At 42.6% G+C, this 142,045-nt stretch overlaps 6 protein-coding genes and 4 pseudogenes across 10 annotated transcripts in view; 4 read left to right on the forward strand and 6 right to left on the reverse strand.

Annotated features, from left to right (window-relative positions):
- Positions 1–3,024: 3,024 nt before the first annotated feature.
- Positions 3,025–8,970, reverse strand: LOC129066324 (phosphatidylinositol 5-phosphate 4-kinase type-2 beta-like; annotated as a pseudogene).
- On the forward strand, positions 8,380–96,397 carry AFF4 (ALF transcription elongation factor 4). Of its 2 annotated transcripts, XM_054568480.1 has the most exons (21): positions 8,380–8,751; positions 31,945–32,071; positions 34,229–35,023; positions 36,595–36,639; positions 40,430–40,516; positions 64,940–64,976; positions 66,704–66,752; positions 71,060–71,114; positions 71,569–71,606; positions 71,721–71,883; positions 72,532–73,449; positions 76,684–76,772; positions 77,383–77,623; positions 81,802–81,896; positions 82,513–82,576; positions 82,695–82,831; positions 83,632–83,703; positions 84,871–84,964; positions 85,788–85,831; positions 87,016–87,236; positions 90,269–96,397. In XM_054568480.1, exons 2-21 carry the CDS (start codon positions 31,949–31,951, stop codon positions 90,394–90,396), a joined length of 3,495 nt encoding a protein of 1,164 aa, XP_054424455.1. In that variant the 5' UTR covers positions 8,380–8,751; positions 31,945–31,948; the 3' UTR covers positions 90,397–96,397. The 2 variants fall into 2 exon arrangements, with proteins under 2 accessions (XP_054424455.1, XP_054424456.1); XM_054568481.1 differs by lacking the exon at positions 40,430–40,516.
- On the reverse strand, positions 29,454–30,474 carry LOC129066325 (exosome complex component RRP43-like; annotated as a pseudogene).
- Positions 63,028–64,112, reverse strand: LOC129066750 (40S ribosomal protein S26-like; annotated as a pseudogene).
- A 410-nt stretch (positions 96,398–96,807) lies between the features above and the next one.
- Positions 96,808–97,713, reverse strand: LEAP2 (liver enriched antimicrobial peptide 2). The gene is made up of 3 exons (XM_054568482.1): positions 97,593–97,713; positions 97,265–97,404; positions 96,808–96,986 (listed from the first exon to the last, which is right to left on the reverse strand). Exons 1-3 carry the CDS (start codon positions 97,647–97,649, stop codon positions 96,950–96,952), a joined length of 234 nt encoding a protein of 77 aa, XP_054424457.1. The 5' UTR covers positions 97,650–97,713; the 3' UTR covers positions 96,808–96,949.
- Positions 97,714–102,048: 4,335 nt separating this feature from the next.
- Positions 102,049–102,491, forward strand: LOC129066438 (ubiquitin-conjugating enzyme E2 C-like; annotated as a pseudogene).
- Positions 102,492–103,338: 847 nt separating this feature from the next.
- On the reverse strand, positions 103,339–104,646 carry LOC129066439 (cytochrome b-c1 complex subunit 8). Of its 3 annotated transcripts, none has more exons than XM_054567988.1 (3): positions 104,537–104,646; positions 104,201–104,368; positions 103,339–103,539 (listed from the first exon to the last, which is right to left on the reverse strand). In XM_054567988.1, exons 2-3 carry the CDS (start codon positions 104,352–104,354, stop codon positions 103,445–103,447), a joined length of 249 nt encoding a protein of 82 aa, XP_054423963.1. In that variant the 5' UTR covers positions 104,355–104,368; positions 104,537–104,646; the 3' UTR covers positions 103,339–103,444. The 3 variants fall into 3 exon arrangements, with proteins under 3 accessions (XP_054423963.1, XP_054423962.1, XP_054423961.1); XM_054567987.1 differs by having other exon boundaries at positions 104,528–104,613; XM_054567986.1 differs by having other exon boundaries at positions 104,515–104,587.
- A 2,031-nt stretch (positions 104,647–106,677) lies between these two features.
- On the forward strand, positions 106,678–109,411 carry GDF9 (growth differentiation factor 9). The gene is made up of 2 exons (XM_054567989.1): positions 106,678–107,074; positions 108,436–109,411. The coding sequence occupies exons 1-2, from the start codon at positions 106,678–106,680 to the stop codon at positions 109,389–109,391; spliced, it is 1,353 nt and encodes a 450-aa protein (XP_054423964.1). The 3' UTR covers positions 109,392–109,411.
- A 17,184-nt stretch (positions 109,412–126,595) lies between these two features.
- On the forward strand, positions 126,596–134,307 carry SHROOM1 (shroom family member 1). Of its 2 annotated transcripts, XM_054567991.1 has the most exons (9): positions 126,596–126,698; positions 127,108–127,269; positions 130,541–131,544; positions 131,636–131,691; positions 131,858–132,067; positions 132,269–132,841; positions 132,943–133,069; positions 133,176–133,448; positions 133,529–134,307. In XM_054567991.1, the coding sequence occupies exons 3-9, from the start codon at positions 130,582–130,584 to the stop codon at positions 133,859–133,861; spliced, it is 2,535 nt and encodes an 844-aa protein (XP_054423966.1). In that variant the 5' UTR covers positions 126,596–126,698; positions 127,108–127,269; positions 130,541–130,581; the 3' UTR covers positions 133,862–134,307. The 2 variants fall into 2 exon arrangements, with proteins under 2 accessions (XP_054423966.1, XP_054423965.1); XM_054567990.1 differs by lacking the exon at positions 127,108–127,269 and having other exon boundaries at positions 126,698–126,782.
- A 6,532-nt stretch (positions 134,308–140,839) lies between these two features.
- SOWAHA (sosondowah ankyrin repeat domain family member A) overlaps positions 140,840–142,045 on the reverse strand; it is a 1,767-nt gene continuing 561 nt past the window's right edge. Inside the window, exon 1 of the mRNA XM_054567860.1 lies at positions 140,840–142,045. This exon is cut by the window's right edge and continues 561 nt beyond it. Coding sequence (XP_054423835.1) covers positions 140,840–142,045 — 1,206 coding nt within the window.

Consider the following 142,045-nt stretch of genomic DNA (forward strand, 5'->3'; position numbering starts at 1 on the left):
GTAGGAAGAGCTGCCTGCGGTGGGAATTTAGGGAGTGCCACTGAGGACAGCCACGGGGTGACGCGTGGCGCTTGCCACAGACGGGTAACCGGGAGCAAGATACGGAGAGAGGGCGCAGGGCTGCAGTCCGTGCTCCCGGAGCGGCGGGCTTCCCAGCCCCGCGCCCTGCCCCCACCCCGGGGCACGGTGGGCCTGGACAGGGGCCAGGGCCGGAGGCCTTCATCTAGTGGTCTCAGCGGAGTGCCCAGGCGACCCTTGCTTTGGCTGGGAAACCTGGGAAACTACAGTTTCTTAGTGGTGGATTTTCAGAAGAGGGGCCAGGCGGGAGAGGCTGTGAGTGGTTGGACGGGCAGCGGAGCGACTGGGAGACGAACCCTGCCAGGAGTCTCCTCCGGTCCCCGCGCAGGCAGCTACATCCTCTTCGTACACCTTTGTTCTTGGGAGACCCAAAGTTATGCTAGGGTGCAGGAATGCTGTTACGTTTCATGGCTGCAAAGAGGGAGGTCGAGGGTAGTTACCCACCTTCTACTGCTCAGAAGGGGAGTGGAGGTGTTCGGGGGGGAAAAAGTGGGGGCAGACAAAAGCTTGGGGATCAGTTCACTTTCTCTACATTCAGACCGCAAGCCAAATATGATGCCTTCATCATTGTAAAAGAAGAGGAAGAAAACGTGTAAAAACCAAGATAAATAAACAGCTTTTAAACATTCTAATGACAATAGCATTAGAGGCCCAAACCCAAGGTTTTGAAAATAGCACAGAGAAAGAACTTTAAAAAAAAAACCCTAAAATTTACCAAATCACAGCTCCAATGTTCTGACCCAATAAACAAGTATCAGAAACAAAAGAACATTTGAAACAGGATGCTACCTCTCAAAATGGAAATAATATGCAAAGCAACAAAAACGCACAAAAACACAAAAAACGCAATGTTAAAGAAGTTAGGTACTCAGTAGCTCATCTTTAGTTGGCAGGATAGTGTTACACGTTTCATGCACATTAGGGCAACATGATCAGCAGACCAAATAAATGCAGGAAGCGGCTGCGAGCGGAAGGCCGAGGAGGCTGCCGCCAGAGGACAGCTTGCCAGGCTTTGGAGATGCTCGGTCTGACTGTGAGCAGCTCTAAAATTTCATTCTTGATTACATGGGGGAATCAATCCCAAACATTACTTCTATATAACCCCTTCCTAAATCAATTTTGTTTTCTCCATGAGCCACTTGGTTCAAGTCCTTCCCCGAGTCACCCCGTGGTCTTACTGCCGATGTTCAGAGCTACCCACGGCCCCTTCCTGGGGCCAGGGAGGTTGTTTGACCCATCTGCCTCTTCCAGAAGGGTTCCAGCAGCCCCAGGAGGGTCCTAGACTGCCGTCTCCATTCCTTCCCGAGGTAACTGCTGCAGGTCAGGCAAAGAGGCCCTGCTGGTTCCTGCTCCAGAAGCTGAGCTTGGCCAGGTTTGGAGGGAGCCGGAGTTAACCAATCCATTCATTCAAAATGTTGCCCTAAACTGCCTTTGCATCTGTGGGTTACCTGCGTGTTTCACCATATCTCATCCAAAGTCCCGCGTCCCTGGTGAGGAGTTGAGAAGGTACAGGAATGTACCTCCCCCAGCGCAGGGCCGCTTTCTCTCCAGCCAGACCAGACTTGCTCTGATGTCATCAGAGATGACACACAGCCCAGCTCTGGGGCCTGGGCAGCCAGGCTCGGACGGCGGGTGGCGCTCCTGAAGGAAGCTGCAGGATCCTGCGCCTGAGGAAGCCTGTACTGGCAGAGGGGCTGAAAGTCTAGAAGGGGCGTCGAGGGAAATGAGCCCCAAGGCTGGGGACCAGATTCAATCCCACATCAAGCCTCCAAATTGGGTTTCCTGGGTCACATCCCCAAGAGAACCAGAACCACCCTCGGGCTTGGGCGTCGCTCCCAGGTGGGAGGCGTCACTCCCTGCTGGCCATAGCGCCCCAGCGACACACCTCAGGCACAGGGAGTCGGACTACTTCCATGGTAGCCCTGGGGTTCAAGGAGCCCCAGGATCGAAGCACCCCAGGTGCCCCAGCTGAAAGCTCCCCTGCAAGTGAGGGTGCCTGGGAGGTCAGAGGAGGTCAACAGATGGAGGGCACAAGCCCTCACTTGATATTCTTCAGCTTCTGGGGTTTTTCCAAGAGGAAAAAAATAACATTTAAGCACAAGTGGCCTTTCCAGTTCCTCATGGCCAAGTGGGAAGCCAGCTTTATGGGGAAGACACTTGAACTCCAAGGACCGAGACAGCCCAGGGGCTTGAGTGGTGGTTACGGGCTCTCCGAGAACCAGCTGTCCGAGAGCCCGGCAGAACCTCACCGCCGCCCCCCCCCCCCCCGCCATCCCCTTAAACACACCATCCCGTGAGGAGGAGCACATCCCCCGAGCGCCGCAGTTCTGCGCCAGGATGATTGATGGTGAGCTGGAGTGGCCCTCCAGGCCGGAGAAGCGCATTCAGATGGAAGAAAGGGGAAGGGAGTTGTGCACCATACTTCATAAAATTACAGTTAATCCAGCAGGAACGAGGTGTCTGACCGCCTCTCCTCTGGTGTCAGAGCGCGTGCTTGAGAAAGGACCCTCGGCTGGGGCCATGGGGTGTCCCTGTAGTTGAAGGGATCTCAGGGCAGAGACAGCGAAGGTGGATGGGAGACGACATACATCGTTATAACTAGCAAACCTGGAGCCATGGGATTTCAGGAAAACCCAAAGAAGCCCACAGTCACCTCTAGCCCTAAGATATTTTTAAAAGTTACAAGGTAACAAAAAGGAAGCCCCTTTTTAGCCTGGGTCAGATGATGGGCAGAATCAAGGGTAAGCAGAAGAGGCGACGCCCTGTGAGCACAGCACACCCCTCCTCCCTAGAATCTCTGGCAGTGCCACGGGCTGCAGTCTCTCTGCTGAAGCCCTCCCACCCCTCTGCTCCCACCCCCTTCCCTATCTAGCCCAGGTGCACCCTCTGCGCCTTCCAACCCTCGATGCCTTATCTCATTCTCTGACTCTGGCTGAAGGTAGAAGGTCACTGCATCACGATGTTGGACAGGAACTTGGAACATTCCTAGTGTTGCTCAGGGTTCACAGTCAAGATCTCGGCTCCCGCCCCATGTGTCACTGTTTTGGCAGGATGTGTGGCTTTCTTCTGAGCATCATGTTGTGTGAAGGATGACGGCCATGACATAGACCTCCTTCTGGGGGCACTTGCTCAGTTTTTCATGTCATGAACATGGACAGAGGGCTTGAAGCTCCCGGGATCGAAGAACCCAGGGGAGCCGAGGAGGCTGCCAGGGTGGGCGGAGCTGTGCCCTGGGGGCAGAGCAGCTGCAGCCGCCCCCCGCCCCCCCCTCCTGCTCTGCCCGGTCCTCCTCGACGTGGAGGCCCCCTGGCAGACTGTAGTCCATGATCTTCAGCTGGGCCAGAAACTCCACGTCCTGTTTCGGTTTTTCCAGGGAGTTCTTTCTATTCTCCTCTCCCATGTGCAGCTTCTGCCCTTCATTGAGGAAGTCACAAGTGTCTTTAAATTCTGACAGCTCCTTGGCCTTCTTCTCGCCACTTGTTTCTCTGGGGACAGCAGCACGCCTGAGGTCACGCTTGCAGCGGACAGGGAACCCATGGCCTAACACCTTCCTGGTGACCACCAAGTAGGTTTCCACACCATCCACGGTCAAGCAGTACATGCCTAGGGACTGTGGCAAATGGGTGTGGCCATGACACTCCACTATGAACTGGTGGCACTTCTTTAAGGTGCTGTGCATCTCAGCCAATCCTCGCCTGATACATTCTTGATGACAAAGTGCCACCTCAGCCCTGGCTGTCACTATTGATATGGGCACTGGGCGTGTCACTGAATTTTGACAATCCTGAGTCAATCCCAAACCTCTCTGGAAGATTTCAAAACACCACGGGGCAATACTCCTTGAAGTGGCCTGGAAGGTTCTCCTTCTCTGAAGGGGCGATTGTTCACCTTGGTCTTGCTGTATGCTTTGAAGTCATCTGGCCGTATCATGACGGGGAAGAGACATCGCTCAACTCATTGATTACGTGGTTCACCCCCACATCAGGACACCGAGGATCTGCTCACTGGCCCGGAATAGCTTCACTTTCTGGCACGTGAAATGCCCCTTCTCAGTCTGGGTCTTGCTGGCACTGGCCGCTGCTGCTGGTGCAGTTGGACTACATGTCCAGGGACAGCGGCCGCAGCCAGGTGGGGGTGGCCAAGTCCACGCTCAGGCCAGCGGCCCCAGGCCTGCTCCGCCCAATCCCTACCCCTGCTCCCTCACCACGGCCGCGCCCGTCCCATTTACAATGAATGCTATTAATTAATATCACATGCCAGTGGAGTGAGAGCAGTGTTTCTAATCTGTGTGAAAAGATGTTTTCAAAAATGAAATACATAACATTTCATGACAGATCAGCACTAACAGGAGAATATTCTAAGTCACTTTTGATGACAGGAAACACTAACTTTGAATCCCAGTTAGGTGAAATTTCACCCCCGTTCCCCACCAAAAAAGAAAGTGTATTATTCTCATTAGTGGACTTGAATTGCAAAACTTACTTAATAACTATATTTGGATTTCATTAAAAATTTTTGGAAAAAAGGTAAAATCTATTACTATTTACCTATATAAAAAAAATCTTTGTTTTTGCCACTTGTCCTACAAAACCTAAAATATTTATGATCTGGTCTTCGCAGAAAACCCCAGAGAGAAAAAGGGTAAAGAGCTGAAAATAAAGTCTTAGGACACCCCTGTTCAGAAGTCAGGAAAACGTCAAGGGTCTCTCGCAACTGAGACTGCAAAGCAGCAGCCAGGGAGGTAGGCGGGAAACTCTGAGAGTGCGCCATCTCAAAAACAAACAGAAGAAAGTGTTTCAAGCAAGAGACAATGGTCAACCGTGTTAAATGCTGTTAAGGTAACGTTAAAGGTTCAACTTTTGGATTTGGCAGGGTGGGAGTTTTGGTGATCTTGGTGAGTGGACAAGACAGGAAGGAAAAGGTCAAGAGGTTGAGAACATTCAATAACACAGCTGAAGTGTTTAGTATTGTGCTTAGCACACGGTACGTACAGGAGTTATCACTGAAGCAGACACTGTTGGTGCTCTGCTCATACACCCTCACTGTTACCATTTCAGGAATATCAGCCTGACTTTTAACTGTGCGATGTTTCTGATTTTATTTGCCTGAGAACTTTCTTGGGCGGCCAGAGTCTGCTCTGCTCACAGGCAACAAGCTGGAGCTGCTGGGGAACTAACAACCCCAGGAGCAGCCGGTGGTATAGATCCTTCAGTCCCTTGCTTCTTGCATGGGTAGCTAGGGTATGTGTTCTGAAGATTTCCCCAGAGTTCCCCAGCAGAATTAAGAATGGCAAAATCTGTACTATAGAATTGCATACCTGAAACCTATATAATTTTATTGATCAATATTACCACAATAAATTCAATTAAAAAAAAGAATGGCAAAACCTGGCACTTGAGCAAATTGAAACAATCATCCCCAGAAATTTGATTCATAATTATGACACCCCAGGTAACAGTGAAGATCTGAATGGATCATGACCCCAAATGTTAATGCTCTCCCGCTCAGGCTGAAGAATGGCTACAAGAGGGAACACCAAGAACTGAAACCTCTATATCCACACAGATTACAATTGTGGGAGCTAAAAACATTAATACTACTTTTATTATTAATGTTTTAATGTGTTAATGTAATAATACATTAATACAAAAGTATTAATAATACTTTTCCTCCTACCTTCTAAATTCTTCTGGCTGGGCTAACAACCAAATTAACAGAGACAGATTAACAGGAGAAACATCGAAGTTTAATACATGTGAATGGGGAATTCACACAGGCACAATAATTCCATGAACATTCCAAAGACAGTGAGGTAACATTGGTTATACAAGACGTATTTGGACAAAGGAGAAAGTGGGGAACGGGGTGTTAGATTTCAGAAGTGAGAATGGTTGACTTACAGGTAGCTGAGAAAGAGCAAGACACACATGGCAGAAAGTCCTTGCTAGGTGACTCCGTAACAATGGAACGCCCACAGTCACCTGCCTGGATGCCTCTTGTTGATGATACTTAATTCAAATTAGTCTAAGGCTGTCTCCTAAGATCTCCTTCCTGAAGCAGGTCTCTCTGCCTGAATCTCTTGGGAAGGAAAACGGGAGGGTCAGAGATTCTTTTTGAGTCTCTTGCTTCTTAAGAAACAGCTTAAAAACAGTATCTCCCCACCCCCAATCAATATCCCCAAAGCAGCTTCAGGTCTCAGGATTTTGGTCCCTTCACAGTCAACATTAGCATCATTTTATTGTTTGTTGTCATCTTCAACATAACTACTATTCTGGAAATATTTTGACCAGGAAGAGAAAAATTGGAAGTAGCTTTATTGTTCAGTTCAGGAATTTCTCAAAATTCCCTTTAAATAAACATCGAACTCCTCAATTTTTCAACAGATGGTTTTAAATGACTGCTCATGCTGGGTGGTAAGCAGAAAAACGCGCCCCCCTCCTCGCCCCACAAAATGCCCTTGAAGCCTCTGAATATGCTGTGTTACATGGCAAAGGGGAATTAAAGTGGCAAATGGAATTAAGGTTGCTAATTTATTTGACCTTAAAATAGGGAGATTATCCTGGATTATCTAAATTGGCACACAGTAGTCACAAGGGTCCTCAAAATTAGAAGAGGGAGGCAGGATAGAAGGTCAGAGTAACATGACTCAAGACTCAACCGGCTCTTGCTGACTTTGAGGATGGAGGACCAGGGCTCAGCCAGGGAATGTGGGGCAGCCTCTGGAATGGGGAAAAGGCAAGGAAAGGGACTCTTCCCTAGACTCCAGAAAGGAACAGCCTTGCCAACACTTGGCCTTTACCCAGGGAGACCTGATCAGACTTCTGATATATAGAATTATAAGATGACAAATTTGTGTTGTTTTAAGCCCCTAAATTTGTGGTACTTTGTTATAGTAGTAATGGGAAGCCAATATACTCTCCGGGGTTACAGGTACAAGATTTGTGTGCCCCATGCTTCAAAAGCAAGGCCAATATTCAATAGATCAGAGTGCAGGGCGAGGAAAGGTTTTTTGATCTTGGAAGGCCTAGTTCGAGAAGATGGGAGAACTACTTCTCAAATCCAACTTTGGAGAGCTCAAAATTCAGGCATCTTATCTGTCAGGAGAAGGGAGGGTAAGTGAGGGAGAGTTGGGTGGGGTCTGTAGACGGGAGCTGAATAGGGTTAGGGCTGAGAGCAGCAATTATTTTTCACTCTATTTCGAGTTTGCATTAATACATTTCCTTATATACAGATATATAGATAAAACCTATGTAGATGTAGATAAGAGTGAAGCTTAAAAGAAACAATAGGTCAGTTAAGAATTGTAAAACGGAAAAAGGTGTACTTTGAGACGCCGGTTGAATTACCAGCTTCTGGGGCTGATGGAAACTTTTTCATATGCACATTCTTTATAATTTTCACTTTTATTAAAAACAATCAAAACGATTGTTTCAAAACTACTAGAAAGTTAAAAAAAAGCTTCAACGGGCTCCTTCACGGAAAGAAAACAGGTGAGACACAGATTTATAAAGAGTTTTCCAAATGATGAACCAGAGGTAGTATCTCTCGACAACTACTGTATAGACTTGTATGAGAGCCTTTGAAAATTCCGTCTAGTCTTTAACTATTATTTGACTCTCGATTAAATTATAGTTTGCCCTGACTGCAGGATGTTAAGAGGTGATGGAAAGTGTTTAAAATGGTATCTTGAAGACTAGGATTACTGGCAGAAAATGTTTCGAAGACAAAAAAAAAAGGGGGGGGGTTGGTGGGTGGGGCTTGGCTTCCTGGGAGAAGTTCAGGCGAGGTTGTGAGCACCCTCCCGCAGTCAAAAGACTGCCTGCCTTTTCGGCCGGACCTGTTGAGGGCCCTGGACTTGGGGCTTCAAGTCAGCACCGGCAACAGGTCTCGGGGCTTCGGAGGCGCGGGCGGCCTGAGCCCTTCATCTGAGCCCCAGAACCGGTGGATCCGGCTGGGCCCGGCACCGCCCCCCGCACCCCGCTAGCGGCTACGCGCAGGAGGTGCGCGCCGGCTTGCACGCCCGGTCCTGCCCGCCCCGCCCTTCGAACGCGGCCGCTCGGCCTGGAGCTCGGGCCCAGGTCACCGGGACCGGCGCTGGGCCCACCCGGGATCCTGGGGCCGGAGAGCTGCGCGAGTCTCCACCCTCAACTGCACCTCCCGGCACTGCAACCCCAGCGGCCCAGCGGCCCCCCGGCCCTACAGCCCCCAGCCTTTCCGGCGGGGAGGGGCGCGTCGCCGTCACGTGACGCCTCGCCCGCCCGGCCCTGGTCACATGGGTGGCGCGGCCGCTGCGTCAGTCACAGCCCTGGCTGCGGGAGTCGAGCCGTCGTCGCCGCCGCCGCCAGCTGACGGGGCGGAGATCCGGGTGCCAGGTCCTGGTCAGCCCGCCCCCGCCGCCTCCGTCGGCCCTTCCCGGCCGGGCCCGACCGTCATGGAGCGGGGCGGGACCTCCGCCTGTTCCGTGTGAGGTGCGTCGCCGCCGCCGCCGCCTGCGCTTCCCGAGACCTCGGGAGCCCCCGCCGCCGCCGCCGCCGTTCGGAGTCCCTCGCCCTTGGCAGCCTGTCGCCGCCCCCCGGGAGGGATCGAGTGCGCGTCCGGTGAAGTGCAGGCCCGGCGCCGCCGCTGCCGCCGCCTCTGGGAGATGGTTCGGGCCTAGCGGAGCCGGGACTGGAGGTGAGAAGGCCGACGGGCTGACTGAGGGACGGGCCGCGCCGCGAGGTAGGGGCGCTGTAGGGGACGTGCGAGGGGGAGGACGGGCTCCACCTGGGGGCTCGGGGACACCCTCCGCGCCCGGGCTGCTCGATCCGCCTTCATCTCCCACCTTCGCGTTCCACCCCCTCCCCCCAAATAAATAAACTAACCCAATCCTGACAAAAATTCCCAGAAATCCATCTTTCGCCGTCTCTCCTTTCCCCTTTCGGCCCTTAATCTGTCCCTTCCCTCAAAAATTCCATCGACCGTTTTGTGACTTTTTAATACCCAATTTCGAGTTATTTCTAGTTAAAGAGAAAATAGGCCTAGGTTTTGGCTATCATAACCCAACTAGTTCTCGCTTTCCTTCTCGCGATCCTGCGCACCGTCACCCCCACCCTGCCAAAAAAAAAAAAAAAAAAAAAAGGGAAAAAGATTCCGCCTTCGAGCCGCGGAGGGGGTTAACTCAAAACGGGAATGGCGGGGGGGCGTCATGCGTGCGTCCCCCGCAGCTTCGGAGCCGGCCTGCTGGCTGGGCATCCCGGCAGCCGGGCTTTAGACATGGATGTTCACAGGCCTTTCCTCCAGCTGCCTGTCTGTGCCCGGGGTTAATCTCGTAATTGACGTCAGTGCTTTGTTCCTTCCACTTTGCTGTTCCTTCCACTCTTTGAGGATGGATCGTGGAGTATGGGAGTTTGAGGAGTATCCTTTTTGCCTTTTCTTTCACAAACGGCATCGTTTATACCAAGTTGAAAGGTCAGATCCGAAAAGCTGGTGTAGGGCATTCAAAGGAGGAGTTCGATCCCGGGTGCCTGGACTTAGTTGCAATTCAGAATGGGGCGATTGCTCTCCTGCTGGCCATAGGGTTTTAAAACTTAGGCCAAGTCCCATTTGCCGAGGCTGGTATTTTTCTTGACGGAATCTCAGCTCTGTGCCTGTGTGAATGGGAGGTTTGTAAATGTGACGTTTGAAATGTGTGTTATTTTTTAGGGCTCCGGTGTTAAAAGCTCAAAGCTTTGTTTCGTTCTACAAAGGTTTGTAAAGTGCTTGTTGTATTTAAGTGTCTTTTACCTTATCAAAATGGAAATATTTATGAGAACTTTCTTAATTTGGCATTTGATAAAGATCCTTTGTGGCCCCTGAATCTGCCTGGAATCATCTTTGGTCGTATGTGCATAAAGAGGTGTTGGCAAGTGGCCACTTGGTTTTTAACAAAGCTGGCTTCTTTAAATTTCTTAGGTTTATTTTTCTTATTCATCATTGGGTTTTTCAGTCTCCAAACCCTAAGAAAATTCTCAAGAAGTTGTTTTTATTATCTTTAGGAGTTAATTTATCTCGAAGCAATCAATGTATTTTTATTTTTATTTTTTTAATGCCAGCAGTTTCATTCAGACTGTGCTGGCTTGCAGGCTCATGACTGGTTTTCATTAGCTCTACAGGAACAGTAGGCAAATTTTACTTTAAATAAAATTTTGCATCAAGTGGGACAAGATAGGATGTCAGTGAATGACCCCACTTTTACTGTTTGGTTACAGAAAAAAATCTTAGTTGTGTTAATTGGAAGGTGGTCTGCAATTTTAGGGTATAAAGGTGATTATTACAGTACTTTGGTGAAGCTATGTAATTAGCAATTCTTAAAGATAAGAATATTTTCATTCAGATTGACTTTCTACTTGTCAGATGACATACATTCTCTTCTGTGCTCTTGAGTTACTGTATTTCCTTTGTAACAGTTTATACCTTCTGCTTTGTATTGCAGTTTTCTTATAGGTTTTTCATAGTGTCTTTAGAGCCAAAGCCTCTCTGTATTCTCCCCAGTATTTTATACAATTATTAGGTTGAATTTGAATGTGATATCCAACCTAAGATTCTACTAAAAGGTAATCTAAAGAAAACTAGATGAGCCAAGGGATCAGTATTTGAGGAGGAAGAAGTGACTGTCAGCTACAGAAGATGGCAGAAGGTGAAGCCTTCTAAAAGTTTTGTATCTTACCTTTTTTGAAGAGTTAAGGTAAATTTCGTGGTTTTATGTATACCTGAGAGGAACAACAACAACAACAAAAAACCCAGGTATTTCTTCTTTTGTGGCCATCTATTGGTTTAGAATGGAGTACAAAATATATAATATAGGAGGCCTCTTTGTAGTATTTTTCATAAAATCAGAGAGGCAGTTTTTAAGTATTAAAGGTACATCTGGACAATGGCCCAGAAGTACAATGTGAATTACAAAAATTGATGACTTAAATTTTATTTTGTATTGTAGCTCTATTCTACAGATATCTTACCATAAAAGCTTGCTATATAATGTAAAGGTTTCCCAGCTTTCAAACCTCCCCATACTTATGTTTTAACCACTTCCTTTTTTGTTTCTTCTGATAAGTTGGAATGATTATATTTGACTTCTGAGAGGGTGTATACTAGTCTCGGTTATTGTGAAATAAGGTGTAGTCAGTGACTTAAAGACTGCTTAGAGCTAATCTGACCTGTTACCTTGCTTTTTCCTTTGGTTTAAGAAAAGCACCCCTACTTGTAGTAACTCCCTACCCACTCATGCTGGTTCTTTGAAGTGATATTCTAGTACATGGAAGAGGGTAGTAGTAAACATTCCAGTTACTAAGTTTTGGCTGATCATGTGCATTCCTATTTTCTTGATGTTCATTTTCACTGGCATCATATCCTGAGACTTTTAATGGTACTGGCACATAGAAAATGTTACAACCACTGAACTGATTTCCAAAATATTCCAAAAACATTTTCATATTGGGACTCCTTACTCTATTTTTGAAGAAAAAAATCTTACGTAAAATCAACCTGCTTCATCAACTGTACTTTATTTAAAAAAATCTGTAACCAGATGAAAGGCATTTCATGTAACTTTCTCTCTCTTGGAGTGCCTAATGGAGCATGGTGGTGGTTTTGAGGCAGGTAGACAAACCTTATTAGAGGGTGCTATTTTAAACTAATTATTTTGATCATCATTTTCTAGGCTAGGTCAAAGAACTTCATGTTCTTATCCCAAAGTTGAGGTGGTGGGGGTAGGGGGAAGTGGAAGTGAAGGTGAGGAATCAGGGATTGATTGACATGAATACATTGTCCCAGAAAGCCTGTATGGTTTGGCTACCCAGATACCGTCATGATCTGTCCTGAGACTGGGCTTGCTGGGACTGCTTGGGGTCTAGATGAGCCTCTCTTGATACTGTCAATTTGGAGCTGCCTAGTGGGTTATGACTTTTCACTTTGCGTTTTTGTTTTCATGTCATCATTAGGGTAGGGACAGTTTCTTGGAGAGATGAGTACAGGTGAATACTTTGAATAGACAGGTTTTCATACCTCATTGCAGTTGCTTTGATTTCGTCCATCAGGAATATAATTTTTCCTCTCTTGTTCTTACGTGTTAAATTACCATCTTTTAAGGCCCAGTGCAAGTACCATTGCCTTCCCAGGGCTTTACTTGATTCCTCACCTTTCTCCAATTGTGACCTACCTCCTTGGAATAACTGTATCACTTTGTACCTCAATTATTTGTTAGGCAGCTAACTCTGGGTCTACAGCTTGCTTGTGACATGGAACACAATGTATCAGGGAAGACACACTAGTAAAATAAAGATCGTGTTACACTACTTCATTATGTTACCTCTCAAAAACTAACACTAACTCCTTAATATCATTACATATCTAGCCAGTGTTCATATTTCCTTGATTTTGCTTTAACAGTTTGTTGAATTAGGATCCAAATAAAGGGGCATAGCCCTGGCTGGTGTAGCTCAGTAGATTGAGGGCTGGCTTGCAAACCAAAAGGTCACCAGTTCAGTTCCCAGGGTAGGGCACATGCCTGAGTTGCGGGGCCAGGTCCCCAGCAAGGGGGTATGTGAGATGCAACCACACATTGATGTTTCTCTCCCTCTTTTTCTTCCTCCCTTCCCCTATCTAAAAATAAATAAATAAAATGAATAAAAAAACAACAAAGGGGCATATATTGCACTGCATATGTGTCTCATCTCTCTTTTTTTCCTTCACTTTATAAGATGCTGTCTGTTCTTGTACTTGTTCCCATACAATTAGTTTGTTAAAGAAACCAGGTCTTTGCCCTGTGAGATTTCTCAGAGTCTGGGTTGTGTTGATTGCATCCTTGTGGTTTCATGTAATATGTTCCTTTGCCCCCTGTTTTTCCTTTAAATTAGTAGTTACAGCTAGAAACTTGATCCTGTTCTGGCTTGAAAAGTTTTGATGGCAAGAATGCTTCATAGGTAGTGTTGTGTGTACCTCCTATTCACTCTTTTAAATAAAACCAAAACATGATTTTTTAAATTTATTTTTAGAGAGGTAGGGGGGGAGGAAGAAAATGAGGGAGAGAAAACATCCTTGTGTGAGAGAAACATATATCAGTTTGCAGGAGGGTGCTCAGGTCGCTGAACCACACCAGTCAGGGTTCTGTGGACTCTTAAAGTTGCAGCTTGGCTTCTCATCCTACCATGCCGGTGAAATTGCTCTTACCAAGGCTGCCCGTGACTTTCATATTGCCAGACTGTATAATCATTGTTTATTCCTACCTCTTTCTGTACTTGTATTGTTGACCGTTTTCTCCCTGATACCGTTTTCTTCCTTCGATATTGTTTATTTCCTGCCTTTCTATCTACTAGCTGCTTCTTTGCAGACTCTTTTTGAAAAAGTTCATTTATTCTTTATTGTATTTTTTCCATGACCAGTTAGTAAGTCCCCTTATGCAACCACCACTCTGTTGTCCATGTCCATGAGTCCTTTTTCCTTTTTGCTTAACTCCTCCACCCCCTAACGTTTCCTTCCCCCACACGAGCTGTGCCCTCTATCTATGAGCCTGTCTCTGTTTTGCTCATTAGATCAGTTTATTAGATTCCACATATGAGTGAAATCATATGGTATTTTTCTTTCTCTGACAGGCTTATTTCACGTAGCATAATGTTCTCTACGTCGATCCATTCTGTTGCACAGGGTAATGTTTTCTTCTTTTTTATAGCCAAGTGGAATTCCATTGCATAAATGTACCTTAGTTGTACCTACTCATCTGTTGATGAATACTTGGGCTGCTTCCATATCTTGGTGATTGTAAATAATGCTGCAATGAACATAGAGGTGCTTACGTGCTTTTGAATTAGTGTTTTGGATTCCTTTGAATACATGCCCAGAAGTGGGATTGCTGGGTCAAAAGGCAGATCCATTTTTAATTTTTTTGAGGTATCTCCATACTGCTTTCCATGGTGGCTGCACCAGTCTGTGTTCCCACCAACAGTGCGTGAGGGTTTCCTTTTCTTCACATCCTTTCCAGCACTTGTTTGTGGGTGTATTGATGCTAGCCATTCTGACAGCTGTGAGGTGGTACCTCGAACACTTAATTCTTGCTAATCCTTTGATATGGATAGCTGTGGATTTTAGTCTTGGCATCCCCTTTTTACTCTTCCGTGTGACCCTGTCCGTTTTTATTGCTTTGGGTGTCATATCTAAGAGTTTTGTGGGCACCAGAACTCTTTCATCCAACTGAATACCCGCCTTTAAGTTTGTCTAAGAGGCAATTTATTTTAGTTAGGAAAGTGACACATATCTAAGTTAAGCAAAAAGAAGAAGAATTTACTGGGAACATGCTGGGTATCCTAAAATTCTAAGAAAGACAATCACACCCTAGGAGGACAGCTAGAACTGGGGAACAGCTTAGATCCAGGGGCTCCAAATATGCTTAGGAGTATCTGTTTCTCGTAAGATGCTCTTTGTACATTCAGTTAGCTCTCTTGCTGCGGACCAACTTTAACATTTACTGCTATTCTGTGTTTGAAATCTTGTATCTTCTGGTATCAGGGAGAGGCTGACCTGAATCTGGATCCCAAATCCCAGAAAGGGGAGTCATAAGGTTAGGTGTCCACCTCTACACTACAACTTTGGGTAGGGAGCTTCATTGTAATAAGATGCTTTAGCTGCACCCTCCCAGAGACAAGTGGAGTAAAGGGCATTCCTGAAATGTAGTTGGTCTGTCTCGTTCTCCCATGACTATTTAGGACACGCATCCACAGTCCTACTTTTTCCCATATGTATATTAAATATTTTAAAAAAATAATTAAACATTTTGTAGAAGATTATTTATTTACTTTTAGAGAGAAGGTGAGAGAGAGAGAAAGAGAGGGAGAGAAACATGGATGTGCAAGAGAAACATTGATCAGTTGCCCCTCTCACATGCCCCCAGCTGGGGACCCCGCCCGTACCCCAGGCATGTGCCCTGACTGGGAACTGACCGGCGACCTTTGGTTCATAGGCCCACCACTCAAGCCACTGAGCCACACCAGCCAGGGCTAAACATAATTTACATATACTAGCAAAAACCCCTCATCTCTTCTATGGAGACAACCCAAATTCACATCTAGCTATAATACCCAGAGGTCACTGTTCTCTTGAGTCCAGATTCTAAAGGTGCTATCCTTTGTTAATTAGCCTGTATATCCTTTGTCACATGTCTGAAAATTGTGGGCTAAATACTCAATTTAATCATTCTCAACGTTACTGATACACAGTGGTTGGGAACCAAAATAACTACAATTATTATGAGGGGAGCGGAGAGGAAGGTCTTGTTGCAAACCTATGTGAATGGGGGAGAGAATTTCTAGAAAATCTCTGGGTGAAGTAAGGCTAGAAGCTGATCAGGTAGTCTCTGTAGGTGTTCATTATGTACAGGTTAACCATTCTACCACTTCTCAACGCACTCACCCCCAATCCTGCCCTTTTCCTTGCCTTGGAGAATGTACCACTATCATCACTTTTCTCAGAAATCTGCAAGCTGTTACTTGATTCCTCTGTTGTACTTCTCACAGCTGACTTGCCCCAAGATCCTACTTCCTTAACATCTTTGAATCCAAACCATTTCTCTACATTATCTGCATTCCTACTATTGCTCTCTTAATCCAAGCTCCCATTTCTCACCTGGATTATTGCAACAAGTCTTTCCACCTGTTTGCTGTTGCCAGCCTGATCTACACCCTGTATCAGGAGGATTTTTCCCTGGAAACTGCAAGTCTGATTTTGTTAGTTCTCTATAAACTTTTTAGTACTGTTCCATTTTCTGTAGCCTTCTTATAACTGGGGATTCTTAGACATTAATGAGTTTTATGTAACTTATGAAAGGACAGCTTTTAGCCACATACTCCCTTGGGAATTTGTTGCTGGGTTTAGGTTTTGTTTATCATTATGTTTGTGCCAAGCTATAATGCCCTGTACTAAGATATTAAAGTGGCTCAGAAGGGAAAGATGGTAAGCAAAATTGGACCATGGCACCGTATGTGTTAGTGTAGGCAGGCCAAATCCCAAAGAACCCTGGCATAGTAGGTGGTATCATATTTTCACTGTGAGATCTTTCTGGTGGATCCCATCTTTATAATTAATACGAAACAGTTTGCAGATTGGGTTTGTGTTACCAACTTCAGCAGTCAGTGGTTATACTTCATATACATTTAATGTAGATTTCAGGAAGGTAGGAAACCACAGATGAACAAGGTTGCCAGAGTTAACAAGTGAGGCCTCTTTAAAATTGACATTTATGGACTGCCAGCTGGTCTGATGTATGAAGTTGTATTTTCCAAACTAACAAACAAACAGTTATTGAGTCCCATTTTGTATAATGTATTTATAAGCATTTTCTGTATTAATATTATTGAAGTCAAAGTACAGAAGTAGTATAAAAATAGAGAACCAGAACTGAGACTATATATTTTCAGGATTGAATACATCATTGAGCTAGTTTCTATAAACCAACATAATCTGTTACATTCACATTATTTTAAATTTTGTTTTATATTTAATTTGTAAAGTTGTTTTAGTTTTACAGTTACATAAGAGCTATAAACATAATGAGTTCATACCTAATTTTATACTTTTTTATTAGCATTAAGAAGTCAGAGGAATCTTGGAGGGTTTCTTGGAAAAAGTGGGCTATGTTGGTAAGCTTTGAAATGGATGTAATTAGGAATGGGGGGAAGTACGGTGCTACTAAGTAAAGGGGCCAGGTTGAGTAAATACCTGGATCTGAATGTATATAGGTCATTTTCAGGCTCAGATAAATACTGAAGGCTTTATAAAAGTAGGTAAGAATTGGACTGTGGACAGCTTTAAATCCTGTTTTTAATGACTTTTAAATATAAAAATATCTTCATTAGATCTGTTTTATAAAGCTGTAAAAGTAATTATCAGTGCATACAATACAGAGTTTCCAATAAGATGTCTTTGTGGGTTTTAGATATTTGTATGCTTTTAAAATAAGAAACTGAATCAAAAGATTTTCTCCTTTATTAAAGGAACTGTTCATTTTGACTTTTAACCATTCTCTCTGCCCATTTATTTATTTTTGAAGATGAAAATGGATGTCCCAGTTCTATTTATTTGTCCATATGCTTTTAGAGTTTGGGAGCAACAAGTTTTGAGATGTTTAAACCAGTTAAATTTGTTTTACACAGTTCTCAGCTATTAATGAAAGAAGTATAATTTGATTTGGTTTTGGTTCTGAAACAGACACATGGTATGTAACTACACAGCAGCAAGGGGAAAGAGCATTTACTCTTACTGAGATATACATTTTTTAAAAAGATTTTCTTTATTTTTAGAGAGAGGGAAAGGGAGAGAGAGAGGGAGAGAAACATCAGTGTGTGGTTGCCTCTCACGCTCCCCACTGAGGACCTGGCACACAACCCAGGCACGCGCCCTGACTGGGAATCAAACAACCGATCCTTTGCTTCGCGGTCTGGGGTTCAAGCCACTGAGCCACCCAAGCCAGAGCTAGATATACGTCATCTTAACGGAGGCAGCTGGATACATGTAATATAAATTTATATTCTTAGATTTACCCTTAAGTATGAGGATACTTATGTATGTAATAAACATTTCCTGTCTTGAATTGAGGTTTTACATTGTCTTGTACATTGGTAATCAGTCTGTCAAGTACTATTTCAAATTATTTATTGAACAACTGAATGCTTCATTACATAATAAGCATTGCTTGTAATACTGTTTCATCCCTAAGATGAGGACGTAAAGTTTTGATTTATTTGAAAAGCGTCATGAAGAAAGTGAATCGAGTTACAGTTAAAGGATAAGAATTGCAGAGTTTGACAGATGAACAAATAAATGTTTCAGTTCTTGTCTATCTGAAATAGTTAAATGCAAATGTTAGAGTGCTAAATTAAAATTTGTTGCAGAATAGTTTCTAATTTTAGTGTAATATGAAGTACTAATTATTTCAATTGGGAAATAATTAGTATTTTTGTGATGTAGGTAAATAATGTCATGGTCTCTGTGTATTATTTCCTAGTATGTGGAATGATGTCTTCTTTCTAACCAGGCTGGTGATGTTCATTAGTTTACTCATTCAAGTAACTGTCTACTAGGTTATGCTATAGATATGCAATGCTGAACAAAACAAACACATTTCCTGATTGTTGCCTAGTGGGAGAGGAAGTATTAATGAACATCAAAATAAATATATACTTAATTATGATCAGGTACTCTGAAGGAAACGGGAATTGTCTGCATGAATTTTCTAAAGCTGGAAAGAGCACCGCAAGTTCAAGAAGCCACCCAAAAGGCCCTTGGTGGGAACTGGTAAGGGGAGGGTTTCAAGATATAAAGTGAATCTGATGAGATAGGCAGGAGTCAGATCAGGTGGAAAGTCAGATCAGGGCTCTGTAGGTCACATGAAGGACCTTAAAGTTTATCCTAAGGTAAGTGGAAAGCTTATTAAAATTTTATAAAGCAGGGGTAGGATAACATGATCTGGTTTGTGTTTTAAAAACACTTTGGCTGTCGTATGAAATGTGGAGTACAGAGAGACCAGAACTGCGAGTCTGATTAGAAGGCTGTAGCATCTGTCCAAGTTGGAGATAAAATGATGGCTTGTTTTGAACAGTGGCAGTGGCGAAAGGAGTGAACAGATTAATTCAAAATATCTTTTGGAGGGTGTGGTTATGGATTGGATATGGAGAGGTTGAAAGGAGGATTGGCAGTAGCAGTTGTTTGGTAGGAGAGGATCACTAAAGTAGGAGTTGGTGGAGGCAGGGGAAAACAGATCAAGAAATCAGTTTTGGATGTGTCAAGATTGAGATTCCTCAGATGAAGAGCATGATCAAAGAGGTCCTTAGATAAGTGGTTCTCTGTCTCAGAAGAGTAAGGTGTCATCTGGAGCATATTTGGGTATTTGGATTGTAGGCATTTACATGGTATTTTTAAGCCATGAAATTGTAGGGAGAGAATGTAGACTGAATCAGAATAAGACCCATGGCTGAGCACAGAGGAGCATCAAGTTTTAAATCTGATAGGTAGAATGGGAGGAGCCAGAGGTACTGGGAAAACTGGGAGGGCAAGGGTTACAGAAGCCAGAAATATATTAAGGAACTTAGTACCTGAATGTGTTGAATGGTAGGTCAACCAAAGCAGTGGAATGTCTGTTGGTTTTAGCAACATGCAAATCACTGGAGATTTTGTCAAAGGAATAGAGTATGAGAAATTGGAAACTAAGTAGAGTGTTGAATAATGATTGGATACATTTTGGAAAGCAGTTGTTTTTATCTGCTAAAATTGAAGATGCTCCTACCCTGAAATCTAGCAATTCCACTTGTACTTGGTAATTGCTATTCTAGAAAAACTCACTCATTGGTACAGAGAGAAACCTGGTATAAAAGTAATTATTACAGCATTGTTTGTAACAGCAGAAAAAAGGGAAAAAACTACCTAAATGTCTGTCAACTGGAGATTGGATAATTAAGTTGTGTGGATACACAACAGTGAGAATAAATGAGCATGGCTTAACCTCATAACATAATGCTGATAATTAAAAAGGCTCAGAGTCTTTTGAGTATACCATTTTTAGCAGTTGAAAAACATGCAAGACAATTCAGTGTCTTATTTAGGGATACATGCATGTATAGTAAAAGTACAAAGAAACTTATGGAAGAGTGTGCAGGAGTCTTCCACTCTAATGGCAGTGCTGTATTTTCTAAGGTGGTTTGTGGGTAACTCAAGTGCTCACTTTTAATCCTTACACCTTTTTGTAAAAATGAATGACTTTTTATAAAATGAATGGTTTCAGAGGAAATGGAGAATCACCAAGACTACTTTTGAGAAGCTTGGCCATGAACAAGAATAAAGAAGATAAAGAGTGAGTGGTAGCTGGAGAAAAATACAGGGGCAAGTCTTTCTATACATTTTTTTTAAGAGGAATATGGTTGAATGCTGATGGAAAGGATTCATTAGATAAGAGGCAGAAGTTGAAGTTGCTGGAGAGAAGTCAGTGACGGATGAAGGTCTAGGAAAAGATAGCAAAATGGGCGTAATTGTTCTTTGGTAGAAAGAGACACTTTTTCTTTTTTAACCAGAGGAAAAAGAATGGATGCGGATGTTAGTACTTTGAAAGTTGATGGTTGATGAATGAGAGGATTTCTCTCTGATTTTTACTCTTCTATTTTTAACCTTTGGTAAAAACAAAGTTGGTTGTGGAATGGCACTTAGGGGGGAAAGTCATAGACTCCATGAAATGTTTGTGAGGAATAGAAAAGAGCATTCATCAGAGAAAGATAGTACAATTTTGGGGAAGCCTTGAGGGCATACTTGAGAGTGATTATGAAACATTATGAGAAATTGAGATAATACATAAAGATACAAGGAAAAAAGCAAAAACAGTATGGGGTTATCTTTGCTTCCATGTTTTTCACTACATCATTTCAAGCCTGAAAGTTACAGAAGTCTCATGACTATCTTTGGGCAAAGGTCCTTCTGTGCAAAGTACTGAATTGGGACCTGATGTTTTGTTAGTGTTGGCTTTGATCTCCAGGTGTACACCTTTGTTTCCCTGCCTTGTAGAAAGTGACCTCTTCAGACTCTCTCATGGGTAGAGAAATCATGCCAAATGAGGCCAAGAGGGGTTTCTCTCCTTGTGAGGCTTTTGCTTTAACAAATTGTGCCTTATGTTAAAGTTACAGCTTAATAGCAGTTGTAATAAACTGGATTCTAAAATAATCAGTCTTAGCTCAAGTCTCATTTTGACTTCTGGAGTTTAAATAATTTAATAATCTGGTAGTTGAAGGGCTCCACCTGCAGTAGGATAGTTTTAAGACATTCTTTGGGAAAAAAAGCATTGTAACAGGTTCTGAGCACCACTTTAAACTTTTGAAAATTAAAAGATTTTAAGTTACAAAATTATATATTTTGTGCCTTTTTAGGAATTTTGATCACCTAGGTTATTTAACTTGTTGGCATACAGTGTTTTCATTGTATTCTCTAATAACCCATTATATTTCTGTTAGAGTCGGTAACATTTTCTCTGTCTTCATTCCTGATTTTAGTAATTTGAGTTTTCTTTTTTTCCCCTTTGTCATTGTAACTAAAAGTTTGCCATTTAAAAAATATATATGTATATATTTATTTATTTTTAGAAAAAGGGGAAGGGAGGGAGAAAGAGATGGGAACATCAGTGTGTGGTTGCCTCTCGTGTGCCCCCTTCTGGGGGTCTGGCCTGCAACCCAGGCATGTGCCCTGACTGGGAATCAAACCAGCAACCCTTTGGTTCTCAGGCCAGCACTCAATCCACTGAGCTACACCAGCCAGAGCTAAAGGTTTGTCAGTTTTCCTTGTCTTTTCAAAGAACCAATTTTTGGTTTTCTTCATTTCTCTACTGTTGAGTTGGCTAAAAAGTCTGTTTAGTTTTTCTGTAAAAGAAAAGATACATTTTTCATTTTTCCCAATAACTTTGTTGACTTGGATATTTTGTGTACGTCAACTATCTCCCACTATTGACTTCTACTGGGTAGAGACCAAGGGTGCTGCTAAACATTGTTCAATGCATAAGAAAGCCCCCGACAGAGAATTATTTGGCTAAAATGACAACAGTACCAAGAAACTTCACAAACCATTTTTGATATGTTTGATCAGTCAGAGCACCTTCTGTACACACTGCACCAATCTGTTTTTTGCATTTCAGTTGCGCTTATACTTTTCTTGAAATAATAAAGCATAATATGCTGAAAATCTTCCATCTTCAGTATTAAAATGGCTGCACAGAAATTCACCAATTTTGGTAAGTTTTTTTAGCTGCATGCTAATATGACCTTTGTCACAATACAATGTAACAAAATTGTTTCAAATGAAGTTAAAGACAACTAAGCACTACTAGAGCCATCTTATGGGGAAAAAAACAAACTTTTTGGCCAACAGAATATTTCCTTATTCTCTATTTATTTCTACTGTAATCTGTATTATTTCAGATCTTTCTCTTTGCATAATATCAGTGTTTAAAGTTATAAATTCCCCTTTAAGCACTGGTTTCACTGCATCTGATAAGATTTAGTATAGGGTTTTGTTTTCATTATCTCAAAGGATTTCCTAATTTCCTTTGAGATTTCTTCCTTGACCATTTGGATATTTAGGAATGTATTGTTTAATTTTCACATATTTGTGAATTTCCCAATTTTCTTTCTCTTCTTGATTTCTAATTTCATCCCATCATGATCCAAGAACATACTTTATATGATTTTAATCCTTCTCAATTTATTTAGACTTGTTTTATACCCTAATATAGTCTATCCTGGAGAATTTTCCATGTGCATTTGAGAAGAATGTGTACTCTGCTGATGATTAGTGGAGTGTTCTGTCCTTAATCTGGTACATCTATTTAGTTTATTGTAGTGTTATTCAAGTTAAGTGCATCAAATTCTGAGAGACTCTAATATTTGTTCCATTCATATTTATCTTTTTTTTAATCCTCACCTGCAGATATGTTTATTGATTTTAGAGAGGGGGGAAGACGGGAGGGAGGGAGAGAGGATGGGGTGGGGAGAGAAAGAAACATTGATGTGAGGGAGAAACATCAGTTGGTTGTCTCCTATATACACCCCAACCAGGGATCAAACCTGCAGTCTGTATGAGCCCTGACCAGGAATTGAACCCTCAACCTTTTAATGTGTGGGACAATGCTCAACCAGCTGAGCTACCCAGCCAGAGCCATATCCTTTATCTTTTGAATAACACCATATTTTTAAAATCATGTGAGACCTCAGTTGTTTCTGATAGGGAAACAGGTGGTTTAAGCAGATGGTTGGGAGCTTCAATTATTTAAGGGAATGCACTTGTCTGAAGCCTGTCGGGAAGGTAGAGGGAGAGTTGACAAATGATAGCAATCAAGGATCCTTTTCAGGCTGATAATGTTCCTTTTAAAAAAACAGCTCTATTAAGGTATAATTTGCATTCAATGGAATTCCCTTGTTTTTAAGTGTGCAATTCAGTGATTTTCAGTCAGTTTATAGAGTACATAACTGTCACCACAATTTAATTGTACATTTCCATCACCCCAAAAAGATTTGTGCTCATCTACAATCACATTTCATTCTGTGTTTTATACTCTATTCTTGTATGGCGTTAAATACTCAGGTACATTCAGATACTTCTCTCATCTAATCCTTATCACCACATAAATATGGACAATTTATACTAAACAAAGCTGAGGTTCAGGGAGGGTACTTACCAAAGTCATATATCTATTATGTTATGTAACTGGAACTAAAAATCAGGTATCCTTAATTGCCCCATTTACTAAATTATAGTGCCTCTACTGTTTATAGTTCAGTTGAAGTTCAGAACTTACATTACATTGTTAGGATATTTAAAAAGTTAATTAAGAGATAATTGCCTGTGTTGGTTTTTGGTTACTGGACACTTTATGTTTGAAATTTTTATTAGCAAGGTTACCCCTCTACATGTAGCTTATCAAATAGTCCTTGCTTATCCTCAGCCACCTCAATCACCTATGACTTGAGGGCTATGTTTTGAGAGATAAAAAATCATCTTGAGAATTAATACTTTAGCCTGTCTGCTACTTATTATGGACAAATGAGGAAGGACCTCTCTTCCCCCAGATACTCACCTGGAAGACAGTTATTGCACATGTATCGTATGCTCTGAATTATTCCTGATGTTCTTCTGAGATTGCTCTTGACCCCTCTTGCATCTCCTTCCTTTTTTCCCCGAGTTCTGAAGGCTCTTCAGAGAAATATAAATGACTGAAAAGCGACCTCTTGATAAATTGTCCAGCTCCTCTATAAGTGCAGTTTCACTTGGATGGAGCTACTGTAAGTAAGTGGATGGGGTTTACAATAGCAATGGGTGGCAGAGACTGCCCATCAAAGGCAGCCTGCTCCTTCCCTTAGTGATTTTTTTTCAGCTGGTGTGCTGTAAGTTTTTAAAACATGTGGTACCTATTTAGTCAGGGGCACTGATGTATTTTCCATTGGATTGTCAAATAAAAGAATGACAGCAGCCAACACAATAGCTGTCTAGTATGAAATAATCAAAATTATACCTATTTTTTGTCAGATCAGCAAAAAATATTTTTTTGGTGTTCCACAGAATTTTAATAATTAATTTATGTGTGTCATGTGATGAAAAAGGTTAAATTGCAGCTTTAGTACAATAATCCCGTGTTGTTCATAGTACCATTCACTTCTGGTCTTTTTGGATATTAGATAATGAGAAATAAAGATACAGATAGCACAGTGTCTGTAGTATAGAAGTTTATTATTATTTATTTATTTATAAATTTATTATAAATTTATTATTTATCTGGGTTAATTATAGTTATTTCACAGAAATAAAGAATGGAAAACTCCAGAGGGGCCAAACAGATGCAGATCAAAGTCTAAGAAAAAGACAGGAACAAATAGACTTGGAGAGAGCATTAATGAATTTCACTTATATCTTACTGTTTAGGCATAACCTGTGGGTAGAATTTGGGAGTAGGTTTGCAGGAGGAGACAGAAGGTTTGAAGAGGCTGTTAGTATAGTTAACATAACAGTTTACTACAAGATTTAGTCCTAACCTTATAGTTCTCAGTTAAGCTACATAACAAACAGGGAAAAGCATAGTTATTACATAATCAAAAACTATCAGTTTATTAGAAAAATGGACAAAAGACACGAATAGGCATTTCACAAAAGAAGAAATTTGAGTAAGTGACACATAAGATGATGTGTAATCTAACTATCAGGGAAATTCAGTAGAATGCAGTTGACTGTGAGTTCTGTAAGGTCAAGGACTGTCTGTGTCATTCTCCTCCATTTTACCCCTAGCTTCTAGCACAATGTTTAGCAGTAGTAGGTGAGCTCATGTATTTGTTGAATAAATGAAATAAACAAATGACATTGGGATTTTTTTTTTAACCTCTTAGTTTGGCGGTACAGTTTAAAAATACTCAGGATGACTAGGATTAAAACTGGCATGGTTAAAGGGCAGTCTCATACTCTCTTTGTGGGGCTGTCAATTGACACAGTCTTTTTGGAAAGCATTTTAGTGATATGTATTAAAATGGTATCGCATATACCCTGTGACTAACCAGTTCCCATCTAGAAATTTATCTGAAGCTAAAATAGAGCGCACACACACACTCTGTAACATTAGTAATACTAAATTCTGAATGTAACCCAATTATCTTTTGGGGAACTAGTTCATCATTTTAAATAAGAATTACATGTATAATAATTGTATATGACTCCTCAGAATGTTGTTTATTTCAGGGGAGTGAAATTATTAGTTCCAGAATAGAGTTTTTGAGCAAAGAGCCGGTATTATTTTTATAATTGGAAAACTGAAACCATTAAGGTTAAAAAAAAAAAAAAGTAAGTAGGTGGAAGAATACTCCTTATTCGTATTTACAGGAACAGTCAAAACATTTACTCAGGGCCAAGAAAGAAGATTTTGCTAAATAGGGAGACATCCTACAATCTTGTGTATGAAACTGGACATTTAGAGTTCAGTTTTCTTGTGTTTAGCATGTGAGAATATTAGTTGGCACATTCCGATGTTAGTTGTGTCTAATTCTTATCAATATATTCAACACCTGACTATTCTACTTCTGAGTTTATTGTGAAGAAATAGTTAGGTGATCAGTCATATCATATATATATTACATCTACTTTTCCTCACATAACAACAATTATGGAAGTTCCTCCAGGTTAATTGGCAAAGGCCTACTTCATTTATTTTAATAAATCATAGTTTAATCATTTACTTAACCATTTCTCTGTTCTTGATCATTCAGTTATTTTCCGTTGTTTTACCTCTAAAAACTGCTGCAGTAAATGTGTCATATAATCCTGTGAGTGAGGCTGCTAGGCTGAAGGATTTACTTTTTCTGATTGAGTTTGAATCATGGCTTCACCATTTTAATAACTTTGCTATCTTAGAAAAGTACTTGGTTCTTAATTATTGTTGTTATTAATTAAAACATTCCTTTTTCATTAAATTGGGTTTGTTAACTATTAAAATCTCATGTATCTCTGGGTTAATTTCTGGCCTCCATTTTACTGATTGGTTTGTTCATTTCTGTGCACTGCCCTGCTACTTTGATAATGGTGATGGCTTTGTAGTAAGTTTTAGTACCTGGGGTAGCAAGTTCTTGTTCTCTCCCCAGTGCTAAGTATATATGTTTGTTGCATATTAAGTTAATAAATATGCTTAGTAAGTGATAAATATTAAGTGAAATTGGGGTGCCCATTTACTTTAAGGCCTGTTGATTGTGTCTCCTCCAAGCTAAAAATGGCATAACACTTTCTCAGGTGTAACTAGTGACAAGGGAGGAGTATTGATTGAATACATCCAATTGAAGAGTATTGGATGATCAGTGTGAATTTGAAGGTAAGAGGGCACGCTTTAGGAATGAGAGGAACACTTTAAGCCCTAGAGAAAAGACAGTTTGATAGTGAATCCCAAGGCTGAAAAATGCTGGATAGCACCCATAGTGGAGTGCTTTTTTCCTTCCATCTTTCGTTTAGAAAAATTTCAAACATACAGGAAAGGTATAATATATTGGGTTGACTGAGAAGTTTGTTTTTTTCTGTAAGATGATTCTAGTAGCACTTAGTTGTCCTTAACTTCATTCTAAACAATTTTGTTAGATTGTATTGTAACAGCTCTCCTATCAATGTGCATTAAAAAAACTTATCAAAATTGGTGAATTTTTGTACAGCCATTTTAATATTGAAGATGGAAGAAAATACACAATATTTTTGTCATATTATGCTTTATTGTTTCAAGAAAGGTAAAAATGCAACTGAAACACACACACACACACACACACAAATAAAAATTGGAGCAGCATATGGATAAAGTGCCTTGACTGACTGAATGTGTCAAAAGTAGTTTGCGAAGTTTCATGCTGGAGATTTCTCACTCGACAGTGCTCCACGATCGGGTAGACCCGTTGAAGTTGAATGTGATCAAATGGAGACATTAATTGAGAACAATCAGTGCTATACCATGTAGGAGATAGCTGACATCCTCAGAATATCCAAATCAATAAAGTTATTGGTATAAATGAAAAATGACTTTTACTTTTGGCCAATCTAATAATATCTATATATCCTTCACTTAGATGTACCGGCTGTTAACATTTTTACTATAACTGCTGCTAGTACTCTTCCTCTTCCTCTTCGTGTCTGTCTCTCCTTCCCTCCCTCGCTATACATATTAGATGTATATTCAGATAGATGCTGAACCACTTGAGAGTTGGAGACAGGAAAACATTTCAACCGTGTATGCCCTAAGAATCAAAGACATTCCCTCACATAACCAAATGCGGTTATCACAGTTGAGAAACTTAACATTGCAATGATTATCTGAAATACTGTCAACATTCAAATTTCCCCAAGTTTCCCAGTAATGCCCTTCACAACCATTTTTTATTCCCAGATCTAGGATCTGGGAAATGAAGGATCATATACTGCATTTAGTTGTTGTGTCTCCTTTAGTGTAGAAGGATGTAGAAGTAATCTGCAGCCTGTTTTGTTTGTGCAGGGTGTCTCATAATACTGACATTTTTGAAAAGTACAGGCCACTTTTACAGTATCTTTCTCAACTTACATTTACCTGCTTACTCATGATTAAATTCAGATTAAATATTTTAAGCAGGAAGAATACCTAGGTGGTGACGTGTCTTAATGTACATCACTTTAGAAAGCACACGATGTCAGTTTGTTCTATTATTGATGATGTTAAATCTGAACACTTGATTTAAGGTAGTGTTTACTGTACTTCTCTATTTTACAGATGTTTTTCTTTGCAATTACTAGACTGTGGAGTGATACTAAATAACTTCCCCCACCCCTCGTATTTCTCACCCAATGGTTTTAGCATCCATTGATGATTCTTACCTCAGTTACTACTTTAGTGTCTGCAAAATGGAAATTTTGAAATTCTTTTATTTCTTCTACATTTATTAGCTAGCATTCTTCTATAAAGAAGGACTTTTGTTCCCTGCTTTATCTCTCTTTTTATTTTATTCTTTGCTAATATTGCTCTGGACTCAGGAATTCTTTTTTTATTTAGTTTGTTATATTCCATTCTTATCTTTATTCATTTTGATGCCCGTATTTCTAAATATGACCAGTGGGAGCCCTTTCAGACTGGCTCCTGTGCCCTTATGATGTCTTCATCTGTGTTTGAGCTTTTTCTTGCTGATACAGTAATATGGTTTAGGCACTCTTTGTGTTTTTCCTGCTTCAGCTGTGGAATTAGCTATTTTGCCAAGTAGTCCATTCCATTTTTATGGTGAATGATGTTGGAAATAAAAATCTCGGTGCTCATGGTGCTTTTCTATTGAGGTATCACTCTTTCAGTAGACAGACTATATGCATTTTTAAAATATAAGCATGAATTCATAATACTACTAATTTCTAATCCCCAAAAGTTTTTTTCTCCTTATTCCATTTGGTATTTGTATCTCTCTTTTCTCATGGTAAGGTCCCTGATCCCCAAAAGTTTTAATATTTGCACAGTCATGTAGTAATTGCTACACGATTATCACTACCAACAACAAACCGAAGTTGAAAATTTTTTTTGCCTTTCTTTCTGTCCATGGGCTGTTGTTTATAATTGTTTGTAATGTATAAACTTAACCTAAGTACTTGATGAGTACTTACAACAATTTACCTGAAGTGATTAAAAATTTTAGATGCAGAACCCTCCTTTCTACTTGACAGTTTTCTTTTTTTTCCCCTCAGAAGAAAGTAGTTTGATATTTATTTAGTAAAAAAGGTTTGTGCACAATATAGTAAATACGGTTTTTACAAATCTGTTTTGGAAATGTGGGTGTTTATTTGGGTTTCATACTCTTTAATTATTGGCTTGGCCAAAAAGCCTGTTTAGTTTTTTCCATAAAAGAAATGACACATTTTTAATTTTCACCAATAACTTTATTGATTTGGATATTTTGCGTATGTTGGCTATCTCCTGCTACTGGCTTCTAGTGGGTAGAGGCCAGGCATGCTGCTGAACGTCTTCCAGTGCATACGAAAGCCCCACAGCAAATAATCATTTGGCCAAAATGGCAATAGTACCAAGAAACTTCGCAAACCACTTTTGACACATTCAGTCAGTCACAGCACCTTCTCCATATACTGCACCAATCTTTTTTTTGAGTTTCAGTTGCATTTTTACCTTTCTTGAAATAATAAAGCATAATATGCCCAAAATCTTCCATCTTCAATATTAAAATGGCTACACAAAAATTCATCAATTTTGATTTTTTAATGCATGCTGATATGACAGCTGTCACAATCTAAGAAAATTGTTTGAAATGAAGTTAAAGACAACTAAGCACTACTAGAGCCATCTTACAGGAAAAACTAAATGAACTTTTTGATCAACCCAATACTTCATCCATCAGTTGTTTTACTTCTTTGTGTTTTGTGATTGCTTGACTTATACAGTTCTGAAGTTTAGCCCCAGTCAGCCCACTTTTACCTGTTTATGAAGACTACATAGCCGGCTTTCTTCATCCATTGCTACTGTTAGGGATCCAGTTGCCAGATGTCCCTCCCCTCTAGTTGGGTCAACTATAAGCAGGGTATTATCAAACACTGCAAAGGAAGTAGCAACTGGATGAGTTTTAATGTTCAAATAACTTTTCTTTTTAAAAAAAATATTTTATTTGTTTAATTTTAGACAGAAGGGAAGGGCGGAGAAAGAGAGGGAGAGAAACATCAATGTGTGGTTACCTCTTGCGCGCCCCCTACTGGAGACCTGGCCCACAACCAAGGCATGTGCCCTGCCTGGGAATTGAACCAGTGATTTTTTGGTTCACAGGCCAGCGCTCAATCCACTGAGCCACACCAGCCGGGGCTTTCTTTTTTAAGTTAACTTCTGCTGAAGCAGTTTCTTCATTTATAGTAATTTCAGGCAACTGCGCATTTTTTAAAAGCTGGTAACAAAGCGAAAGTACAGGCATCCAAAATATTTCCATCATAATCGAGGCAAATGAGATTACAGTGTAGAACCCAAGCATGCTTTCTTGGAGAAATGCACAAGTCCTGTTTGTGAATTATCTGTGAATTTTCGATGACATCTGCAATGAACTGGCCAGCCACTTGGGTCTCTTCTTCAGGTGGTCCAGAATGAAATCTCGAGGAACACAGAGGTGGTAGATCCATGTTAGGAACAAAATGTTCTTTATTGGGGGCATCTGTTGGTGGTGCTGCAACTTCTACATGTTACTGGTCTTTCCCAGCTTAACCAAAGCAGAAAGCCATCTGCAGCACTAATTGAACCTATGTTGATAGTGTGGTTCCAAATTCACCAAGTTCTCCTCCATTGAGATGGCAGTTCTTTTTCAAAATTCTCCTGTAATACTCCAGAGGTTCCACAGTTTTGAACCCAGCCGCCATCTACCCTCCTGCCTGCCTGTGCCTGACAGTTTTTTAAAAAAATTATTTTATCCAGTAGTCCCATAGGTTTTGTTGTGATATAGCAATTTGCTAATTTTAAAAACTGAATCCTATTTTAGCACAAGAGTTGCTCATACCCTGAGGGGTGTGTTATAAAATAGTTTTGCCTGTACTGCAAAGATACACTTCCATTGACTCATTTAAATTTTATGTTATTATTAGGGGAGCTCAGATTACTGGCATGATTGCTTTTTGGGAAACTTTATTTTACCTTAGGCAAAGATATTGATGTTCAAAGAAACGGAGAAAAATAAGATGCAAAAATCAGATCAGAAAATTTAGAAAATAAGAGCTGCCACTGGGGTATTTTTTTCCTCTAAATAATCAGTTAATTTAGTTCTTATTAACAGCAGTCTTGTTAAAAGCTACTTGCGTCTCTTCTTCAGGTGGTCCAGACCGAAATCTCGAGGATGACTTCCATTGTTTGGATGATTTCCATTGTTTAAGAAAAGAAAACAAAGTTTTTTGTAATTGTGTAGAAATGCTGCATAACTATAACCTAATTTTTCCTTTTGGCCTCCAACAGGACTTTTGTTGTTGTTGTTGTTTTTTAAATCAAAACTAGGACAGATTGTTTAATCTATCTCCAGGAAAGTGTTGCACAGTCCCTGGTAATTCCTTGTCCAGGGTTTGAAAACCTTTTTCATTTTTATCCATTTAATCAAAATCCCTGCTACTGTAAATAAACTATTTTCCTTAGTTTATTCTTAGTGAAAACACAACATACTGTCATGGTTATAGAAATGACACCCTCCTTTTTCCCCTTCACCCTAGAAGACTTTTTCAACACAATTATGACTACTGTTGCTAACTCAAGTTAATTTTAGGTTCTATTGCTAAAAACCTCAGTTTTGCCATTTATTGAGGTGTTAATTTAAATATTAATGTATTTAGAGCAGAAGTGTCAATTTTTAGGGAATCTAGAGCAACAGCAAAGCTGCGGTTAAACTGCCATAAGGATGGACACCAAGGAAGCTGTGTTTGGGACAAAAATCAAGTTAAGGTAGATGCAAAGGAGAGAAAGCACTGGATCCTGGTGGGCAGGGGTTGGTAGATGGGAGTGGGCTGTATGCCTCTCATGGCAAAGAATAGATTTTTGAAGAGGAAGCCACAGAAGACTTACGGGAAATATTAAGGATTTGGGTTTAAGTACTACCTTTCCTCTGAATGTATACGTTTTGGCACACTTAGCTAGTAGGATAGTTTAAAAGCTGATAAGGTTAAGTTTTTCACTGAAGTGATATTCGTTGATAAAACCATTGCCAAAACCCAGCTTTAGCCCTAATGCCTGTTATTGCTTGGAAGTCAAAGGAAATCTTGGTTTGAAATATTAAACTGACAAAATCAGTACAGAAGATTTAATTTTTCCTTTTTTGTTTTGTGGTGTAAAGATTGCATTTCTCTCCATAGCAACATGAACCGTGAAGACCGGAATGTGCTGCGTATGAAAGAACGGGAGAGGCGGAATCAGGAAATACAACAGGGTGAAGACGCCTTCCCACCTAGTTCTCCTCTCTTTGCTGAGCCATACAAAGTTGTAAGTGGTTCTTCTCTGAATGTTGTTTTTCCTCAATACTATGACATTTTTGCTTTAAAATGTTTAAACTTAAATTTTTATATTAGAGAAGCTGTTCCGTATACCTTTTAACATTTTGTTTCTTTCCTCTAAGTATACTTTGTTGGAGACTTTTATTGGAGTACATGTATACAACATGCATACAGAAAAATACAAAAATTGTGTTACAGTTAAAAGAATTTTCACAACATGAATAATCTGATACAATTAGTACCTAGATCAAGAAATAGAGTATTACAACGGCCCTAAAATCATCCTCATTGTCCCCCACTCCCACCCCCAGTTGCTATCCTGTAATTTTAAAAATGTGGTCTGGATTAGCTCAAACACTGATGTCTGTACTCCTGGCTCTACTACTAACTCTGGGCAGGTATTTCACCTTTCCAGGCCTTGAATTAAATTAAAATTCTGTGAACCAATCTGTATTATCTTCTGTTTCCTAGGTTCTTCAGGTATAACAACAATCAAAGATAAATATATTTCATAGATTCTTTTGTTTTCCCCTATTTCTTTGCTTACTTGGTTAACTAAGTTTCAGTGACTTACTGGTATGTTTGAATAAATATATCTTCGGTATCTGTTTTTTTTTCCTGTTATCGCATACTACATGCTCTGATTTTCTCTCTTAACATATTTAACGCTTAATTAACAATATCAGATTTAGATTAAAGCATGTTGTTAGAAGTGTTCAATGAATGGAACTAATTGCTCTTTTTATAACTGCCATTGTGCTTGATATGGGGTTACATAAAACACTGAATGGTACTACTTCTAATGACTATAATGTAGCTGTAAGGACCACAACTGTCTAATATTTGATTTGACTTTGGGTTTCATTTGAACTATTTTTACATTTTAAAGGCTTATAGTGTGTGTAATAGCTATAATACAATGTGTAGCAGCAGTAATGACCATTATTGGCGTATGGTATGAGATTGAGAGTGTGTTAGGCCTTTCCTGGATGAAATATAAATGTAGCAACATATTCTGGGTTTACCCTTATACCGTTTGTTGTTTTTGGAAACTATAATATATGAGGTCTATAAAAGCCATGTATTCAGAGCTTTTAAGGGTTTTCTAATTAAAGGAAGTTATACTGACATGATTTATATGAGAGTAACATAAAACCTGGGATTTGGGATTAGGGATTAAAGTTATACTACCATTTATTTTGTAATTATATTATAATCAATTGGGTTTTATATCTAATTCTGATATTGTCTATAAATTGCAGTATATTTATCTCTTTTGTTTAATAGGGATCAGATTGATTTTCAGATAATTTAAAGTCATTAATTGATTTATGCCAACCTCAAAATAAAATAGTTGTGGCTCAGTCTTGATTTCCTTTTTACTATAATTGGTAAACTTTCATCCATGTTTATGAGTATGAAAGAGTGCTAAAGCTTGTAGACATCTTAGTCTTATTATCCAAGAGTAATTCTTGAAGTTTAAAGTAGGTGCTGTTGACTTCAAATATTAGAGCATTTATTGGTTAGAATTAATAGGATTTAAAATTTATTTATTTTTAAAATTAAATTTATTGGGGAGGATTTAAAACTTTTGTTAGTGGATTTTCCATTCTTAATTTGTTGCTGGGACTTTTAACTTGATGAATCAAAGTAACAGAGGAATTAGAATTTGAAAAACAATCAGTTGGATTTAATTTGTTTTACTAAATTTTTGTTTTTGCTTTTAACTATAGATTGCATTATAAGGAATATATACTGTTTTCTTAGACTGCCAGTGTATGTGTATTGACTGATCTGCTGACCTATAACTTAATGGCATGAAGACAGATTACTTTTCCTGCTCTTCAAAAGATTTTCACTACTGTTTCAGTATATTTATTGGTGCAATATGGCTTTTCTTCCCTCTTGGAATCGATTATATATATTTCTCAGTAGCCTATAGAATATTTATGTTCCAGTGTGAATGTTTTTCACTTTCAGTACATTTTTTCACTATAAAAAGTATATATTTAGAGTTCGCTTTGAGATATTAACCTTAAGACATGAGGAAAGACCCTATCCATTTGAAATTTGGAAAGTCAGTTTAGAAACATCTTTTATTTTCAGCTATGCTAATTGTATGTTTATATTTTACTTTTTTTTGTAGACTAGCAAAGAAGATAAGCTGTCAAGTCGCATTCAGAGTATGCTTGGAAACTACGATGAAATGAAGGATTTCATAGGCGACAGATCTATACCAAAGCTTGTTGCAATTCCCAAGCCTACCGTACCACCGACAGCAGATGAAAAATCTAACCCAAACTTCTTTGAACAGAGACATGGGAGCTCTCATCAGAGTAGCAAATGGACTCCAGTAGGACCTGCACCCAGCACTTCTCAGTCTCAGAAAAGGTCCTCGGGCTTGCAGAGTGGACACAGTAGCCAGCGGACCACTGCAGGTGGCAGTGGTGGCACTAATAGTAGTGGCCAGAGGCATGACCGTGATTCATATAGCAGTGGTGGAAGCAGTAGCCGGAAAAAAGGCCAGCATGGATCAGAACACTCCAAATCACGCTCTTCCAGTCCTGGAAAACCCCAAGCTGTTTCCTCATTAAGCTCTAGTCATTCCAGGTCTCATGGGAATGATCACCATAGCAAGGAACATCAGCGTTCCAAATCACCTCGGGACGCTGATGCAAACTGGGATTCTCCTTCCCGTGTACCTTTTTCAAGTGGGCAGCACTCAAGTCAGTCTTTCCCACCTTCATTGATGTCAAAGTCCAGCTCCATGTTACAGAAACCCACTGCCTACGTGCGGCCCATGGACGGACAGGAGTCCGTGGAACCAAAGCTGTCTTCTGAGCACTACAGCAGCCAATCCCATGGCAACAGTGTGACTGAATTGAAGCCCAGCAGCAAAGCACATCTCACCAAGCTGAAAATACCTTCCCAACCACTGGATGTAAGTCACACAGATAGAGCTTTTAACATGGTGACTGTGTGAAGCAGTTTACTATGAAATTATGATTGAACTTAACTGTGTCTTTGTTTCAGTACTTAGGAGTGTAAAAGTTTAAAGGAAGACTTGTGATTGACTCCCAAGTGGACCCATAGAGCTGATAGCGTCCCCTCTTGGGCCGTGGAGAAAATGTCATTCACTGTTTCAAACATTAAAATGACAAGTCGGTTATAGAACAGAACTATGACCTATGAATATCTTAGATTTCCTCCTTTTGATTTTATGGAATAATACTTCTTTGTTCTTTTGTCAACAAAATTGTAATTTGTATTTTCATAGCGATACTCATGAATGAGCTGTGGGCCATGATTTATTGTGGTAGATGCTGGAAGTTTTTAGGTCCTTGGAGATGGTATTGTTATCTGATTTGGATGCTCTGATTCTTTTCCCTGGTTACATTTAAGATTTGAGGCAGCTTCTCCCCTGGTTACACTTAAGGTTTGAGACAGCTTCTCCAGGCTCATTGTAGTGGTTTGAAATTTATAGTGTTTATAACTACATACCAAAGCATGGTATTTAGAGTAAAGAAGTAAAATAGCTGAATTTTCTTTTAATGAAGTTTTTGCAATAACAATTTTTTTAAAGATTTTTTTAAAAATGTATTTTTAGAGAAGGGAAGGGAGGGAGAAAGAGAGGGAGAGAAACATCAGTGTGTGGTTGCATCTTGTGCATCCCCTACTGGGGACCTGGCCTGCAACCCAGGCATGTGCCCTACACTGGGAATGAACTGGCAACCCTTTGGTTTGCAGGCTGGTGCTCAATCCACTGAGCCACACCAGCCAGGGCCAATAAAAAAAATTTTAAAGATAATGTTAGTAGCTTAAAATCACAGCTCATAGCTTGAAACTGTGGGGGAGGGGTCAGGTATAGGTAAAATGCTATTTGAGAACATTTAAAAATTTTCCTGTGGACTTGGGAAGCTCATTGTTCATGGCATTTGTCACCTAATTACTCCGCTCAAGAGAATAAAATGGTAATTCTTTCTTTCTTCAAACAATATGATCCTTAGAATTAGACTTGAATTCAAATTCCAGCTCTTTAATTCTGTTTGTGCCTTTAAATAAACAACTTCCACATTTAAGAAGGGCTAAAATGTCCATCATGTTCTAAACAGGTAATCTTTGATAATACTGGTTTTATTCTGCTGGTGCATGTGAAATGGTATATCTCAATATTGTGATATATTTTGTGCATAAGTCTAAGTTTTTTGACAAGCTGCGCACCTGAAAAATTACATTAAAAATTATTTCTAAGTTATAAATTTAAAACTTTTGAAAAATATAAACTTTTAAAGTCATGCATAGTTTAGTGATTAAACTTTAGTTTTTGAGAAATTTGTATTTAAGAAAATTAGTCCAAACATTCTAATTAGTGTTCTGATGTGGAGTAGTGGGATCATAAGTACTTCTTTAAGTTGAATTTCATTTCTAAAAATGAATTTGTGCAACAAATGATAAAAATCTAATAATAAAAGACTTTGAATCTAATGTTTGTTTCTTTTCCTCTTTCTTAAGGCATCTGCTTCTGGTGATGTGAGCTGTGTGGATGAAATTCTTAAAGTAAGTTATGTGTTTTCTTTTTAGTAGGTTCAGCTCTACTATCCTCTTACCCTCTCCCCCCCCCCCTTTTCACAAAGGATCAGAAGCAACAGATCGCTCACATGTGTAACTTTTGCTCATCAAAAATTATTGGCTCTATTATGCTTATATTCATAGTTAGGTTCCACATCACTTGGTTTGTTTACTTTTTTTTCTCAAAGAGCGGTTTTTGTTTTTAAGTTAAAAAATTCATCCTAACTGTTTGCCTTAAAAAGAGGAAGAAACCAAATATAACTGTACTTTCTCAGGTTTGTCTGTTAATAATTTGAAGGGCTAAAAACTCACTAGTTTTATCAGTCAAACCATCACATTGAAAATAACTTGCTTTGTAATTTATCTGTACATACTGATCAAATCCTACACTGAAAGACCTCTGGAATACTGCATATTTTGAGTGTTTAATGGAATATGTTTAAAATTGACACATGACCAAAAACGTATATTGCTCTCTTGGGAAAAGAAAAGGAGAAAGTCCAGTGAATTAAAGAGTGACAATAACTACTTTTGAATCAATAGAGAAAAACCGTCAGAAACATATTACATGGACTTCGTGCAAAAGCTCCTAAATTTTTGTGTCTATACTTGCAGTTCATTATGGATACTTTTGAAAGACTACTTGCTTTGGCTGCTTTCGCTTTATTCTCTCCTTTCCCTTAGCCCAGTATAATTTTTCTTTTACCTCTACCATTCTGCTGAATCTGGGCTATAAGGTCATTGGGGATTTCATTCGAGTTCTCTACTCTTTCCACTGTTTTAAAAATTGTTATTTTTTCCTTTTGAAGCATCATTCTTCCTTCCTTGACTGTTATCCTTCGTTGTTTTTATTTCCCACCCACCATTCTTGACTCTCATTCTCTGCCTTTGGGGAACCCTTGTGTCTTCTCTCTTGAATATGGGTGCATTTTCTAGCCTCTTCTCTTCTTTTCGTTCTTTTACTGCCTTTTTTCTCCATTTTTTTGGCTTTATCTGTTAGACAACTATTCAGACTTCTCTTCTGCCTTGGTCTCTTTTGGGTTTGGCTTATGTTTCTTAATTGCTTGTTAGCTGGGTCTCCATTTGGGTTTCTTCCTGCTTTTTCATTTCCTTCCATTACTGGTACTACCATTCCCCCATGCTTGTAAGTGAAGAATCCTAATTATCTCTTATTTCCTTCTCTCACATTCTATTTAATCACAAAACTACATGTAGAATTTGAACATGTCTTGAAAATATTAATTCTTTCATTTCCGTTTCTGCCCCCTTGAGCTTCAGTAATAGCAGTGTACAGTCCTCCCTCTGCCTTTCTGCCTTCAGTCTCTCTGCTCATCTCTCGCCTGTATTGCTACCAGGTTCTTTGCCTCAGTCCTTTATCTTCGTAAATTAATGTGCTTCCTAGAAATGTTCAGTGGCTCTCCAAGGCCCATCCAAAGAATAGTATCCAAACTTAACATTCCACATCTTCCACAGGCCAGTCCTAGCCTCTCCCACTATTGATTGACCAAACTGGTTTCCCTAAGCCATACACTTTCTTGCTTTTTTACCTTTTGAAGAAACTTTTCATGGAATGTGTTTCTCCTTCCTCTTCAGTTACATATAGATTCTGTTTTTTCTTAGAGTCCTAACGAAATTCCTCTTCCCCCTGTGTCAAACTATCAGAAACCACAGTGATAAACTCCTTCTTCTGATTTTCATATAGTGCTCATCTTTCAGTTGCCATGTATATAAAAACACTAAGAGAACATGTATCTTTCCCCCAAATACTCATAAGTGCATGGCATACTAATACCTAGAAGAAATCTTAGATTTTCTTATATTTAATTATTTCTTTGATATTATTGACAGTTTATCCTATATTTTATATATACAGGGTGGCGTATGGCCTGAGGAAGAGTTAAATAGATTTTCTATTGAGGATATTTTGGTATTTGAGGTGTAAAATGCCAACACTGAAAACCTGGGGCATATGATTTTCTGTTTTCTTTTCCCTTCCCTATGTGTGCAAGGAACTTCAGGTCCAAATTCCCTTCATGATTTCTTGATATTTGTAGTCATACTGTTTCTAGGAACAGACTCGAAGAAAAAAAATTTAATGTAAAAGTAATACGTGTTTTCTGGGAAAAAAATTTTGTTAATTCAGATCTTACTAATTGAACACCTATTATGTGTCAAGCAGTGGGGATACAATGGTGGTAATAATGATACTGTTGCATCCTTTGAGTTGACATTCGAGAGCAGGATGTAGGAAATCAACTAGATAGTATTATTTCAGTAAGTGAACTGCCATTAAAAAATAAAGCACCATTGTAAGAGGATAAAGAGCAATTACAGTGCAGTTGGCTGTTCTGGATCAAGTAGTAGAGACTGAATCACGTACTTGTGTCTTTTGCCCCTTCTGTCATTCTTTTGTCCAAAGATAGTTACTGTTAACCATTTTCTAGAGAATTTTTCTTTTTTTTAAAGATTTTATTTATTTACAGAGAGGAAGGGACAGAGAAAGAGAGGGAAAGAAACATTGATGTGCAAGAGATACATTGATCTTTTGTCTGGCACGCTCCCAACTTGGGATCTGGCCTGCAACCCAGGCATGTGCCCTGACTGGGAATCGAACTAGTGACCTTTTGGTTCACGGGCCAGCACTCAATTCACTGAACCACACCAGCCAGGGCTAGAGATTTTTTTTATATATAAACATTTACTGTGATTTGTGTTTGTCACTTTAATAATATACATCATTTCATATCAGTATTTGAATTTCTCATTTTACTGTCTGCTTGGTGTTCTTTTTTATGGGTGTCTGGTAATTTAATTATTCCTGTATCGTTGGACATTTAGGTTGCTTCCATTTCTTAAGTGTGAGCTGCTTGAACATGTATCTTTACTGTGTGGGTATAAGCTGTAAGGTAAATTCCTAAAAGTTACACCACCTTTATTATATTTTCTCTGTATACCTAATGGTTTACTTTGAGCTAAATGCCAAAATAAACAGCTTTGTCCTTATTCCAAGTATGATACTTCTCTCTCCCCTGCTCCCCTAACATGCAATTGTGATCTTACCCAAACCTCTCCTTGGACTTACTTGGCATATGCTTAGACAGAAGGTATTGAATAAAATCAGACTTATGGCCTTGCTTGTTTGTCTTCCTGCTCATGTGCTTTTGATAATCTCTCTTCTGAATTTCCTGACCAAAATTTCCTGTCAGTGAATAGGCTCAGTGGCCAGATTTGTAGGATGAAATTCTGTGTTCATTACTTACTAAGTTTGTGACCTTGAATAAATAACCTCTGTGCTTTAATTTCATCCTGCATAGACTTAGGATAATAATGGTATTTACCTCATAATGTCATTGTGAGCACTATGTGAGTAATAGACATGTAAAACCCTTAGCATGGTATCTGACTCATTACAGGTACACAATAAGTGTTAGCTGCTTTTATTATTATCCCCCTCCTCCCACTTCCACAGCAAGCTCTTCCTCGGTAGCATTTTATTATGTGCCTTGTATTTGATTACAGGCTGATTTCTGTAACCATTCACAGGTTTCATTATCTTAATTCAAAGCTCCCTGAAGCCAGAGAGTGTATATTATTTTTCCTATAACCTGACCCATAGTGCCTTGCACACAGTTGTGCTTAATTAATATTTATTGATTAAATATGTATACTTTTGGAGGAGCAATCATGAAACCAGCATTTATAATACAAATCTGGTTTTTAGCTGTGTAATTTTTATCCTTGACCTGGTTGAAAACAAACTGTAATAATTACATTTCAGGAGATGACGCATTCATGGCCTCCCCCTCTAACGGCTATTCATACACCATGCAAAACAGAACCTTCCAAATTTCCTTTTCCAACTAAGGTAAGTAAATAAAATGTGTCTTTGATACTATAAGAAAACTCTAAATGGCTTGACTAAAATTATATGAACTCAAAATTGTCTTGCCATTCCCATTCTAGTGGGAGACAGACAACAAACAATAGAATAAATAGATAAGTTCAGCAAGTGATAATTGCTGTGAAGAAAATAAAACTAGATAGTAGAATCAAGAGTGATTTACATTTGAGAAGTACTTGAAAAGCTTCGAAAGCAATATGGGGAAGAGACTTTCAAGTTCGTCGCCAGCTATTACGGTATTCTAGTCTACAGGTGGTAAGATCTTGTCAAACTGTTGTCTGAGAAACTCCTTTTTATAGGACATAGAAACCATCTTTATGTCATATGAGAAAAATTCCTCAGACAAAAATTCCAAGTTCAACTAAAATCAGCGGATTTTTTTTACATTAAATTATACAGGAATACATTCTCCTTGTTTAGTTTGACCAGATCTTCTAATAATAACTTTCCTTAGTTCTGTCTTCTCCATCTCATTGGAGTTCCTTTCATACATTCCTTTGTAAGACTTTTTTTTCTTTAATCCTCACTCTAAGGGTATGTTTATTGGTTTTAGAGGGGTTGGGGGGAGAGAGAAACATCGATACGAGAGGGAATCATTGATCGGTTGCCTCTTGTATGAGCCCCAGCTGGGGATTGAACTCGCAGCCTAGGTATGTGCCCTGACTGGGGATCAAACCTGAAACCTTTTGGTGTAGGATGACACTCCAGCCAACAGAGCCACCCAGCCAGGGCCCTTTGTAAGACTTTTCATATGCATTTACATACATATGTATGTAGTCATTACATGTAACCATTTTCTGATCATTTCTTTACAGATTATTGTATATTTTTAATCAGTCAGCAATAGATCTTAGAGAGCTTTCCTTGTTACTACACATATATTACCTATAGATTGTAAATAGTTAATATATTACATATAAAGGTATTTCATTTTTTAAAATTGCATCAGTAGTATAAGTGTATCTTATTATTCAGCTGTGTCCCTTTGGTATTTAAGTTGTTGCCAAGCTTTCATTTCTGGAAACTTTGCTTTAGTGGATACCTTTGTTCATGCCTTTTTGCGTGCATGCAAGTTTCTTTTGGGAAAAAAGCAAGAAGCAGAATTACTGTGTATTGAAAGTATATGTTTAATACAGACTCTCATATTCCCTCTGTAGTGTTTGTATTAGTCAGTGCTATCACTTGTATTCCCTGTTTATCTTCACACGCACACCCCTTTTGTTATTTTAACCACCAATCTTTTGGGTGAAAAATGGCATTCCGTTTCCTGGATTGCTACTGAAGTTCATCAGCTTTATGTGCTTTATGCACTTGTCATCCACTTGATTTCTATAGGGATGAATTTGTCAGTTTCCTCTACCCTTTGGGGTTGCATCTTTCACCTAGGAGTTTTAGAAGGATTTCCTTTTTTGTTTTATGTTGTTTTGTTTGAATTCTGGATTCTAGTATTTTCTTTTACTGCATGTTGCAAATGTATTTCCCAGAGTCCTTTTAAGTTTTATGGTCTAGAACAGGGGTGTCCAACCCACTGCATGCAGGCAGCCCCGAATGGCTATGAATGTGGCCCAAGACAAAATTGTAAATTTACTTAAAAGCATTACTTAGTTTTATTACTCAGTTTTATACTAAGTTTTATTACTTAGATATGTACATTTTCTATATTAGTGATCACAAACTTAGGACCTGCTCAACGATTTTAAAAGATTATCAAAAGGGCCACTGCATAATTAGGGTTATATGAGGACTTTTTTGCTTATTTGTGATGGCAGATATGAAAATTACTCACAGACTTTTTTCTTGCTCATCAGTTTTTGTTAGTGTTTGTGTATTTAATGTATGACCCAAGACAACTCTTCTTTTTCCAGTGTGGCTCAGAGACACCAAAAAGTTGGACACCCCGGTCTAGAAGGGTATAATTTTTTTTTTTAAGATTTTACTTATTTATTTTTAGAGAAGGGAGGGAGAAAGAGAGGTAGAGAAACATTGATGTGCTATAGACACATCAAGACATTGCCTCTCGCATGCCCCCAACTGAGGACCTAGCCTGCAACCTAGGCATGTGCCCTGGGCATGTGCCCTGACTGGAAACTGAACCAGTGACCTTTCAGTTCACAGGTTGGCACTCAGTCCACTGAGCCACACTAGCCAAGGCTGGAAGGTTTTAATTTTGATGAATATCTTTTTCTTATACTTTAGCTGTTTAATTTCTTGTTAATGAAGGCTGTTCATCCCATAGGATTATAAACATATCCCTTTATTTTTCTTTTAATGTGATTGCAGCTTTCTTTGCTATGTTTGTAATTAACCCAATTTATTTTTATAAATGATGATAGAGATACAACTTTCTGCCTGTATATACACCGTACCACTCTTCTACTTTTCCCACCTGATCTTAGCCAAAAGGCCAAGAAGCAATCTTTTACTTTTTAAATCAGCTTTTCCACATGCAAAATACACATTTATTTAATATACAGTGTGAGTTTTGATGTATGCACCTTTGTAACCACTACCCTAATCAATAATTAGGACATTTCCAGCATTCCTAAAGTTTCCTTACATTCCTTTGCAGTCCACCTCACTCCCACCACTGGCCCTGCACAATTGCTGATTTATGTCATTTTAGATAAGTTTTGCTTTTTCTCTAATTTTATATAAATGGAATCCATTCAAGTGTTTACTTCCATTGTATATATAGTTAACCTTCTTTGGTCAGCATATACTTTTGGCATTCTTCCATGTTCTTGAATGTATCAGTAATTTGTTTCTTTTTGTATTCCTTTTTATTTCTGTTGTATGAAAATACCAAAATTTATCCATTCGCTTGTTGATTAACACTTGAGTTTTTCCCAGATTTGGACTATTAAGAATAAAGTATAAACATTCACTTACCAGTCTTTGTATGGGTAAATACTGGGTCATATTTTTTTTAATTAAAAAAAATTTTTAAATCATCACCCAAGGATATGTTTTTATTGATTTTAGAGAGAGAGAAAGAGAGGGAGGGAGGGGAAGGGAGAGAAAAACATCAAGTGGTTACCTCCTCTATGTGCCAACAGAATTGAAACGCAGGTACATGCCCTGACCAGGAATCAAACCTGCAACCCTTTGGGGTACAGGACAATGCTCCAACCAGCTGAGCCACCCAGCCAGGGCTACTGGGTCATGTGTCGAGCGCATGTTAAATTAATACTAAACTGAAAACTATTTTTCCAAAGTGATTGTATCATTCCTGCTTCTCCCCACTCCCATCCCCCAGCAGTGTCTGACAGATTTTGTTCTTCATCCTCACCTACATTTGGTATTGTCAGGCATTTATTTTTAGCCATTTTACTGGGCAGGTATACAGATATCTCATTTTGGTTTTAATTTGTATTTCCCTGGTGGCAAATGATGTTGAACTTTTTTAATGAGCTAATTAACCATTCTTTTCTTTTTTTAAGTATCAGTTCAAATCTTTTCCCTTTTTGTGTGGGTGGTGGTGGCAGCGGCGGCAGCGTTGACTGTTTTGTGGGTTTTTTCCTTATAATATCTGTGGTTTTGGTGTCAGGGTAGTACTGGCTTCCTAAAATGAGCAAGGAAGTGTTCCCTTATCTTTAGTTTCTGAAATAGTTTTTGGAATATTATTATTAATTCTTCCTTGAATGTTTAATATAATTCAACAGCGAAGCTGTCTGGACCTGTAGAGTTCTTTATTGGAAGGTTGTAAATTACAAAGTCAGTTTCTTTGTTACATATGGAGCTATTTAGATTTTTATTCCTTGTGTGCATTTTGGTGATTTGTTTATTTTATCTAAATAGTCAAATTTATTGTCATAGATTTATTTATAATATATACTTATTTTAATGTACAAAGGATCTGTAGTGAAGTCCTTTTCCCCTCTGACAGTAATAATTTGTGTTTTTTTCTTTGATCATTTTAGCTAGAGATTTATCAGTTTTAGTGATAATTTCCAACAACCATCTTAGTCTTTCTCAGTTTTCTATTTCTTTGATTTTTTGCTTTTATTGTAATTATTTTCTTTTTTCTACTTATTCTGGGTTTTATTTGCTTCTTTTCTAACTTACTAAGGTGGGAACTTAGATCATAGATTATAAGTACTTCTTGATTTAAGTATTTAAAACTACCAATTTCCCTCTAAGCCCTGCTTTAGTTGTACCTCATAAATTATGACATGTTGTGTTTTTATTATCATTCATTGCAAAATATTTTTTATGTGACTTCTTTGATCCATGGGTCATTTAGAAATACGTGGTTATATTTTCAACTATTTAAGGATTTTCCAGATATCATTTTGTTAATTCATTTCTAATTTATATATGTTCTTTTCAGACAGTATGTGCTGTATAATTTCAGTCCTTTTAAATTTAAATGTTTATGGCCTAGTATATTATCTTTCTTAGTTACTGTTTCATGTGCACTAGATACAGTATGTTCTGTATTATCAGTTAGATCACATTGGTTGGGAGTAGTTATGTAACCTATATTTCTACTGACTTTCAGCCTACTCTTTCAGTTTCTGAAAGGAGAGTGTTGACATCTGCATCTGTATCTGCAGATCTCTTTCTTTCAGTTTTGTCTGTTTTTTTAGTTTATGTAATTTTGCAGCATTGTCATTAGGTATATAACATTCAGGATTCGTTTGTCTTTCTGATGAATTGATCCCCTTTTACATTATGAGATGTCCCTCTTTATATCTGGTATTGATTGCTTGTTTTGAAATCTACTTTGTCTGATATTCAAGTCTACTTTGTCCGATGTTCCTGTATACTCTCCAGCTTTCTTTTATTATATTATTTAATAGCAATGCCTCTTTTTTAACTGTAAATTAAAGCTTGAGTTTGTTAGAAGACTGAATATAAGTTCATAATTTTGGCTAATAGCTACTTTTTCTTTTGGTGGGGGTAACACTTTTATTGAGATATAATATTATATATCATTCAGTTCATCCTGCTGAAGGGTTTTAGCAGTTACCCTTCTATATCTTCCAACCATTCTCCACCCCCTGGCCCTAGGCAACCACTAGTCTTAAGTTATAGCTGTATAGATTAACCTATTCTTGGTATTTTATGTAAATGCAGTCATGCAATATACAGTCTTTTGTATATTGTAAGTACAATAGACTAGATCTTTCACTTAGCGTGCTGCTTTCAAGGTTCATCTATGTGATAGTATGTATCAGTACTTCATTTTTTATGACTGAATGTAATTTATTAAAGGTTTTATTTAATTGTTTATAGAGAGAGGGGAAGGGAGCAAGAAAGTAAGGGAGCGAAACAGTGATTGGTTGCCTCTCACACACACCCTGAGCAGGGCAAACTGGTGACCTTTTGCTTGCAGGACAACGCCCAACCAAGCCACACCTGTAAGGGCTGGCTGAATATATTTTATTGTATGGATATATAGTATTTTGTTTATCTCTTCAGTTGATTGACATTTGGATTGTTTTCAGTTTTTGGCTATTAAGGCAAATGCTGCTGTAACATTAATAAAGTGTTTGTGTAGATGTATGTTTTCAATTCTCTTTGTTTATCTACCCAGGAGTGGAAATGCTAGGTCCTATGGAAACTGTGTGTTTAATATATGAGGAACTGCCTAATGATTTTCTGAAGTAGCTGGTCCATTTTACGTAACCCACCAGCAGTGTATGAGAGTTTGAATTGTCCACATCCTGGCCAGCTTGTTACTATGTTTCTTTTTGATTATAGGTAGTTTAGTGGGTGTGAACTGGAATGTCAGTGTGGTTTTGATACTCATTTTTCTGATGGTTAATCATGCTGAGAATCTTTTCATGGCCTTATTGGCCTTTGTATATCTTATTAGAAGATAATAAATATACATCTCAGATATTTTGCTGATTTTTAAGTTAGGTTGTCTTTTTAACATTAAGTTATAGGAGTTCTTTGTTTATTTGGCGTGCAGTCACTTATCAGACACACGATTTGCAAAAATTTTCTTTTATGCTGTGGGTTTCTTGATGGTATTCTCTAAAGGCTTTATTATTTATTTTTAGAGAGAGGGGAGGGAGGGAGAAAGTGAGGGAGAGAAGGAGGGAGACAGTGAGGGAGAAAAACATCCACTGGTTGCCTCTCTCGTGTGCCCTGACCAGAGATCAAACCTGCAACCCAGGTGCATGCCCTGACCGGGAATCAAAATGGCGACCTTTTGATTTGTGGGATGATACCCAACCAACTGAGCCACACTGATCAAAGCTTGATGGTATTCTTTAAAGCACAAAAATTTTTAATTTTGATGAAGTCCAATTTCTCTATTTCTTGTTTGTGTTTTTGGTGTCATAGCTAAGAAACCATTGCATGATCCAAGGTAACAGAGATTTACTCCTATGTTTTTTCCTAAGAATTTTATAGTTTTAAATATTATTATTGGGTTGACTAAAAAGTCCCTTTAGGTTTTTTCCATAAAATGAAAGACACTCTTTTCATTTTCACCAATAACTTTATTGATTTCGATATTTTGAGTATGTCAGCTGTCTCCCATGTGATACAACATTGACTGTTGTCAACTTCACCTGCTCTACCTGACCATGGAGCTTCATCCATCGAGAAATCTCCAGCACAAAACTTTGCAAACCACTTTTGACATGTTCAATCAGTCACAGCACCCTCTCCGTACACTGCACAAATCTGTTTTTACATTTAAGTTGTGTTTTTATGTGTTTTGTGTGATCACTCTAGAGTTTACAGTATGACATCTCAATTACTTTTAATCCAGCACCTAAGGCTGCTTGGCCACACTGCCCACAAGTACTTCTAAATAATATATCATTTCATATATAGCTTAATGACTTTACAACAGTGTAACTTCATTTCCCTCCTTATAGTCCCTGTGCTTTTATCACTCACTCACCTATATGTCATAAACCTCACAACTTACTATTTCCTATATTTTTAAAAAGTGTTTTTTCATTTTCTCTTTTTAATTTTTTTTTTCAGTTACAGTTTATATTCAGTATTATTTTATATTAGTTTTGGGTGTATAGCATAATGGTTAGGTAGTCATATACTTTACAAAGTGATCCCCTCAATATTTCAAGTACCCACCTGGTACTGTACAGCGTTACTATAATATTATTGACTGTATTCCCTGTGCTGTGCTCTATATCCCCATAAATAGTTTGTAACTACGGATCTGTATTTCTAAATCCCTTTCATCTTTATCACCCATTGTCCCAGCCCCCTACCCCCACAACTATTAGTCTGTTCTTTTTATCTAGGAGTCTGTTTCTACTTTTTAAAAAAAATTTTATTCTTTAGATTCTGCATAAAAGTGAGATTATAATGGTATTTGTTTTTCCCTGCCTGACTTGTTATGCTTAGCCTAATAATACTCTTTGGGTCCATCCATGCTGTTGCAAATTGTAAGATTCAATTATTTTTTATGACCATGTAATATTCCATTATATATTTACTCGTCTATTGATGGGCATTTGGGTTGCTACCATATCTTGGCTGTAAATAACACTACAATTAACATAGGGGTGCATATGTTCTTTCCAATTAATGTTTTGGGTTTCTTCATATATATATATACACACGCAGAAGTGAAATTGCTGTGTCATAAGGCAGTCCTGTTTTTAATTTTTTGAGGTATCTCCATGCTGCTTTCCACAGTGGCTGCACCGATCTTAATTTCCCACCAGCAGTGCGAAAGGGTTCCCCCTTTCTCCATAGCCTCGCCAGCACTTGTTTGTTGGTTTATTGATGGTGGCCATTCTGACAGGTGTGAGGTGATATCTTCTCACTGTGGTTTTAATTTACATTTCTCTGATGATTAGTGACATCGAACATCTTTTATATGTATTAGCCATCTGTATATCCTCTTTGGAGAAGTGTCTGTTCAGGCCCTCTACCCACTTTTTAATTGGGTTGTTTGTTTTTTTGGTGTTGAGTTGTGTGAGTTCTTTATAAATTTTTGGCTATTAACCCCCTATCAGATGTATCATTGACGAATATGTTCACCCATTCAGTGAGTTGTCTTTTCATTTTGTTGATAAGTTTCCTTTGCTCTGCAAAAACTTTTAGTTTGATGTAATCCCATCTGTTTATTTTTTCTTTTCTTTTCCTTGCCTGATGAGATATATAAAAAACAAAATATTACTAAGAGAAATGTCTGAGATTTTACTGTGTCCATGTTTACTTCTAGGATTTTTATGGTTTTGAGTCTTTAATCCATGTTGAGTTTTTTCTTATTTATGTTGTAATTAGGTGATCCAGTTTCATTTTTGGCATGTATCTGTCCAACTTTTTCAAAACCATTTATTGAATAAACTGTCTTTATACCCTTTGTATGTTATTCCCTCCTTTGTTATATTTTAATTGATCATGTAGGTGTGGGTTTATTTTTGGGCTCTCTGTTCTGCTCCATTGATCTATGTGTCTGTTTTTATGCTAGCACCGTGCTATTCTGATTACAATAGCCTTGGTGTCAGGTTGCATGATACTTCAAATTTTGTTCTTTTTTCTCAAGATTGCTCTGGCTATTCAGGGTCTTTTCCAAATAACTTTTTGAATTACTCGCTCTAGTTCTGTGAAAAATACCATTGGTATTTATAGGAATTGTGTTGGACCTATAGATTTATTTGAAGGTATGAATATTTCAATGATGTTAATTCTTCCTGTCTATGAGCGTGGTATATACCTCCATTCATTTGTATCTTCTTCAGTTTTTTTCTTCAGTGTCTTGTAATTTTCCAAGTACAGGTCTTTAACCTTCTTGGTTAGATATATTCCTAGGTTCTTTCTCTCCCCTCCCGTCCCCTTCCACCTTCTCCTCCTCCCCCCCCTTTTTTTGTGCAATGGTAAATGAGATTATTTTCTTAGTTTCTCTTTCTGATAGTTCATTATTGGTGTATAAAAATGCAGCCAATTCCTGAATATTTATATCATGCTGCTTTATTGAATTCATGTATCAGTTTTAGTAGCTTTTGGTGGAATCTCTACAGTTCTCTAGATGAGGTCTGTCCATAAGGAATCCAGCCATGTAATAGAAGAACTAGAGACATTTATGTAAGAAGATACAAGATACAAGAAACATTGTAAATAGGACAGTGATTCCCCAGTCCCCTTCAAAGTAGGCACCTTGGGACCTTACAGAATCGACATCAGTTCTCCCAGTCAGCATCAGCTGCCCCGTTGTATTTACCTGAATCTCATTGACAGCCTGAAATCTCTTCCTTTTCAAAGGTGCTTTAGATTAGGGAAAAGCCAGAAGTCACAGGGCACCAAATCTGGACTGTAGAGGGGCTAAGTCACCTGGATTATATGATGTTTTGCCAGAAAAACTCCACATGAGCTGGCGCATTGTCTTGATGAAGCTGACAATCACTAGTTGCCCACAGCTGCGGCCTTCTGAATCATCCAAATAGTTTTCCTTGGAAAATGTTCAAGCTTAATGCAAAATTGGATGCAGATTCGTTGCTCTACTCGCTCAGTCATTTTGAATGTGATGGCTACTCAGTACACATGCTCACTTAACGGTGTCTACAGCCCCCACTGACTAGTACAGTGAAGTCGTCATTGTTCATGCATGTATATTCCAGTCCACTGTCCTTGGATGCCAGGTTACATTGATGTCATACAAACCATTCTCGTTGTATTAACAATGGCCGGGCTTTTTCTGGAAAGATCTTGATATATAGTATCACATCATCTGAAAATAATGACAGTTTTATTTCTTTCTTTCCAATTTGGATTGCCTTTCATATAGTCTTCTTGTTCTTTGCAGCTTGGGCTTTGAGTATTATATTAAATAAGAGTAGTGAAAGTGTACATCCGTCTTGTTTCTTAATGGACATATTTTTAGTCTTTCCTTGTTGAGTATGATGTTAACTTCCGTTTTGTCATATATGGCCTTTATTATATTGAGTTTCCCTCTATTTCCACTTCACTCAGAGTTTTTGTCATAAACAGGTGCTAAATTTTGTCACATAGTTCTTATATTTTTAAGCACTTGAATGAATATCTTCTTTTCAATAGCTTTATTGAGGATTAATTGGTATTTAGTAAATGGTACCGAAAGTATAAAATTGGGTAGGTTTTGACATATGTGTACATCTGTGAAACTATCACGTCAATCAATATAATTAATATAGCAATCACCCCAATTTTTTAATGATTCTTTATAATGCTGTTTTCCTTCTAATCTTTGCCCCTTCTGTCCACTATTTTGATTTGCCACTATAGGTTAGTTTGCATTTCTGAGAATTTTATGTAAATTACATACCTTTTGTTCTAGTTTCTTTCATTCCACAAAATTATTTTGAGATTCGGTCATATTGTTGCATGTATAACTTATTGTTTTTAATTGCTAGGCAGCATTTAGTTTTATTATTATACCACAGTTTGTTTATCATTCACCTACAGATGGACATTTGTGTTTCCATTTTTGGCTATTAAAGTTGCTGTGAATATTTGTAATAAAAGTGTTTGTATGGACATAAGCTTTTATTTCTCTTTGGTAGATACCTTTGAGTGAAGAAGTTGGGTATATGGTAGGTGTAATGTTTAACTTTTTAAAAAACTTGAACTGTTTTACACAGTGGTTGAAAATGGTTTGAGTTGTCAACATTTTATATTTCTGCCAGCAGTGTATGAGCGTTCTAGTTGTTCCACATCGTACCAACACTTAGTATGGTCAGTCTTCTAAAGTTTTAGCTCTACTTGCAATTGTGTCAGGGTGTCTTACTGTGATTTTAATTTGCATTTCTCTAGTGACTAATGATATTCATTGTCTTCATGTACTTATTTGCCATTTTAATGTCTTCTTTTGTCTGTTTGACTCTTTTGCCCATCCTTTATTGGATTTTTGTTCTCATTGAATATTGAGAGTTGTTTATATTTTCTGGATGCAAATCCATTATAAGATATGTGTTTTGCAGATTTTTTCACAAATATGTGGCTAACTTTTTTATTATCTTAACAGTGTCTTTCAAAGGGCAGAAGTTGCTAATATTAATGAAGTAAAATTCATCAATTTTTTATTTTGTAGACCATGTTTCTGGTATCTACGAAATATTTGCTTAACTCAAATTGTCTTATGCTTTTTCCTAGACTTTTCTTAGTTTTAAGTTTTACATTTAGGTCTATGATCCATTTTAAGTTAATTTTTATATAGGGTGACAAGATATGGGTCACATTTCTTTCCTCTCCTCCCCTCCCCCCCCCTCCCTGACCCTCTTCTCTTCAGTATGTGGATATCTAATTCCACTATCATTTGTTTAAAAAGATTTTCTTTCTCCACTGAAATGCTTTAGTGATTGCAGTTGACCGTATCTGTATGGTAGATTTCTGACTACGCTCGGTTTCATTAGTTTCTTTGTCTCAGTGCCTCTACCACGTTGTCTTGGTTATCTGATATCAGATCCCCCAATTATATTATTATTTTTTAAAATTGTTATGATATTTCTAGATCCTTTTGCATTTTCATGTGAATTTTACAATTAGCTTGTCAATTTCAACATAAGAGCTTTATGGGATTTTGATAGAAATTGCATTGAACCTATGGTCAATTTGGGAATAATTAACATCTTAGCAATATTGAGTCTTTTGATCCATGAGCATTTATCTTCTATTTATTTAGATATAATTTAATTCCTGTCATTATTGTTTTGCATTTTTCAATGTCTAGGTCTTGCCCCACATCTTTTATTGGAGTTGTTTCTGAGTATGTCATTTTTGATGCTATTATTAATGGTATTTTGTAAATTTTAGTGTTTGACTTCCCATTTCTAGTTTATAGGAACACATTTTATTTGTGATTTTATCTTGCAGCCTTCATACATTTTCTTAATTTTAGTAGCATTTTTGTAGGTATCATAGAATTTTCTAATTAGGCAGTCATTGTCATCTGTGAATAAAGCATGTTCCAGTTTCTGTTTCATTGTCTCATTTCTTATTCTTGCTTCATTTCACTGGCCAGAACGTCTATTACAATGTTAAACAGAGTGGTGAGAGTAGATATTCTTGCCCTATTTGTGATCATAGACAGGAAAGAATTCAGTGATCATACCATTTGGTGTGATCTTAGCTGTGAGATTTTCGTAGATGTCATTTATTAATTGAGGAAGTAAGTTCCCTTCAATTCCTATTAACCTGAGAGTTATTATCAAGAACGGATTTGGAGTTTGTTGAATGTTTTGGCTGCATCTTTGATATAATAGGATTCCCCCCCCCCCCCTTTTTTTTTTGACGTGTGACTAACATGTGAATTACCTTAGTTAATTTTTAAATTTAAAATCAATATAACATTTCTGGTTAAAATTTCACTGTGCCTTACATAGTTTTGAATTTGATTTTCAAAAAAGTTTTTTAAAAATAATTTTTGTATCTGTGTTCCTGAGAGACATTGGTCTGTAATTTGTTGATTTTGCATCTGTGCCTGGCCTTGGTATCAGAGTAATTCTGGCTCCATAGAATGAGTTGTAACATAAGTCCCTCCTCTTTAATTTTCTGGAATTGTTTGTGTAGAATTGGTATTATTTATTCCTTAAATGTTTATTAAAATTCACTAGTGAAATCCTTTGGGTATTGAGCTTTCTTTGTAGGACAGGTTTGTTTTTTTTTAAATGATTTTACTTTTTTCAAAAAAGATTTTATTTATTTTTAGATAAAAGGTGAGAGAAAGAGGAAGAGAGAAATATCAGTGTGGTTGCCTCACATGCCCCCAGCTGGGGATCTGGTCCGCAACCCAGCCATGTGCCTTTACTGGGAATCCAACAGGTGACTCTTTGGTTCACAGGCCGGTGCCCAGTCTACTGAGTCACACCAGGAAGGGCATGTAGGACTGTTTTTAAGTAAAAATTACATTTATTTAATAGATGTAGGGCTATTCATGTTCTCTCCTCCTTGAATGTTTTTTGATAGTTGGTGTCTTTCAGGCAGTTTGTCCATTTTATCTACTGATTGTCAAAGACATCAGATTTATTGGTCTAAGTTTTGATAATATTCCCAAATAATTTATTCTGGTTATCGGTAATTTGTTTCTTCTCTCCTTTTTTCCTCTGGTTAGAGGTTTGTCAGTTTTATAGATCTTCTTTAAACACTTTTGTTTTTATCTCGATTGTTTTTCTTTTTTTACTGTATTGATTTCACTTCGATCTTTGTTACTTTTTGTTCTGCTTTCTTTTGGTTTAATGTGCTCCTTTAAAAATTTTTTAAAAATTTTATTTAATTTTATTGTTAGAGAGGGGGAAGGGAGGGAGAAAGAGAGGGAGAGCGATATTGATGTACAAAAGAAACATCAATCAATCACCTCTTGCACACCCCCACCTGGCCCTGGCCCAGAACCCAGGCGTGTGCCCTGACCGGGAATCAAACCAGCAACCTTTTGGTTTGCAGGACAGCGCCCAACGCAGAGCCACACGAGTGAGGGCTGAAAAATATTCTTAAAGTGGAAACTAAGGTCATTGAACTGAGATCTTTCTCACTTTCTAATGTACACTTTAAGTGTTACAAATTTCCTTCTAAGCAGTGTTTTATCTGCAACCCACAAATCTTAGTATGTGTTATCATTTTTATTCAGTTCAGGATACCTTCTGGGGTTTTGTGTTTGTTTTTTTTTTTAATTTCTTCTTTGTTCTGTGGGTTATTTTGAAGTGTCATTTAATTTCTAAATGTTCCACATATTTTTTGTTATTGATTTGTGGTTTAATTCCACTGTGATAAATATTTCATGGATACTTGAAGAGAATGTGTATTCAGCTACTGTTGAATGTAGTACCCTATAATGTCAATTAGGTGAAGTTGGCTTATATTATTCAAGTTTTCTATGTTCTTATTCATTTTAATTCTATTTGTTCTATCAATTGAGAGTTGTAATTAATCTCCAGCTACATTTTTGAATTTGTTTGTTTTTGCTTATCCATTTCTTTTTACTTTTTAAGCTCTGTTTTTAAATGCATAAGCATTTGGGATTGCTATTGCTCTCAATGAATTGACCTCTTTATCATTATTAAATAATCCCTTTTAATCCTGCTAATAAACTTTGTCTCATATTAATATAACTGTTCTAGCTTTCTTTTGATTAGTGTATACCCTTTTTCATCCTTTTAAGCTGTGTCTTTATATTTAAAATGCATTTCGTATAGGTAACATATCATTTTTATCTTGCTTTTTAAAAAATCCAATCTGACACTTTATGCTCTTTTATTAAGGTATTTAGATCATTTATATTTAATGTGATTATTGATATGTCTGTGTTTAAATCTCTATCATCTTACTTTTTAATATCTACTTGTCACATCTGGTCTTTGTTGTTGTTTTGGCCTTTTTTGGATTGAGCATTTTTCATTTTTACATTTATTTTTGGCTTATTAGCTATAACTCTTTGTGTTATTTAATGTTTGCTCCAGGATTTATAGAATATGTCTTTAACTTATCAAAGTCTAGCTTCAAGTAATAATATACCATTCTTTTCTATTATGTATGAACGTTTCTATATTATGCCTCCATTTCTCCCTTCCCAGCATCTGTACTATTATTGCATATATTTTACTTTGATGTAAGTTGTAAACCCCACAATATTGTTACTATTTTCCATTAAGCATTCTGATATTTTGTTTATAGTATTCAAATAATAGTAAAAAAGGCTTTTGTATTTCCTCACACACGTACCATTTCCTTTGAATTCATCCAGATTCCTCTCTCTCATTATTTTCCTTCTCCCTAGAGGACTTTCTTTAACATTTCTTTTAGTGCTTATTTGCTGGTAATGATGAATGCTTTTAGTTTTGCTGTGTCTGAAATAAGTATTTATTTCGCCTTTCTTTTTAAGGTATTTTTATTGGATGTAGAATTCTATGTTGAAGACAAAGCTCTGCTCTCTCCTGGCTTGCATTGTCTCTGCTATGTAATTTATTGTCATTCCTTCTTTCTTTCTTTGTAATGTGTCATTTTTTTCCTTCAGGCTTCTTTTACGATTTTTTTTTAATCACTGATGTTAAGCTGTTCAATTATAATGTATCTTAGTGTGATTCTTTTCATCTTGCTTGTGCTTGGTTATTATTTATTAGCCTCTTGGAACTTTGGGTTTATAGTTTTTATCACATTAGGAAAAATTTTGCTACTCTTTTCTCAAAATATTTTTCTGTATTTTCTTCTCTTTTCTCCAGGGACTAATTACATGTACATTAGGCCTCCTGAAGTTGTTCCACAGCTCAGTAATGTGCTATTTGGTTTTTTTAGTTTTTTATCTTTTGCTGTTTCATTTTGGGTAGTTTCTATTACTATATCTTCAGGTTAAGTAATCATTTGTTCTGAAATGTCTAATCTTTTGGTAATCTCATTTACTATATTTTTGATTTCAGAATTGTGGGTTTTGTCTCTATAAATTTGGTATGTTTATATGTTTGTTTATTAAACAGATACTTATAAGCTCTCACTATGTTCCAGGTATTAGATTTGACAAGGTAGTATTTATCAGTGACACAAACACTTTAGTTAGAAAGTAGAAGGCAAAAGAATGATTTCAGGTGGCCCACAAGATGTTGGAGAATGTGAACATATAGAAGATTTTCTTTTGATGCATTGTCTGTAAAGGGGAGAAGAGAAATGTGATTTCAAGGCGGGTATGGTGGTGTTGTAAGGTGAGTATTTTTATAAGATGAGGATATTCTATCATATTTATATACTAATCTTAGTGATTTAGTAAAAAGGGAAGAAGAGATGACACATGGGAAAGAAAGAAGATAATGTTGGGAAGTCTTCCCAGGAAGGACTGAGATTCAGTGCCCAAGTAGAGGATGTTAACTTTAGTGTGGAGCCCACTTAGGTCATTCTTTGTCTCTGGGAAAGCAGAGTGAATGGGCATAGTTGGTGATAGATTGGTAGGTTTTCCAGTGGTAGTTTGGAGCATACTAAAGCTTCTTGACTGCCCTTGCACATATTCCCTGTGTGCTTGGAACAATCCCTGGCAGTGTTCTAGGTGCTATGGGTATAGCACTAAACCATTTAGATGCTTCTACTCTACTCTTAACTAAGTGTGGTATTTAAAGAAGCAATTAGAAAAGTGTGTGTCAATGCCTAGAATAGTTCCTGGCACCATAATAGCTGTTCAGTAAATGTTTATTGACTGAACTTGTATTGAGAGAGAGAGAGAGAGAGAGAGAGCGCGCGCGCACACACATAAACTGAGGTAAGTATGTTCAGATTTTTGGTATTTCCTAATATCTCAGCTCCCTACTGATTATTGCTTCATTCGGGTTGCTTTTACGGGTCAGGTTTTGTTTTTATAGCTCGTCCCATTCTCTGAATTCTTCAGCGACTATAACTTCATAGTTTAAAGCCTTATGCCAAGCCTAAATAGGCACTTTTCCTCCTTGTGCACTAACCATATGGACTAGTGAAAGGACAGAAAAGGGACAGCGTTTTGCTACATAGAAAATTTTGAGATGGCATTCTAGAGAAGGTGCCCCCACTTGGGGTTAGAAAAAGAAGCGTGGGAGCGCCAGAAGCACATGGGAAAATAGGGAGCACAACAGAGAGGACTTTGCGCCCATTAACAGAAGGAACGGGTCACAGGCGGCCAGTGGTATGTGACGAGTTGAGTTGTGAACATATTTGGAGAGCTAGTTTAATGAATCCAAGTCCTCCACTTAAACACTCTTGATGTGTCCCATTTAGGAACAAAAAGTTCCGTGTATTCCATGTTATTCTCCAGCCACTCCTCTTTAGAGTTAGACTTAATAGTGATTCATATGCGCTGTTAATATTCTTTCCTCCACCACAGTCCTCAGTCCAATCTGATCTTGCTTCTGCCCTTCATACCTCACCAAGACCATTTTTATTAAGATTATCAATGGCCCATTGGGGCAACTCCCATTAACATTTTTCTTTCTTTCTTTTTTTAATCTTCAGTGGGCTTCTCATGAGCTCTGAATATTGTTTTTAACCTGTTTCTTTTTTCCCCATTATACATTGCTCATCCAGATTTAGTTTGTTTCTCTGGCCATTCCCCTTCCTCCTCTGTGTGTGCCCCTACCGTTAAGTTTTCTGGGTATTGTGCTGTGTATTATAAGAGAATACAAAAGAAGAAATGTGTTTTGCCTCAGTGTGTCAAACATTTAGTTAGGGGAGTGAAATAGTACAGTAGAAAAAAGAATTACATATTAATGTTTAATTGGATGCACAGTTGTCAGCAACATACTTAGACCTAAGTTGTCTAATCTTTGAACTCCATTTCTCTTTACCTAGGTATTTCACAAATTTTTATGTTAGTAAAAATTTTTATCTTAATTGCAGATACAATATATCCAGGTATTTACTTGACTTTTTCGTAGATGTTGAATTTCAAGTGACAATGAGACATCTTCCAGGGAGAACTCATGATTCTCTGTGCTAGTTCCCAACCAAGAAGCAAACAAAGAGAAAACAAGCATGGCCCTCTCCTCCATTCTCTATCCTGGTGACACTAGAAAAACCTTGTGGGAGTTGTATTTGACACTTTCCTCTCCATCACGCCCATAGACGGTCACCAAGTCCCAGTGATTTTACCTCCTTTAATGTGTTCAATTCCATTAATTTTTCTCCATCTTTGTTACCATTGTGGTACGTTAGTGAGCTCCAAAGTGGAAAGCATATACCTCAGTGTTGTATGCATTGGAGAATGGGTGAGGTGAATGAAAACTTTGTTCTTAGTTTTTGTTCTAAAAAATCTTTATAAACTTTTCAATCATAAAGGGGAAAAAATCAAATAAATATTATCTCTCTTGATCTGAATGGCAGAGGGCCACATCTTATTTCTAACATGTGGGATATTCCAAGAGTTTAGGTTTTCTTGATATGGAAAAGTCTGTAGAACTGCTCTCATTCATTTGCTGCTCTTAGCTGTGGTATACTGCGGTTTTAAGAGTGCTTGGTTAAGATGACTTACAGATTCTATTTACTGGTTTTAATTCAGCAGTCTTCACTAATGCACAAGTGGCTTAAAAAATATACCTGCAGTGAAACTACTGAATGAAAATAACACTAAAATGCATTGCTCAGCAAACAAGGAAATAGCAGAGTTGATATTTACCTTCTCCTGGTATCTGCCGCAGTACAAAGTAGAAACAAGGATGCCATAAACATAAGAAAAAGAAGACATGTATTGTCAATAATAGTTTGACTATGCATTTGTATCTTTAACCTTGGTTTTCATGTATAATATACCTTGAAATAGTAGCAAAATTATGATGGCATCACAATTTATGCTCAGTGATGTTTTGAGTTATGTGATAATTCAGTTCAGTTCTTAAACATACATCAAAATTTAGTTAAATTTTATTAAACATGACTTTTGATGTTGCTCCCCATGTTCTATGCCTTTGTTCAAAAATTTGGTCTTTCTCCTTTTGGGAAAATGACCGAAATCATGTACTGAAAGAAAACAGCGAACATACTAAAGTGCATTCCTTAGGAAACTGTTGAAACAGCTTAAAATACAGAGCTGGTGATTCAGGATGCGGCTATTGTAATAAATTATAACATTTTTAAATAATTACAACCAAATTATAAAATGAAATAAGCCAGTCAGAGAGAAAGACAGTTATAGGATTTCACTCATGTGTGGAATCTAATGAACTGACTGATCTAAGGAGCAAAATACAGACTCAAAAATAGAGAGCAGGCTGACAGCTCTGGGGGGGGGGCGCAATTGAGCAAAAAAGAAAAAGAGAAAGAACTCAGGGACACAGACAGCAGTGTGGTAGTGTGGTGATTGTGGGGGTGGGGGCGGCCCCGGAGTGGGTGGGTGGAGGTAGAAGAAGGTATAGGGGTGATAAATACAATTAAAAAAAAAAAAAAGAAATTTGCAAGGTACTTTCCACCTGCTCTCCCCAAAACAAAATAGATCATGCAGTGTACAAAGTTAGCTCTAAGGGATCACAGTACAGGTGCTTCTGGTAGTCTCCATTTGCGCTATTCGTTAGATTCTTTCTCAGTTACAAAATACTTGAAGAGCTACCATTTTGTGTACCACTGAAGGAAAGATAAAGCTGAGAAAGGTAAATCCTAAAGTGTAATAATTTCTCCTCCTTCCTCCAAACCCCTGTCTCCTCCTTTTTTTATGTAGAACCTCTGTGACACTCCTGAATGTCAAAGAGGTAGAAGTGCACTGCTTATTTTTTTCATAGTTACCCCATTTAAAAATGAGTCACACACACACACCTGTGTCCCTCCCTCCCTCGCCTTCTCTCTTCCCTCTCCCTTACACACAAGTCCCAAATACACTGTATCTTTTCATAACATTTTTTTAAATAATAAGTTATACCCTCTTGTCCTTTGAGGGTATAGATGATGTTTTAGCAATAACTCTCATTTAAAACAAAATAATGTCATTACTATGTATTATTGTAGTTGACAAAAACTATAATCACCTCATATGTGTATACTTTACAGATTTGAAAATTTTCTAAATTCAGTGGGTTTTGAATCTATTTTCTAAAAATATTGAAATACAGTCTTTTTTTAAAAAAAATCATTTATATCAGTGAAAATTGGAAATCTGCTATCTCGGTTTCAGTAGAAATCTTTGAAATTGTAATTAAGGTATAGGATTGAAATTTGGTATCATGACTTACGCAGTATAGCAGTTCTTCCATTTGTGTGGAAGTGTCTTTGTAGTATCCAGTGAAGCCAAACATCAGAATAAGCCATTTTAAAAAATATTTTATTGAATTTATTGGGGTTACATTGGTTAATAAAATTACATAGGTTTAAATTGTGTGCTTCTATAATATACCATTGTATTACTGTGTGGTCACCACCCAAAGTCACATCTCCTTCCATTAACATTTATCCCTCCTTTCTCCTCTTCTATCTGCTCCCTCATAAACCAATATTAGCAGTAAACCTCTGAAGCATTATTTTTTTGTGTGTAAGAAAACTTGTTGCCATTAATAAATAAAATTAAAAAAAAATTTTTAGAGATTTTATTTATTTATTTATTTATTTATTTATTGATTTTAGAGAGAGGGGAAGGGAGGGAGAAAAAGATGGAGAGAAACATCAACATGCAGCTGCCTCTTGCACACCTGTAACTGGAGACGTGGCCCTCAACCCAGGCCTGTGCCCTGACTGGGAATTGAACCGGTGGCCTTTTGATTCGCAGGTGGGCACTCAGTCCACTGAGCCACACCAGCCAGGACTAATTTTAAAATTAATCTAAAATATCATTTCACTTTTTCTGAGCCCTGTAAAATTTCAACATTTTGGAGCTAGAGATCTAGATAGATAGATAGATAGATCAGTTAATTAATAATGAATAAAATGTACAGTTGACCCTTAGGAGGGTTTTTTAAAATCTGTATATTAAGTGGACCCACACAAGTCCAACCCGTGTTGTTCAGGGGTCAACTGTACATATTTTGGAGCTAAAAATGCAAGCGTTTCTTAGAATGGGGAGGGGGTGCATGATCAAAAAAGCTTGAATACCTATTTGTTTAAGCTGTAGTCATCTCCAACTTGGACCACTGTGGTAATCTCCTAATTGATATCTTTACTTCCATTCTATTTTTTCCAAAGCTGTTCTCTGATTAATAGCAAGGATGACCTTCACAATATGCAGTTGTCAGTTTTTTTGCTTAGTAAACTGCACACACATGCAGATCTTTAATATGGTCTATAAAGTCTACAAGCTATATAATCAGCTTCTCAAGTCTTGAGTCTCGTTTTTCATCACTCTTCTTCCTTCTGTACTTTTTCCTCCCACAGACTGCCTTTAAGTCCTTTATACCAGGGTGCTCCTGTCCTTTTTGGTCTTTTCACATGCTGTTCTTTCTACCCTGAACACTTACCTTTTCCTTCCTTTCCCAGTTTACTTCCTACATATCCTTCAGCACTCAGCCTGCACAGGACTGACTCAGGGAAGCCTTTGGTAATCTTCCTGCCCAGATTCATATTCATATTCATATTCATACTCATTCTCTCACTCATACACACACACACACACACAGAGTTATAAGTTCTTATATAGTACTGTTTGTATTTGCCCTTCCTTATACTTATCACAGTTGCCATTTTATCTTTATTGCATGAGTAGTGGCAAAGATAGTCATTGACATTATTCATATGCGTGTTAAGCTCCATAAGAACAAGGCCCTTGTTTGTTTTTGCTTATCATTCTATTCACTCATTTCTATGAGTGAATGTCATGCCATAGAGTTCATGTTTTATCCTTAGGAAAGACAAAGAAGTATTGGAGGCTCTATGAAAACAGAAGAGTCATGATGTCACATACTAAGACATGGTCTTTAGAAAGGTTAGCTAGAGGCTGTAGTTGAGTGAAGGAGAGAGACTGGAGTCAGGTAAATCCACTAGATGGCCATTGTAGATGAAAAATGATAAGGACCTGAAGACTTTGCATGGAGAGGAGATAGTGCTGCATTTAGTAGATGTTTTGGAGACAGGATCCAGTAGCACTTGGTGACAGGCTATTGTCAGACATAAGGGAAGGGAGTTAAAGATTACTTAAAAGCTTGGACTATTAACTTTTAGACCACTTATCAGGTAAATTAGCAATTCAAGGAGATGGAGGATTCTTTTCATTTTTAACACAATTCATAGGTGTGATCTCTTGGGCACTGCTTTATGGGTTTTTAAGGTAGCCTTATTGAGATATAATTCACATACCATGCAATTCACGTATTTAAAGTGGACAATTAAATGGTTTTGAGTATATTTATAGATGTGCAACCATCACTACAATTTTAGAACATTTTCATCACCTCAAAAAGAAATTCCCTACTTTTAAGCTGTTATCCCCTTCTCTCCCCCTGCCAGCCCTATGTAACCACTGATCTACTCTGTCTCAACAGGTTTCCCCTTTCTGGCCATATCATGTAAATGGAACATACCATATGTGGTCTTTTACACCTGGATTCTTTCACTTAGCATAATGTTTTCAAGGTTCTTTCAAGTTGTAGCTTGTGTCAGTTCCTTTTGTTGGCCAAATAACATTTCATTGTATAGATATGTATCACGATTTGTATACATTCATCAGCTGAAGGACATCTGGGCTGTTTTGACCTTTTGGTTATTGTGAATAATACTGCTGTAAATATTTGTGTGCAAGTTTTCGTGTGGATGTTTTCATTTTGCTTGCTCATATGATAACTCTATGTATAATCATTTGAAGAATTGCCAGATTGTTTTCCAAAGCAACTAGCTACATCATTTTACATTTCCACTAAGCTTTCAGTTTCTCCATATCCTTGGCAACATGTCTTACCTGTCTTTGTGATTCTAGTCATCCTAGTGGGTATGAAGTAGCTATCTCATTGTGTGTTTGATTTGTATTTCCCCTGATGAAAAATGTCAAATGTGTTTTCATATGCTTATTGACCATTTGTATATCTTCCTTGGAGAAATATATATTCAGATCCTTTGCCCATTTTTTATTGGGTTGTCTTTTTTTTTTTTTAAGTATAACTTCCATTTCATTTTTTTCCAGAGAACTTTACTTCAGTCCTTAAGGTCTTAGCTCCCTACATAGGCTTTGGTGGAGGTTGTGGGGCAACACCTGAAGGTCTGAATCGGGGTAGGGATGTTTGGTCCTTCAGGGGTTCACAAGAATGATGCATGACGGCCTTGCTGTGAATGGCACAGCTCACACAGCAGTGCAGTTTCACAGGCAGCTTGGGAAGCACATAGGCGTCAAAAATACTCGCTTTGGAAATGTCCCTAACAGCAGTGGCCTCTACTCTGTTTCGAATGACAAACTTCTTAATGGCCTGGTCCTTGGACATGCATTGGGTACAGTTGGTGCAATAGGCTGCACATGGCCACAGCCTCTTTTGGCACGCCTGTGGTTTCTTCTTTTTCTTGGTCGTCTTGGAAGAGAGGACCTGAGAGAGTTGGGTTATTTGTATTTTTATTGTTAACTGATTAGCACTCTGTATGTATTGTAGGTACCAGTCTCATCAGATATATGATTTGCAAATATTTTCTCCCTGTTCTGAGGATTGTCTTTTCACTTTCTTGATGGTGTCCTGTGAGGCGCAAAAGTTCTTAATTTTGATGAATTCTAATGTTAACTATTTGGTTTTTTGTGTCTTGTGCTTTTAGTGTCATATGTAAGAATTCTTTGCCAAATCCAAGGTGATTAAGATTTGACACTACATTTTCTTCTAAGAGTTTTGTAGTTTTAGCTCTTTGATTCAATTTAAATTTTTTATATTGTCTAAAATAAGCATCCTACTTCGTTCTTTTGCATATGGCTGTTCAGTTGTCCCAGCACCATTTGCTGAAAAGACAGTTCTTTCCCCCTGATTGGTCATGACACCCTTGTTGAATACTAGTGGACCACAGATGTAGGTTTATAACTTTTTTTTTATTAGCAAAACTGTATTTTAGCTTTCATACTGTTTGGATTTCTATTTCACAGATAATTATGTAGTTAAAGGTAGATTGTGCTTATTTTTAAATAGGCATTTAGGGATGTTTGTGTAATTTTAGTACTATATAGTGTACCAGAGACTTAACCTAGAAAAATGGACAATTTACACATGTGAAACAGCTATTCTGATCGTGACACTTGAGTTTAGAAACTCATGTTTCACTGACACTGCATTTCGGCTTTCTTTTTACTAGTGCTTCCTCGTACCAGGCGCTGTGTTAGTACGGGGCTTATAAAGAGATATATGATAATTTCTTCAAGTTGCTAATTGTAAGATTCCGGGAGCAGAGAGAGAAATGAGGTAAAATGACATGGGAATACCATGTAGGGTTTTTTGGTCTATAAAAAAAGTGTATTTTGACTCTGTATAGGTTGTACAGCTATATTCACCCTAGCATACAATTTTTGGTATTGCATTTAAAAAAATTTTTTTTTAACATTTTCTTAAGACCAAGAATCTTTTTTTTTTATTTTTAATCCCTGTCCGAGGATATGTTTATTGATTTGAGAGTGAGAGAGAGAGGAAGATCAGTGTGAGAGAGAAATATCAATCGGTTGCCTCTTGTACGGGCCCCAACTGGGGATCAAATCCGCAACCTAGGTATGTGCCCTGACCGTGGAAGCAGCCTGCAACCTTTTGGTGCACGGGATGACGCTCCAGCCAGGTGAGCCACCCGGCCAGGGCAAAACCAAGAATCTTACTTGCTCTTCTAGTGCTCTAAATTAGGATAGGAGTACCATGGATACTACTGAAAAGAATGATAAAGACTATTAGGTTGCTTTTTGCTTTTTGTGTTAAGCGCTGAGAAAGTCCATTATTGACTACAAAATTGCTGAGGCTGATCAGATGGAATCATTAATTTTTTTCTTTTTTTTATGTATTCTTAGGAACTCAACATAATTCATTGAATTAACTGGAATTATGTAATTTGAAGCATGTATTCATTAATGAGACTTTTTCACTTAACGTTACTATATAATTTATATCCCCTTTATCTTAGGAGTCTCAGCAGTCCAACTTCGGCCCTGGAGAACAAAGTGAGTATTTCTTTTCCTCTTGGTTTTCTTGAGCATTCATTTCTCTTGGTAATATATATTGCTTTAATAATTGTTTGCATGTCTTATTCCAGTTTTTATGATTTGATGATTAGAAGTGGGTTGAACTGAATCTTGATATGCTTTAAAAATGAAGAATTACAGACCGTTGGAGAGCAAAGTTAACTTTTTTTTTTTTTAAGATTTTATTTATTTTTAGAGAAAGGTGAAGGGAGGGAGAGAAGCATCGATGTGGGAGAGAAACAGCCATCATTGCCTCTTTCACGGCCCCAACCAGGGACCAGGCTACAGTTCAGACATGTGCCCTGACAGGGAATCAAACTAGCAACCTTTTGCTTTGTGGTACGACACCCAACCAACTTAGCCAAAACAGTGCGGGCACAATTAACTATTTTTATTACTAAGTATTTGAGCTAAAAAGCTCATGGATTCTGTTTGATTGGCACTTTGTAAACCCAAGAGCCACCCTGTGTTTCCATCTCTTTCATGAAGACACTTGGTCCTATGATAGCAATACTCCAAGTAAGAAGGGATCATTGTACCTTACAATGGCTCTTCTCTTCCTGTATTTATGTATTTACTCCTTTGGTCTGGGAAGAAAACCTGCTGTTTGCTACATAACCCTCTCCTACCTCCACACCACTCTGTTGGCCTCTCAGAGGACCTTGTTTGAGGGGAAGAGAGCCTTCGGGAATTCACGCCTGGTCCTAAGATCTGATAGTGGGGAGGTTGGAGGTAAGGGGAGAATCTGTAGCAAATGTCTAGATTTCACTGTATAACTCTGTAAGAAAACAAATGTTCTCTTTGCCAAGAGTAATACCCTCTTAAGTAAGATTTATACTGGTAATAAACTATTTTGGGAGGTAAAAATATGGAACTTTTTGACACTTAGTGTGTTACCTTTAGTGATCTTAAAGATGAAACTAGAAGAATATCCCTTTTAATGTTAACAAATTTTAACTGTATATCCATTTCTTCTGTGTTAAAGCTGTTATAGGAAAAAGAGACCTGACGTTATGAATATACAGGAAGTAGCTAGCTATAGACCAGGGATTTTACATTTTTTCTCTTAAATATTTTAAGAATGCCTCATCCTTACTTTCACACCCAACCTCTATTTTCTCTCCCCAAAGCTAACTATTGGAAAATGGAATCATAAGCTGCACCTTCTCTTTGTTACCCGTGTTGCTCACTTAATTTATTTTAAAAGCTTTTTTTGTATCAGTATAAAGCTCTAGCTCATTCTTTTTAGCATTAAAATTGTGTTACATTGAATGTAAGTACCATAATTTGCTTCAGTCGTCCCCTCTTGGACATTTGTTTCCAGATTTTGCTGTTACAAACTATACTGTTATGTAATAAACATCCATGTGTATGTTTATGTATTCTTCCAGATATATGTGTACGGTTAAATTCCTTTTATTATAATTGCTAAGTCAATGGTTATGTGCATTTAACAGTATTGTTAAGATAATATTACCAGATGCCCTCCAAAAAGATTACATGAGTTTGTAGTTCTACCAACAGCCTGTGAGCATGCCTGTTTCCACCAGTGTGTCATTATCGGTCTTATTTAAAGTGTTACAAATTTGATAAAGAATTATAGCTCATTGTTTTGATTTATATTTTCTTAAGGGTATATTGATAGATATTTTACAATCTGAGCAGCCCTACTTCTGTTGCTGATTTCTGCATTCTTTTTATTCTAGAAAGATACAATCCTCCTTCTAAAACCTCAAATGGGCATCAGTCTAAATCGTAAGTTTATTGGTTAATAAGTTTAATGTTTGTCTTTTTTGCTAAACATCTAAATGTAGTGTCTGGATATTTAGAACAATACTTAGGAATATGTACTTAGTCTTTTAAGGCAGGGGTAGGCACACTTTTATGTAAAGGGCCAGATAGTGAAATATTTAGGCGTTAGGGTCCAGATCATCTCTCTCCCAACTAGTCATCTCTGCCATTATAGTGTGAAAGCTGCCATAGACCGTGGGTGTCTGTGGCCATAGCCTGTGGCTGCGTTCCAACAAAACTTTTGTCACAAATAGGTAATGGACTTAATTTGGTTTGTGGGCCATAGTTTGCTTACCTTTGTCTGAGATTACACGTTTTTCTCCATCTCTCTGAGATGTGTGTTTCTGTTGTGTGTGTGAAGTTTTTTTTTTAATAAAAAAGACATTAAAAAAGACAGGATTCTTCTTCATAGGCCCTCCATTTAACTACAAAATATAGACTATTAAAGCAGTGTAGTTTGTACTGTTACTAAGTTTCCCTGCTTTTATTTTGTAATGGAACCTGGAGTATACATCAGAATTCAATACGGTAGTAAATTCCAGGTTAAAGAATGAACTCCTGAATTCCTGAGACCACATATCATCTCAGTGAATAAAACAAAGTTGTAGAGAGACTGTGGCCAGAAATAGTGCCAGCTCCGTGCCGTAACCTCAGTCTATACTGGTAACCTCAGCCTCTTCAGATGACCATGGGGAGACCTGAGTGAGAGTGAAAATATGAGTTCAACAAATCCCACATTACTGCTGAAGAATTCAAACTATGTTTCTGTCATATTTATTCATATGTAAAGAGCTATTGGGAGCCTACTGTATACGTGTGCATCACTGTGGTTGCTGAGGGAAAAGGAAACAGGACCTTGAGTAGTTTGGTAAAAACTTAGACCTGTTCACGTGTCAAATCATAAGAGCTGAGGGAATTCAAAGTAAGCTGTTTGCTTATAGGAAATCAGTCATGGAGATGCTCTAAGCCCTTGTCCAAAAGAAAACTCTTGTTTTCTGTCCCACTTAATTGGGCTGGCCTGAAAACACTTTTCATAATTTTATAATTATTTGGGTACTTTATTTCTGTGTGAACTTTTATGTGATACTCTGAATTTGGGGTCAGATTTAGAAAATCATGTTAAACTTTGAGGAGAAAGTGTAAGTAGTTATTAGAATGAAAGAAGATTTTCCTTCCACTGATTGGACACTTGTGAAATTTTAAGAAGGAAAATAATGGAACTACTAGTAATGAGAAATTAAAACTTCTTCTACTTGTAGTTCTCCCTACACTTTGTATTAATTTTTCCTCTTCTGTAAAAATGCAGGGAGTGCATTATGGTCTGTTACTCATTTTTTACTTTTTTTTTTAAATAAGGTAAAGCTGGAATTCCTTGGCTTTATTTTGTGCATGTGTGTGTACAGAAAAGCCTATTTATTTGTTTTTAAGTATATTTTATTGATTATGTTATTACAGTTGTCCCAATTTTTCCCCCTTTGCCCCCTCTGCTTGGTACCCCCTTCCCTCCAGCAATCTCCCCCATTTAGTTCATGTCCATGGTTGTGCATATAAGTTCTTTGGCTTTCCCATTTCCTATACTGTTATTAACTTCTTCCTGTCTATTTTGTACCTACCAATTATGCGTCTTATTCCCTGTACCTTTTCCCACATTCTCCCTGCTTTCCCTCCCCTCTGATCTCCATTTCTCTGATTCTCTTCCTGTTCTAGTTGTTTGCTTAGTTTGTTTTTGTTTTTGTTTTCTTTAGGTTCAGTTGTTGATAGTTGTGAGTCTGTTGTCATTTTAATGTTCATAGATTTTGATCTTTTTCTTAGATAAGTCCCTCTAACATTTCATATAATAAGGGCTTGGTGATGATGAACTCCTTTAACTTTACCTTATCTGGGAAGCACTTTATCTGCCCTTCCATTCTAAATGATAGCTTTGCTGGATAGAGTAACCTCAGAGGTAGGTCCTTGTCTTTCATGACTTTTAATACTTCTTGCCAGCCCCTTTTTGCCTGCAAGGTTTCTTTTGAGAAATCAGCTGATAGGCTTATGGGAGCTCCTTGTAGGTAACTTTTCTCTTGCTGCTTTTAAGATTCTCTCCTTATCTTTAATCTTGGGTAAGGTAATTATGATGTGCCTTGGTGTGTGCTTCCTTGGGTCCAACTTGTTTGTGACCCTCTGAGCTTCCTGAATCTCCTGGAAGTCTTATTTCCTTTGCCAGATTGGGGAAGTTTTCCTTCATTATTTTTTCAAATACCTTTTCAATTTCTTGCTTCCTCTTCTTCTGGCATCCCTATGATTCAGATGTTGGGACGTTTAAAGTCGTCCCAGAGAGTCCTAAGCCTCTCCTCATTTTTTTGTATTCTTGTTTCTTCATTCTATTTTGGTTCAGTGTTTATCGCTTTCTTCTCCAAATCATCGATTTGAGTCCCAGTTTCCTTCCCTTTTACTGTTGGTTCCCTTTATATTTACTTTTCTTTATTTCACTTTGTGTAGCCTTCACTTTTTCCTCCATTTTGCGACCATACTCAGCCATTTCTGTGAGCATCCTGATTACCAGTGTTTTGAACTCTGCATCTGATAGATTGGCTCTCTCTTCATCCCCTAGTTCTGTTTTTGGAGCTTTGATCTATTCTTTCATTTGGGCCATATTTCTTTGTCTCAGCATACCTGTTAGGTTGGAAGGGGCGGAGCCTTAGGTATTCCTCAGGGCGGGGGCAACGCAGGTCGCTGAGTTGTGACGCTGTATTTGGGGGAGGGGTCCAAGAGGGAACGGTGCCGCTTCCTTGGCTCTCTGCTGACTTTCAGTCACTTCCCCTGCTACCCACAAGCAAATTGGCCCCTTCTGGTTCTGATTCCTGGGCGGGTGGATTTGTGTACGTTCTAGGACCCTGTGAGCCTCTCCAGTGGACGCTCCTGTGAGGCTGGGAGTTGCTCTTGCTGCCTCAACCCCCACAGGTTTTTACAGCCAGAGGTTTTGAGGCTTGCTTTTCCTGCTCTGGAACCCTGGGTGCTCAGTCTGTCTTGCTCCCCAGCTGTTCCTCCCGGTTTATCTGCACACAAATATGGGACCGCCCAGTCCGCCAGCTGCTGCCTCACCTGCCCGGTCCGCCAGCCGCTGCCTTGCCATGCGTCCTCGCCGCCCTGCTGCCTGTATCCACCCCTCCTACCGGTCTGGATGAATGTTTCTTCTTTAGCTGCTTGGTTGTCGGACTTCCATACAGTTTGATTTTCTGGCAGTTCTGGTTATTTTTTGTTTTTAAATTTGTTTTTTCCCTTACTTTGATTGTGCAAGGAGGCAAAGTATTATCTACCTATGCCTCTATCTTGGCTGGAAGTCCTCCGAATTATCATTTTTAAATTTTAATTTTGACGTTATGGCCTTAAGAAAAATGTATCTTGGTGTTTTTTTAATTGTTTTGAATTTGATTAATAAAGATTTGGAATCTGGAATTTAATATTTATTTTTTAAAAGATTTTATTTATTTTTAGAGAGGGGAAGGGATGGAGAAAGAGAGGGAGAGAAACATCGATGTGTGGTTACCTCTCATGCGCCCCCTGCCGAGGGCCTGGGCCGCAACCCAGGCACGCGCCCTTGACTGGGAGTTGAACTGGAGACTTTTGGTTTGCAGGCCAACATTCAAACCACTGAGCCACACTAGCCAGGGCTGGAGTTTATTTTTAATACATACATGTTCATTCTACAATATAGCCAAGTTTTTTGCCCATACTTGTTACTTCTGTACAGGGGACTCATCTTTCATAATGAGGCATTTATGAACTAGAACTTTGATTTTGTGTTCTGGTTTTCATATTTACCCAGTTGTACAAATCTCTTCACGGAACATTGGGGCGATATAGGAGAATTGCTGATGCTTTCATTTTATCTTCCCTCTTTTGAGGAGTTATCTCTCTCTAGTGGACTGAGTATGATAATTTGTTTTAATAATGAATGAGTGTGCGTATGCAATTAGAGAAAAATTAGAGATAACAAAAGTGAGTATAAAAGTTAATAGAAGGTGGCTTTTGTTTAATTAGAATAGATAGATTAATATTTTACTTTGGAAAAGTTAGAGTTTCTAAAACTTTAAATTACTTATTTCTGAGGTTTTACTCTGGATGTGAACCAAACCAGACAGAAGACGACTGACTGATTTTTTTTGTTTTTCAGTTGAATCTTTGGCTACAACAGTGATTATTTCTAGAATTCTTAGTAGCTATTTAATCCTTTGGTATGCCATAATAAACTGTTCTAACAATAATAACTTTCTGCCTTTTCCCTCTAGTATGTTAAAAGATGACTTAAAGCTGAGCAGCAGTGAAGACAGTGATGGGGAACAGGTGTGTCTACTCCTCCATGATTTTGCCAGCCTCATGCAGTAATTGTTTTCATTGGTTTTTAATAAGAATTATAATAGAAGAATACATCTATGATCCAGTTACTATGATCCTACTTTCCTACATTGGAATGTTGTAGTTTTCTGGTCTATCTGTAAACCTCCAGTGTTTTCTTTTTACTTTAAAAAAAATTAGCTTTTCCTTAATACTTACCATGTATCAAAACATACATATGAAGCACGAGATTGTTGACAAGACCTATTAACAAAGCTTTTTGTCTTATCCTGGCAATTAGTTATTCTTCAGGTTAAAATAGTATGTTGCAAGTGTTACTTAACATTGATGCATACATTAGAGAAGCCAGTTTTCCCATGAAACATTCAGATAATTGTTCACATTAAGCAAATAAGGTGTTATTTATTAATTCATTGGATTACCTTTCATGTTTTAATTTTAGGATTGTGATAAGACAATGCCAAGGAGCACACCAGGAAGGTAGGCATCATTTTATTTCTTGAAGTTGGTGGCCAGATTTGAATGTTTTCCTGTTCCTGGTTTAAAAAAAAAAAAAAAAGACTTTTGGTCATTTATATATTTTATCTCTTTTAGTAACTCTGAACCTTCACACCATAATAGTGAAGGAGCAGATAACTCCAGGGATGATTCCAGCAGCCACAGTGGATCTGAAAGCAGCTCTGGATCGGACTCAGAGAGTGAAAGTAGTTCCAGTGACAGCGAGGCAAACGAGCCCTCCCAGAGTGCGTCTCCTGAGGTGAGAGGGAGGCGGGACTCTGTCCCTGGGCCCTCTCACGCCCCTGGTGGTGGCCAGGTGAAACCTGATTCAAATATCAAAGGTGAAGGGAAGAAGGGTACATGTTTTGACAAAAAGAAATTGAACTGTATATCTTGGAAGTCACCTAGGTACTTCGGTTTCCCTGTTATTTGAACAATTAGTCTAGATTAGGAACTACTTGAAGTCATATTTCAAGTCATAAAAATACTGGATATTTTTTTGTTTGGGCTTTATTTTGTGTCTTAACATGGTAATTCATAGTATATAGTTATTGTGGCTAAAAAGAGTTTTATAGTATAATTTTACTGTAAGTTGATAAAATGTGATTAAAAATCTCTCTTGGTATCTATATCGTTTGTTTACTTTCTGGATACTATATGGTCTTTCAAAATTTGTCTTTGAAAATGGATTCCTGACAGGAATCTTTAATATTTAAAGGCCATCTATAACATTAAGCTTATCTTCTCATTCAGCTGGTTAGACCTAATAGTCTGTACTCAGTCCTTTGCCTTGGTTCAGTCAAAACTATGAAAAACAAATACCATTAGGCATTGTGTTTTTCCTCTTCCTGAGATTGTAAAGGAAGGAGAAAGCTACAATATTAATAAAATCATACTTCTCTTTCAGCCTGAACCACCACCAACAAACAAATGGCAACTTGATAATTGGTTAAATAAAGTGAACCCACATAAAGTGTCACCAGCTTCTTCTGTGGACAGTAACATCCCATCATCTCAAGGGTATAAAAAGGAAGGCCGAGAACAGGGCGCTGGGAATAGCTACACTGATCCAGGTGGACCTAAAGAAACGAGTTCTGCTACCCCCGGACGGGACTCCAAAACTGTCCAAAAGGGATCAGAAAGTGGGCGTGGGAGGCAGAAGTCTCCTGCACAGAGTGACAGTACAACGCAGAGAAGAACTGTAGGCAAAAAACAACCCAAAAAAGCCGAGAAGGCAGCTGCTGAAGAGCCCCGCGGAGGTTTAAAGATAGAAAGTGAAACCCCTGTAGACATGGCTGCCAGCATGCCCTCCAGCAGACACAAGGCAGCCACCAAAGGCTCAAGGAAACCCAACATAAAAAAGGAGTCCAAATCTTCCCCTCGCCCTTCGGCAGAGAAAAAGAAATACAAGTCAACAAGTAAATCTTCCCAGAAGTCAAGGGAAATCATAGAAACAGATACCTCATCCTCAGATTCGGATGAAAGCGAGAGCCTTCCTCCTTCCTCACAAACTCCTAAGTACCCTGAGAGTAATAGGACTCCCGTTAAACCCTCCTCAGTGGAGGAAGAAGATAGCTTTTTTCGGCAACGAATGTTCTCTCCTATGGAAGAGAAGGAACTTCTTTCACCCCTTAGTGAGCCTGATGACAGGTATCCACTTATTGTGAAGATTGACCTGAATCTCTTGACTAGAATACCAGGAAAGCCTTACAAAGAAACAGAGCCGCCCAAAGGGGAAAAGAAAAATGTGCCAGAGAAGCACACAAGAGAGGCTCAGAAACAAGCCTCAGAAAAAGTTTCCAACAAAGGCAAGAGGAAACATAAGGTTTGTAAAAGGTTCTGTTGTTTTTGTTTTTAAACATCGGAATCTAAAATGCAGTGGAAATCTCAGCCAAAAATAACTAGTTGAGTCATAGCTATGAGGGAGCTAGAGGGTAAGCCCAAGGCCCAGTTGAGATTACAGACAGAACAGCCTCCTGCGGACCACTGTGCCTCTCTCTCCCTGTCTCCTTTCGTCAAGCAGTATAGATGCTGATCAGGACACAGATGAGCCAGTGCTTCTGTTCAGAGTGTGAGCTGGCCCGTGTAGAGATGAGAGTTAAAGCAGAGGTTGCAAACTGGCCTTTACAGCATCCTTCAGATTTTGGTTCAAATTGTCTTTATTTGGGATACGTACTCTCCAGGTTGTCACACTTCTCTTTTATACTCAGACCAAGACGCATTTTGTAAATCACTAATCCCAGCTAAAAAATTGACTCACTGATTCTGACATGTCCTTAAGAACTTCAGCAATCCACTATCCATAACTATACCCCAGCTCTTTGCCCCTTCTAACACTCAAATCTGCAACATCAATCCATTGCCTCATACACAACGTGAACCAGGGATAAACCTGCAACCCAGGAATGTGCCCTGACCAGGAATTGAACCTTTCGCTTTGTGGGCTAACAACCAACCAGCTGAGCCACACCATTCAGGGCTAATGGAGAATTTTTAGAGCAAAGTTAATTTTAATAATCTGTTTTGAAGAGTAGTGTAATTTCTTGATACATAGATGTGAATATAATTGTAAAAGACTGAAAGCATGAGCAGGTGAAGAGATAGGTACCAGGTGGTCTTGGAACAAAACCCCAATCCCAGTTGACCTTAAGTATTTCACATAGAAGGATAGGAAGAATACAGCTTTTCTTAAAATGAGGTGAGCTAGAGGTTTTTCCTCTCTCAAAACAGTACTATGTGTAGATGATGAGGTATATTTGGACAAACTAGAATAATACTTTACTCTCCTTATTTTTTGTTGAAGGTATTTTAAATTTTGAATTTCTAGAAAACTGAAGCTTACTGTATCAGTGCTGCAGCTAATAAGTTTCCACTATTGTAGTAGAGGGATGCTTTATTCAACTAGTAAGCTATTTCAGGCTGCTGGCCTCTACAGCCCACAACCTTTGATTTTTGGATGTGATTATGGGACTTGATTCATAGAATTACATGAAATGAGAGCTTGTATATGATAGGCTCTGCTCTTTAGAAAACTAAGGTATGGAATAAAAAGATGGTCCTTTTGTGCTTAACACGTATTATATGTTCTTTATAAGATTTTCAAATGCTTACAATGTAATAGAGAAAATGAAGGTCCTGTTTACTCTTTTGTTTAAAAAGATATTATTAGAAAACATCCCCTTCCTCTAAAAGAAGTGTCCCATATCTCCTTCCCTCCCTTACATCTCACTGGTATGTATTCCTCCTAAGTTTTCTATATCAATACTTCTAAGTTAAAGTTTGATTCTATAAAATACATAACACCAGAAAACTTGGTGATAATTTTTGACAGTGGTGGCTTTGGTAAAATTGTGTTGGGTAATTCCTAAAGATTAAGCAGATGATAGTATCAGGAGACCCAGCCAAGGGTAGTGAGGGATGTAGATTTTCTTTTTCTCATATCTTCACATGTTCATCTTCAATCATTTGTGTAGGGCAGCAATTTTCAGCCATTTTCATCTCATGGCACACATAAACTAATTACAAAAGTTCTGTGGCACACCAAAAAATATGTTATTTGGGGTGTTTTTTTTTTGGTCTGACAGAACAAATAGGTATAATTTTGAATCATTCATACCAGATGGCTATTGTTTAGTTGGCTATTGTCATCTTTTTATTTGACAGTCTAAGGGAAAAGAGGTCAGTGCTCTGACTTAAATAGTCAGTTATTGCATGTTTTAAACATTCTTGCAGTCCTGTGCCTGGATATTATAAAGCAAATACCAAACAGGAAAACTTAGATTCACCCAGGAACATAGTATTGGCAATTATTGATGTGTCCATAGGTTTTGTTTTAGCAAAATAAAGTTTTTCAGAAATCATGCCCTGGCTGGTGTGGCTCAGTGGGTTGAGTGCCGCCCTGGGAACCAAAGGGTCGATGGTTTGATCCCCAGCAGGGCACAGGCCTGGATTTCAGAGCAGGTCCCAAGGTGGGGCCACATGAGAGGCAACCACACATTGATGTTTCTCTCCCTCTCTTTCTCCCTCCTTTCCCTCTCTCTAAAAATAAATAAATAAAATCTTTTTTAAAAAAATCATTAGGCTTGGCTTACAATCAAAAAGATGGATGGTAGCAAGTGTTGAAGATGTGGAGGAATTGGAATTTTCAAACAGTGCTGATGGGAATGTAAAATGATGTAGCAGCTTTCGCACAGTTTAGTAGTTCCTCAAAAAGTGAGTGTTATGTCCCAGATATTCTACTCTAGGTATATATACCCAAGGGAAATGAAAACACATCAGCACAAAAACTTGTACTTAAATGTTCTTAGCAGTACTGTTTGTATTAGCCTAAAGGCGGAGAACAATCTAAATGGCCATCGGCTGATGAGTGGATAAATAAAACGTGGTTTATCCATACAGTGGAGTATATTCAGCCACAAAAGGAAATAAAGTACTGATACATGCTGCAACGTGGGCGAACCTTAAAAATGTTGGGCTAAGTGAAGGGAGCCAGACACAAAAAACCATCCATATTATATGGTTCCATTTATATGAAATGTCTACAATAGGCAAATTCATAAAGACAGAATGCATAGATTAGCCATTGCTAGTGTCTGGGGGTGAAGACAATGGGGAGTGGCTGTAGATAGGCACAGGGTGTCTTTGAGATGATGAAAATACTCTAAAATTGTTTGTGGTGGTGGTTGTACAACCTCTTGTGAATAACTAAGAGCCATTGAGCTGTGTGCTTTTAAAGAGTGAATTTTATAGTGTGTGAATTACATCTTAATTATAATTTCATTTCCCTCCCCCTGAAATAATTAGTCTGAAAAGATGCCATCTAAAAGACTACAGGAAATTTGTCTTAATATTTGGGCTCTGTTTATCTAAAATAGGAGACTTCTGCTGAGCCTTAAACCTAATTCACTGAACACTGGTTAAATGAGTTCTTTTACTTCACGTTTGTCTTCTTGTTGAAGTTTTATCAGGGATAAACTATTTCAGGGGTGCCTAGTTCTGGAAACTAAAATTAGATATATAAAATTCAAACCTGGCAACTCTTTTCCTGTTTTTTATCCAGAATGAAGATGATAACCGAGCCAATGAGAGCAAGAAACCCAAAATAGAGGACAAGAATTCTGCAGGCCACAAGCCATCCAGCAGCAGAGAGTACGTGCACAAAACATGTTACATGCATGTTTATATATGCCCTTTGCTATTGAGTACTTTCTAACATACTCTTAGAATGTCTCTTAGCAAGTATATGTTTTATACATATATATACACACACATACATACATAAATACACATACCAAATAGTGGGACCTTTTGCTTTTAGCTAATAGGGATGGGAAGCATTTAAGGTTCAGTCTTCCTCTGCTCTTTTTTTAGTGGACTAGGGGTAAGTATAGGATAAAAATTAAAGTAAGGCTTTACCACTCTCTGGCTAGATGACAGGCTTACCTGTAACTTGCAGGAGACTAATTGCTAATTTGTGAGCATTTTTATCTTCATCTTTTTGTTCAGTTAGCCAATGTTTATTGAATACTCGTTGTTTGGCAGGCCGAGGGTTAGGCACTGGGTATACAACCATGGGGGGAAAAGCCAGGCAGGAGGCATGCCCTGATGAAATTTACAGCTTTGTTTTGCAAAAATCATGTGTCCTAGTAATCTTATAGGGAAAAACAAATTTGTCTTGAAAGCAGGCAAAGAGAAATGAATAAATTCCGTCACCCCTATGACTGTGTGGAGAAATGAGGGCGTTCGTTTGGTTTGGCAGGTCATCTAAGCAGAGCGTGTCAAAAGAAAAGGATTTGTTGCCTTCCCCTGCTGGGCCTGTCCCTTCAAAAGATTCAAAAACAGAGCACAGCTCTCGGAAGAGGACTATTAGTCAGTCTTCATCCCTAAAGTCAAGTAATAACAGCAACAAAGAGAATAGTGGCAGCAGCAAAAACAGTTCCTCTACGTCAAAGCAGAAGAAAACTGAAGGGAAGACTTCCAGCAGCTCTAAGGAGGTCAAGGTAAGACACTGGGGGCCTGAGTCTTTTGAAAATCGATTTCATTGTCATGTGACTTGTCCAGAGTGACACTGTGACTTGAAAATTTTGTAAACATCTCATTAAATTTATAGGGCTGTGCATTTTTATTCTCAAAACATCATGTTTTTGATAATAAGCTTACGCAGTGATTTAAGACCATAAAGCAGCAAGTCAGCTGGCCACATGCCTAGTTGGAAAAGTTGGTTATGGATAAACAGTTGATTATGATCTAATTATAAATAGTTCCAATTGCCTCTCTATGGTTTGAAAGTGGTTTTGGAATTTTTTAAATTGGATTTTACAAGCAAGTTTTATTACATAAAGTGACAGCAACCATTTGGCTTTGATTCATGAAGAAGAAAAAATTCTTTAACTGAGCTAAACACCGCAGTTATTCCTAGAGCATGATCATATGTAGGGGAATATTCCTATGTATGTGGAAGGAGCCTTGAAAAACCTTCTTTGATCTGTCATCCTCAGTTTATTTAACCAGGTTATTTTCATTGCTTCTAAACTGTCCTGAACCAGGAGCAAACTCTCTGACAAAGTTAGTAGCTAGATTTTATTGAATATAACTCACTGGATTGTTATTTGTAACTTAAGTAAACAAAGGTTTGAGAGTTGAAAAATTAAACTGTTGAAGGCATTTCGTTAATCATGCTTTTTAAATGTGGTAATTAAACCCTGGCTGGTGTGGCTCAGTGGATTGAGTGCCAGCCTGCAAACCAAAGCGTCGCTGGTTTGATTCCCAGTCAGGACACGTGCCTGGGTTGCAGGCCAGGTTGCCTGTTATGGGGTGTGTGAGAGGCAACCACACATTGATGTTTCTCTCTCTCTTTCTGCCTCTCCTCCCTTCTCTCTAAAAATAAATACAATCTAAAATTAAAAAAAAAAAAGTGGTAATTAAGCCTTTTAAATTGAGGTCATTTTAATTGTGAATGTCTCAGATGGAGATATAAAGAAGGCTTTTTCTCCAGCTGGGCACCCATCTGTAGTGGTTTAGTCAGTCAGTCCTGGAGTCCCCAGGGAACCTGAGCGTCTCGGCTTCCTTCGCTGCTCCAGATCTCCGTTCCCTGCCCATTGGCCCGTTCTCCATTTCTCACCTCCCCTTTAACTGTAGGAATTGAAGCCCGTATGCTTATTTCTTGAAATCTGTTATCTTTCTTTTCTGTTTAAGCACTCATTTAATAAGCTCACCATTCATTTGCTTCTGTTATTCATAGATAAAACTCATTGCCTGTTTTCTTCTTACTGGTTTGTTAGCTTCTCGAAAGCAGGGATTTGTATATTACTTGTTTTGTATTTTATCCAGTGTTGAACTTAATAGGTAATCAGAAAATATTTGTTGAATCAAATGTAGTTATTTATTGTTATACTTTGTTGTTAATTGACAAACTACAAAATAGAGACCCTGATCACTTTAATTTCAAGATCTTACAGTACTTACCAGTTAAAATTGTTACTGTTAATCTTGGCAATTTCCAATTTAAACCATTGTATATGGGTTTATTAAAGAAAAGTATGTTTTGTCTTATTTTTCTTACTGATTAGAGAGAGAGAGAGGAAGGAAGAGAGAGATAGAGAAACATCAGTTTGTTGTTCCAATTATTCATGTATTCACTGGTTGATTCCTGTATGTGCTTCAACCTGGGATCGAACCCACAATGCTAGGCATCAGGACAATGCTCTAATCAGGGCTAAAGAAAAATCTTTAAATTAGTTAGAAAATAGGCTATTTCTTATATCAACTAAAGAAAAATGAACTAATAAGGCAGACCAAAATTACACGTAATTTTTATCTTATTTTTATAGATATTTCCTCATATTTTCAAATTTATGAAAATGGCATACAGCTTTTCATTAATAGTGTTTCACTGTGCTTTTACTACCTATGACATCTGTACTTATAGTCCTCTTATATTCTTAATATTAGCAGTGTGCCATCTCTTGTTTTTTGCTTTATCATTCTGATCAGAAACCTAACAATTTTACTTGTCTTTCCAAAAAACAGCCTTTGTTTTTGATTATTCTCTGTAGTTTATTTTGTTTTCTATTTTATTAATTTATACTGTTTATAAATTTCCTTTTATATTCTTTTTGTTTGTTTTGCTGTTCTGTTTACTAACTTTTAAAGATGGATACTTCATTAATTTTTAATTAATTTCAAGCCTTTTTTCTTTCTCTACTGAAAGCAGTTAGACTATTTCCCTCTGAATTCTGTTTTAGCTGCATTGCACACAGTTTGGTACATAATGTTTTTATAATACAGTTTAAAATGTTTTCTAATTTTCATTTTGATTTCATCTTTAACCAACAAGTTACTTAAAAGTGTGTTACTCAGTTTCCAAACTATAATACAGATTTTCTAGTTTTCTTTTGTTAGTCCTTCTACCTTCATTGCATTGCAGCTGGAGAATGATCTGCATGGTAGTAAGCTTAAAATTTGTTAAGATGTGCCTTATTCTTATAAAGCACATGGGAGGTTTTTAAAATATTCTTTATTTGTTTGAAAAGAATGTGTATTCTGTAATACACCTATTGAGGATAGGATTCTATAAAATTCAATTAGATTGTCATATTTTCAAACATTCTCTAGGCTGACTGACATTTTGTCAGTTCTATTGTTTACTGGGAGAAGTATGTTTCACTCTCCTGTTATTTCCACAAGTATACAGGATTTTTTTTTTTTTGTAGTTCTATCATTTTTTTACATTGAGATATACTTTACATATAACACTATATCAGTTTCAGGGGTACAACATAACAATTTGATATATGTATATTTTGTGAAATAATCACCACAGTAAGTTTAGTTAACATCCATATCATCACACAGTGATTTTATATTTCACACGCATATAATTTTTATATAATAAAGTCTGTTGAAATATCTGGAAAACTTTTTTATTTTTAAGAAACTTCAATTTTCCTTCAATAAATCTAAAGTTAGGCACTGTTAGTCTACAAGCTGTCCTAGTAATGTTACATTTGCAACATAATATTCAGGAAGCTATTTCATAAACATGCACACTTTACCTTGAAGAGTTTAGGGTTTTATCAGACCTCAGGACTTTTATTTTCGTTCCGTGAAGTAAGCTGTAATGAGCGGAACTGAAAAGCTCATCATACAAGAAAGAAAATGGTTACATGATTCCTTTTAAATAGATTAGCATCAGTAGTAAAATTATTTATTACTGGGTTTTCTGATAACTGAAACATTCATGCATTTGTAGGATAAAGTCTACTTATTTATGATGTTTTATTATGGAAAGTGTATATTCATTTTATTAAAGATAGGGCTAGATGGGGAAGCAGTCACAGCCCTGGCTCCCAGGGCTATGTTGATAGGAAGCAGAATAAAGTTTAAGAAAGTGGCTAGCCTTCTGGAATCTGACAGACCTGGATTTAAAACACAAATTCGAGGAATGCCACTTCAAAGTTGTTTGAACTTGAGGCAAGTTACTTAACCTCCTTGAGACTACTTTTTATTCTGTCCTAATAGCAGTACATATTTCACAGGGTTGTTGAAGGAGTAACCACTGTGCTCAGTACTTAGCTAATTTAGTCCTTGGTAAGTAGTAAGCACATAGTTAATGTTAGGTATTATTATTACTGTTTTTATTGGCTAGTAATTACAATAAATTTTGTCTTAAGCAGTGCTGCTATTTTGATGTTAGGTTTGTGTCTTAATTTTTTTTTTTAAGATTGTATTTATTTTTAAAGAGAGGGGAAGGGAGGGAGAAAGAGGGAGAAGAAACATTGATGTGTGGAACATTGATTGGTTGCCTGTTGCACGAGCCCCACCCGGGGACCTGGCCTGTAACCCATGCTCGTACCTTGAGAGGGAATCGAACCAGTGACCTTTCCTTTTGCAGGAAGACACCCAACCAACTGAGCCACACCATGTATTATGTTTTAACAAGTGCCTCCATCAGTGCCTGGTGCATAGTAGACCCCTGATAGTAGAATGAAAATTTTTTATTATGTAAAATGAATTCAATCTATGAAAAAGATGTTTATAATCTGACATTTTAAAATTTTATAACAAAATTAATTACTGAAGTAAATGGAGTTTTGTTTTCTTTTTACTAGCGGCTCAGGAAATATTTTCAGTTTAATTTTAACCTCACAATTTTAAACATATATATTCTTTTGGTCAGGAAAAGGCTTCAAATAGCTCCTCTAACTGTCCTACATCTACACCAACTCCTGAAGCTTCTAAGCCTCGGAGAACAAAGCTTGCCTTTGACGACAGGTGAGATTAATAAGGTTTTTTTATGCACTCAAAAAATCATACCAGTCAGCACATAAGCAGCTCATTTTAACTTCTATCAGTTACTAGAAGAATTCATACTGTGCTGTAATTTACAGAATAATCAGATTTTAATTTGAAAGGCACCCACTAGCCCCAGGTATTGCTCCTTTGACTTAACTCCATGGCTCTGGGGGGCACATGAATGGCATGTCTTGTCCCTACTGCTGCTGCCGGCACTGTTTAAAATTGGGGCTTCCGTAACCGTGTGAGAGTAATGTCGGCTTTCCCTCCATTTTCATAAAAGATTACTTCTCCTAATTAATCTTGTATTTACTCTAAATTTCTCAAACAATTTGGGTAAATTAGTATTTAAAACCAGGGTGCTTGATTTCTGTTTCTTAAGTAGAAAAATTTTGCCATGAGTTGACCAAAACTATTTATGCGCTTAACCATTGGAAACATTTATCAGAAAAAAACTGAATCAAATGTTTTAATAATGGCTTGTTTTCTTTACTTGAGGATGTGAAAACTGAGGGATGTTAGAGACTAAAATGAACTAATGTCATCTTATGAAAAATATTATCCACATTATTTAAGTTAAAAATTTGCATTGCAGAAATTACTCAGCAGACCATTATCTACAAGAAGCAAAAAAGTTAAAGCACAATGCAGATGCATTGGTATGTAAATATTCTCCTCACATTCATATATTTAATCAGGTTAACTAAATCTTCATTTGGTGTGTGTTTCCGTGCTATATCAGTGCAGCTCTCCTTACCTTTTTTCTCCTTTCTCCAGTCTGACAGGTTTGAGAAAGCTGTATACTATCTTGATGCTGTAGTGTCTTTCATTGAATGTGGGAATGCGTTAGAGAAAAATGCTCAGGAATCCAAATCCCCATTCCCTATGTATTCAGAGACGGTGGAGCTCATTAAGTAAGTGGGAAAACTTGCCACGTCATTGGCAGTATTATTTCTCTCATCTATCTAGGAAGGAGCTGATATAACTAAATAGTTATGCACTGCATAATAACGTTTTGGTCAACGAGAGACAGTATATGCAACAGTCCCATAAGATTATAGTGGAACTGAACATTTTCTGTCTCCCAGTATAGTAGATCCTTGATAATGTCATAGTGCAAAGCTTTGCTTGTAGTGATGCTGGTGTAAATAAACCTACTGCACTGCCTGTCTCATACGATTATGTACAGTATATAGTACTTACTGGTTTATGTATTATTTTAAAGTGTACTCTTCCTACTTAGCATAAAAAATGTTTAGTGTAAAACAGTATGTCACAGTATGCAGGCAGCTGCTTCATTCATCTTGTGCTTACACCTTCTCTTAATTGCATCATTTTCTCTTGTACTTGATTTACTCTTGTGTTGTTTTGGACAGCAATGTGCAGGCTTGTAGCCTAGGAGCAACAGGCTATATACCACGCAGCTGAGATCTGCAGTAGGGTATACCACCTAGGTTTGTGTGAGCACACACTACAATGTGCAAAAATGATGAAGCTGCCTAATGACATGAAAATATTCCTGTCGTTAACATGACTGTACATAATAGAGCAAAAGAGAATGCTTAATCTTTTATTGTCCTTGCATAAGAGAACTAGATACTTCAGTGGGCAGTTTTGCCTTTATATAGGTTAGATTCTAATGTTTAGAGGTGTAAGAAAGTCAGAAGACCAAGTTGAAATACTTTGTGTCATTTGTTGTTATTTTAACTCACAGATACACTATGAAGCTAAAGAATTACTTAGCACCAGATGCTACAGCTGCAGATAAAAGACTCACAGTACTTTGGTAAGCGTTGTATATTCTAATCTCTCCTAAATGGCAGGCATTTCCATAGTAAATTGTGCTGTGTATGTGTTTCTGAGAGTTATCCTTGAATCAGTATTCCATAACCCAGTCATAAATCATTTCTTAATGGGTAAAGTAGAAAATAATTAAAAATTCCTACTGGATGGTTTTGATAGTTGTCCATCTCTGATCCATTGCCCTCTTGACAAAAGCCTTGGTAACATGGGATTAATAAGAACTCTTCATTGTCTTGAGTGGTCAGTTTTCTGGGCTCTTCTTTTGGTATCCTCTCTTGCCATTCACATACACGAATATGCCTTTCCTTGGGGAGCAAACGGTTGGCTTGCTCAGAATAAAGAATGTGGTTTGTTTGCTTGTATTCCAAGGAGACGTAGCAGTTCATTTGTTATAAGTATTTACTCTACCTGGCACTGTGCTTAACAGCTGGGAGTGCAGCTGTGGATAAAACTGATATGGTCCTGTTTGTCGTAGAGTCTAGTGTCTAGTGTGAGGAGGCAGAAATTAATCAAATAATCACAAGTATTAAGTAAGTAGTTTGAAAGAAAAGTGTGTGTAATGGTAAAGAGTAGAGTGTAGGGAGACCTACCTAGTCTTTAGGCAGAGGGCGCATGTGTGAAGCCTGGATCATGCAGAGAAACTGCAAACTATGGAGGAACCAAAAGAAGACAGTGAGCAGTGACAGTCACTGAAGAGGCAGGCAGCAATCGTGAGGCAGGGCCTTCGTAAGCCATGGTAAGACTTATGCGTATGTTACCTCAGGGTTGTAATATTTACAGTTGAATTTACTAGGTTTTGTTTAATTTTAGATTACTTACAATTTGATCTAGAGTCTGCCCCTCAGCAATTTTTTTTTTTAATGCGTATGTTACAATTCCATGTTGGGTCCTATGGGTGAAGTTTTAATTTTTTAATGTCAACAAATGGGAGTCTGGTCCTAGGTCACCTTCCCTTCCTTTCATCCCTAGGGTGCATACCATAGTTAAGAACACAGCTTTTGGTTTTGCCCACCAGTCAGTGTGGTTGGCCTTAGGCCACGGTCCGCTCACAGGAGCCAGCCCTGTGCTCTTGCATGATGCAAAGGTTGTTTCTGCAGATGAGGCCAGAATGTGTTGTCCTGTAAATAAGCTGTCCTTTTCTATTGACTAGCCTGAGATGCCAGTCTTTGCTGTACCTGAGGCTCTTCAAGCTAAAGAAGGAAAATGCTCTGAAGTACTCAAAGACACTGACAGAGCACCTGAAGGTAAGTGTGCCAAAGAGGAAGGTCTGTTTGCTAGGGGACGGACTTGTGAAGTCTTCTGTCCCCTCTCCAAAAGTGCCCTCATGTTTTACATGCCACGCACGGCAAGGCGGAGGGGGGAGCTGCTGTTTGGGAACTTCCAAATAAGTTTGAGGTTTCTTGGTAACTTTTCAAATGCACATATATATCTGATTATAGAGCCCATGCAGCCATATGCAGTAGCTCTTAACATTTCACTAGATGTAGGCTATTTTTATTGTGAAACCTAATTTATACTTTTAAAGTGGTGTTTTGTATTCACTACCATCTTTCCTTAGACTTACAGTTTTCTAAAATGTCTTTCCATGATTTTTTTTTAATAGCAATATGTAAATCTACCTCAAATCCTGCCCTAACTATTACTTGGAACCCTTCAGTAGTTTCTCATTGCCTGGAGGATCAAGTCCAAGCCTCTTACCCTGACCTGCAAGGTCCTCAGTATATCTCTGTCTTGTTCACCTAAACCTGTGCTCCAGGAGAACTTAATGGCTCACATACATTCTCTTTTCTGCCACCTTTGTACGGGGTATGACTCACCTCTCCCCTCTTCTTTATTGGTCTGAGTGTTACTTGTTCTTTGTGTCTCACTGAAGACTTGTAGAACACCCCAGCTCTTACATATAACTTAATTTACTGCATATTCACACACACACATATATTTTGTTTTTTTAATTTTACAAAGCTTTTTAAGATCGGTTCTGGCCCAGTGGTTTTGAATATATTTAGTACTTCTGAGGTAGTGTTTTCTTTAAAATTTTTTGTAAGGTACATTTCATTCTCTCCACAGAATTCTTACAATAATTCTCAAGCACCATCACCTGGTTTGGGAAGGTAGGTCAATGTTATTCTATAAAATATTATTTGGGACAAGTTTATTTTTATGTAAAAGTAGAGTGGGTAGGGTATAATTTGCAAAAATGGTAAGATGACAGCCTTTTAAAAAATTAAAACCATCTCTAATTATTTTAAAATATTTTCTCATTTTTATAAATTGAAATAGGATAATGAACATAATCTTACAAAGATTAGAGAGAAGGGGCCATTTCACCTGCAGAAGTCTGAGGTTTTTTACCACACCTTTACTCTTCTCACAGGTTGACTTCTGTAGCTACTTGGGTTTTTATCACAGTGGATTTACCTTTACTAAGATCTTGACAGGACCAGAATTTAATAACACAGGCATGATTGTGGTTTCTCCTCCATCTCCATATCGCTTTCATACCACCCTCCTCCCCTCAAAGGGAGGAAAAATACCACGAAACCTTTTTCTTAAGTTTATTCGTTTAGTTATATGTTTGTGTTAAATGGCATTTTGTCTTTGTCTTTATGTAGCTTCTTAACCAAATTTATGGTGCCAAAAGTGCAGATAAAAATATTTTTAACGAATAGTTCCGCACTCCCCACTTTTGTTTGACTTTTCTTTTTTATGCTCTTGGGCATTTCCACAAACTTCAGTACTACTGAAATGAACCTGCCAGCTTTCAACATGTGTTTTCTAAGAAATGTTTAATTGACAGAAGCTTGAGATGGTTGCAGTTGACTGAGAAAGCTATACCCCTTTGTCAGCTCTGAATAACTTGGTTAAACCAGGAAAGTACCAGAAATTATGGAATTCAAAATAAGATGTTCCCATCTACTACCCACACTGTGTGTGTGTGCTAAATTGTTAATTCCACCCAACTTTTCGCAAAACCATTTGAAAAGCACCTAAGTATATGCCCGTTGGAAGTGTGGGAGTGGGGCAGTCTCACTGAGACTTTGAACTGCTAGCATTTCTCTCACGCCTCTTGTTCTCTTGCCATTTATTAAAACAAAAAGTTCAGATAAAATGATAATTCACAGTGGTCTTTAATGAGTAAAGTACTTATTTAGAAGAAATTATACTTGTCTGGGAACTCTTCTAAGTTTAAATTTTAAACATCTTCATGTGGGCTCTTCCTAAAAGCGCATAGTACATTGATTTCCTCACGTTCACCGTATCCATATGAATAAACCTCCTGTTTCTTTGTGTATAGCAAAGCTGTTGGGATGCCTTCCCCTGTTTCTCCAAAGTTGTCACCAGGCAATTCAGGAAATTACTCTTCTGGGGCCAGTAGTGCTTCAGCAAGTGGTTCTTCAGTGACCATTCCACACAGAATCCACCAGATGGCAGCCAGCTATGTGCAGGTCACATCTAACTTCCTCTATGCCACAGAAATTTGGGACCAAGCTGAGCAGCTTTCCAAAGAACAAAAAGGTAGGATGGTCTCTGGAGAAACTTTGATGGGGTGGAATTGTTAAAAGAAACTTTTATGATCTAGTTTTAAGCAAGCATCTGGTCTGCATTTTAGTTTATTATCTAGTCTAGAGTTAATTATAATCAGTTTGCTGATTTCCATTGCTTAGCAGACGTATTGAATGGTCTGAATTTGGTCACATTTTCACTATACTCTTGACAAAAACTAAACTAAAAATCGTTTTGGTCTAAGACAAATATGCCTTTGTTCTGGTATATTAAATGCAGCTCACACTATAAAAGTAATATATGTTCTGTTCTAGGATGATTAACAGTAAAAGTGGCTATAGGCATAGGATCACACACATTCAGATATCTTGTACATAGGAGATATGAAAAATATGTTCATACGGAATTTTTAGGTATATTGGAGGAAAAGTGATAAGAGACTACAAAATGAGTTGATTTCTAGCATTTTAAAAGTATTTTTTTGTTGATTTTAGAGAAAGAGGAAGGGAGAGAGACACAGAGAGAAACAGATTTGTTGTTCCACTTACTCATGCATTCATTGGTTGATTCCTGACTGGGGAGCGAACCTACAACTTTGGCATATCAGGGTGACGCTCTAACCGATGAGCTACCAGCCGGGCTCTAACATTTTTTAATGTTAGATCATTTGAAACTTTGCACTTTGTTTGTTACCTCCCAAATTAAGAGCAATGAGAATTATAAAGTATTTAAAGACCTTACAGAGGAGAAATATGTAAACACCATGTTATTTTAGTAGATGCTATTGGCATGTGTGTGTTTTATGTAGCATCCATTCAGGTTGATCCTTTGTAGAGAAACAGCAAAGTAGTAGTGTTCTTTTGTCACAGAGTACATTTGATTACCAGATCAAAAGATGAAATATGAAAGATTCCTATTTCTAAAGAGGGGTAATGGTGAAGGAAGTTGGAACCTCAACATTTAACATAAAGCTGTGTTTTTAAAACCTACTTTGTTTTTAATATTTTAAATATTGTCAGTATTGCTCAGAAACCGTTACAAATCTGAAATTCTTTAGTCACCCCTACCTTGCTTTTCATTCTTCTCTCTAATGCGAGTTGTGTAGCCTCTCCTCCCCTCCCCTCTTCCTATTCTTCCTCCCCTCCTCTCCCTCATCCCCTCCCCTCTCCTTTCCTTTTTCCCCTTTTCATATAACAGTTTTTCAACATTGACTAAAGAAAACAGAATGATATAATGAACCCATGTAACTTTCACTCAGCTTTGGCTTCACTAACACAACATTTTGCTAATCATGTTACATCTCCCCCCCAACCCCCATTCTTTTCCCCTAGAATATTTTGAAGCAAATACCAAATCATGACATCCTACCTGAATACTTTGATACGCATCTTTTTAGGTGATAGACCTTTTTCAATCCTCACCTGAGGACATGCTTATTGACTTTAGAGAGAGAACGAGGGAGGGAGAGAAACATCAATGTGAGAGAGAAACATCAATCAGTTGCATTTCATACACACCCCAATGGGAGACTGAACCTGCAGCCTACGCATGTGCCCTCACCAGGAATTGAACCTGCAACCTTTTGGTTCATGGGACAATGCTCTGACCAAATGAGCAGCACGGACCAGGGCTGATGATAGACTTTGCAAAAACATGATCACTGTGCCTTTATCACGGCTACCCGAATTAACAATAATTCCTTTATGTCCTCTTATGCCTAGTCTACCATCAAATTTCTCTGTTATCTCAAACATGCTGCCCCCCTTTTAACAGTTGCATTTGGTTTAGACAGGATCTACACATTCATTGATCAGTCTCTTAAGTATCTTCCTCCTTCCACCTTTTTTTTGTGGCTGTGCCATTGATGATCAGGGGGAAACTGGGACATAGACTATGTCATATTCTGAATATGACTACTTACTTTCTCATGGTGTCATTTAGCTTGCTTTTCTCTTCTTTATTTCCTTTATACTGGTAGTTACGTCTTGAGGCTTGATTAGACTCGAGTTTATCATTTTAGATAAGAATGTTTCATAGGTGGCACTCTAGGTTTTCTGTTACATCATAGTATAAGGCATGCAATGGCTCTCTTCTTTAGTGATAATAAAAAAGATTATCGATTCACTTAGGTGGGGTCAGCCTGACTCAGTTCGATGTAAGATTCCCTATTAAACTTTAATGTACACTTGTAGCATCCATTGATGATCATTACCTACATTTATTATTCCATTAGGAAATAGAAAATGCATCAAGAATTTTCTATTTTGATATTCCTTTTACATTAATTAGCTGGCATTCTATAAAGAAGAACCCTTTCCTCTCAACTGTTTGATTACTTCTTGCCCTATTTGAGGAGGCTGAGGTCTTTATCATGATGACCCCTTTTTCTATACACGTGTTTCAACTCTGTCTTCTGAGATCTATACCCCTCTCTCTTCTCCCAGCATTGCATTGGGATCAGTGTTAGGATGCTGTTTTCCCCTCCTCTCCACACACACCTCATATGCACATCAGCCTGTATTTGTCACATAGGGGGAGAATCCTTTTATTTCCATCCCTTATATTTTTAAACTATTGTCTAAAACATGGGATTTATCGATGTTGCATGGCATATGATTAGAGCTGAAAGCTTGGGTACAGGCTGTTGTAAGTGTCTGACCTTACAGGGGCTCTTATGGGAAAACATCCTTCTTATACAAAATCAGGACACGGAGAAGGTTTTGAGTAATAATACCTGTAGTACTAGGCCTCCATTTTAAGAATATTTACTGCATATTGACAATTTTTAATTTCCATCCATGGAATTCTGCTTCTATGTGTAACATTTAATTCCTGATCATACAGTTCATTTAAAATGTTTTGTGACTTAAGAAAAAAATGCAACTTGAGAGACTGTGTTCTAAGATATGGACAGTTATATTAGTGTAGGAGGGTGTGCTTTTCGACTTCATAATTTGAATGCATTTTTATAATCTAGACTAAAAATTGTAAAGCAGTGATTGGAAAGAGTGTACATCATTTAATGAATATTTTTGGTTTTCTAGAATTCTTTGCTGAACTGGATAAAGTAATGGGCCCTCTCATCTTTAACGCAAGCATCATGACAGACCTAGTTCGTTACACCCGGCAGGGACTGCACTGGCTTCGCCAGGATGCCAAGTTGATATCTTGAACTGAACACATTCTCGTTGCCTCTGATTTTCTCCACAACACTGTGTTACATCACGAAGGAAAACTGCCATAACATGCCACCTGGTCGGCACTCAGAATGAGGAATGGTGTTCACTCCTGCTCATGTGTTATTGGTTTTTATAACCCAAAGCCATCGTGTCAGTTGACCCCCGTCAATATTCCCAATATGAAAAATTATTTAAATGCTTTTAAACCTGCAGCATATTGATAAGATGGTTTCAGTGATCTGTAATAAGATTGAAATTCCAGTTGCAATTCATAAGTAATCAATTGAAAAACTATTTATTTTTTTGTAAGTTCCCACATTGGGGCTAGTTTAAAACTTAGTTATTTCTGTCTATAAATTTATCCTGTTAAATATTTAGCATAAGTTTAATGTAGGCATTTTTTTATTTATATACTTTGGGAGTTTTGTTACCTAATAATATCTTCTTGTGGTAGCTCTTCAAAGAGAAATAGTTATTTCATCTAAAATACAGATGTGTTCTTTCTATACCTACTACCTGATAATATTTCAAATCTTAACTACAATTTTATTAATGCAGAATTTATACTTAGTATTAAGGATATTCTTCTACATGTGAAAATCACTTAACTAGGAGAAGATAGCATTCTACATGGATGTAAAATGAAATGTGTCTGAATTGGTATGCATTATTTCAAGAACTGTGAAGGTGTGTTAATAACACTAACAATCACAAGGTGACTACAACTTGCATGTAATGCATTATAAAAGAGGGCAAGCAAACTTTCTGGGAGAAGCATATATGAAGGGTTTCATAAAAGGACAATCTTGAACTTTATGGATTTTACTAAAACCATGTGTTCTTTTTTGTTGCTAGTTAATTGACACTTAATTGAAACAGAGTAAGTGTTGAGCAAAGGATGAGCAAACTCTTGAAAGCTGCTGCCTATATCTTTTTCATTAATGATGTTTAAAGGGTAAACTCTCTCTTCAGAATTCTTATTTAAAAACCCTTTTTCCACACTAGATTGTGATGCTCTGCTAAGAGCATGCAGCAACTGATACAGGAATGGACTGGAGCTTGGGTGTGTCGCGCTTTTGTTATACAACTTAGAGTTCTAATGCCTGATGTAGAGATGATGAATTTTTCCTTTTAAACCTGTTTTGTAATTAGTCCCTTTGTATTATGAAGGCCCTCACCAATGATACATGTTTCTGATGGGATCAGAAAATTCACACTAGAAAAGTACCTAACTTGGTTCAATGTGAGCTCTCTTGGGAAGGGGTGGGGAGTTAGGGGTATTGCTTCAAAAAGCCAGCTCTGTAAGAGTTGTATATTAAAGTACCTTTTCCGGTAAGGTGCATATAGGAGTCAAAGGTGAGAAGTATTTCCTCTATGTTGTTTTTAGTGCCCCTATCATGTCTGGTGTGCCTTATAAATCTTACCTTTAAATGAAGACTCTGGACTGTTTACAGACGAAGTTTCACACTAGGACCAGATTACCCATACGCATACGGCCGGTCTTCTGCAGTAACAATGTTCAATTCGCTCTCCTTTTAAAACTTTCCTTTAGGGTTGCATAAAGATTAATTCTTTCAGAAAAGCTAATGTTTTGGTACATGACTTAGTCTAACCTATGGAGTAATGCTGCTTCAAAAAATAGTTTGTCCTTCTCCCCATTCCAAAAGTGAATCCCTCCAATCAGAAAAAAGGATTATCCTGCTATTTACAGATGGTTGCTAAGGCTTGAAATGGAGAAGAAGGGATAGAAAATCTCCAAGCCCAGTGGTGCAGTGGATTCTCTGTGTGTTAGTCTCTTTTACACTTATTTCTGAAGCTAGAGACCTTTCATTGTCCTGTGGCCTCATATTTGTAGAGCTTCTTAACTGTTTTGTACCTCAAGTTGTTTTTGCATATGATTCAAGAATATTTACAAATTATGTTGACCTTTTTTCCCTTGGAGAAATAGCCTCTGATATCTTTCTAACTTAATCTTCGTGTGTTTTAGGAACCGTTTTCCTTAAGAGGACAACTTTTCAGTGACTGTGGTAGTCCTTCAGTAAGAAACTTGCCACTGCTAACCCAGTGGACGTATGTCCTGGCCTTCTCTGACTTCTCTGACCCTGATCCTTCCTTTGCAGTGATGTCCTAGAAGTGGAAAAAGTATCCTGAGCCTTAGATGGCCAGCAGCCGCCGCCTCTGGGCACCCCTGAGTTCCAGTGTGCTCTAGTCTCTTGTGTGTCCTGAGAGGCAGCAGGAGAGTCTCTGGGGTCACCCTGACATTTTGTTAAAGCAGAGTTTCCCACATGTTTTATGGTGCTGCTTTAAGATACTCTCTCTAAAACTGTGTCAATTCTCAGAGAGTGAATTCTTCAAGCTTTTCACTGTGGTGGCCTTTCCCACCAGGTGGTAATGGGCAATGGATCAAAGTCTTATCCTACATAATTGAATTTCTAAGGTAATGGTCTGTGGAAATATCACTCCCTCTCCTGAGCCCGCCTCGCAAATTCTGTCTGTGTCTCTATCTGCTCCAGCACATGCTTTGGGCTCCATCACACGTGACCATTCCTCCTTCCTCAGTAAGTGTCTTCAGTGTTCTCCAGCCGTTTAAAACTGAATTTGACAAGTGGCTAAAAACTTTCTTAGTCTGAGACTTGTACTTAATATATAGCTAATTCTAGAAATAGCAACAATTTACAACTACTCTGTTGACTGCTCTTTAAGGCCACACTTGTATGCCAGGAGACGGCAGCCTACACCACTGGACTCTTTACAGGCAACCAAGGACAGACTGTGGTGGGTGAAGCTGTTACCCTGTAGTCTGGCCAGGCCTGGGCTGGGCTGTGGGCGGGGGCTTCCCTCCAGGCCGTTCAAGCGCTGCAGCCCAGCCCAGGCCCAGTCTTGCTGGGAGCATTCAGCCCATTTCTTGCCTCAGTGCCACCTTTTTCGGGGGCAGGTAGCCAAGAACTGACTTGAAAAGCAATGAATACTTCCAATAAGTGTACAGTTGTAGTTGCTGAGCAGTGGAGAAGGTTGAGCATCACTACGCTGATTCTCCAGCGTCAAAGCAGTCTAGAGTAACGTGCGCGCGCCCGCACACGCCTGTGCGCTGAGGGCTCTCCCGCTGGCGCGTCCTTGGGCATCGTGGCCGCACTTTGAATGACACACTTGTGGCTTTATTAGACTCACTGTTGTTTTTAATTGTTGTTTGTTTCCTTTAAAGAAAGGTTTAATCAGCTAGCTCAGATAGCATCATTTTGTGTTTAATGACAGACACTTTGGGAAATTACCTTTATTGACTGAGCTTGCATTGTGAAGCAAGCGCCTACAAAAGGCACCTGTTGTAGAGGAGCGCTCCGGCCCTGGAGGCCGGCAGCTCTCCGTGGAGGTTCAGAGCAGCTGTGGGGCTCCCCAGTCCGTGACGCCGAGCTGTGCAGAGGAGAGGGACGCTGTGCGCTCTTCTAGGTGTGAGGGTATGCAAAAAGTTTGGACTTTAAAACGATGTACACATGCTTTATATATATGTATGTATGTATGTATGAAACATGAAATTAGTTTGTCAAAAATGTGTGTGTTTAGTATTTTAGCTTAGTACAACGATTTCCACATTATTTATTAAATTGATCTAAGACACTTTCTTGTTGACACCTTGAATATTAATGTTCAAGGGTGCAATGTGTATTCCTTTTAGATCTTTAAAGCTTAATTACTATGATTTGTAGTAAATTAACTTTTAAAATATATTTGAGCCCTTTTGTAGAATAATAGGGCTCTTACAGGGTGGGAAAGATTTTAATTTTCCAGTCGTTAATTGGACAAAATGGCCTCATGTATTTTGAATTAAAAGAGTTTGCTTCTGGGTCTCGGGAACATCTACTGGGAATGACTGATTTTAGGCAGATTGTGGTGATGTTTTTAAAAACAAAAACTAAGGAAATTTAGAAAGCATTTCAAATCTATATATATATGCCTGTAACTCATGTTCCCTAAGTATGTGGAACATAGATTTCATTTCAATGTCACATACCAGTGTGTTGGAGAGGCAGACTTTTTTCCCAATAATAAAGAATATTGCACATTTAAGGTTGCTATTCTGTAAGATAAATTGAAGAGCTAAGTATGGAATGGCTTGGAACATGTAGTGACAACAGGCCAAATTGGTCATGTTTGTGGCCTATCTTTCTCATACTCAGTGAAGGAGAAATGCGGTTTAGACCCCCTAGACCCTAGAACAAGTGACAGGAAGCAAGTTTTAATAGTTCATAAAGCAGTTGCTGATTCTATTCAATTGAATCTTACAGTTAATTAAAAAGAACTTACTGCCTTCAGAAAAGGAAATGGAAAGGATATCTAAGTCTCTTCTTTTTGATAGAATTTGGACACAGAATAAGGCATCAGAGTTAAGCCTAAGCCAAGTCTTGTAGCGCTTTAAGCATCATGCAGTAGCCCAACCAGTCATCATGTAACGAAGATGGCTTTTGGAATGTCAGTAATGACCTCTCTTGCCACCATTGCTCAGCTAAGCATAAATTGCCATTCTTAAAAAGAAGTAGAAAAGCTCCCTAAATAAGCATTGGAACAAACAAACAAAAACCAACTCCCACTCAGAAATTTTAGTAATACTCAGTTTTGACCTCTTCCTGCTTCCACGAGGAGTTTCTTTTCAGCTTTTCACCGTTGGAATTTTCTACCTGCTATGTTCTTCTCTGAAAAATACGTATCTCTTTGGATATGCTGCCTTTCGAGTCAACGCCATGATTATCCATACCGTTGAGTTTGTTGTTGCTGTTCAAGAAGTGTCCCTGTTTTACAACTTTATGCACACACCTGGCAGGTCATTGACATGAGCATTCAACAGTACTGGGGCTGGGTTAGGGTGGGTTGGGGCAGGGCTCACCGACAGAGCTGGCCCAAGCGGCAGTGCCTGCAAAGGCACCGCCTTTGCGGACCAGATGTGGGGTTGGTAAGCACAGTTATGAAAATTGCTATCTAGCCTCCGTTTTGAATGGTTTTAAGAAATTTTGTATATGGAGGATGGAAATGCTTATATATTTATTGAAAATCCTTTTATTTGAAATTAAAGTTATTTGGTGAATAATGGTTTGATATTTGGGGAGGGTTTTGGAGGGGAAGTAGCACCGCTGATAAATTAGAAGCCTTGTTGATTCTGCAGAAAGGTACTGTTAGTGTCTGATTGGATGCCTTTGTTTTGTACATGATCCAGATCTTTGTTTTACATTTCTCTTATCCAAAATATTTGGGCATCTGACATTTTCAACCAAAATTTCAATTATATACTGTGATTTTTATTTGTTGCAATATGTTAAAATTTCAGAGGTACTTTGGGGTTCAAAAGCTAGGATTTCTAAGTCAGTATGTGCATTTCACATAATAAAGCTGTTAATGGTGAGCAAAGTATTATATACTAACTAGATTTTTCCACATCTGTATAGTATATTATATGTATTTTGTGGTATTGAGATTATAGAAAGTTTAGAGTGTCAAACATGCGTTTAATGTGTATTTTTAAATAAATTTATGGCAATTAAAATATTTGGAGACAAGGGTATCACATTTCAATTTGTAAAGACCTTTTTAACTCTACTGTGTCATTAAGATGCTTTGTATAATGCCAAACCATAGCTGGAGAACTAAGTTTAATAAATATCAAATAGATTTTCTGTATTAAAGTTTATAAACACTGTCAATTCTCGCTTTGCCCTTTTCATGTAATTTCTGTTTTGGGTTTTAGGGTCCAGTGCTGCTCTTCCTAACAAAGCCTGGTCCCACCAGGCCAGGTCTCGTTTTCTGATTACAGAAAGTCTGCACGTCGGCTGGCCGTGGGTCCTTGTGCAGAGGTCAGAATTCGCCCTGCTCCAAGAGAGATTTCAGACAAATCCTGTTTGATATTCTTGGTGCCCTGGGCTTTTCTTGTTTTACTAAACTAGACTGTCTACCAGTTCTGCCTTCCGTTCAGACGCAGAGAACTCAGGCGCATCGTCAGGTAGCTGGTGCCAGCACTGCCCTTCTTGGCACCTCGCTGAAGAGCTCTTTTTCAGGGAGCGAAGGGCTGCGATCCAGGGCCACGGCTTAGGAACTTGCTGATCACATAGCTATTGCTAACCTGAGACCTGTAACCTGCCGTTGTGGTCTTTATTTTTAAAAAAATACATTAACCCTCACTATTTTCGTTACTACTCACTGTTAATTTTCAAGATTGAGAAGTAACGCATCATTATGAAGCAATGCTGTTTTCTTCTATAGTATACAAAGTGAACCCTTATTCCCCTCAAAAGCTTAAATTCCAGACTGCCAAAATTTCACATGTGAGAACCTTTAATAGTATACATAGAAAAATAAACTCTAAATTGACAAGTTTAGTTATGCTCATCAAAGTATCAACACTAAAAAGAAACAGAGACCAATTTAAAGCATACATCTGTCTTTAAATATTAAAAACACAAGGTTGCTTCACTTAAGTGTCTCCAGCCAGTATGCAGTTAATCAATATTCCATAGAACGGAGCATTGTTTGTGAGTGCTGTCCTCTGTCCCCCTCGTTTGTACATCACTCCTGGGCCACACTTAGGGAACAGCGTCTCTTTCTAAGGGAAAAGAAAAGGTTTTTAAGGCAAAGGGAGCAGGGCCCAGAGCCAGCCTGCCGCTTCCTCCCTCTGGTTGCTGTACCCAGCCTTACGGAAGGCTGCAGAGAGGGAAGGCGCTGCGCTTTCATGGCACCTGAGCTGTCCTTGGCTCTTAACTCCTGAGGGATTCTCTAAGGAGCACTCAGTCTCAAGGCCGCCATCCCAATTTCATTCTTGGCCTGTGCTGACCTCTGCCCAGGCCGCGCCGGCCACGCCGCGCCCCCGGGTCCGTGGGATACCTGCATAGCCTGGTGATGCACTCGGAATCGTCCCGGCAGGAGGCCCCAATGGGCCTGAGGGAAACCCCTCTCCAAAATGGGGTCATTCTCCGCAGCCTTTTCTTTGCTGAACTCAGTTCCGATACTGGGGAGCCATGCACCTGTAGGGCAAAGACAAATTGACCTCAGGTGGGGAAGGGGCGACGCCCTGCTGCACACCGTGGAAGGGGGCCGCCGCAGGAGGCTGTAGACTGCGAGCAAAGGAGCCCTTCCTCGGGACTGCGCGGGGCTCGGGTTCCCCTTACAGCTCCACCATCCCCGCACATCCTCGCTCGCACCCTGTCCTCACCTGGCCCCACAGCAACAGGCAGACCATGAGCACTGCGTAGAGTTTGAGGTGCCACATCTTGATACAGAGGATGCTGGGGCTTGAAAGCCAGGGACAGTTCACACTTCCTTTTATAGACTGAAATCTGCCTCTGATGGTTGCCAGGTGAGATGGGGCAAAGTTTATTTTTGCAATCGGGGTTGATTTAATAAGTTAATGTCTACCAGAGGAATGTGCTCAAGGCCTGCCTTTCAGGCACGTTGTATTTACTGATCCCTGATCTGGACTTTGAGTGATTATGTTGCTGGCTTGGACTCTTTCACCCATTTTAGCAAAAGTCAGCACTGCCCCCTCCCCTGTGAGAGCCACGTGAAGCCGTTGAGGGCAGGCACCCAGCCACATGTAGATACCAAAATAGCTCAGTGAGATCATTTTAATCAAAATAGAATTCTGAAAATAAGGTCTTCAGAAATAGTGTTGACCCTTTTCAGCCTTGTCTAGGAAAGAAGCACCGATCTCTTGTTACAGGCTCTTGGATAAGGCTGTTACCTCCCGATTGGGGGACGATGCTTCTGCAAGCGTGGTCTGCAGTGCCCCGGCCCCTCATTAGTGTAGATGGACCATCACCCTAATTCTCTGCTCCAGATCATCTCCCTAGAAGAAGGGAGGCCCAGCTGTGGAAAGTTCAAAATCTTGTCTACGTGTCCTCTCCCAGGGGAAGGGCCATCAGGCTTGATGTGGGACTTAGGTGAAGCACAGGTGAATTGATTGAACGCACATAGGCTGATGGCTTGTAGTGCTTTGTGAGTGAGTTGGGAGCAAGGGCCCCTACGCTGGTGGGAGAGCTTGTGCTGGTAACAAATAACATTGCAAACACTTGAGTTATGGGCCTTCCTCCCAGGAGGCGACGAGGGCCTCCTAAAGGGCAAGCCCTCCCAGCAGCCTCAGGGAGGCAGGCCTGGGCTGAGCTGTCAGAGCCCACTCCCTGCTGGCTTCTTGGAGCGTGGACCTAAATCACAAGTAGTTACGGGTAGTCATTAAGTGACATGGGCATTTTAATAAGTTTGGGGGGAAAGGTGTGAATTCTGAGTAAGATTTATAGGACTTTAGATCTTCCTGTGACCTAGAAGGATTAGCCAACAAAACAAATGCAACGATTCCTCCTCTGCCTGGCATCTCCGTGAAGACTATCGATACCTGTTCCCAAGGCCCTTCTCATCTTCAGAGGTTGGATATTTGGTGAGAGCCTGCCTGCTCATCAAGGGGAAGTAGAAGAGACGCAGGACAGCTAAAGGTGGAGCAGAATGTTGCCAGTCCTCCTGCCAAAGGAAAAGAGGGTGGCATGGTGCGGCCGCAGATCTGTCTGTCCTGGTTCTAGTCCTCGCAGGACCTTGGAACCAGGCCTGGAGGGAGACGTCACTGCCTGCACTTGAGAAACTTGGAGAAGCAGACCTCTGCCAGAACCACCTAACCATTCCTGCGCGTTTGAGGTTAGTTAGCTGTTCTTCCCTTTACCCTGAGCTTGGGTCCTGAATGACCCCAGGTAGGGGCTTAGCTGGGAACTTCTGTGGGGTGGGGAAGAGGCTCCGTGGTGACCTAGTGAACATTGGGTAAGAACAAATCCGATTAGATAAGCAAAAGACTGAACAACGTGATGTCCTAGAGCCCGCTGGGTCTGTGGACTCAGCGTCAGCCTCCCGTAATCAACCTGGAGTGATGTGCCAAATGCGATTTGAAATTGCGCGTTCCAAAGCTGGGAACTTCCTCCTAACCCTCCATTTCTGCTTTCCTGTACTCCAAGCAAAGTCAAACTAGCCTTTTGTGTTAATAAAGCCAACCCCACAGCCATGGGGAGGGTCTGTGCCCGAGTCCCCCCATGCAAAGAGGGAGAAAGCATTCATCGTCGTGGGTGTGACACCACCGCAGACCTTTGCGCTCACCCCTTTTTCGTCTCCCACCTCCTTCCAAAACGAACCGTCAGTTGCGGCCGGTGGAAGGAACCACTGTTAGGGAAAGCATTTCAACACAGGTTTAAACTAACCCTGCTTTTGTTTTAGGTTTAAGTATGGAGCACAGATCAAACTTCTAAACAAAGAGTGGCATCCAGGCAGCATTAAGCTGAAGTGACAGTTGTCCACAGCCATCCGACATCCCTCGAGTGAAGACCTATTCCTGAAATTTGAAAAAATAAGAAATTAAAGTGTCACGGGTTCTCCGCAGTCAGGTATTTTGCGAGTGAATAAACACACAACTACGTGTCCCTTCCTGCAGGAAACGCCTAAGCAGCCTCTAAGAATTTCAGCCATAAGGAGAATGCATGGCGGGAGGCAAGAGTGGGGCTTAGGCAGGGTAACTGACCCTAGGCCAGCCCTTCCCTGCTTTGGGCTTTAGTCTGCTGTCCTGTCCATGAGGAGATTCCTGGGGCCTCGCAGGCACTGACATTTGGGGATTCAACTGATTAAGTTACAGGAAATTGACACTGAGGCACATTTGATAGTTGCAGGGGTGTCCAACCTCCGACCTGCAGGCCACATGCTGTGGCTGTGAATGCGGCCCAACACAAAATCGTCAATTTACTTACATTGTGAGGTGTGTGTGTGTGTGTGTGTGATTATGTGTTGCAATGTATTTAATCTGTGGCCCGAGACAACCCTTCCAGCGTGGCTCAGAGATGCCGAAAAGTTGGACACCCCTGGTTTGTAGCTTGGTTAATTCTGAACACAGCTGCCAGGGGTCTTCTGCTTTGGCGGCAAGTGCCGGGATGAAATGGGGGAGAGGCGGGAGTGCACGAACAGATGCCTGAGACACATTCCGGGCAGAGAGGTCCTTAGGGCTCGGCAGTAACTGGAAACTTTTTTGCTGTCCCCGAGCAGGAGGTGCCTAATGAAAAATGAAAGACTTTCCTGAAATGGAAAAACTTTTCCAGGTAAAATTTCAACAAAGGGTCAAAGTATATTCGCTTTCTTGCTGGCTGCAACTGGCAGATTTCTGGGCCTGCACCAGGTAGACCTGTATCCCCGGGACTGTTGTTGGCCCACTGAAGAGTTCCCTTTGCCACATCCTGCGGCTCAGAGGTGAAAGCCCTGGTTGCCGTAGCAGCGCTGCTGGGTGAAAGGAGGGCAAAGCAAGTGGCTGTGCCTCTGGTGGCAGGTGCGGGAGCTGCACCCAGGGCTGGAGGCTCCGGGTGGCAGGTCACAGGCACTGAGGCCCACAGCGGTGGCCCCTCTTTTTTTAGATTATACCCAAGTCTTCCTTTTCTTTATGGAGTTCCACAAATAGTCCCTAAAATGATCCCACATCCCAGATCCCATACAGGAGCCATGAACTACGACAACTCTCCACGTTCTCCCACCACCGCCACCTCCACCCCCCGCTGCACAGAGCTCTGCACGCCCCAGTTTAGAGACGACACCCTTTCGTGAGAGCAGGCTTAACAGCGGCCTTGAACAGTTTTATCTAAAGCAGGAGCTCAGCACACATGGGGCTTACAGCAGGGGCTTCCTAGTAGGGTCGTTGGGGATAAGAAGGGCTCAGACCGACAGGCTCAGTGCTGAGAAGGGCTGAGTGATTTTCAGCTGGTATTTCCAAAGGAGTCAAAGTTAGAGGGTAAAATGAAGCCCAGAAGGTGAGAGGGGGTGGCCATCTCCCCTAGGTTTTAGCTCAGGGCTAAAATCAGAGGGAGAAAGAAAGAGAGAGATGCATGAATGGCAAAGGTCCTCCCCTGGCGCCTGAAACTGCGAGGCCATGGGTGGGTGCGTTTCACCGCCGCGGGTCCACAGCGCTCCTCCCTTTCCAAGTCCATGACCCAAAGGTGCTGAAGATGAGGCAAGCACTGAGAATAAATTTGGACGAAGTCAAACGGGAAAATTAAACCATGTTTGGTGAATTTTCATCACATAGCTGTCCTTTTAAGTCTGCACTACCTTGCCAGACTCATCTCGTGTTACTCATTTCAAAGCAACTTTGTATTAACATATGGGCAACAAGTTGGACGCTCAGGAATGCAGGTTTCCTGCCTGTCACTGGGAGGAAGCCACAGTGAAAGGACACGGGCCCAGGTCTGTCAGCCATTCCTCTCTACCCTGCCTCACAGGGTTTTTTGTTGTTGTTTGTTTGGAAGTATTTTAATCTGGTTCCTAAAACACAAGAACAATCATTACAGTAAGAAGGAAACATACAGCCTGGAACAGAGGCTGAGCTACAGTGAAAGTTACTGCTCTGGACCAGCAAGTGTCCTTAGAGGCGGGGAAATTTCTAGAAATGGAGCAGGGAAGCAGAAGTATAAACAGCCAACACTTACCCCACTAACTCCTGTTAAAAGTAAAAAGGTAACTTTGAGTTAGTTGTGTTCTCCAGGTTCCTGTGTCTCTGCCAGTGCTGCTAATGGCTTCCCAGAACCGTGACCCAGCCGCCACCAGCGTTGCTGCCACCCCTGGGGCCCGGGAGCAAGAGAGTGGTGTGGAAGTTACAGCAGCTGATGATCCCCATGATGCCTGGCAACAAAGGACTGTCTGCTTTCACTGAATCACATTTTTCAAATGGGTGGGACCATTCCTGGAGCAGCCGGTGCGGTCCATGGAGACCTGAGGCCTAAGCTCCCCTGTGGCTACCGGTACAGCGCACCCACGGCAAAGCTCCTCACCTCCTGCTACCACCCCAATGCGGACACCCAAGGTAGCAGGGGCCTGGACATCCCAAAGGACAAGCGGCCTGCCCGGGTGACATCAGGACTGTCCTGCTCTCCACCCAGAGCCTGCTAGAACCCACCATCTGTAGCCTGTTGAACACACAGGCTGTGAAGCTCTGCAAGAACCTCAAAGCTTTTAAGAAGTACCTGCAAGAAACCTATGCAAAGTGGGCCTCCAGCCAAGAGCCCTGACCCGGCTGGCCAGCCTCTCTCGAGGGATGTCTTTTTACCTTTTCCTCAGATGGCCTGTCCTTGCCTTGATTTCTGTATAGGACTGTCTTTAGCTGTGGTGTCATGTTCCTGTGTTTTTCAATTAAGTCTCTGCTTGAGCCTCTGTGATAAATATTTTTTAAAAAACAACTTTTCTACTAAAAAGGTAATTCAAAGGCTCTAGAACATGGGTACATTTTTTCTGTAAAGGGTCAGAGAGTAAAAATGTTAGGGTTTATGGGGCATATGTGGTTAAAAACCACTGTTAGCAACCTGGTACAAACAGCCGGGGTGCTGCCCCAGGTCTTGAGGTCAAGGGGTCACCTCACAGCTCCTTTTATAGCCGCCTCCCTCTCAGGCTAAGGAAGGGCTGCCTTAGCAGGAAGGCAGTACGGCATAACTTTACGGGCACAAACCTTAGTGCCAGGCTCCACCATTTCCTACCTTTGTAATTTTGTGCAAATTACTTACCTTCTCTCTGCCTGTGTCCTCATCCGCAAGATGAGTGTACTAATGAGTGTTCTAAGGTAGTTCTGAGGTTTAAAAGAGCTTATTTGTGTAAAGGGCTAAGAAGAGTCCCTGACACACAGTAATTACAATACAGTTAGACTTTATTCTAATTATAGGAGCAGAGGGGAAGAACCAACACTCGCCCCAGCCCACGCCGCCCACGCCGGGCCGGCTTCCAGGAGCAGCTGCAGCGAGCTTCCTGCAGATGCTGCTGCAGAACAAGCGGTGAGCCCCGCTCCTTCACCAAACTCTCAGACCAGCCAAAATTGCTCAGGGCTCATCTGGGGAAGGAAGTTTGTAAACTTGAATTATAGCAAGTCACACCAAGGACTCTGCTCACAAAAATGCAAAATCACAACATTGCAGCCTATAAGAAGTTTATTGTGTCTTCAAGACACTACAGTGTAGACTCCTCTCCCAGAGAAGGGTCTTTCAGAGACAGGGAACCATCCTCCAGGTGAGATGCTCATTTGTCATTCTCATAGGCCGCTGGATTCTTCCTCTTGGATCTCTCAAACTCCTGGGTCCCCCATGTGTAGAGAAGATAAAATGCTATAAATGCTTTAAAAATCAAAAGTGAGAAAAAAGCAGTGAGTACATATAAGACCAAAGGGTCCCTGTCCTCTTTTCTGAATCATAACAGATTCTGCCCTCTACTTTGTCTTAAAAAAGAAAAAAAAAAAGTTTTTAAACCAGATGATCAAGAAAGGTTACCTACACCCCTATTTGACAGGCGACCAAATGAAAAGGGCACCTGGAACATTGTCACTAAACCTTCCCCATCTCTCCCCTATAGCACATTTAAAACTATTTAATGTAAAAAAACAACAAAATTTTTCGTTAGATAATGGAGGTAAAATTAACATTAACTTGACCATTCAACCAAATTCACAATGTTGCGCAACTACCACCACTGTCTCCTGCACATTAACACATAATAGTTCGTCGCTAAGAAAGAAATGGGTAAAGATGAACTCAGGGAGACGGAGTCACACAAGTGACCTTGGGCCACTCATTTATGTTCTCCGTGACTCACTTTCCTCATCTTCATGTAAGATGGAGAAGATGACAGGACTAGTTCAAAGACCTTGAGGAATTTTCAGCGAGGAAACGTTGTGTACGGCGAGTCGCTGAGCGCCTGCCCAACGGCGAGCGCTCCGCGACGGGCCCACAGTGACCCCGGTGAACGGGCGGCCGGCCCCCGCCCCGCCAAGGCACTCACGCGGCACGGCGCGAAGGATGGACGCCTGAGTGCGGCGCAGCACGTTGGGGATGCCCTTGCTGAGGAAGTGCGGGAAGGCCTGCTGCTCGAAGGGCGACAAGCCGTAGCTGATCACATGCCGCACCCTTGACAGATTCCCAAACTCACGGCCCATGGTGGCGGCGGCGCCTGCAGGACCGAGGGCAAACAGGAGCTGGGCTCAGCCCTGGGATGCACCGCCCGCACCCCGACAGGCCCGCCCCGGCGCTCGTAGTCCTCCCCAGCCCGGGTGGCGTCCACCCTCCCAGGGGCCACAAGGACCGGGGGACACAAACCCCAGTCCCGCACCAGGGTCACCTCGCTCTCTACAGTCGCGGGATGCACCGGCCTCCGTCCGCCACTTCCGGTAGAACCGGAAGCCAGTCTAGAAGGCTGTGAAGTCACTTCCGGGGCATACCATTTTCCCACTGTTCTTGGGGATGGCGCCGGTGTCCCCGTTCTGGAGAAAAGTGCCTCGGCCGAGTGATTGATTCTGTGGGTGGGCGGTACCTGGACCGGGGGAATGGGGCCTAACGCGGGACGACCGTCGAGCGGGTTTTGGGGTCCCGGGGCGCCCCTCCTCGGAGTCTCATCCTTTCCCCCAGCCCTCCGCCTTTTCGTGGGGTCGCGGAAGGGGCCGTGTGCCAAGAGGGACAAAGAGATGACGAGAAAGGGGCCCACCGACCTTTCGGCCCTGGCCTGGCGCTCAGCACCTGCGAGCCCTCCACCTGTGGAGAGCGCCCCTGAGGCTCGAGTGGGTGCCGCCGCCCGGCAGCGAACGCGAGGTTTTACACTGTCCGGTGCGGTGGCTGAAACCCGGCTCGACCCTAGTATCGAAGTCAGGGACTCAGATCTGAGTCTTCTCTCGGGCGCCACCGCCTGAAACTTCCACTGACAGGGTGTAGACTTGCCCAGGGTAGAATAAAAACCCTTCCGCAGATGCAGCCACAAGAGTCCCCGAATAATTGTCAAGCGATTGGTAAAGGGCTGTTAAGTAGCGGTATGAGAGAAGGACGAGGCTACCCCCACGGCATCCGGCTCGCCCCACTTCCCCGTCCGCGAGATGGATCGGCGGGAGCGGGGGCGGGTAAGATGCCCTCCATCTTCCCCCGCTTTCCAGGAGGACTGGCGAAGGACGGTGCCCGTGGGGCCGTTACCGTGTTTTCGGAAGGCGCTTCCTGCCTCAGGACGCTGCTGCCCTGTGCAGCTGGCTGGCTGTTCTGCTGGCTGCAGTGTTGTGTTCGTCATGGAATTGCTGGCCCTCTGTCATCTAGAACTAAGGTTTCCAATAGTTTGGATGTATTTTATGTCCTGCTTCCTAGCCAGGGGCCAGGTAGGCTTGGCAGGCGAAGAACTTAACATTTGCAAACATCTCTCAGTTTTATCATCCTAAGTACTGCACAGACGGGTTCACTATCTTGTACCAGGGGTGTGGGTTGCCTTTTTACCAGCGGAGTCTCTCTAGGGGTGGCACCGGATATCCCCTTGTTTCTGCTATTCATGGCGCACCTTTGTCTCATTTTTCTAAAACATGATCTCTAGTCTGGTCGCAGCTCCAAGGTAACAACATAAATACTTCTAACAGTTAATGGAAATACTATGGGAAATTCGACCACCATTTGAGTGATTAGTAAAATAATAAGTAAAACTTTCATGTACTTGCTCGCACCTACAAACATCTCTAAACTTTTTGACCAAACTGTGTACAGGTGAATGTGCAGAGGAAGCAAAGAGATCAAGATACTATATTTAAAAATGAGTCAAGGCTAAAGGTGATGTCGTCCTTTTTTAAGCATGTTGCCCTATGACACGTGCATATCCTTTACTAAGCCACCTGGGAGAACTGGGCAACCTAACAGTTCTCTGCTCTCTGGAATTTCAACACTAAGTGTGACTTTTGCCCTCCAAATCGACATGCGGTAAATAGTTATTCTAAGCACCATTAAGTGGGAGAGGTGGTGAGGATGAAGGGACAGGAAGAGTAAACCTAATACCATAAATTGCATGTCAACAGATCTTTGTGTCATCATGAATAATTAGTTAGCTTTTCCATGTGCCTTGGAAGTTTCAGCAAGCAGCTAAGGAACACTTAAAGAATCCTAATCTCAAAAAATGGGTGGCTTTATTTTAAGATAGTTTCTTCATTTCTCTTAGCCTTTCAGCTACATAGCTGGTGCATTAGTGCAACGATAAGAGGTTTTAAATAAATGTAAGGAAAGCAAAATAACCAAATAAATCCGTACTAATGAGGACACATTGGATAAAATACAATGTTATCAGCTGTTTGATAACACAGCTGATAAAAATTATCTTCAGCTAAGCTTCCTTGAGGTCTGATTACAGAAGTGACCGTAGCCCACCCACACACCTAAAATTTATTTAAGAGATCAACCTAGGCTCTTCCTGGCTTTCCGGAAGAAGGATGGTATGGTGGTGTTCCTTGCTGGTTCTCGCAAGCCATGGCCCTACCCAGCAAATTCCTTTTTTGGTTTGGCTGCTTTTCCTGGCTGGGTTTTCCTATTAGCCTTGGTTCTCAGGCTTCTAGGGAAGAAGCTCAGGTTGCAGCCAGTGCTGAGCTGGAATCTGAGGCTGAACCTTGGTCCCTGCTGCAGCCTCCAGGTGGGAGAAACAGAACTGGCCTCCTTTCCCCGCTCTTCAAAGTTCTGTGTGATGGGCAAGGTGGGGCCCCTAGGCTGCAGCCAGACTCCAGAGCTTTGCGCTACATGAAGAGGCTCTATAAGGCATATGCTACCAAGGAGGGGATCCCTAAGTCCAACAGAAGTCACCTCTACAACACTGTTCGGCTCTTCACCCCTTCTGTCCAGCATGAGCAGGCCTCTGTGGACCAGATGACAGGTGTGTGGGAGTGATGGCTTCATGGGCGGAGGGAAGATGACAAACCCAGCTGTGCTTCAATTAGGGAAAGGAGCTGGGCCTTGCTCCTTGAATTGCATTTTACTTTGCATCATACTCAGTATCCAAATGCAAACAAACCTGGTACTTGGTCTTACTGTTCCTTCTAGTGCCATCATGGGTTAAGGTGGGCTAATATGATAGAATTTCAGAGCTAGAAGAGACGTAATGGCTCTAGGGGCCAAGCAGAGTGCCGCTGGAGGGGGTTAGTATCTTGTCCAAGGCCACAAAGTCAAGGCTGGAAGCCATGTATTTTGTCTTCCAGTTGTTTGTTCTTCCCATTTGACCAGTGCTGGCCTGAAAATGTGCCTAAAATATCTCATAGCTATTGGTGTTCTTTGTCACACACGCTGTTTTCCCCTGCTTGTCACTCTCTGTGAGGGGAAAGCTGAAGTCCCGATTCCAAGCAGTAGGTCCTTACAAGAACATACAGTCTGAGTCAGCATGTTGGTGAGTATGTGTGAAAGAGGCAGTGCTTCCTTTCACACTTTTCATATATTTTTATATATATTAAAAATTTTTTTTTCCCCACTCATGGTTCATGGTTCTAACCCAACAGGCCAACAGGCCAGGGGTGGCTGTTTGAACCCCTTCCTCCTTCCTTGCTGTCCTACTTTGTTTGGGTGGTTTCAGAGCGTCTGTTTGCTGTCACTCTCAAGTGTTTCAAATTAACGTAGGCAGTTAAGCTTTCTTTATTGACGCCATCCATTACGCAGGGGTGTCCGACCTTTTGGCATCTCTGGGCCACACTGGAAGAAGTTGTCTTGGGCCACACGTTAAATACATTGCAACGTGTAATCATAAAAAAATCTCATAATGTTTTAAGTAAATGTACAACTTTGTGTTGGGCTGCATTCACAGCCACCCTGGGCCGCAGGTTGGACACCCCTGCAAGGCTTGGAACGTCTGCTTAACAAGCCTAGTAAGTGTTTTTATTACAGTTTTCCCTCTAGAGACTCCCCAAGAGAAAAATATTTTTTCCTTATTGGCTTCCTCCGTGTTTGGGGCAAATTAATTGAGATTCTAAAACTTAAGAATGTGTAATAATTCTGTTGTTTTAATTCACCACCAAAGCTGTTCTGACTTTCTGGTGAGAAAATGTCCATTGTAGTTGCTGGGAATTACTTATGGTCCCAATTACCTGCATTTTCTGTAAAACTACCATACCCCCTTTTCTTTGAGATTTGAAATGGGAAAAGAGGAGGGAGAAAGCACATTTCCAAATACTAATTCCTCGATTTAACTTCCTTTTCTGTTTGATTTGTATTCAAGCACTACTGGTGGATTTTTTTTTTTCTTCCCAGGAGCCACGCCATCAGTGGACCTGCTGTTTAGCCTGGATCGTGTTACTGCTGTTGAACACTTACTCAAGTCAGTCTTGCTATACACTTTCAACAACTCAGTTTCTTTCCCCTCTGCTGCTAAATGCATGTGCCACCTGGTGATGAAAGAGCCAGAGTCTTCTAGCAAGACTCTCCCTAGAGCTTCACACTTCTTTTCCTTTACATCACAGTTTGAATTTAGAAAGAAATACAAATGGGTTGAGGTTGACGTGACCGCCCTGCTTCATCCTCTAGTGGCCTCCGACAAGAGAAGTATTCACATGTCTGTGAACTTGACGTGTGTGAAAGACCAGCTGCAGCCCGCTTCAGCACGGGACGGCCCCTTTAGCCTGGTTCCCCCCTCACTGCTTCTCTATCTGAACGACACAAGCGCTCACGCTTATCACAGGTGGTATTCCCTCCACTATAAAAGGAGCCCCTCACAGGCCCCTGCCCAGAGAGGGCTGTCTGCCTGTCCCACGGGAGAAGAGGCTGCCAAGGGAGTAAGATCTTCCCGTCACCGCAGAGGTCAGCAAACGGTCCGCTCAGAATTACAGAAGCCTCTGGCTCCAGCTTCCTTCAATCTAAGTGAATACTTCAAACAGTTTCTTTTTCCCCAAAATGAGTGTGAGCTCCATGACTTTAAACTCAGCTTTAGTCAGCTGAAGTGGGACAGCTGGATTGTGGCCCCGCATAGATATAACCCTCGGTACTGTAAAGGGGACTGTCCGAGGGCAGTCGGGCACCGGTACGGCTCTCCGGTTCACGCCACGGTGCAGAACATCATCTATGAGAAGCAGCTTGACTCCTCAGTGCCAAGACCGTCGTGCGTGCCCGCCACATACAGCCCTTTGAGTGTGTTGGCTGTTGAGCCCGATGGCTCGATTGCTTATAAGGAATATGAAGATATGATAGCCACTAAGTGCACCTGTCGTTAATGTGTGGTCCTCTAAACTAAAGCATCGAGCCTCTTCGGCAAGATCAATGCCTACCTGTGCCTTCAGGACAGAGCTTCAATGTCAAATTGCTAAATATAACGCAGTGTGCCTTGTAAAAGGAAGAAGCCGTATAGATTGGCGCGTTCTGTGGTATCTGTCAGTGGAAAGGGGTAACCTCTGCCTCTTCTATTTGTGAATGTAAATGCGATTATTGGGGAGAGCTTTCAATTTCTTTCCCTAAGCAATTTCTTTTCATGACAGTATTGTTTTTGATGCTAAAAAACCTTAATTAGCATTAATCTCGGATAGAATTGCGCTCTAAATAGACAGTTCAGAGTGTTGTAGTCTTAATGGAATAATAAATTCCTGTCCGTGGCATGAATTTCCTGTGTGTGTGTGTTTATTAAATAAAGATTGCTTTTATATGGGAATTTGGGAGGCAGACGAAGTATGTCTGAAAGCTAGTCTTGGCTCAACTTTTGATCTCTTTTTTCAGAGTAAAAAAAGAGGCCAACTTCTTTACGTAAACCCTGATGAAGTGAGGTTTCACTAGGTCTAGAGAGCACACAACAAAACCCGCTTCTGTTGCATGCATCTGACTGGTACACACTATACTAACCCTGCTCGTTAGACGGCCTGTGTAAAGTGGCCGATTCATATCAAACAATATAGCATTTGTTCTGTTTATTTAAAGGAAATTGCCTTGCAGAATTTTGCCAAGAAAATGCAGTGTTTAAGATTTTTAAAATGTATTTTCTCCTTTATGTATTTAGGTCTCTGACCCTATGGAAGGAAGTCAAGGAGAATTTTTGTTTATTTTTTCCAATTTCCCTTAGCTCCCATCACTCCACGCCCACGTATTTTTTTCAGGTGGACTTTGGACTGTTCCCACTGAGCCAAGCTGGCGGTGACAAGCTTATATTACAGAGGGAGCCTTGTTTAAATATGAGGGCTTATATGTGAGTTTTCAATTTACGTTAAGAGCACCCTAGAGGCACTGAGGGCTGATGCAGAGATTTCTGTTTCAGAGTTTCTAAAACCCTAGCCTACAAACTAAAAGTAACTCCTATGTGGAAGAAGTATTTTCTACTCTTGTGAATGATGTTTTCTTAGTGCTTAATGTCTAACTAAAGAATCATCTTGGATTTTGATAGGGACGATGTTGGATCTGCGGAGCAGATTAGGGAGTATTGCCGTCTTAACAATGCTAAGTCTTCCTACCCGTGACCGTGGGATGTTTTCCCCTTTACTTAGATCTTCTATTTCTTTCAAAAATGTTTTGTAGCTTTTAAGTAAGAGTTTTAAACTTTTTGTTAAATTTCTAAGAATTTTATTCTTTTCGATGTTGTTATGAATGGAAGTGTTCATTTAATTTTGGGATTGCTTCCTGGGACTATCATACATACACATTATAAATCTGCACATACTGACAAAAATTGCTCTTTTTTCTGCTCATTTCTTCCTCTTGAAAACATTTTCAGAAAAATGGGACTGGAGCAAAGGAGAAATTTTAGGTAGCCTATTTTCTAAATAACTTTACTATCTTGTATAGCTTGAAAGTGTCTTTATTCTTTAGTAAAGGAGGTTGCAAGTTTGACAGATGGTGCTTCAGGGGTCTTGTTTCAACAGTCATTCTTAGGAGTAAAAAATATCTAGGATTGAAAAGACCATGAGTAATGGTGGCAACATACAATTAAACATTCGAAAGTAAGTCTCCCTTAAATATAGCTGTTTCTAAATGGGCCGTATGAAACAAACTTATGGGATTCCTCATTGTTCCTCAGTTACCCTAAGCTGACTTAATTTTTGTTTTTCTGAAACAATTTTTTGTTTTTATTCTTTTCATGGCCCGGTTCTGTGGCCGAGTGTGGAACATGCTCTGCAAACTAAAGATTTCGAAAAGAAGAAAATAAAAGGGAAACTCTGATGGACATTAAGCATCTGAGTCAATGTCAAAATCAGGACCAGGAAAAATAGTTCACCCTTATAGGTTAAGGTCTAGACTGACTGACTTAAAAAAAACAAAAACAAAACACTTCTGCAGAGTGTTTTGATGTTGCAGCTGAGGGATGATAGTTTGCAGAGCTAGAAGCTTGGCTTTTTTTTTTTTTTTTTTTGGTCCTATTATTTTTCGGCTTTATATGTAAATCTAGTTTCTCTCATTCATAAGACAGTGTTAATATTCAGGGCTGATATGTCTGCTAAATTTAAACTTCAGCAATTCTCTTCTACACAATTGAGGAGGATATACTAGTCTCCCAGCTGCCTCCTCCATATGAAACCTGTTTTTCTTGGGTTACTCTTATAAAAGCTGCCACTTTAGAAGATAAATGAGAAAGGACAGTAGTGATTTAAATCTGGAAATTTAAGGATGAGGCTACATCTGCCCTAAATAGATGCATTCAGCTTCGGTATTTAGTCCAGATGAGATATGAGGTCACCTAGCGTGGTGAGTGCCTCCGCGTGCCGGCGAACAATGGGGCTTGTCAAGGGGTGGTTTTACCTGCCTTTCTGACTTTCCTGCTCTTTATCGGTTTAAATCACCTCCTGTGTTACCTTGAATGCTTTGTATTTTGCTAGTCAGCTTGAGGAGCAGCAGCTACCCAGACTTGGTTTAGAGCTCAGTTTAGACAGTCTGTGGGAAAAATAAAGTTGCTCTTTCATGGAGCAAAGGAGGAAGTACTCATGGTTATATAAGTGATAAAAGGAAAACGCTCAGATGGAAGAACTTGGTTTACATTAAAACTTTAGTCAGTTTTAAATCATGCCTTTGGAGTGATTGCAACTTATAAAATGATAAATGAGGTGAAATTATAAAATTTAAGTATTCTTTTAGAGGATTGAGTCCCAATAACATTCCTTAAGTATGTAGATTGGCTGAATGGATTGGTAAGATAGAAATGTATGTTGCTCTATCCATTAACTGTTCTCTAAATAGAAGGAAAAATAAACACAACCAGGAAAATGGTACTTCATCCTTTACCAGAATTGACAAGTCAGGTAGGCTCTCCACGTGTGGTTAATTACTTCCTGATGCAACTATTCTTCCCAGACCACAGATTTACTGGTCAATCTTTGGAACAGGCCTTGGTTTTTTTTAAACCAAGGCTATTGCAATATCCATTTAAAAAACAGGGTTTTATAGGTGGACTGAGAGTATTTTGTTTGTCCTGCCTCACCGTGTAATGCAATTCGTGTGGGAAAATTGAGTAATTAGATGTATGTGGATAAGGGCCAACTGCACACTTGGGGCATCCTCGATGCTCTGTGAGCCGCTCACAGGCTGTTTCTAGACCGGCCTTCCCGCGTAGGAAGGCTGTGACAGGCAGTGTGAGGCTCTCACAGCCCGTGCCTGGGCGTCACCCTGGCAGACTCAGAAATCGTTGGCTCCTTAAATAAATAGTTATTGAACACTGACTATGGGCCCCGTACTGTGTGTGGTTAAGCACGGAGTCTAATGTTCTCAGCTTCAGAAAAAAGATATCACCTACCAGAAATGGGGACTTCCTTTATCAGCCTAAGTTCTGTCAGTAAGTATCTGTCATCACAGAATATTCTGTGGAGGAATACATTTTGGGGTGAGAACTACATAAGCAGGCTGAATAAATTACTAAATTATCTTTAGAATTTTTAAAATCCTCACCTGAGGATGTGTTTATTGATTTTAGAGAGAGAGGAAGAGGGAGAGAGAGAAACATTGATTGGTTGCCTCCCATACGTGCCCCGATCAGGGATTGAAACCACAACCTAGGCATGTGCCCTGCCCAGGAATCGAACCCGGTAACCTTTTGGCGTCTGGATGATGTTCCAATCAACTGAGCTACTCAGCCAGGGCTGGATTAGAATGTTTTCATTAAATGTTTTACCTTAAGATAATTATAGATTCATATGGAATTGTGAAAAATAATAGATCTCATGTCGCCTTTATCCAGTCCCCTCAATGATAGCATCTTGCAAAAGCACAGCATGCTGTACCACTAGGATATTGACATTGATAAAACAGATTAGAATTTTTCACATTGAAAGTCACTTGGATCAAGGGAAATGCTGATCCTAACATCAATAAAGTTATCTACTGATGGCATTAGTGGTTCAGTATTTTTTCATCTTCTACCACACGTCACCTCTACCCATTAAACTTTGAGCCTTTTAAACTACACATTTATTCAATACATATTTATTGGGCAAATACTACATGTCAGGTATTCTAGCTGCTGGTGTAATAGTGGTATATAAGAGGGACAAGCACTTGCTGTCACAGAACTCAGGTTCCAGTGGGGAGAGGCAGACAGATAAGTAAACACCGTGAGCAGCCGTGTACAGGGAAGGACCTCTAGGCAGAACAAACTTGTCTCCTGACACCAGAAACGCCTGAGTATGACTGGCAAGTGGGAAAGGAGAAGGAATAAATGAAATGGCAGGTGGGTGGGAAGAGATGAGGCTGAAGCAGCAGACAGAGGCTGATGTAGGATCTTGTTGGCCTGTGCAAGGAGATTGAATTTTTATGCCAAGATCAATAGGAAGCCATTAAAAATGTTTAATCAGGAGCCTGACGTGATTGGATTCTTTTTTTTTTTTTTTTTTTTTAAAGATCCAGTGACCCTGGCTGGGTGGCTCAGCTGGTTGGAGCATCGTCCAGTACACCGGGGTGGGTTGCGGAGTCAGTCCCCTGGTGGAGCACATGCCTAAGTTGCGAGTTCGATCCCTGGCCGTGGTGCGCACGGGAGGCAGCTGGCTGATTTTTCTCTCTCTCTCACTGATATTTCTCTCACGTACTGTTGCTCCCTCCCTCTCCCTCTAAAATCAATAAGTATGTTCACAGGTGTTGCAGGACGGCAACCTTTTACACTGAGAGAAGAAACTGATGTTCTCTTGGTGAAAGAAAATGATAAAATGTTCCTCATTTCCTGGCTTCATATTCCCATCCACGTGAGATGTTTCTTAATCATCATCTTTCTTTGTTCTGTTTGTTTTCTTCTATGAGTATTGTTCTGTTTCCGTTTGTTTTGGTCTCTCCCTTTCATGGGCATCTCCGAGTGTAAGATCCTAGAAAGCTGTTGGAAGTTGTGCACGAGAGGGTGGATGTGTTGATTTAACAGGCTTTTTGGTTCGAGGCTTCTATCAGTTCCTGTAGGTTCCTCCACAGAACTATTATCCAATCATCTGGTGGGAGAGAGAGAGGCAAAGATACACCCTCAGCTGCTGGTGGTCTTAGAGCTCCTCAGCACAACGGGCTGTGAGCTTTCACCTAATCCCTTCCCCCAACCTCGACCACCCCGGGAGTTCACTGTCTGGATTCCACTTTTCCACAGAAACAACTGCCAGCCTCATGCTGGGCTGGGGGAGGGGTGATCACCTAGCTGCTGGGGGGGGGGGGGGAGTAGTATACATTGGGGTCCGGTGATTCCACCCCCAGATTCAGCCAACACCCGCCGGCAGTGGTAGCCAGGACCGCTGTCTGCCAGGGTCCACGGTGTCTTCATTTCCTGAGCTTTCCCATGTGCTCTTTTCACCCGTTCTTTGCCCCATGGGTATATTTGATATACACTTGTTACAATGTTAATGGGCGGTAGTAGAGATAAATTTGTGTGTTCAGTCCTCTGAGTCAAAAAGAGGTACCGCTATAAGCACCATGTAAAGACCTTGTTCAAACCTCTGCTTACAGAAAACAAGAGTCTATAGCAAATTGTAACCCTTTTGTGTCCTGCAAAGAACTTTCTATGTGTTCTCTATTTGATGGCTTCCTTTAACTTCTCCATCTCATTCTTATTCAGTCTGGGGTCAGAAACGTAGAACCCTTTCCAAGGCAGGAGCACATCCAATATTTGGATTGCTTACCAAATGTAACATTAAAAGTACCTCATTAGATAGTATTAACTAGCAGGACCCAACTAGTTATCAATAAGTAATCTGAAGTTTTGGCTGAACATAGGGAAACTGAGTTCAATTGTTACCTTTAGAAAAGGGGAAAACAAGCTTCACAGTTTATTAAAGTCAAAATAAAGGCTGATGTGCCAAGTCTCCATCGCACCATTTGCCAGGAAAATTGGTGCTGTGGGCTTCCCAGATCACGGCATGACTGGAGAAGTGAGCAGGGTCTCAGGCTTTCCCTGTGGCGGCGCCCTGGACCGTTACCCGTCTGGGAAATATTTGCAAAGGGCTTAAGCGGGTCGTGGAGACGAAGGAAGCTTGGAGATTTGCTGAATTGACGCCACGTGGTAAGTGCTTCCCGGGACTGAAGGCTTCGCGGCTTCCTCTCGCTCAGATCCATCTCCAACAAAACTACATGCAAATGAGATTTTTAAAATGCCCAACAGAGCAGCACTTGGTTTATTACCACTCATCAAGATCAGACTAGAGAGAGGAACGGTGGACATAGCCTAAGGAAGAGAGCAGACTAAGGACAAGCATGGGCGCTGGGACCGCCCGGCCGTGGCTCGGGGCAGTGGGTTCCCTCACCTGAAGGATGAGTCACAGGGCCATTGTGAGAATTAAACAGGTTAAATCATGTAAAGAGCTTAGAACAATGTCTAGCCAATAGATTCTCACTAAGTGCTGCTTTTATTATTATTATTATCTTCACCAAGAGGCTCTGGAGCGGTGCTTGCCAGGGCAGCACCTCATGGCTATTGAGCATTTGAAACGGGCGAATTAAAGCTGAGAGGAGCTGCGCGTGGGGATATACACCAGGTCTCAAAGACTGAGCATGGAAAAAAAGAATAAAATATCTCACTTTGTTGTATTGATTATACATTGAAGTGATAATATTCTGTTATGTTGGACCTATTTGGATATACTAAATATGTATATATATATTATTAAAATCAATTTTACCTGTTTTCTTTATGTGTCTATCACATAATATAAAACTACATGTGTAGCTTACATTATATTTCTGTTGGACAGCACAACTGTCTCTTCTTCATATGGTTTCACCCTGATATTGCCCCCAAGGTAGAGCTCATGACACTTCTAAAGTACACACATTATATGTTTATTACTTCATCTGATACATTTCCCTCCTCTTATCTGGCAGCTTTCTCTTTTGAATAGTGACACTCGAATGTACTTCCTTCCCACTAGTGAACTAAACATGGCAGACTCACTGGTGGTGAGAAATCACAGCCCTCGTGGGGAGAACGGTCGCAGGCGGAGGAGCGAGGCACAGACAGAGATGGACCCGAAACACCCGTGATCTCCTGCAGCTGCCTTTGGAGCAGGTCTCGGGCTGTCTGATTATCTGCCCACGCAGGGGCAGGGCCAGAGGGAACACGGAGCTCTGCCTACCAGGGAGGCGCCGGACCCAGTTCTGCCGACGTTCTTTTTCTTTCATGAAACTACACACACAACGCTGGGAGCTACTGTACCATGTAGATACACACGCGGTATCAGGATTAGGGCATGCCTTGACTTGACGGGTCCTGAGAATACTTTATATATTCATTCTACTCATGATTTCATCAAGTCAGACTGAAATTGGGTGACAGGTAGCAATAGGCTATATACTTTTCAATCTTTTGTATCGCTGCTAAAGACTCTTATTTTTAAAATAATTCGTAGACTGAAATTCACCTTCAATAGTAATTTGTAAAAAGTCATGTGACCCGCAAGCATATAAACAGCAGAACATGTGGCCCATGGGTAAAACTGAGAACGTGTGGCTTGCAAGAGGCTTTTAGGTCTGCGGGCAGTTGGGGCTGTAAACTAGTGGGTGAACTAGTGTGAGAGTGCAGGAGCCGTCTTTCTGCATTTAGAAAGACACACTTACATGGTCAGAGCGATGCCCTGGCCGGTGGCTCAGCTGGTTGGGGCGTCATCCCGTGCACCAAAACGTTTCAGGCTCAATTCCCGATCAGGGCACATACCAAGGTTGCAGGTTCAATCCCTGGTTGAGGTGAGTTACGGGGGCAGCTAATCAGTGTCTCTCTCTGCCTTCCTCTCTTTCTAAAATTAATAAACATATTCTCAGGTGAGGATTCAAAAAAAATGTCAGGGTGACTAGAGCCCTTGGAGGCCACCTCTTGTTTTGTACATGAAGATCTGGAGCAAGAATGGGCCAGTATCAGTGCACATGGCCACACACACACATGCAGAGTGAGACATTCACATGCCATTCAACTTACCATTTTAAAGTGTTTAACTTAGTGATTTTTTAGTCTTTCATAATTTTTAGCACAAATCAAAAAATTGTGTACCACTTATTCTAGAACATTTCCATCATCCCAAAGGGAACGTCATACCAAGTACGCACTCCTCATACCCCTCCTCCCAGCGCCTAGCAACTACTAACCTGCTTTCTGTCTCCATGGGTTTGCCTGTTCTGGACACTTCATATAAATAGAATCATATGACATGTGGCCTTCTGTCTGGTTTCTTCCCGTTGGCATAATGTTTTCTAGGTTCATCCATATTGTAGTAGCATGTATCAGCGCTGAATTTCTTTTTATGACCATAATATTCCATAGCATGGAAATGTGACATTTTGTTTATCCATTCATCTGTTCGTGGCCACTTGGGTGGTTTCCACTTTTTGGCTATTATGAATAATGGTGCTATAAACATTCATGTACAAGTTTTTGCATGAACATATGGTTTTAATTCTCGGTTATATACTTAAGAGTGGAATGGATGGGCCATATGGTAACTTGGTTTAATTGTCTACTGAACTGACAAACTGTTTCCAAAGCCTCTGCACCGTTTTACATTTCCCCAGTGATGCATGAAGGTTGATTTTTCTACCTCCTTGCAAATGCTTCATGGCTGCCTTTTTTATTATAGCCATTCAAATGGATATAAAGTGGTTTCTCATTGTGATTTTATTTTTATTGAATTTATTAGTGACACTGGTTAACAAAATTATATAGGTTTCAGGTGTATAATTCTATAGTACATCATCTGTATATTGTATGGTGTGTTCACCAACCTAATCATTGTGGCTTTGATTTGCATTTGATATTGAGCATCTTTTCCTGTGCTTATTGGCTTTTTGTATATCTTCTTGGGAGACGTGTCTATTCAAATTCTTTTGAGCATTAAAAATGGATTATTTGTCTTCTTATTGTTGAGTTGCAAGCAGTTAAGCATATTAAGCACTAATTTAAATAAAGCACTCACTGCTCTGGAAAGAGAAGCAGGTTGCGGTTTGACTTTGTTTTTAATTCTTTCTAGTACTTAGAAACTTCTTGAAAAGAACCCGTGTTCACAGACTGTACACTAGAACCTGCTGCCATCACTAATATAGAGCATTAGTTTAACTCTAAGAAGCGAAGCAGCGGATTTGGAAACCCAAATGAACTCTCGGAAATATCCCTCCCATTGCCGCGGCCCCCCAGGCCTCTTTGCTGTGCCTGACTGAGTGGCTATAACCCGCGACTCTGAAAAGAAAGTAGCACCTTCTAGCACGGTAAGCCATGTCTTTTTGTTAAAGCCACCCAAAGGAGAAAGTAAAAGAAAGAATTGTCCAGGCCTGAAGGAAACAACCAGCCAAGATCTGAGGTTGCTTCACACTGGTTTCCCCCAGGGAAGGCTGAGGAGGGTCCGCCCACGGGCGGAGCCACAGGCCCTCCAGGGTGGCTGAGGCCAGGACACAGAGGGTCCCGCAGCAGCAGGAAGGAAGGCGCTGCTGACCTCCCTCTGGCTCCTGGCTTTTAGAATAAGTGTCCTCTGTCTCTCACCTTAAGCTACGGGCAGATTGGTGCATGGACACTCAACAACTGCTTGCTAATTAAGAGATTCCTTTTATACAATCACTTCCATGGGAGGGCCACTTGGTGTCTAGAATGCTGTTTGCACAGACCCTCCCTTTCACCCCCTCCAAAGCGTTCACACATTCACACACATGCGCGCACACGCGTGCGCATCACTGGGTCAGGGAGACCAAGGCCCCGCGTGGGATGCTGCTATCAAGTGTGAACACACAGGCTGAAGGAATGGTCCCGCTGTCACCTGAGAGCTGGTCTCTCACCCGCCCCCGCTCAACAGCACTGATGTCAGATCTGAGCTCGGGACAGCCAGGCCTGGCCTTTCCTTCAAGAGCTCACGCCCTGTCTAATGGAGCTGAAAGAACAGTAAATAACCATATGTTCTACAGTGTCATACTGGGTGGAACAGGGAGCAACAAACTCTGCCTAGGGATATGAAGGCAGGCTTCACTGGGGAACTGATGCTTGGCTCAGGGGTTGGGGAACTCAGTATCATGATGGGTCCTTTGCCAGGGACATTGGCTAGTGGACGAGGGGAGAACAGAGAGACCCCCCGCATTTGCCACCCCCCTGCGGGGGCAGCTGCGGGGCGGGAGCCGGTGCGCCTGGGTCTGCAGCAGGCCCACTTGGCCTGGCGTCAGCCTAGTCTCTTGGCCCAAGCTGGTGTGAACAGCTGGGCAGAACCAGGCCAGCCCCCTTTAGAAAACACACCCGATCTCTAAATTGACTGAATTTTGATTTCCTGTTTAGTGAGGAAAATCTTGGGTTTTTTTAGAGCAAGGTTTATGCCTTTGAACCAGGAACTTGCCTGCCCTCTGTTTCTCTTGCGCGGCTTCGTCCTGTTTCCTGAGCTGCTGGTTGCGAGACTGCGCGAGCCCGTGCGAGGGCACCCAGCCCCACGGGGGCAGGGGCTGCATCCCACGGCTGCTCTGGGGGAGCTCTCTTGCCCTCTGGCTGACGGTTGTTTCGCCTAAGGCCAGAGTAGCTCTGAAACCCAAATCTGGCTGGATTTTCCTCCTGCCCAGTCCTGCCATCTCAATGTTAATAGGTATTACTAGGTGCTGTATATGAAACTCCTTAATTTTAAATAACAGCCACCAGCTGTCGCTGACTCACTCCGAAAGGAATGTACCGGAAGGAGGTCTGGTGGTTCACAGAACTGACTGGAAGGCAGGAGGACCGGGCTACCAGAACAGGCAGGAACCAGAGGAGGCTGGGCAGCGAGAGTGGGGCACGTGTTAGGACCACCACTGAGGTGAGGACCGGCTAGTTCCTCCCCTGTCCCTGCCTCTCTCTGTCCCTCACAGGAGACTGCAGGCCCCTGGCAGAAGCGTCAAGCCCAGGCCCCAGGCCTCAGACGGCCTCGGCAGCCCTGCCTGGGGGAGGGGTGGGCTGAGTTTAGGAGAGAGGCCAGTGGCAGCAGGAACAACACCCAGGGGAGGTCGCTGGTATGCAAGGCAGTCCTTAGAGATAAAAATGGGACTGCGATTTAGTCAAGACTGTATTCCCTGCGGGAGGCACTGACAGGAGGAATAACTACAATGACCGACTTCATTTAGGACGGCCTCCCGCGCTGAGAGGGTGTGATAGAATCTCACTTCATCTTTACCTGGGAATACGCAGCAGTTCCCCTGCGAACCGGTGAGGGATGGAGGCTCGGGAAGGCTGGGCCGTCGCCAGGCGCCCACGGCTGCCGGCAGCGCAAGTAGGCCCATCAGGCCTGGGGCTCACGCTCTCTCCCTACGCTGGTCCCCAGCATTCGCTGTTCACGGTGGGAAATTACAGCGTGGGTGGTGAGCCTGTGTGACTCCCTCTGTGCCCCTGCCTTGCTCTTTGCCCCCAAATTCCTTTGGTGTCACCCAGCTAGTAGACACAGCCTGCCTTTATCTTGCTATGTGATTTGCTAGGAAAGTCAAAAGTAACTTTTATTTATTTTGTTTTAATGTCTCTTGATGCGTCTCTTGAAGTCCAAAGAGCTGCCAGCTACATTGCATGTGTGTGTGTGTGTGTGTGTGTGTGTGTGTGGTCACGTTCACCCCGGTAAGGTCCTGAATACACGCGGACCCTGGCGAGTGAGGTCTTTTCCGTGGGAGGCCCTGACCGACAGTTCAGTTAAGATCAGCAGGCTTTCTGCCCGGCCCAGGTGGCTCGTTTTGTTGGGGAACCGCCTTGTTCACCAAAACGTTGTGGGTTTCATCCTGGGTCAGGGCACATACCCAGATTCAAGGTTTGATCCTGTTGGGGCGTGTACGAGAGGCAACCAATAGATGTTTCTCTCACACTGATGTCTCTCTAGCTTTCTCCCTCTCCCCCTCTCTAAAATCAGTGAACATATCCTTAGGTGAGGGTTAAAAAAAAAAATCAGCAGGATTTTCTAGGTGAACATTAAGAATATGCATTATCTGCTTCCAGAGCCAATGACCAAAAATTTATCCACATGCATGTAGCACGCTGGGAACCCTCTCTGCCCAAGCTCAGCACACAGCTTCTTTGCACAGCCCTGGGCTTGGAGTTCTAGAATTGAATTGTTCTCCCTTGACAATGCTGAGCAGGTGACTTCTTGGCAAGGTGATTCCTGGGAGGTTTACTCAGACAGAAGGGCACTTCCGGGAGCGGGGCTTTTTGGAGGCCCTACCCCGCCCCCCGCCCCGCCCTTTGTATGGGCCCTAACAGCCAGGGGGCAGTCCGTTCACTCCTGGCCTTGAGCCAACTGCTGCCCTCGCTGAGCAAAGCTCCGGGGAGGGGGGTCTAGTTCAGAGTCTGAGTCAACATCTATGCTTGCAAACCGAAATGAAGCATAAGGGACACTTTTCCTCTGGGTCCCAGGAGACGAGAATAACAAAGGAGAAGAGCTCACCTGACCGCCCCTTCTCTGTCCTGGTGCACAGGAGCCGGCAGGTGAGCTACGCTCCTGGCAGGGAGCCTACGCCTGTCCATCTCATTTATCCTCTCTTGTCCAGGAGGCGTGGGTACCGTCTGAATGAGACCTGGGGACAGATGGTCCCAGGCCCAGGGCTTGGGCCAAGGCTCGAGGAGGAGAGTTGAGTTATTGTGACCACAGCAAACAGGGGCTGGCATGTCACCCCGTGTCTGTAGGGGAAGGGTGATATATTTGTACTCAATAAGAATGTGACAGCCCAACATTCCCTTCCAGGAACTGCTGATCTGAAAGGGAACTTGGGTTCAATCCCTGGGACAGCCAGTCCCTCCCAGCGGGGCCCAGAGACCCTGCCCCCTGCAGCCCCCGCAGGAGAGCGGGTGCCAGCTCCCTGCACGCTCTTCTCGTGGCATCTGTTCCACAAAGCCCTACCTTCGCAGCAATGTGGTGAGCTCAGTGCATAATTAAAAAGCAAACAAACTTGCCCCAGGGGAACATTTACAATTTAAGTAGACATTTGTGTATGAGCAATGATTCATGCTGGGTTGTATTTCTGAAAATAGACAATAGATCTCATTGAAAGATTCCTGGCCTCTAATGTGCTTTAACCAATACATGGCTATCTCTGAATTATTAAGACCGCTAAGTAACTGCTGTCTAAAAGAGAGATACATATGCTTCAACCATGGGTTGCACATTCACCACTACCACAAACAAAGTAAAAAGACATAAACTTGGGAAAATATTTGCCACATGTAGGGGAAAAAAATGTTAATTGCCTTAACATATAAAGAGATTTTACAAATCAATGAGAAAAAGACTGATAATCCAATTAAAAATGGGTAAAAGGAAATGGACAGATCACAGGAGTTAACACAAATGGCTTTTACATAAACGAAATTACGTGTGATATTATTTACTTTTATTTATTTTTTAAAAGGAAATTAAAGCCATGAGATATTTTAACCTTTCAGATTTCAGAGATCAAAAGTTTGATAATACACCATGTTAATGAAAATGTGGGAAAATACGCATTCTCATATATTGATGGAAATTTAAATGGTAAACCTCTCTGTAAGAAATTTGACAATATCAGGAAAACTGGAAGTTTACATACCCTCTTACTGTGTAACAAACTACCCCAAAACTTGGTGGCTCACACATTCCCGATTATTTCGCTTATTATCCTGAGGGCCAGAACTTGAGGAAGGGCTAGGTTGGGCGTTTCTCTTCTGATCCATAGACCGTCAGCTGGAGGGGCCAACACGAAAGGATCCACTTCCAATTCATCTTTTAGGAACTCATCTTACACACTGACAAATGTGAGCGAAGATCTGCGACCAAGGGTATTTGATACAGAATTGGAAATAGCAAAGGACTAGACTAATTTAAATGCCCATCAATAGGGGATTGGGTTAAATAACTCAGTTTATTTGTATCCATGCAATGAATAATGATGTACCTGTTTAAAAGACAGATATAACTTACGAACTGATATTGAATGCACCCTAATATATACTTTCAAATAAAAATAATCAAGGGGCAGAACCTCTTGCAAAGGTACCTACAGACAGAAATGCTTTACAAGCCCCTTGGAATAAACCGCTGGACACCAGATACGACTCGGGCCAGGCACGTGAGGAACTGCTGAGGCCACGCACAGAGAGGGGAGCCCCGACCGCGTCCTTGCTGCCGCTCGCTTCTCGCCTCGCCTGCTAGCTTTCTTGTCCTGCTCACTCCCAAGTCCAAGTCCTGCTCTCCTAGGAAGGCGGCGTGCCAGCCACGTCTTGCAATTCTTTTCTCTGGTCATGTGAAAATGGCCTTTGGAATCAGCCATCATGGGGTCAGATTTTGCCTCTCCTGATTATGAGCTACTTGACCTTGACAAGATATTTAATCTCTGCAAGCGTCTGTTTTCTCGCTTGTAAAATGGGGCTATAATGATACTGGCTTCTCAGGAATAACAAGGCTGAGAAAGACAAGCGAAGCACTCAGCACAGGGCCTGACAGCAACGATGTGGCCTTTAGCATTCAAACCATTGCCACATCATGTCCCCATGTCCAGCGGAGAGTGGATGCCAAAGCAAGAAGCCACAGAGACTTGTGATGTGGACAGTTGCTTTGCTGTGATGTCATCCGTTCAGGCTACAAGTGTCAGGCCGCGTGGAAGGGAGGCCCAGCTCCTTCCCACCCGTCCGCCCCTTGAGCTCGGGCCTGGCTGGGAAGAGCGAGACCTGCGGCTCTTACCCTGGCTAAGCTGATTAATCACCCAGAGGGCTCCTTGAAAGAGCTCTCCCGGGCCTGGGAAAGTGCTGAGATAGGGAGGTGCACAGGCACCTGTCCTTATATGTTGTAGAGAAACGTAATAAATATGTGCGCGTCTCCATCCTCCCAAGGCCACTAAAGGAGACTCCGGCTTTGCAGCAGTTTCTTCCCCTTCCTCTCCAAGGTTCTTTGGGCTTTTGTAATAAAGAGGCTCAAAATGCCGATGTCCTCCAGGCAAAGACCCCCAGGAAGACGCCTGCAGTTGAACAAATTGGGTTCATCGTCTGTTGTGCTGAGGGGGAACATACGGCATGCGGAACCATGGGCCACCTCGCTAGGAGGGCCTGCGGAAGCACCGGCAGGATTTGGGCCTGTGTTGGCAGGTTTGGAGGGACGTGAGGAAGCAGGGCTTTTCTCGGTGGTGGATGCTGTCAGGAAGCAAGAGTGATTCTGTGAGTGGGTATCTTAGCAAACATTACCCGGAAAGACGAATGACTAGAGCAAAGCTGAGGCCGCAATTGGTAAAGAAACAGCAGTCACTCCTCTCCACGGGCACAGAAAGCTGTTTGGTCATCTTTGTGATATGGACAATGTTCACGGTTTATCTGCATCCAGATCTGACTACAGAGTGGTCTTGTTGTCTCAAACCGCTCCGGTTACGGGGCGCCTTGTCTGACGTGAACGTCCTGTGAAATTGTTTAGATGCAACAGAACACGCAGCCGTGACGGTGCACGTGGACCAGGACCTCGCTGACCGCACCAGGCCAGCTTCCGGACGTCAGGGGCCTCGTGCCTCGGTCTCAGGAGAGAAGAGGCCGGGCGGGCAGGGAGCGTGGGGCAGGGCTTCTCTTTTCCGGTGTTAGGCAGAGCTCAGCTGCAGGGCGCGAAGAAGTAAGGGACAGGAAAGTGCAGTGGATTCATAAAAATGACTGTGGACGCTGCACCCGCTTCCTGGTTCTCAAGACATAGGTTTCTTTTTAATATAAAATTTAATATATGAATTAAAAACGAGCAATTTTTAATTGACCTTTAGTCGCTGGGTTGCGTTCCTTCCACCGTGGGTGATACACTCTGAGGCCAACCACGTGACTCGGGGTCTTAAAAGGCCGGGCTCTTCAGGCCGAGGTTCTGAGCCTTTGTCTCCAAGCCGGGCCCCAGCCGCGGAGGCCGCGGGAGGCCGGACCGGGCGGTGTTTGGGGCCCCAGCAGAGCCGGAGGGGCACCAGTCAGAACCCAGGCCCCAGGGCTGCTGCCTCCGCCTCGGGAGACCCAGGAAGACAGAGCTCCGCAGGCGCCCAGGAAGCAGCGGCCTTGACCCTGCTTCTGGCCCCTGCGCTGAGTCCTGGGTCGCAGTTATTTCCCCCGAAAAGCTCTACCGTCTAAGCCCGCCGAGATGAGGGACATGCCCCCCTCCACCCCCTGCGCCCTCACGCCCATTCTGTGGGACAGAGAGGGCCGGCCGCCCACACCAAGAGCAGAGGCCTGAGAGCGGGAGGGGCCCGGGGAAGGCCCCCAGCCCCTTCCAAGGCCGGGCAGTTCTGGGCAGAGCCAGTATTTGTAGGAGAGAGGCGTGCACAGTGGGGGTGGGCGAGACGGAGGACATGGCAGGGCGTGGAGCAGGGTGGCGGGTGAACGAACGCAGAGCCCGCTAGGAAGGTAGAGGCGCCCGAAGACGCGACCTGGCGAGCCAGACCCCGTCCAGCCTGCGGCCCCTACGCAGGCCGCAGGGCGTATGCCTGTGCCCGGCACCCGAGGGACCCACCGAGGGCAGCAGGGGTGGACACGCAAGGCAGCGGCCCCCCTCTGGTCGGGGGGGCTGGCCAGGAGGGCCTAGACAATGCAGGGCAGTGAAAGGAATGGAAAGAAAGGGGTAAAAACGAGGGGAAGGAGCCCGCGGTGGGAGTGACAAAGCTGGAAGCGTTTTGGAAATGGGGCCGCTGCAGAGTTGGTCGAAGGGTGCGTTGCCATCTCAACCGAACTGTCCCCAGGAACAGCGGCAACAGCCCTAGGCCGGTCTGCTTTCTTGGCCAAGCCTGAAAGGAAGGGGGTGGTCGTCCGGAGGCCTTGGGGCCCGGCCTGGGCTCCCCCACAGAGGGGCCTGTGGGCGGGGGACGGGGGACAGGGGCCCGGCCCGCGCGCCGCGGGCGCCGTTGAAGCGGGCAGGCCAGCGCGGCGGCTGCCCTTCCTCCCGCCGCGCTCCTGCTTCCCCGGCTCCGAGCGAGAGGCGCGAGTAGGCGCGGAACTAGTGTCCGCCCCGAGCCCGGGGCCACTGCACTCAGACTCTACGAAGGGGCGGGCGGCTCCCGGGGCAGCCGCCGCTTCGCGCTCCCGCCCCCGCGGCCGGACGTGGCGCCTCCCCCGCGGCGATCGGAGCCCGGAGGTGGGGTCCGGAGCCGGAGCCCGGGGCTCTGATGTCACCACGCGGCCGCCGGCGCCCAGGAGCACCTCTCGGGCTGGAGCTCAGGTATGCGGCGCGGCGGCGGGTCGGCCTCCCGCTTCCCAGGAGCAGGCAGGGCGAGCCCCACGGCGAGGAGGGGCCGGGAGCCAGGTAGCTGCGCGGCGCGGGGCAGTCGGTGCGACATTGGGTACGGAGGTGCGGACTCCGCGCGTCTAGGGGGCCCCTGTGCGCCGGTGCTCTCCGCGCAGTCTGGGGGCGGGGATGAGACCCGCCGCGAGGCGGGAGCTTCAGGGGGTTGGGGGTGACGGCGGTGGAGCGCTTGGGTGGCCAAAGACCGCGGAGGGTCTTCACTACGCGACCCTGCGCTCCTGCCCCTCGGCCACGGGCCGCTGGAGAACGTGGGTCCTTCCCGCCCAAGATTGCGCGGCCCCCGCTTGCATTCTGAGTCCTCCCTCCCCGACGGCGAACCCAACAGGAAAGGCCGAGACATGAGCCGGCCCGCGGCCATCCGTTCTCCCAGCGTCCCCGCGACCCCGCTCCGCCGCGGCACCGCGTGACTCTGCCGCCCCCTGTGGTCGCCGGTCCCGCGCCTCTCCTCTCCCTCGCGTGCCCGGACTCCCGGAGCTTGAAGCCTCAGGTACGCGGTCTGACCGCAGCACCACGCCACGGCCCCACAGCCCCAGATACCACCAGCGTTCCGCATCTCCTGCGCGGCACTGAGCGGGCGTCCCTTGAGAATGGGGGAGGGGCTCTGGGGACAGGGAGAGCCCTGGGACTTTCCAGGATGACTGCCCGTCTAGACCTGGTATGGTGTGCTTGGCTTCAAGACACTGCCCGGGACCCGGAAACAGTCTGGCAGGGAGACTGCATTGCAGGCGTGTCCCCTCAGTGAGCCTGGTACTGGGGGAGGAGGGCCGGCGGGGAGGGGCGGCCTGGACGACCTCTCTAGAGAGGTCCCATGCGAGGTGGGCTTTCAGGGAGGCACCACTTAATTCCTGACCGCTGTTGGTCATGTGAGTTTGTCCACCTTTCTGGTCACCTTACCTGGATCTGCCTTGGTGTGGTTTCACCCACTAGACGCTGTCTCCATCTATTTCCCCAACAACCTGTAACTGAAAACCTGGGTCAGCCTGCTGGCCTGGTCCAACCGCTGCCCTGAAGGCCTGGCCCACATCCCAACCTCCCAACTGCCAGACTTGCGTCAGGCACTGCGGAGCCCGCAGGCCTGGCTGAACAGCGCTGGACCCCTCGGTGGGTCCCTGTCTCAGCTTCCCCCTTCCTGAGCCTGCACCGCCAGCTTCCGGGCCCCCAGCTCTGCTCGCCGGAGTCATCGTTCTCTCCTTCCTCTCTTGCTCTTTCCTTCAGGTGACACGTATATTGCACATGCCCTCCCGCACCCCACAGGACCCCGATCAGGTGGTTTTTGCAGAGGGGGTCCATGCTGCCCCTGGCTCTAGTGAGGCTTTGGCAAAAGAGTTCTTTGAGCAGCGGCCCCTGGACTTCACTGCAGGCCCTGGCACTGCGGCCTGGCCCATAGCTGACACCAGCGCTGACGCTGGGGCTCCTGGGCTGTGGCCACCCCTGGCCGTGGGGACTGGCTGGCCTGCCCGAGGCTCCCTGCAGCCAGACAAGTGTGAAAACGCCTTACTCTTTGTGCTGAGGCCCCGAAACCCGGCACAGGAGCTGGACCCTCCTGGCACAGCAGGCTCTGCCAAGGTGGGGGCGTCCCGCATGGGCGTCAGGCGGCTGGGTCCGCCCCTGCACAAGCATCCCCAAGCCAAGTTGAGGGCCTTGAGAAAATATGTCCCACCTTTTCGTGTTCCCTTCAAGCTGTTTTTATTTGGCAGACTCCAAGTTCTTTTGTCAATGCCGTGACTCACAAATAAGAATTTTTCAAGGCCTTTTTTGAGGAAGCATCTTCGTACGTGAACAGTCCCCCGTGCTGGATGGAGATGCAGCAGGCCGCCTGACACGGGCGGGCATGGGAGGCATGAGCCAGGGTGGGCGGCGCTCCCACGCTGGGCCAGGAGGACGGGGAGACAGGGGACTCGTGTCTGGGCGTCCAGGATGGGTTTCCTAGGGGAGGTAATTGTCCTCACCCGGCAGGGCTGCTACTCAGATTAGCTTGTCTTCCTGAAGCCCAGAGAGTGGGAACACTTTGCAAAAGAGGTCCCCAAGCCTCAGTGGGAGGCCCAGGCTGCAGGGCTGGCCTTAGTGGGCATGACGGTGCCTCCGGGTGGGCGAGGCCGAGATGGTCTGGTCCCAAGACAGTCAGTGGAGGGCCCCTCTGGGGAGCATTGCCGGTACTGCCTCTCCCTTTAGGAAATGCCGTAACCTCTAACCGCTGACCTCCCTGCCTGCCCCGCCCAGCAATCTGTAGCTTGTGGGTCTCAGGGGAAGGGACAGGAGGGTGACTCTGAGCTCCACATAGTGTCCAGGAGACTCAGATGGGCCTACTTTTCCTCCTCCTGCTGGGGGCTGCCCTCCTCTGCAGCCCCCACCAAGCAGCTCAGAGAAGGCAGGCCCTCCTGCCAAGCCCCCGGAGCCCATTGGGAGCCCCGGCTTCCCAAGACTCAAAGCTGCTCTTTCCCCTGACCCAGGTAAACCCACCCAACTCCTGCCCCCCACCCCCTGCACTGGGGCGGTATAGATTCCTGGCCATCCTGCCCCGGGCTGTGCTGGCCTGCCTTTTTTGGTTCCTAATGAAGCATGAGTATGCCTCACCCAGTCTGCCCCCTTCCCCGGAAAATCCAAATAGGAAGGAGAAAAGAGGGGACAGAGGCCAAGGGGCCCTCTTCCTTCTCCCCCACCTGCTCCTTGCAAGTCGGCTCCTTCCCGTGCCACTCAGCACGTGTCTCTTTAACACCGACTGCATGCTGGGTGCAGAGGGTCCAGGGACGAGTGAGCACAGGGCCTGTCTTCAGGAAGCCCCACGCGGGGATGGGAAGAGGAATCACAGACAAGCCCAGAATTACAGTGCAGGGTGACAAGGGCTGCGAGGGGGAGTCCTGGACACCGTAGGGAGCCCAGAAGGTCGGGAGCCCTCTCAGCTGAGCTCCATGGAGGAGCAAGACTGGCAGGATGAAGAGGGGGTGAGCCTGTCATTACCAGACAAAAGGCAGTCTGCGAAAGCAGGGACCCCGTTACTCTGGAACCTGCCAGTAGTTTGAGGGGAGGTGGGGGCAGCTGTTTCCCACAGTGGAGTTCGGGCTGTGTTGGAGGCTTCAGGCAGCTGGGGACGTGGGGGCGGGGTGGTTACTGGCTTTCAGCAGAGTTTGCTTCTAGGAAATTGATTCTGGCCACAGGAGGATTGGAGGCAGGCCCAGATTCCAGGCAGGGCTCTCCTCCTACCAGCTGTGTGCCCCTGGGCAAAGCATTTCCCCCTTAGAATCTCAGTGTCCTCATCTGTGCAAAGCAGATAGCAGTTGGGAGAAGCAAGATAAATATTTATATAAAGCATGCTGGGCTGGAGGAGGGCCCCGAAGCAAAGCTGCTTCTGCCACCTGACCTGGGTCTTCCCCTCCCCTGCCTTGGCTCCCCAGTGATTTCAGAACATTCTCGACCATTGTTTATCAGGGAAAGAGCACGCGGAGAAGCTAACAAAGCGCCCGGAAGCAGCCAGGGTGGAACGGGGCTGGGGAGGGAAGGGGCATGGTACATTCTCAGCGCTCCAGGGGGTACCGGCCAGGAGAGACCCAGCAGGGAACGGGCCAGAGGCCAATTCCTTTCCCTGAGCTGAGGCCCTCGACCTCCAGAACTGTTCCTTGGGGTTGGTCCTATTGCGCATTCCATCCTTGATCTGGGGGTAACCGGAGCGCTTGAGACAGTGTGTCTAGAGAGGGGAAGTGTAAGCGGCCTGTCTTCTTACTCTGAGCTCCTCACCCATCCCACCGTCTCTGTTCTCGAAGGCCCCGCGGAGCTAGCCTGCCCAGCGCTCATTGGCACAGCCATGGAGGCCGTGGGTCCGGGGGGCGACCGCGCCTCACCAGCCTCATCTACGCGCAGCCTGGACCTGCGGAGGCTGTCTGTGCGCGGCGACTCAGCCTACAGCTCCTTTTCCGCGGCCTCGGGCGGTGCCGAGACGCGCACGCCGTCCCCGGGGAGCGACCTTCCGTACCTGGATTGGGACTATGTGCGCTTGGTGTGGGGCGGCCCGGCCCCCGCCCCGACCGCTGCTGCCCTGCACGCCTCCCCGCAGCCCCGGCCCGCGGCCGCCGCACGCAGTGGGCCGTGTCCCTCGCAGGTCCAGGGGGCCTCGGGGGCGCTCAGCAGGCAGGCCACCCCACTGCTGTACGCGCTGGCGGCCGAGGCGGAGGCCGCAGCGCGGGCCGCCGAGCCGCCCAGCCCTCCGGCCTCGCGGGCCGCCTACCGCCAGCGGCTGCAGGGCGCGCAGCGGCGAGTCCTCCGGGAGACGTCCTTCCAGCGCAAGGAGCTCCGCATGAGCCTGCCGGCCCGCCTGCGGCCCGTGGCCCCCGCGCGGCCCCCGACGGCGCACCCGCGCTCCGCTTCGCTCGGCCACCCCGGCGGCGAAGGGGAGCTGGCGCGTTCCGGGGTTCCCACGCCTGGAACCGCCGGCCGGGGCCGCCTCGCCAACCAGCAGCAGAAGTGGTGCTTCTCGGAGCCGGGAAAGCTGGATCGCGTGGGTCGGGGCGGTGGGACGGCTGGGGAATGCTCCGGCGGGGCCTGCTCCAGCTTGGGCCAAGCCAGGCCTGAGCCCCAGGAATTGCAGCATCAGGCGTTGGCAGAGTTGGAAGGTCACCAGATCAGATGGCTGCCCCGAAGCACAGGGGACCCAGAACCCCCGTCGTTGAAGCTCCACAGCGCCTACAGGCCGGCCCGCCGGACTCAGAGCGCTTCAGGGGAAGCTGTGGGTCCCTGGGCAGGCCCAGGAGGGGCCATGCCCACTGTCCAGGTATGGAAAGGAGGGCTGCCCGCCGAGGGGCGGGGGCAGCCTGGAGACTGAAAACTTGAGCCACATTTCACGCGACCTTTTGCCTTTCCAGGCTGTTCCTCAAGGAGCAGAACCCCCCAGGCCATTATTCCAGACCAGACCTTCCAGGTGAGAGGCGCGGGGCCCTCTTGGGAGGAGGCTGTCACAGCTCTAGCCCGGGAAAGCAGAGCGCCTCCCACCGACTCATTCTGAGCCTTCTCCTGCTGTCTTTTGCAAACCAAATCCCCAGCTGCCTTCCTTCCTGGTCACTGATGTGTGGGGTCTCTGCCTCCAGGTTCCTGACTCAGAAGGAGCCTACGGTGGTGTGTCCCGCAGCGGGTCCCCAGAGCGGTCCCACCGACTGTGAGCACAGGGTCCCGGAGCCCTGCGTTGCGTCTGCGCGGCTCCCCTCCCTTCCCGACGATGATGTCTTCCTGGAAGAAGCCCCGCTGGTCAGAATGAAATCACCTCCAGACTCCCACGCGCCCCTGGGGCTCCCAGCCAGGTGAATTCTCTTTTGCCTTCAAGCAGTGTGAGATACCCGCTTCCCACACATAGCTACAAAATGCTGGGGGGGTGGGCATGGAACTCCCTCGATGCTGGTGCCCGGGAGCCTGGGTGATGGGGTGAGGACCGACGGCCCTTGGAGACCACCACTGGGTTTCAGCCAGAGCTCGTTTTAATTCAGTGCCTCTTCCACTTCCAGTGTCTGTGCCTCCGACCTGCAGTGTGGAGCTGGCTTGAGCCAAAGGCCTAACCGGGCTGCTATCCCCGCAGCGCACCCCCTCCACAAGGGCCCAGAGAGCGCAGGGGCAGATGACCGCTGGCAGGGCGTCCGCGGTTCTCCGGGCACCTCCAGGCCCATGCGCTGCAGCCCCCTTGGGGCTGCAAACGGCCACATCCCCACCGTTGACTCCACTGGGCTGCTGATGACTGACTTCCCTGTGGCAGCAGAGGGTGGCTCCCTCGAACCCCTTCCAGTTGATGCCCGGGGACCTCCCGGCAGGGAGACCCCAGGTCCTCCGGATGACGCGGCCCTGGCCTGGGGCGCTGGCCAGCCTGGTTCCCGGCCAGCATGGCCCAGTCCCCGCCTAGAAGAGCTGGCTCAGGAGCTGGCCAGACTGGATCCCTCTCTGAGTGACACTCTCACCTTCTATCCCAGTCCAGAGCCTCCCCTGGACCTGCTAGATGGGCTGGTTCCTTTAGCTGAGGTCTGGGCTGCAATGAGGCCAGCCTGTGGCAAGGCCGGGGAGGAGGCAGCTGGCACTTCTGAGCCGGGGTGAGTGAGGGGCACCCGGGCGGGGGAGATTCTAAGCCCCTGCAGTCTGGGCCATGATAACCCACAGAGCTCTGGCTTTATCCCCTGCCCTATCTATCTAGCTCCACCCAGCTCCTGCCAACTTCTCAGGAGGAAACAAGGCCTGAAAACCTTACCAGCCACCCTGTGCCTGACCAGCCATGTGGCCAGGGTCGCCCTGAGCCAAATAGCAGCATCCAAGCTAAGAAAGTGAGTGCGGTTGGGCTGGTGGAAGCTGGATGGGACAAGAGACCGGAGTTTGGCCTAAGACCTCAGGGGCCAAGCCCCAGCTTTAAGTCCCGCGCCCTCCCTGCAGGTGGAGCTAGCGGACCTCCTCCAAAAGATGCTGCAGAACCTTCAGGCTGAGCAGGAGCAGCTGCAGGGGGCAGCCCAGGCCTGGGCCAGGCGCGGGGCTGCGCTGGAGGCAGCGGTAGGCCAGGCCTGTGCACCCCGCGAGCTGGAGCGGTTCAGCCGGTTCATGGCCGACCTAGAGCGCGTGCTTGGCCTCCTGCTGCTACTGGGCAGTCGCCTAGCTCGCGTGCACCGCGCCCTGGCCCGGACAGCGGCAGACAGCGACCCTGATGAGCAGGTAAAGGGTGCAGGCTGCAGGAAAGCAGGAAGGCCGGACGCGCTTGCCCTGCTGACGGTACCTCTCCCTGTGGGCTCCAGGACTCGCTGCTGCAACGTCTCCGGCTCCTGCAGCGGCAGCAGGAGGATGCCAGGGAGCTGAAGGAGCACGTGGCGCGGCGCGAGCGGGCCCTGCGGGAGGTTCTCATGCGGGCACTGCCCGCCGGGGAGCTGCACGCCTACTGCGCCCTCCTGGCCGGCAAGGCCGCCGTCCTGGCCCAGCAGCGCAGCTTGGATGAGCGGGTCCGGCTCCTTCAAGACCAACTGGACGCCGTCAGGAGCAGCCTTGGCCATCGACCCCTGTCTCCCAGGCCGGCCTCGCCCCCAGGGACCCGTCCTCCTGATAAACCGCCCTTCCGCGCTCTGCTTATTTAGTTACCATGTAGAGGCGCAGAGCGTTGCCGGTGCCGTCCACCGCGCTGCTGGGGGGACGCTGGTCTGCTGGGTGCTTTTCCCCCAGGGTGGGGATGACCCAGGCTGGGCTCTTCCAGGATACTTCTTCCAAGTATTGACATGTGGCCTCACCCCAAGTTTTGTGGATTATTTGGTAATTAATTTATGGATTTTATAAACCACAGTATGGCCCCTTCTTGTGATGAGAGGGGTTTGGTCAGAGTGAAGGGAGAGGGGACAAGGCAGAATCTCAAGGTGCAAAATAGCCTCTTTCCCTCTCAATAAAAACTGATGCGAGGAGAGTGTACGTCATCTGGAACATGGTTTGGGGGAAGTATCTTACTGATTACAGGCGCCAACCCTGCCTGACTGAGCAGAACAGGCATTTATTTGCTGGAGGATATCAGCGAGGTCTGGAGAGTGAGGAAGACTGAAGAGGCAGGTTTAAAAACAGTTGGGACCCGGGGGCGGGGGGTGGTGCTGGGCCCCCAACTCCACTGCCACCAATGATCCCTGACTGTCCTGGTGTTGGTCCCACCCCCGAAGCCAGGCCTGATGGGCTGAGTCCAGGTCTCCTTGGCTGGTTTTACCCAAGCCCCCAGCCTCAGTGGTGGAAGTGGGGTGCTGCCTCCCTTCAAGACTCAATGGATAAAGTCCCCAGAAGGAAAATGGGCTCAAATGCTTTGCTGCCTAAGAATCCTGACAAGTCCCCAGTACACTTGAACATTTGGGGAAATTCATTCCAAGAGCTTTCTTCCTCTCCCAACTGTGTTATCAAAATTGAGTTTATCCTGCTCTCCTGGGAGGCTGCACTGGGTCGGCCAGGCTTGAGGAGGGCGTGTGCGGGTGGGAACAGGAGGCGAATCACGGGGCCGCGGAGACCTACCGTGTGAGGGTCGAGGGCCTGGAGAGGCAGCCGGCCCCCTGGGGGAGAGTGGGGCTGGGAAGGGGCAGTTAGGGGCTGAAGCACAGGACACGCACTCTATTTGTGCGTCAGCCCTGTGTACACAGAATCAATGTCAAGTTCTCAAATACACATGTGAAAATCAGCTTTCGTATTTATAGCTGCAAACGCCAAGGAGAAGAGCATTGTTCCTGCAAAGATTCAGCGTATTTTTGGAACGTGGGTGCATTAAAAGGCATGTGTGTGTGTGTATTTAAAGCCAACTGACCCCAAAGTGAGAAATCTCTGCTTCTGGGCTTGTTTTCTGTTTCTTATTGTCACTAAGTGCAACTGGTTGGGAATTTTAAATGGTCGTATTCATAGCAAAAGCATTAGTTGTAACAGTCGTGCTATTGAGCACAGAACAATGCTCACATTGTGCCATTTTATAAAAAACATATGGGGCTCCTGCTGAGGCAGTTGCGGGTTCTAACATTATGCTTTGAACACTGGGCAGAGCCTCTGCTCCAAGGCCTTCAGTCCAGCAGGGCAGCTGGCTTCTAGATGCGTTCTGGATGGAATCGACTTATTTCTGCCTCTCGCCCTATACAGGCCCCCCTGCATTCTCCGCTTGTGATATTCTTAGAAACACGCTTAACGGGGTCGTTAGGCCAGTGGAAATGGCATATTTCAGAGAACACTCCCAGGTTGGGGTGGGCCGGGGGAGCATTGTCCAGTGAAATCGCACTTTGGTTCTGTGCTGAGTTTTTCCAAGGCTTCTCTGCTTGTCCCTACCGCATCAGGGGAGCCACTAAAGTAGGTGGACACCAACTGCGCCCGTCCCTTCATGTTTCCTGTGTCTCTTTCCTGCCCCAGTTTATTTCCCTCTCACTCCGTTATCCCTTCAGGCGGCGGGAACGAGCTCACCGCTGGTGGTCGTGTTGGTACCACAGACCAAGACTTGCAGGGCCCCGGGGCCCGGTGAATTGCACCCTCCAGGGTACTGCCAGCAGAGGGCACTGTTCTCCTCACAATGAAAGCCGTTACCTGCCCGTGACCACCTGCAGCCCCGGGAAGCCACCAGGCCCTCTGGGCCAGCCACTGGGACGTTTGCCTGGCCCCGCAGGCTGGGGCTGGGCCTGAAGGCTGGGGCGGGCCTGTTTGCCGGGTCGGCGAGCAGTTCTGGCCTGGCAGCCCTGGGAAGGCTGGCTTGCTTTCCTTTGTTGCTGGTTAATGAGAAGTGTGGAGGAGGGAAGCCGGGGTTGTTGATCTCCAGTATCGGTATCGAGAAGAGCCTTACTTAGTCCCCTCCAGGTGGAACAGAGGGTCTCACGGAGCTCGGTAGGGGTTCTGGCCCGACCTCCTGAAGCCGCCTGCGCGGCCGCCTGCTCGCCCTGCCCCCGCCGCGCTGCGGACGCCGGTGCCTGGGGCTCGGCCGGGGGCCCGCTGAGGCTGGGACTGTTGCTGGGCAACAGGCAGCCCCGCGACCGCCTCCGCGGCTCCGCTCCTCCGCCCTCGCTGCTGCTCCTAATATGGATGTAATTAGTGTACTTTTACCTTCAGACTGCAAATTGGAAACGCAATAGGGAAGCAGTGTTCCGCCCGCCCGAAAGCGGCGCGCAGCCTGCCTGGAACAGCCGGCTCCGCACACCGCGTCCCTCTCGAGCGGTGGCGAGAGCCTCGGGGACCCTCGCCGCCGCGCGCTGCTCACTCCCACGCCAATTGGACGCTTAAGAGGGAGCTCAGGCCGACAGTAGCTGAGCGCCGCGGCGCGGGCGGCGACAGCGGGGGGCTGGGGCTGGGGGCGCGGGCGGCTATCGCTGTAACGCGCCTTTCTGAGCCGCCCTGCAGTCGCAGTCACAGCTTGGCCGCAGTGTAGACGGTTACGTAGGGTAGTTTACCTGTTGCCTTTGGAATGTAAATCAGCATCAACTTCCTACTAGGACTTTTCTTTTGGAGGAGAGGTCTGCACACACCTACCCGTCGTCTGTCTGTCCCTCCAACCCCTCCCCCCACTTTCTCCCTCTTCCTTCTTTCCTCTTCCTCAGTAGTCACACGTGAAGCCACCTCTGCTTCATGGTTCAAGTCCAGAGGCGTGGCAGGTCCGGAATGCCGAAGCCTGGACGGAGGTTCAAGGCCGAAAGCCATCTGGAGAGCAATAGAGTTTATTTACGTAAACATTTTAAACGGTCAAATAACTTCTTCCAGGAAAGAGCCCAAAAGAGGGGAGCATGCATGTCCTGGGTGTGCCTAACTTTATAACTGTGTGCTGAGGGCCGAACCGCCACTGTCTAGTTCTGGAAGGTGGGGGGTAGGGATTCTAAAGGAATGTGAATTAAGAAAGACATTGTTATATCTATTTTAACTAAATGGATATTCCATAAAGAATATGGAATAACTTCCCTTCTGTGGGAAATTTTCCTAGCAACGTCGGCTGTTATTTATGTATGCATTTATTAACATGGTAAAAGAATGGGGAAGCACAGCCACCGACCTGAGCTCCTTTGCTTTGGAGGGTAGCCAGATACCCCTGTGGGGCCTGGCCCGCACCCCTGGTGGTTCGGGTTGGCCTGAGGTTCCCAGGCGGCTCTACCTACACTTCCTGTGCGCCTCTCCCCACAGTCGGTAGGGATGGTCCTGCCAGTCTTCTGTCCCCCAGAAAGGGGAGATGGAGGTTGGGAAACTGGGTGACTTGCCTGGGTGACTGAGTGAGCGAAGGGCTGAGACCGAGGCCGCCTTGCTTTCCTGCAGCAGGACACGGCAATGGGAAGAGCCCAGGACGCCATGCCGCCTCCGATGCCTAACTGGCTGTGAGGCCTGAACAAGCCACTTAAAATTTCTCTGGGCTTCGGTTTCCTCACTTTAAAATCAAGATGCTAACAGTACGTACGTGTAAGGCTGTGGCTACTACCTGCAAAGTGTTCAGAACTGCGCCCTGCACGTAATAAACACAGGCCGCATATGCATTACCCACACCCCGCTCTGCATTTGGTGAGTGAGACACGCTCAGCAACTACCTCCAACCTTCTGGTAAGGAAATAGAAAACTTTATTAAAAAGCTTGCTCTGGACATGACTCATGCATCTATTGCACAGTTCTCCCACTGAAAGGGGTGATTCTTGTCCCTGTGAGAACTCCAGCCAGCTCAATGGCCTTAACTTACAGTTATTTTTGTGTGTGTCAGTTGGAAGTCCCCTTCCATAGGTGTACCTCCTGCTAGGCAATAGATGGTTCTTGAAAAGTTTCCATGTGCACATCCATCCATGGTTTCCTACCAACTTACCTTACAGTTTCAGAAAGTCTTGGCCTGCAATGAAAAAGCAGTGGTTTCTAACACCTGAGTCTAAGGCTTATTGGTCCTAAGCTCTTGCCAAATGCTTTACCTCATTGAGAAGGCTCCCAGCACGCCCTTTGCAACACAAAGATTTTTCTGGCCATTTGAGTAACCCTCCTCTGATTTAAGTGTTCAAAAAACAATGCTTATTGTTACCACTGCCCTACTGGTTTACATTTTGATCTTTCTTAAGATGGGTCATAAATGTTTGTGACCTTCGTTACCCTATCTTTGTCAAGTCAAGCCTCTAGTTTACCATGGAAAATCTCTAACATTTTATTGTCTTCTAGGCTTTCAGCCACCCCGATGGCTGTCATTATTGCCGCCCACCATTTTCCTGCAGAGGCAGAAGATTCCATTTGCATTTTAAAATAATTTATGCACCTTAGCTAGAGTTCCAGGCAAGGAAGGTGGGAAGGGTCAGATCGGAGCTTACATTTATCTACAGTTTTGCCAGCTAGAGCTACGTATGGTGGATGCCTTTATTTTGCAGAGCTAGTCCAACTCTTTCAATGATAGAATGCTTGCAATAGGCAGGAGAAAGATGAGGAGAAAAGGAAGAAATTAAGTAGATAAGAGGAGAAGAGAAGAATAACGCAGTGGCAAAGGGGGGTGAGGGAAGGCGGAGGAAGGCATGGGGGGATAAACGGTGAAGGACGGACCTGACAAGGGTGGTAAGCACGCTGTACAGCGTACAGATGATGTGTCATGGGACTGCGCACCCACAACCTGTATAATTTTGTTAATCAGTGTCACCCCGATACACTCAATAAAAAGGAAAAATAATAATAAAAAGAAAAAGTACAGTGGCAAGAGCTATAGAAGATTCAAGGGAAGTGCATCATCACACAATCAGAAACAAAATGGGAGATTGTTTATTTCATTGCTTAAATCAAAGCATTCTATGAAGGACCGTCTTAAGTAATTTCAGAGGCCTCGCTGATATAGATACTCGTATATGGCAGGGGAGCCCCACTGCCCTGTGCCACAGAAGCTATTTGATATAACTAAGGACATGCAGACACAATTTGCAAAAGCAGAGCATTACCACCATATGACATAAAAAAAGGCTGAGCAAATAGATTCCACATCTTTAAAACAGAAAAAGAGCCATTCTAATCACACTGCCTTGAACCTGGGAGATCTTGGCAATACACGCAAACCTGCTCCGTTACAGAGGCAAGCAAAGGTCCTGAGACATGAAGTCACCCATGTAAGGTCGGTGAGCAGAGAGATTCTGAATCTACTGTTTTGGAAAAAATTGTTTGCTTTCAGATGGCTTTTAAAAAATGGATATCATGTACTTTCTATTTGTATAGAACTTTCATATAAAAGAGTTGGTCCGTAATGGTATTACTCTTTTACCAGTTTTTTTCCTGGTGTAATGCTACAACTTTTTTTTTAATGGTTGTTAAACCATTAAACAGCGTGGGCTCACCTGGGTAGAACAGACTGCAAGGGACAAAGCTGGTGGCGCAACTTTGAACGTTTACCCACTTCACTGAAAGCCTCAGCCAGATTTGAAAAACACCACAGATTCAGAAACATGGTATGACAGCACCATTCACACGAAACACACTTAAAACAATTAAATATCCATGCCAAATCAGAATAGCCACCCACCAGTGCCAAAGACATATGTTCATATCTCACCATAAAGAAAACCACTAATTAAAAGTATTTGCCCAAATGTCTCTTTTCTCTTGTTAAATCGCTATTACTCCCAAGATGCACTTGTTTCCTGATATTTAGCATTCAGAATACAAGTAAAATGAATTACATACAATGGTCATAATCTGTGTTCAAGACTCTGGAATCTTCATTGCCTAAAACGAGGTAGATAAACATTTAAGGATTTTGTTGGTTGGGGCTAATTTCCTTTAGATCTTTTTTTTAAAAAAGATGTTATTTATTTATTTATTCATTCATTTGTGTTTGTATATGTATGTATTTATTTATTGAGAGATGGGAAGGGGGGAAATAAGGAGAGGGACACCCACATACAAGAGGAACACTGACTGCCTGTTGCAAGCCCCCAGCCGGGACCTGGGCTACAACCCAGGCGTGTGCCCTGGTGGCGACCTTTTGCTTGGCAGGACATCCGTCCAACCCACTGAGCCACACCAGCCAGGGCAATTTCTTTTAGATATTCATCATTATTTTTTTAAAATAGAATTCCAAAATCTCTACCAAAGATCAAAAATTTCTGAGCATTTTGCCTAAAAAATGGAAAAATATAATTGCAAAAGGTTATTATAAAAGTGGTTGTTTTTTTTTACCTAATTTCAATTTAAAAACGGGATAAAAGCATCAAATTACAAAACCACTAGTATCTCAGAGCTGACCAGCCACCCAACCCTCAGACAGCACTTAAAGAGACCCTTGCAACTAGTCGGGCTTGGGCGTGTGTAGAAGCAGAGGCACTGGGTTAACTCATTCAGGGGCTAGACCAGCTGCTGCCCCTTGGCCTTCAATCCCAAATTTCAAGTCTTCCCCAAAGTCCAAGCCTGACTTCTGGTGTTCTTCAGAGGAAGCTCGCTGAGATCTTCAATCCCCGTTCTGGAGACAGGTCCAGCTTCAGACAGAAGCTGGAGGCAGGTGTAGGCTCACCTGGGTAGAACAGACTGCAAGGGACAAGGTTGGAAACGGGATGGAATGCAAGTGTTGGGCCGCGGTCACCGGCAAGCTTAGACTGCGAGCGGCAGGCCCAGTTAGCCCATCCGAGCCACAGCCTCAGGGACTGTCAGGCTGTGGGGGGCAGGCTGGGCATCAGCCCAGCGAAGGGGCCCGCAGTGGATCGCCGGGAGATTTCTGAAAAGGCCGGCGCGCCACTGCGACTCTTCGTCTTTTTACGCGGAGCCATGGGCGAGGCACCCAAGAACTTGGTGAAGGAGCCCGAGCCCGACTTCCTCAAGCCTCGAGCCAGGTCCTGGAGCATCAGGTCGTCGGCCAGGACGCCCAGAAACGCGCTGGTAGTGGAACTTAGGATGGTGGCGGCCACCTGTACTGGGCGCCGGGCCGCAAGGCTGCCACTACCCCCGCCGAAGGCGTTGGGTTCGGCAGAGCCTGGCAGGCTGGGGTCGCCCAGTAGACGGCGCAGCGCGTAGGTGGCGCCCTGAGGCAGGTACTGGTAGGCCCGCCGCCCGCTGTGGTCGCGCACGTGCACCTGTGCACCCAGGCCCACCAGCAGCACCGCGGCATCCTCGTGGCCGTGCAGAGCCGCCAGGTGCAGCGGCGTGTAACCGCCGTGGGAGCGCGCGTTCAGGTTGACTGGCGCGCCCCCACGCCGCGCCACCTCCACCAGCTGCAGAGCCATCTCGCGGTCGCCGCTCTTGGCGGCCCAATGCAGGGCAGTGAAACCAGACATGAAGTCACGCTTGGCGGCCAGGCCGCCGTCGCGCAGCAGCAGCCCGTGCAGCTGGTGGGTCCAGCGGCCACTGGCCGCCCGCACTAGCCACTCGTGCTCGGCCGGCTCCAGGGGCACGGCAGACGGCGGAGGTGCAACGGGCAGCTCCTCGGTGTCGGGGCTCAGCAGGCGCGGGCCGGCCCGCGACAGGCGCCGCAGGTGCGGGGAGCGGCCCGGGCCCAGGCCGAGGCCCAGGCCGGACTCTTCCACCGAGAGCCGCCGCAGCAGCGGGGGGGAGCTCCTGGGGCTCGGCTCCTCTGACAGCTGCCGGCGCAGGCCCTGCTCTTCGGCTCGGAGCCGGAGCGCCGCGGGTCCCGGGACGCAGCGCACCGGCAGCATGCAGGGCTTCTGGGGAGGCGCGCGCCTGGGGGCTGGCAGCAGCCCCGTGGTCTCCCCAGGCCCGGATCCCGGGTCTGGCGGCTCTGCACGGGGCAAGGCCGCCTCCGACGGTGCCCTGGAAGGTGGAGCCACGTCCGCAGAGAGGCCCTCGGAGGGGCGGGCTAGCTCCAAGGCTGAAAGCCCGGGGTCGACCGGACCCCCTGA

This window comes from Pteronotus mesoamericanus, unplaced genomic scaffold (genome assembly GCF_021234165.1).
Source record: "Pteronotus mesoamericanus isolate MK-2021 breed Mesoamerican mustached bat unplaced genomic scaffold, CSHL_Meso_final contig_2, whole genome shotgun sequence".
NCBI classification, from domain to species: domain Eukaryota; kingdom Metazoa; phylum Chordata; class Mammalia; order Chiroptera; family Mormoopidae; genus Pteronotus; species Pteronotus mesoamericanus.

Bases quoted from the DNA above. Each gene is read 5' to 3' on its own strand.
- SHROOM1 (XM_054567990.1), top strand. From the start codon at position 126,701: ATGCGGCGCGGCGGCGGGTCGGCCTCCCGCTTCCCAGGAGCAGGCAGG. The intron at 132,068-132,268 runs GTGAATTCTCTT...TTCCACTTCCAG, and splicing joins CCCCTGGGGCTCCCAGCCAG to TGTCTGTGCCTCCGACCTGC. The intron at 132,842-132,942 runs GTGAGTGAGGGG...CTATCTATCTAG, and splicing joins GCTGGCACTTCTGAGCCGGG to CTCCACCCAGCTCCTGCCAA.
- AFF4 (XM_054568480.1), top strand. From the start codon at position 31,949: ATGAACCGTGAAGACCGGAATGTGCTGCGTATGAAAGAACGGGAGAGG. The intron at 40,517-64,939 runs GTAAGTAAATAA...CCTTTATCTTAG, and splicing joins AATTTCCTTTTCCAACTAAG to GAGTCTCAGCAGTCCAACTT. The intron at 87,237-90,268 runs GTAGGATGGTCT...TTGGTTTTCTAG, and splicing joins GCTTTCCAAAGAACAAAAAG to AATTCTTTGCTGAACTGGAT.
- GDF9 (XM_054567989.1), top strand. From the start codon at position 106,678: ATGGCCCTACCCAGCAAATTCCTTTTTTGGTTTGGCTGCTTTTCCTGG. The intron at 107,075-108,435 runs GTGTGTGGGAGT...TTTTCTTCCCAG, and splicing joins CTCTGTGGACCAGATGACAG to GAGCCACGCCATCAGTGGAC.
- LEAP2 (XM_054568482.1), bottom strand. From the start codon at position 97,649: ATGTGGCACCTCAAACTCTACGCAGTGCTCATGGTCTGCCTGTTGCTG. The intron at 97,405-97,592 runs GTGAGGACAGGG...TTTGCCCTACAG, and splicing joins GCCTGTTGCTGTGGGGCCAG to GTGCATGGCTCCCCAGTATC. The intron at 96,987-97,264 runs GTATCCCACGGA...CTTTTCCCTTAG, and splicing joins TGCATCACCAGGCTATGCAG to AAAGAGACGCTGTTCCCTAA.
- LOC129066439 (XM_054567988.1), bottom strand. From the start codon at position 104,354: ATGGGCCGTGAGTTTGGGAATCTGTCAAGGGTGCGGCATGTGATCAGC. The intron at 103,540-104,200 runs GTGAGTGCCTTG...TGATTTTTAAAG, and splicing joins CATCCTTCGCGCCGTGCCGC to CATTTATAGCATTTTATCTT.